Below are 121,896 nucleotides of genomic sequence, written 5' to 3' on the forward strand. Positions count from 1 at the left end.
CTCCCATTTGAAATGTTGAGCCGAGGCAGGCAATGTCCAGGATGGCCACAAGGGGGCGCGGGAGCACTGAATAATCCCTTCAGTCCAGCCTTCTCCGGAGCCCTCCTTCCCTGATTCCAAAATATGTAATAAGCACCCATTCTCTGCCAGGTGAGAGGACCCGCGCGAGGGGAGAGGGGAGATGAAAGGTGGTTAGGGCAAGGCAAGAGGCACTCACCTATGCTTCTGTGGGACTGGAGGTTCGAGGGCAAAGATTTGGCTGAAGGGCGGGGTCAGAAGTAACTGCTAGAATGTACTGAGCCCCAGCTGTGCTCCAAGCTCTAGATTTGTGCCTTAGCTTCTGTAATCCATAACAATACAAACTTGGTTTTCCCATCGTTCTACTTTCATTGTGCGTATTGTGGGTGCAATATGGCAGGCATGCTAGTCATTTCATAGAGTTGCTGTAAGGGAAACACATCCCCATTTTACAGATGGGGAAACCAAGGCACAGTTAATAAGGAATGGCCTCAGGGGTGCCTGGGTAGCTCAGTCAGTTAAGCGTGGACTCTAGATCTCACCTCAGGTCTTGATCTTAGGGTGGTGAGTTCAAGTCCCAGCATTGGACTCTATGCTGGTGTGGTTAATTCAAAACAGAACAAAACAAGCAATGGCCTCAGGGTTCAATCATGAGCAGGCTGGTTCCAGAGTGTGGGCTTACCCACTTATTAGACCCCTTGTAGTTCCAATCAGGGAGTCCTAGGGGCAGTGGGGAGCCACTAGAGAATTTTAGTAGGGAAGGAAAAAGACTTAGTTTGCTTTTTGTGCTGGCTGTGGGGAGGGGGGCAGCCTGGGGTCAGGGTGACACTGGTCAGGTGGAGGCTATCACCGCAGTCCCAGCTGCGACTAGGATGGCAGTGGAGGGGTGGAAAGAAGACAGAGAAGACAGATTTGAGAGACATTAAGGAAGCAGCCTGGAGGGTCTTAGTGACCAATTTCATGCCAGAGCTCGGGGTGGGGTGGGTAGAAAGCAGTTGGGGATGGGGAAGCAGAGTTGGAAGAGGGCAGGAGTATGTGGGGCACCTGAAGTGAGAAATCTGTAGGCCCCTGGCCTGCCCTCTGGTCTTGATCTGGGAGAGGGCTCCATGCCCTCAGACCTGAACATAAAAAAGAGCCACCCCCAGATTCCTCTGCCCCGTCTTTCCTGGAGAGCCTGGGGATGTGTGAGGCCAGGAATTCTAAACTCTGGCCCCCTCTGTTCAGGGTCTAGTGGGCTCTGGGCTCCACAGGGATGGCACTGTGCTGTTCTCTGCCATCCAACTTGGCACATTGGCCCTTGCCCACGGGGCAGGACCAGGGAGTCTCACCCACCCTCTCTGGCTGCCTGTTGGCCCGCATGGGACCAGATGCAAACATCCCCTCCTCTCCCACACACACTTTGAGGCTTCAGGCTCACAAAGCTCTGTCTTCTGCAGGATCTCATTTAATCCTCACAACAGCCTGGGAGTAGATCCTTATTACCATGGCTGTGCAGCTGCCGGAGCCACCTCGGAGGTAAGGGGCTCACCCTGGGTCACATAACTTGTGCCTGGACTAGCCCTCTGCCAGGACTTTGGTCGCAAACTGTCGTCTCCCGCCCACTGCACTCCCAGCACCACTGGCTCTTGGTGGCCATCTTGGGGACACGGAGGTCCCTACACCCCGCAGTTTAGGTTTCCATGCACAGCCCAGAATGGGGCAGAGATGGGGACATAGTTTGGAGTCCAGGAAGACCAGGGTCTGGCATCAGTCCCAGCTAGGGAAACTATGAAAGGAGGGGAACTAGGTGGGTGGGGGAGAGCTTCCCAAAGGGTGGGGGTGGAGTGGGACGTGTCTAGGCAGGCAAGTGGGGACAAAGAGGCTGCCAGGTGTGCCGCCAACCCTAGCCGCCAGCCGCCAGCCCAGATTCAAAGCGGGACTGAGGCTGTGATTGGTGGCCCGGGTCCCTCGCCCCACCCCTTCCCTCTCACCTCCCAGGCAGCTAAGAAAGAGGAATGGGGTTGAGAATGCCCTTATCCTGTATGTCCTTAAGCACACAGCGTGGCCTGGCTGGCAGTGAACTCAATTAACTACCTCTCCTACCCCCAAACCCTGCCAGGGCCCTGTCTGGCATTCTGGCGCCGCCATCAGCCCCAGTGATTGCTAGCGCTGCCAGGTTTTGAGTAGCCCGGGCCTCAGGTCATCCAACCACCCCTCTCCTGGGGCGTCCTCCAGCCCGCGCCCTCCTCCACTCCTTTTACCCCTCGCCAGTCCTCTCTGAGCAGTGTCCTGTTCTCTGACCCCTCTCCCAGTCCAGCCACGAGGCCCGGCCAGGCTCCCGCAAGAGGCGGCTTCCTGGGCCCTACCCCATTTCCACGTGGGCAACCTGGCCCTCTAGTACCCGAGAACCTTGCCCTCCGGCCTCCCCAGCGGGGCTCAGGCTAGGCCCCCCACCCTGCCGGGGCCCTCGGGAGCCCGCGCGCATCTGGGCGGGGGCGGGGCTGGGGGCAGCGAGGTGCACAGGTTGTCTGGCTCCGCCGAGTGCCAGTCGAGGGGGGCTGGGCGGGAATCCGACTCCGGCCTGCGTCCCGCCCCCTGCGCAGATGGCCGGGGCGCGGGCGGGTCCGGGGCGGCAGAACGGAGCTCCGGTTTCGGTCGCGAGGGGCGGGGCGGGAGCGAGGGACCCGCTGCGGCCGCGGCCAATCAGCGCCCGGCAGGGCCTCTCCCCCGCGCCCCCAGCCACCAATCGCGGCCCGACCTGGCCGCCCCCGCCCCGCCGTGTCCTTTGTTCCCGCTCTCCCTGGCGGTACCCCCCGGCGCGGCTCGCGGGTCTCTAGGCCTCTAACCCTGCTACTTCCGGCCCGCACGGACCGGGCCGTGTGCCGGCGCCCGTGTACTCGGTGTGTGCGCGCGCGCGTGTGCACGGCCCGCCGCCGGCGGGCACAGGCCTGCGGGTGGTCTTGAACGCTCGTGTGTCCGCAGCTGCCCCAGGGACCCCAGAGGGCCTAACCAAAGACCCAGTAAAGCTCTTTGGAGAGGCTGAACTTTGGCCGCGGTCGGAGGCTAGGAGTGAGCACGGGAATCCGGGCAGTGGTCCCGCCCGGGGCTGCACCTTTCCTTGCAGGCCCTGGTTTTCCTCACACTCTCACGATTACTTCCCTGCTTGCTGCCTCCGATACATCCACCTGATGAACTCGAAATCTTCTTTCCAGACTTACCTTGGGGGTTGCTTTCTCTTTGGCGCCCAGGGGAGTCGCAGGTGCCTCTGGTGTCTCCCACTCACCCAGCATGTGGTCCGCTCTGGTCTGGGTTTCTGGCATCCCCAGCAGTGAGGCTCAGAGGGACCCAGACTCAGTAACCCTGACGCCTGGCAGAGCGCAGTGCTCCATGCTTGTCCACTTGAGGGACAGCAGCAAGCTGTCGTCCCAAATATTTCCACAGTCACACACCACCTTCAGAACTCATCTTGGTTCCACTTGAGATTGAGGCTTGTCATTTCAGGCCTGTTACAAGGACTAAAACAGCTAAAATCTTTGAAGAACAGAGTGCCTGGTAAGGAGCCACCACACCCACTCAGGCCACCCGCAGCCCCTGCCAGACCATGGACTTGCCCTCTCAGAGCCCTTGCTACTTACAAGTTCCCAAATCAGGTGGAACTTCTCTCCACCACAGTGCCCTCCCTGGATCTCTGAGCCTTCTGTTCAGGACTCCATCCTCAATTCCCTTCTCCCCTATTCCATTTCTGTGAGCTCTTCCACCCCTGCACCTCCACCTGCCCTGGGATAGCCTCCTCGCTCCCCAGAAACCTCCACCTGGGTATCCTTCTAGCATCTCAAACCCAATTTGTCTCAAGCTCAAGGTCCCTCCTCCTGCCACACCTGCTCCTGTATCTGTATCACCATTGCCCATCCCTCTTGCCCACCATCTTACTGTGACCAAGCCTGGGCTTCCAGGTCTGGCTACATTGCTGCCCTAGGGCTTGTGCCTTGGCCCACACCCTTCTACTTTTCACCTGTTCTCCTAATCAGCCTCCTTGTTCTCTGCCTCCACAGTCTCCAGGCCTTGCTGCTTGCCAAGATACTTCTCCCGTTGTCCTTAGCTTCTAGTCCCAACTCCTAGTGATAACTGAAAGAGCCCTGCCATATGGCTCTGTCCGCCTTCCTATCTCAGTCCCAGGCACACAGAAGTACCTCAGCTGAAGCCCTTGACACAGGTTAGAAGGTTGGGAGTGGACCTGTATTCCCAGGGTGCCAGGCACTAGGATGATCAGAGAAACAGCTAAGGCTGAGAGGTGAACTGGCTCAGCAAACAGGCTCTGCAAACAGACTACAAACAGGCTCTGCAAACGGGCACACCGGGGTCTGTGTCTTGGCTCTGCACTTACCCACTGTGTGACTTTGCTCTGCTTCTTATCCTCATTGGCTCTCATGTTATGTCTCAAATGGATTTAATATTGCATCTTGGAAGGGATAGAGGAGAACTTAGGACCCAGGGCCAAGACTGGCCAGGGGCTGCCTCCTCTCTCAGGTACTCCCCAGAGCCTCAGCATCTAGATCACCTGGAAGGAAAGGCAGGGCCTGAGAAGGAAAAGCCATTGAGAGGCATTGGGGAGGAGGGAAGGGGCAGGGGGGAGGGGTGGCCGACAAAAGAGACCAGCTGCTGTTTGCACACAAACCCCAAGTTGATAATGAGTGGAGGGGAGGGGGGGCGGGGCGGGGAAATGTCTTGGCAGGAGCCTCTGCCAGCTGAAGAGTCTGCCCAGAATTGTGGTGCCCCTCCCTCCACCACCCCCCACTCTGGGCCTTCACCACTCACACCCAGCTGTACATCTGCTCCTAGGACCACAGCAGGGGAAGGCAAGAAGGACCCGGGCTTGGTGATCTGGCCCCTTCATCCCAAGTCTCAAATCCTCACCCTCAGGCCACACATATCCTGAGAGAAGCCCCAGGAAAGTCCACCGGAAGGGCCAGAGCCTAATGGAGCCCAAGGGCATCCGAGGACTTGGACCTGGCCCAGACTTCCAGTCTCTGAGTGCCCGGTCATAGGGAAGGTCCTTGGAGAAGCCCTGAGCACCTGGAACTCAGGAGAAGAGAGGAGGCTCCCAGGTGTAGTGACCAGAGGAGTCCTCTACCCTTGGGGCCTACCCCCCACGTGGAGGGGGGAGTGGAAGGGAGAGGCCTGGGGGCTCCCATCAGCCCCTCGCCCCCAGGAAAGCCAGGAAGGCCCCCTGGGTGACCCATCAGACAGGATGCCGATAAACAAGGAAGACTAGCCAGGACCCTGGGTGTCAGGAGTGGGACCCGCCACCTCCCTTTGGTCACCCATGCCTGCACGGTTGTGGAAGAGCTTCCTCTCCTGTGGCCCAGGGCCCTGTTGTAGCTATGCCCATCCCCTGCCCTGCCCCCTGGGTCAGGCTAGCCTGTTGGCATCTTCCCTGGGTAAAGAGTCGCCCATGCCCGTGGCCACTCCTGCCATGTGGGCTGTGTGGGTGCTGCGACAGGAGCCAGGAACGTGTGCTCCCGCTGCTGCTGTGTGCTAGCCTAGCAACGGCTCCCAGGGGCAGGCAGGGAGGGGATGGCAGCTCTCAAGCACTCCCTCCTCCAAGGACTGCTGCCTCCTCTTTTCCCTCGATGCTCCAGCTCCCCGCCAACACCTGCTCCCGGAGAAGGTCAACCTTCCACAACCACACGTCTCCAGCCTGGGGCTTCTGTGGGCCAGAGCCTAGGTAGCCTGGTGCTGAGGTTTTCAGGGAGCAGTGCAGAGGACACCTTCACAAGCCCTGGGCCAGAGCATGCTGGTGGCACGGAGGACTTCACTCTCTTTTCAGTAGCTCACCTCTCTCTCTCTCTCTCTCTTTCTCTCAGCCAGAAAGGGATTGTGTGCAGTGAGAAGGAAGAGACAGCAGGCCAAGGAGGCAGGAGAGCTGGGCAAAGGCTTGGAGAACAGAACGATAGGGCCACAGGAGGTTTACGATGAGGAGGAATTGTGCTGAGCAAGGAACCAGGTGGACAGGGCAGGGGAGAGCCCACAGCCACACAGCAGTGAGCGGTGGCCGGGTGTGTTTGGATGCCCGTAGCACGGATAACACCAGGGGGTTGGGGTCAGACAGGTCAGGGTTTCAGTTCCACCTGCAGTCTCTCTGGTCCTCAGCTCCCTCAGCTGTAATTTGGGGGCAACATGAGACCTCCTTGTGGGTCGGTTGGGAGGGTTGGACGATGGGATGCACACAGGAACTCTCTGGAAAGGGCACTAGAGTCACCAGTGGGAAAAAGAGTCGTTGGATTGGGGGCTCTGGTTCCACGTGGTCAGAGGAGCTCCCTGGTGCTCACTTCCCTTCCTGGGGTGTGTGGGGGGGAGCAGCAGCGTAGACAGTGAGAATGCTGGTGGGCTCCAGCGGGCCCTGCACAGCAATGGCATTGGGGCCGGAGTCCAGATGCCCTGGATGTGTCCCTGAGCCCGAGCTCAGCCTGAGCGGGCATGTGGGTTGGCAAGAACAAGAGCTGTGGAGGGCGGTGGCCTGCAGGGACCCCAGCTGGGGGGTCTTCAGGGCCCCTCTATAAGGCCTGGATACCCCGGAGGAAAAGGCAGAGTGGGGCCAAGAAGCCAGCACCCCACAAGGTTCTAGACATTGAAGGGAGGCTTGCCATTAAAAGGCCACTGGAGGGGACGCCTGGGTGGCTCAGTTGGTTGGACGACTGCCTTCGGCTCAGGTCATGATCCCGGAGTCCAGGGATCGAGTCCCGCATCAGGCTCCCAGCTCCATGGGGAGTCTGCTTCGCTCTCTGACCTTCTCCTTGCTCATGCTCTCTCTCACTGTCTCTCTCTCAAATAAATAAATAAAATCTTAAAAAAAAAAAAAAGGCCACTGGAGTTTAGAAAAAGTAAAGTGGTGCTTCCCCTGTAGGCAGCTGTGTGTGTCCATGGTGTCAAGCCCAAATGAGTGTGTCTTCAGGGAAATGTTCCCCCTGCTTGATCTCACCAGAAGCAGACCAACCTCGGCAGGGGCCTTCTGCTGCCCCAGGCCCTCAGGGTGGAGAATGCCCCCTTAAGACCCTGAGGCCAGGGCCCAGGAGGCCGGCCTGGTGCCACCCTGAGAGGGGACGGGGCTGGCTGGGGCCCAAGGCCTTACCCAGCCTACCCTCCCGGGCCCAGGCCACAGAGGAGGCATTGATGGCAAAAAGAGGCGCCCAGAGGCCACTGCAGCTGGCGTGGCGTGGGCATCACTGGGCCTTGCAGGGGGAGCAGCATGACCTCTGTGGTGCCCAGGCCTCCACAGGGCGCAGCGTCTGAGCAGCTGTGGTCCGTGTGGGTGTCCTGCACATCCTAGTCCGGAGAACTTTCTCTGTAGCCACTGCTCTGACCCAGTGCCTGCGCAACCCCCAGAAGGAAAACCGCGGGCCTTCCTTCCCAGGCGGGGGCTGGAGGCAGAGGGCTCCCCCTCCACCCTTGAGCCCCACAGTATCTCTGCCCTGGCCAGACTTCTCCAGGGACACCCTTCCCCTGACCCCTGACCCATACAGCCGGCAGAATCGGGGTACCTGGCCCTGGCCCCCTCTCTGGCCTGCCTTTTCCCCACCGGACACCCAGTGAAAGTTTTCTCTGTCTGGTGTACCCTCACTTCCCTCTCTGAATCTCTGCTCTCTGTGCCCCAAAAACCTCTGCTCTGGCTTGCCTCCTCCAGAGAGCATTCCAGGATAGCTCCAGGCTGAGTTAGACCCTCACCGGCCTAAACCTCTGCCGTGGTTATCATCTTATTTTTCAGGCTAGGTACAACTGTTCACATGCAAAGCTCCTTAGGGATGGAACTCGGCTCAAGATCGTCCTCTCTTTCTTCCCCATAGGCACAGAATAAATATCAGAGTGGCCAGTGGCCAGCTCTGCCCCTCCCCGCCTCCTACCTATGCCCACATGAGCTGTCGGCCCCAGGGACTACCTGACCGGGGTGTTTTCAGCCCAACAGACTGAAACACTGAAATGGCTGCCAGCCAAAGCCCAGCTCCATTCACACCCCACACACCCGGGGCCCAGGTGGACATATGCATTTACCCACATACGTGCACACAGATACACACACACTCGGACACACAAGTCTGATGTGCACACATACCAACAGACACTGGGATAGGCGCTCTCAAAGATGCAGATATGCACACACATGCGTCCCAGGCACCCACAGCCACACTTACAGCCACGTACAGACACTCGCACCCACAGGTGGCACACTCAGCCAGGCCCGGGGTTCAGGAGAAGGAGCTGCAAATCCCTGCTGTGGCGGCCACCTCCTTCCTCCTGGAGTCACCAGGCCAGCAGAGGGCGCTCGAGGCCCCCTTCCCTCCGGGCCCAGCCGCCTCGGGAGGGGGGAGCATGTGGTCACCACGCTCCCTCCCAGGCCAGGTCTCCTTTGTTCCCCAACCCCGGAGGAGGCCACTGTACCTGGGGAACGCTTCGCCACAGAGTCCTCGGGGCCCTGCTTGGTCTTGCTCCTCCTGGCCCTGGAGATGAGCTGGGGGGCTGTGGGGTACAGTGCGGGGATGACAGCCACCACAAGAAGGGAGAGCTAGTTTATGATCCAGGCTGGTAGGCAGGACCATGCGGCCCCTGGGGACCTCATAGGCCCGCAGCCTTTCCCCTCCCCTCACTATCTGTCCAAGAGTCTTTCTAACACATTGTCTCCTGGGAGGGGGACCCTGACCACTGAAATGGAGGCTAGGGCCCCAAAAGCAAACCCTTCAATCCTCCCCTTTCACCAGTGCTCAGCTCTTCTGACCCTGATAAGCACACTGGTGAGGACTTTGACTCTGGAAGGACAGAAGCTTTCGGTCTTACCAACCCCCAATCTGAAACCAAGAGTTCTGGAGCTGTGCAAAGTGGGGGTTATATCTGGGAGTCATTGAAGACCTCCCTCTGTTGCCCACAAGTTACAGGCCTTGGGCCTGTGATCTATGCCTCAGTTTTCACATCTGTAAAATGGGCATCCTCAACAGTCCCTGCCTTGCCCATTTTACAGATGCGGAAACTGAGGGCAGACAAGGTAGCACATGCTACATGCCCTGGTTTGAGGCTGGGCACCTGGTATGTGGAAGCTGGGTGTCACCCCTGCTGTGATTACTGTGTGCTCAGCCCTTCCTAGCAGCCCTTGAGACAGTGTTTGGACCCCAGCCGAAAGCCATGCCCTAGGTGCTCACGAAACCTGGAGGCACGAACATCATAGGGGTCAGCCAGAGAATGCCACGCCTACATCATCAGCAAACAGCCTGCGTCAGGGAGAGCCTGGCAAGATGCCAGGCCTTGTTTTCCAAGTGGTTTGTTTCTCGGGGCCTTGAATGTCTATTCCTGGTGGGGCTAAGCTTGCAACCTGGCCTTGTGCCTTGGCTGAATGAGGTTCTTCTTCCTCCTTTTCCCAGGACAGAAGGATGAGGCTGGCCCTCCCTGTCCTACCCTCCAACCTGATTCTCAGCTGTCACCATCATTAGGCTCTTTGGAGCTCAGGAGGGGGAGTCTGTGCCTTGTTCAGACCCCCAGACACAGGCTGGTCCAGGATGCGGGGCTTGCCATCGTTAGGGGCATTGCTGTCCCTCCTGAAGGCAGGTGGGGAACCCTGGCCAAGCCTGCATTAGGGGTGGGTTCTCCTGTCCCCTGAGGCCCAGCCCCTGGCTTAGTGGTCAGCCGTGCATGGGGCTCAGCAGGGCCCAGGCGGGCTGCTCTTATCCTTAGCGGCCCGGCCTCACTCCAAGTGAATTAGCTAGTCCTCCGGGAGCGAGTGCTGAGGCCTGTAGGCTCCTGGCCCTGCATGATTCATTCACCACAGCCTCACCCTCACCAGAGGCCAGCGGTGTCCCTGCCCCCAGACCACTGGCCTGGCTGGCGGCTGGGCAATGGGAGGCTGGTGCCCAGAGCATCCCTGGCCGCCCGGCCATCTGCCCCTATCATCCTATTAATCAGGCTGCTCCCTGTTCCCTCGGGTTGCGCTGGCCTCCATCCGCCCACCCCTCCCTCATGCAGGCCTGGTGGCCCTGGACCCATGCCCAGCCCTGCTTCCGCCAACCTGGCCGCTGTGCCAGGCCTGTGCCAGGCTCTGTCTCCCGTTCCCTTCATCCCTTAGGCCCCTTGAATGACCCAAGGGAGGCTCCCTCATCCTCTTTCCCTCTCGCTCTCTGCCTTTCTGCCCCCCTCAACTGAAGCCCTGGGATTCACTTAACCAGTCTTGATGAAAAACAGAGGCTCTGCCCATGTGTAAGAAGTTGCCAGCGATGGCCTGGGTCTGGGCCCTGCCAGCCTCAGGCGGGGTCTTGGCTTTAGGACTAACCTGGATGACAAAGAAGCCCTAAGAAGCCCCCACCCCTCTGATGCCTCACCACCTCTCATTCTCATTTAATCAATGGGAGACAGGTGTTCAGAAACAGGTGTGGATGAATGAATGAATGAATGAATGCCCTTCCCCGCAGCAAACAGCCACTTCTCTTCATCAGTGCTTGTGACTCACATCTTCTCAGATCTCTGGCTTGAATACTGTCCTCTTGCCCCTACAGAGTGGAAAGCACCTCCGTTTCACCACCAGAAGATCTGAATTCCAGCACAGGCCTATTGTCTCTGAGCTGTGTGATGGAATCTTTGAGCCAACAGGTCCTCATGATCACATGTGGCTGACCCTCCCTAGCCCCCAACCTCCAGGCTGGCTTTGAGCCTTAGAGGTGTTTTATCTTGTGCGAGGAAAATGGAGCATGGAGATACCACCCAAATGGCAGCCGCGAGAGGACTCTGCTCAAAGTGCTCTTCCTGGGGGGCCTCGCGGGCACATATGTGTGGCATTTGCCCTGTATTGTTCTATAATCCTTGATGGTTGCTCTGTAATTGCTCTCACGTGGTTTCTTCATAATAAATAGCATCTGCAGAGAAGTTCACAGTTTACAAACTAACTTGTTCCTCATTCCCTTACTACCTTTACAAAAAGAAACTTAGAGGCTCAGAGAAGTTCATCGATTTCTCTAAGACCACACAGGAAGGGGGAGGCAGAGCTCAGCTCTCCCAGCCTAAGGACCCTGCTGGTCCCTCGCACACTGCATCCCCAGTTCCAAGCAGCTGGGAGACCCAGGTTAAGAGCTCTACAGGAGGCAGGGAGGTTACCTGGGGTCTGATGGCTGATGGGGCAGGTGGGCCCTTCCAAGGCAGGCTGGGCGCATGGGTGTGGGCGCAGGCTTGTATGCTTGTCTGTGCATGCCACAGATCCCTGAAGGGGGCTCTTGGAGCCATCATGGCTCGCAGGATGGGATTTAGGACTAGGTTATTCCCATAATCGCTTTCTCTTTTCATTTTATTGATTGATTATTTTTATTATTTATTTATTTAAAGATTTTATTTATTTCTTTGACAGAGAGAGATCACAAGTAGGCAGAGAGGCAGGCAGAGAGAGAGAGAGAGAGGGGAAAGCAGGCTCTCCGCTCAGCGGAGAGCCCGATGCGGGACTCGATCCCAGGACTCTGGGATCATGACCTGAGCCGAAGGCAGCGGCTTAACCCACTGAGCCACCCAGGCGCCCCTATTTTTTTTTTTTTAAGATTTTATTTATTTATTTGACAGAGAGAAATCACAAGTAGATGGAGAGGCAGGCAGAGAGAGAGAAGCAGGCTTCCTGCTGAGCAGAGAGCCCGATGTGGGCCTCGATCCCAGGACCCTGAGATCATGACCTGAGACAAAGGCAGACATTTAACCGACTGAGCCACCCAGGCGTTCCTGCTCATCATCTTTGAAGCCCCAGCTCAGAGGATGCTTCCTCTGGGAAGCCCTCCGTAACTGGTCAGGCAGAGCTCATCCCCTCTCTCCTCTGGTTTCCCCTGCTCTGGCCCTGGGACCTTCCTGACTGTGCCTGCCTCCCCTACTGGGTGGTGAGCAGGGCCAGGAGCCTGGGTGTGTGTGTGTGTGCGTGTGTGTGTGTGTGTGTGTGTGTCTGTGTCTGTGTTGGGAAGGTTAGAAAGGTTAGAAAAATACAGAAAATTACAAACGAGATTGAAGCAAACACCCATGCACCTGCAGGGACTGGCTTGGTGCCCCAGCCCCTCAAGGGGAAGGAGGCTTCCATGACCGCTGCCGTGCCAGGCACACGCCCAGGTCTGCACATGCACAAACACACACGCGTGGCCCATTCTCATGAGACATGTTGCCTGACATAGATCTGGGATATGTGGTTCATACAACGCACATGCATACCCATGATCTGGAAAGGGGCTTGTCCCAGAGAAGAGCAAGGCTGGGCCAAGGCTGGGTGTGGCTGCTGCATGCCTGCCCTGTGCCGGGCGGCCGAGGGTGTCCAGGCCAGCTGCCACTCCCTCTCCATGCTCTGTCTCAATAGGCAAGGCGAGCTCCCTCATCTACCTGGAGCCCACACAGGAGCCAGCAGGGTTGGGGCTTCCTGACCCTGTTTCCGGGGTTTCAGCCTGCAACACTTGGCTCTTTCCCAGCCTTTCCTGCTGAGCCCTCTGCCAGACCGGTCCCCTGACCTCCAGCTACAAGGAGGTAGCAGGCGGTCCTGTCTCCTGGATGACTTACACACGGGTGTGGCCGCTGTGAGCAGATCGAGTTTGAGGTGCCCCCCAGGAAGGGGACCAGAGGGCAGGGATCAGTGCCTTCAGGGCAAAGCTGGGTGACCTGAAGCTGATCCCACTAACCACATTGCCACAGTTTCTCAAAAGACATCAGCCAGTGGGGTGCTTGGGTGGCTCAGTGGGTTAAAGCCTCTGCCTTCGGCTCAGGTCATGATCCCAGGGTCCTGGGATCGAGCCCCGCATCAGGCTTTCTGCTCAACAGGGAGCCTGCTTCCCCCTCTCTCCCTGCCTGCTTCTCTGCCTACTTGTGATCTGTCAAATAAATAAATAAAATCTTAAAAAAAAAAAAAAAAAAAGCTGTCAGCCAGGAGCTCTGAACACCAAGAAGGGAAATCGCCGTCAAGTAATAACAATAAAAGTTATCAATATGGTCTAAGTCACGGTTGCTCTGTCATTGAGATGGGAGCAAAAGGACTGGTGCTCGGTGTCCTGGAAAAGCTCAAATGCCCCCATATTCTGCAGAGTGGTTCAGCTCTCTCCACCTTGACCCCAGCTCAGCCCCCAGCCCATGTCAGCCCATCGGAGCTTCAGGTGCTCGGCTGGACTCAGAGACTCCAAGCCTCTGAGGGCAGCTGGGTTTGAAAAGAGGGTCCTTTCTGCATTTTACTGGGGATTTGTGAGCACCCCCCTCCGGGGTCTTGGGTTTTCCCCAGGGAGTCCATTCAGGGAGTGAGGGGGTGCTGGGCTGGGCAGTCACTCTTCCCAGCCCACCTTTGGGTTCTCTGAGGGACCAGCCCAGGCCCAACAGTGGAATGTTGATGGTCCCAGGAAATGGACAGGGAGGCTGCATTCTGAGCTCCTGTGGCTCAGTTCTGGGAGTATTTGATGCCACACCTCCTTCAGGCTGAAAAGCATAGTAGCACTTGGAGAGCCCAATCTGAATTATTTGTGTAAATGCCATGAAGAGGGTCATGGAGAGGCTGGTTTTTCAATCATTCTTCCTTTCTTTCTTTTTTTTTTTTTTAAGATTTATTTATTTGAGAGAGAGGCAGTGAGAAAGAGTATGAGAGGGGAGAGGGTCAGAGGGAGAAATAGACTCCTCTTGGAGCTAGGAGCTTGATGTGGGACTTGATTCCGGGACTCTGGGATCATGACCTGAGCCAAAAGCAGTTGCTTAACCAACTGAGCCACCCAGGTGCCCTTCACTCAACCTTAATAACATGCTGAACTTGACCATCTCTTGGAAATTCCCCCCAGAGGACAAGAGATGGTAACACGAAACGGAAGGAGGGGTGGAAGTGAAGAGTCAGGGAGGGGCAGAATCACCAAGCCATATTGGGGTAGGGATGCTGAGAAGGGCCGGGAAGGAGCCAGCACAGGGGCAAAGGGAGGCCAGTGCTGGGCAGCTGGGGCAGATCTGGACAATGTTTCTCTACCCCATCAGCACCCTCTGGGGCCTCCATTTCTTCTTCTATAAAATGGGGCACCTACCTGGATGGGGGCAAGGCCTACATAGCATAACCTGTGAGAAAGTGTTTTGGGTATAAAGGGCTCTGGCTGTTTAATTAATTATCACTTTAATTCAGGCCTCAGTTCTAAAGTTTATTGAACTACCTAAAGACCAACAGAAAAGGAATCATGGAAGAAGTTGGGCTATGGGAAAGTGAGTAGCAAAGATGAAGAAGCCAGGGATATGGTTACTTCCATCAACCTCAGGGAATGTTCTGGAACTGAGAAGTGCCGTCGAGTTGGGTGCTGACCTTTCCGCAGCCCAGACAGAGAGGGAAATGTGATTTGGTATAAGACAAGGAGGGTCTGTAACGATAGAATGAAACACACTATTCAGGAGATATTTAGGAGGTCGTTACTGATTACTGTTTTACAGGTGAGAAAACCGAGAATTGTTGACCCACACTGAGCCACAGAGGTAGGTGGGGAACCCTGATCCGATGAGCTCTTACCTCCCCAGGGGGACAGGAAGGAGGAAGGGGAGACCTGGAGTTTACACTCCTAACCGTCAGGCCACACTGTCCTGCTGTGTCCTGCTAGCGCTGAGGCCAGAGAGAAGTCTGTCCTGTGGGTCGCTATAAAAAACATTGTACACAGCGTTGTAGTTCCAGAGCCCAGTGTCAGGCCACGGTGAACAGTAGCCTAGAGAAATGTTCAAGACAGATGTTACCCGTTTTCTGCTGATGTCATGAAGAAACTCAGTGGAACAGCCTAGGAACACTTGGTTTTTAGCAGACTGATTTTCTGGTGAGCCCTTGGCAGCAAACACTTGCAACCCCACCCCCACCAGATCTCCAGGTCACCCCGGAAAAAGTCTTGCCCTACAACCAGAAATCACTGATCTGGGGAGGACTTCTCCTGCAATTCCTACAACCTGAGAGGCACCAGTTGGGAGATGAGAGCCTCAGTCAGTGAAAATAAACCCCTTACCGATCAAGAGAGGAAACCCCAAGATCCTGTCCTTGACATTTGAGGAGGAGGGCTGGGCAGAGGCTGATGGCGGGAGGGGCACTGAGGACCAGCAAGTTTTCCCTCGGAGAGCCACAGGGCTGCACGTGCCTCTAGAGCTCTGGAGCCCGGCCCGGCTCCAAATCCCAGCTCTGCCACTTCCTTTGGGCCGCCCCTGCCTGCTCCGTGCCTCAGTTTCCCCTTTCACAAAGTGGGTTAACCACAAGCCTCACAGTACTGAATAAGTTATCATGTCTAGAACTCAGAACACCGTCTGGACCAGAGTTTGTTCAGAGAAGCAAGAGTTGCCATTCTCATGGGACCTCTCTCCTCTCGCACCTCTGATGTGCTGGGGCTGTGACTATGGTCCCTTGCTGTGCCCCCGAAGGGGCAGGGCTGTGAGGCTCCAGCCGTGTAACGAAGTGGAAGGGCACACTTGGAATGCTTCTGTTCGGTGGGGGCAAGCTGGATTTCCAAAGAGCCCCCCAGCCCAGTGCCCCTCCTGCTGCACTTTCTCCTTCACGCTCTTGCCTGGCTGGATTACATGCTGGAGCTGCCAACCGTCTCACTCTTGCTCTCGGCCTCACATCTTACCCTGACTTCAGGCTCCTGCCAAGCCCCACTTGCCCCAGGATATACCCCCAAACTCTCCTGAGTTTTCAAAGCCGGTGTCAGCCGGACCCAGTCGTTCAGTGAGAGGGAGGGTGAGTGGGTGGAATGGAGCCCTGGCAGCCAGGGCCAAGGGGGCTCTGTTCCTGGCCAGGGGCCACTCTGCTGGCAAATCAGCCTCCCGTTCTGGGTCCCAGTGCCTCCATCTGTAGAATGAGGCTCTTTTCCATCCTCTCCATCTGGGCGGGGGGGTGGGGGTGGGGGTGGTGGTGCTTGCCATCACTGCTTGAAGTGTGTTCAATTTTTCTCTTCTCCTCTGGCATGGAGCAGGTGTCAGCATCCTGGGATGGGGGCTCAGTGGAACGTTGGGCCCAATTCCATTTCATTCAGAACAACTGAACGGTCATTTCTTGAGGAAGTAGAACTGGAAATACAAGGCCCAGGGCCATGCTGCGTTGGGCCCAACATGACTGCCCTGCCACCACCAGCTCACGGCACGGGACGGGAGCCGGGTGCTTAGGTGACTGGCTAGGCTCAGAGGTCCCCTCTCATTTTAGCCCAGGTCATGGGCTAGTAGTGTCAGTCAAGCCTAGGAGCCCTTTCCTGCAATCCTTGCTCTCCTAACTCCTACTGGTGGCTCCAGAGGAAGAGCCTGGGACTGCAGAAAAGCAGGCATGGAGAAGCCCCATGGCTGCTGACCACAGCCATCCATGTGGCTGAGAGCTCTGAGAAACCAGAAACCAGGGTTCTTGGTTAAGGATGTTTCTTAATGCTTGTCCCTTCCCGCTTTGAGAGCTGCTTCATTTCATGTAGTTTCACTTTTTAACATTAATTATTAATTTCTGATTTCCCTCTTATTTATTTCTGCAGGTATTCAGAACACATTTTACTTTCTATCAGGAATGTCCCTGAATCCAAATTCAACCTTTATAGTAGTAGTGACTTCTGAAGAACATTCTGGAATACGTGTTCTCATCCTGAAAATCTTGATTGAGGTAGGCCTCCAACAGATCACATATAGGCCCAAGACTGATTACCACCAAGGTGAGAAATACTTTGGGGGTCTCAAAACCACATCTTGGCCAAGGACTTTGCAATTCAGAGTGCTGTGGCCCTGTGAACAGCCCAGGAGCAGGGACAGGTGGCCATATTGTTTTCTTCCTGGGAGATGGGCCATGCTCTCTCAGTCTAGCAACCGGGAAGACTGAGACCTTGCCAGGAGCCAAGTGTACCAGTAGGTGTCTGGCTGATGCTTTTGAGGTAAACAGTCTTAAAGTGCCTCAGTGGCAAGAGATGGAAGAACCTGGGAAAAGCTGCTGCTCAGAGCCAGTGAACGGTCACAGCGCAAGCAAGGCCCAGCCCCAACACAGCAGTCGAGGATGTGCTATAGCTGGGGAAAGCGCTGAGGTGGCTCTCGGTTTGCGTGTGTGAACTCTTTCCTCTCCGACTTTCTTTTCTTCTTTCTTTCTTTGAGAGGGAGTGTGAGAGTGCAAGAGTGGGGGTGGGGCAGAGGGAGAGGGAGAGAGGGAATCTGAAGCAGGCTCCCTGCTCAGTGTGGAGCACGATGCAGGGCTGGATCTCAAGACACTGAGATTATGAACTGAGCCAAAATCAAGATCCGGTTACTTAACCATCTGAGCCACCTGGGGGCCCCTCCTCTCAGGCTTTAAATGTGTGAGGAGCTGGCAGTTGCCTGGAAAAGGGACTGCCACCATCCCTTCTCTGGGGAGGTTTGGGTTTTGGGGTAAAGCTTCATCCTGCTTTGAGATTTTCCTACAGAATTGTCTAAGGGAGATTTTTGTTTTTTCTCCCCTGTGAGACTCGCAGAAATCTTCTTGGAGGAGACAGTCCTTTTGAAAGGAGTCTAAGAAATATCCCCCTGTTTTAGAGAGCCTGGCTCCCACCTGGATCTAGAAACAGATTCCCCTGCTCACAACTGTTACTGTGTAGCAGCCCTTCCGGCACGTGGCAGCTGAGAGCCCTCCTGGGAGGGTGCGGGAGGTCCTGATCCCAGCACCACCAGCTTCCTCTGTGATCTTTGCTAAGCCCCTCAATCCTTCTGCTCTGCCATGTGCAAGCCAAATGCTCCCAGAGTTACCCTGGGTTGCCTGTGGCAAAGACAAGCAGACTCCAAGGGGGGAGGCTGTTTTTGGATCAAAGACCACAGGACCCTTCTTGGTGGTGTTTTATAGATTTCTTCAGAAATGGAATTCTTCCCAGCTTGTGAAGAAGGATTGGACCAGGGTGACCAACTTGTCCCAGGGCACCTGGGGGTTTCCTGGTTGTAGCACCGAGAGTTCTATGCCCTGCAGCAACTGGGACAACTGGTCACCCTGTCTGTACTCCCCTTTGCTGTGAGGGAGTGAGCAAATTCTGGTTGGGGGTGTGTTCTCTGTATTTTACACCTTCTCCCCCCACAATAGGACTGGAGGGGGCTTCTCTGCTGGGGTGAAGGAAAGACTGATTTGAGGTTGACAGCGAGGAGGAAAGCAGACACTTCAGGAAGTTAAAGAGTCTGCCTCTCCCCACTTCAACCTTACCTGGCCTGGGGCTCTGGCCTCCCAGGGCCACAAAGACCCTCTTCCAGGGCCCACTGGAGGTTTCCTTCTTGCTAGGTTCCTATGTGGGGCCAGGTGGCAAGAAGGGACAGGTGTGGAGCTGCCCAGTTCAGGGTCTCCTCATGGCACAGAGGTATTTAAACTTTCCTTGGATGCTCCACCCCCACAGGCCTTCATGGGCAGGGCGACCGATGTGTGCCCAGGCACGTGCTCCACCCCTTACCCCACCAGCACCTTCATCTGCCAGTGGGATGCTCGGCCCATGTGCTCACACACGGTAACCAGAGCTTAAGCAAAACACCCACGGAGCCCACGGAACTTGAGGTCTGCAGACAGGCGCACACACACGGATGGATGTGGGGAAGCGGGGCCAGGCAACGGCAGGAGGGGGGCAGAAGGTTCTAGAAACACCACAGGGGGCACATGCACAGGGGGTCCAGCACTGGCACCATGGCACGAGTGTGCTCAGGGGGCAGCGGTGGCCATGGACACAGCACACACTCCTCCCCTGGCCTCCTTATCTGGTCTCCAACCAGAGCTCCGGTTTGGCATAAGTTGGGGCCAGGCCCCAAACGTCAGGAGATGTCCCCCCACCCTTTCCCTGCCTGGCAGGAGCCTCTTGGGGCTGCCAGACCTGCGCTGGTAGCAGGGCCTTCTGGCATAGCTCCCCGGGAGAACGGGCAGGCCCAGACGTGCTGCACAAGGGAGCAGGCATGGGGGTGGGGAGGGGGCTCTTACACAATCCCATCCGGGCTCGGCAAGGCGGGAGGGTTGAAAGGCCCCTGGCAGCTCCCCAGCCCCTTATACCCAGGCAAGGAAACCACAGCCTGAAACGCCTGGGTTTCTGAAGGGCGGGAAGGCGGGATTTTTTTGAGGCCTGCTCCACTCAGGCTGCTTCCCAGACTCTGTCATTCCTCTGAGGCCACAAGGGCTGCCAAGCATGTCGGGCACCGAATCATAGGCTTCCAGAAACTCAGCAAGGCTGGTGCCCTTATTTCCCACTGAATATGGGAAGAGTTTGCTGAAGACATTGTTCCTTTGTCCAGAGACCCGCATACATTGAAACTAAGTCATGGAGGTAGAGAGCAGCTGGAAAATGGGGTCCCGAGAACACCGATGGTGTTCCTGGATGTGCCAGACACGGTTTCAAGCACTTTCTGAATATTAACTAGTTCAGTGCCCACTCTAACCCCGGAAGGTGGGCCCTGCCATTGTCGTCTCCATTCTTTAGAGGTGAGGGAGTAACTTGCCCAGGTCGACAGCTAGTGTGTGGCATGACTGGGCTATGAACCCAAGCAGCTTTACCAGCATTTATATCCTTTTTGGTCTTTTGGGCATCAAGCAGAATTGTGAGACAAGCAATTAGGGATATGTTGGAAATGGCTTAGGAGCACATGTTGCAAACTTCAGTGCCTACACGGCCTGGTAGGTGACATAAATGTGTGACTCAGGCCTGGTGGGGAGCGGCCTGTGGTTCCAGCTGGAGAATGGGTTGGCAAGCCAGAGATGTTCTCATACAAAGTCCCTAAATTGAAACTTGCCTGGAGGACATTTGCCACCACAACCCTCAACCCCACCCCTCCCTTCTTAGAGCAGCTCTAACATAAGCCTACTGCACCGCACCTCGACCTGCACCAGGAAATGTGGCCTAATGGGGGCATACCAGCTTGTCTTGGGGGGTTTGAAAGGACAGAGATGCATTGGGTGAGTGGAAGTGACAGAGGACAGGAAGAACAGCCCATTTAGAAACAGCAAAGATGATGTGAGTTACCTGTTCCTTGAGGGAGGAGACTCTTGATAGCCTGAAGAACTCTATCCTCTATGAGCCCAAAGAGATGCAAGGAGGCCCGTTCTGCTACAAGACTCATTTAACAAAACAGAGTCCTCCATTTTATGATTTTAGCCCCAGTCTGGTAACTGATTCACTTGGTTACTTCAAGTTCCCTGCAATAATCCCTTGGTCGGCTTCTCGGACTTGTTACAAGTAAAGGGTTATCATATTAGAGGTTGAACGTACTAATTTGCTGATTTTCAATTGGTTTTGACCTACAAAAACATCAGTTTCATATGATTCAACCCTATAATTGTCCTGTCTACCTTGCAAGGTGCAGGGGATAAATGAAAATGTTTGAAGCATGAGCCAAAGATTCACTGCCCTACGCACAGCAGGCATCCAGTGAACACTTGGTGAATGTAAATACTGGCTCCTGAATCAGGTGGGGATGAGCCATCCTTACCACTTCTAGCAAAGCCAATTGCCTGGGGACAGGGTCAGGCAAAGCAGTTCTTCGAGGGAAATTCACGTTCACCCAGCTCCTCCCGGCTGCTGGCTCCTGTGCAAGCCCTCTCCCCACACACCCCCACCCCCGCCTGAGCAAGAATCCGGGTCAAGTTCAGCTTTCAGCTTGGACACAGAGACGACCGCCCAAAGCCACCATCCAGGGAGGGAAGAGGCCTCAATCGCTTAGATGTGGCAAAGACCAAGCTCTCGGGAGCAGACGGGTTTTGCGGACTGAACAATCCCTTCTAGGGTAACCAGAGATTAATGGATGCATGGCAGGTAGAAGGCGCTGTCCTGCCTCATCTACCACGCCGCCCAATCCCTCCAATTCTCGGAAAATTATGGCACAAAGGAGGGAACACAGCGGCAGCGGCCAACGAGCCTTCTCCCGCTTTGGGTCGAAAGGAGGCCCCAGGTCTGCGCCGCAATGAGGGCAACTGGCCAGGGGAAGGAGGGGACCGAACAAAGAGTTGGGACGCGTGGTCCGGGGACACCACTGTGGGTGCCTAGGATTGGCGAGCGCCCACCCTGGGGAAAATCCCACTTCCAGCCATGGGGGTACCTGGGGGCACGACTGAGAACGGCGGCCGCCCCCTCCGCCACCGCCGCAGCTTAACCGGGACGGGATCGCGATCGCCAAGCAACAGGAGGTGGCGCGGCTCTCCCTCCCTGTTCCACACCTGTCCTCGTTTCTTCCGGCCACAGGACATGGAGCCTGGGCTTTTCTCCTCCCAGAGGACAAGCCGATCGGGAAAGCCCCAACGGCCAGACTGAAAGATGTGAACCAGGATGCGGGCCTGACGCTTGCGGGCCAGGGGAAAGGGGAGGGGGCCCAGACCCAGGTGGCGTCCCGGCGCTCCGCGCCTCCCCCGAGCCGGGCACTGGAGTCCGGGGCCAGAGGAGGCAGCCGGGCGAGTGCGTGGTAAGCTCAGAAAAGGGAGTCTCGCAGTGAGAACGGGGTCAGCGAGCCCGTGACCCAAGAGAACCAAGAAGGGCGCCGCAACCCCTCCTCCCGTTCCTCGCTTGAACCTCTACGGGACTTGGCATACGTCCCTCCTCCACGATTTCAGACTCCGGGTTTTCTCCACTCCCAGATCCGCGGCCCCAAGAGACAGACAGTGGAACCTGCCAATGGCAGGACGCAAAGCGTCAACTTTGTGTTCGCCCGCCACTCTCAGCCAGTGCGCGCCCGTTTCTCCGGAGTCCCGCCTTCCGTGTCGGGCGCCCCCTTCTGGCCACACAGGGATGAACGCTATCTATCGCCATGTTGAGTGCGGCACATTTATTTTCTTTCTGGAACATTTCCCCACCTATTCTAATCCTTCTTCCCACACAGCTACTTTCTAAGTTCGACAGTCAAATGCGGTGGCGATAAGGAGCCTGTAACCTGTGGTCTTCAGGTCGTTTGCGTGATCGGATCGCCACGTCACGCCACGCTTGCTGAGCCCAACGCCATCTTGAGTGTGGCGACTTGATGGTTCCCTTCTCAGGGCTCCGCGTGGTCCTCTAAATGGCGTCCCAAACTTCAAGGAGTCCCCAAGGACTAGACAAACTGGTCTAAGGGGGCGATTATTTACCCCAGTAAACTGTCAGTATGTAAGTTCATGTGCCCCTCGCAGTCCCTTCAGTGGGGTGAGAGAAATGATATACCAGATGGCCGGGCCCTGAAAGGAGCTCCCTGAAGCTGTCGCGACGGCAGTGGCCAGTCGGGGTAGGCGCCGTCCAAACCCCTGGAGTGCGGAGACTTCTGTGTGGTGCGACGCCCAGGGGGCTATCCTCTCGAAGGCAGGAGCTAACACCGGCCCACGAGTCCCTTCGAAGCATGAATCTCAGAGTGTGTGTGTGCTTGGCACGGAGCCCGGTTGTCGGCTGGCTCATGCGGCCAACGCTGGGGCTCGTGGTGGGCAACGGGGTCACCTCTTCAAAGACCCGGGGCACTTGGGGCCGGGCACAGGGTGTGGACGAAGTACAGACGGGGCGGCCCAGGAGCGCGGGTCTCGGCCTCACCGCCTCATTGCTCGTCGCAGGGCTTCGACCCACTTGCACGGGGAAAATTCTCGGTTGAAAGGTGCCCAAGGGCGGGGGGGGCGGGCACCTCCTCGGGCACCGCACAGGGCACCGCCCCGGGCAAGCGCAGCCCAGCACCCGGCCTCCCCTCCCCCTCGCTGGCAGCCGTCGTGCGAGCCCGGCCACCGCCTCCTCTTCCCTCCCCCTCCTTCCGAGCAGCAGCGGGGAGGGGAGGACTGGGGGCTGGGCGGGCGGCTTTGCCGCGCTTTGGCTTTCTGCGTCAGCAGCCCCAGCAAAACAGCGGCGGGAGCGCGCGCCTAGAGCGCGCTCGTGCACCCATCCCCCGCGGCGCCGGCGCCGCCGAGACCCGGCAAACTAGAGCCCTGAATGACAGTGCGGTCGGCGACTGCGCAGCGCGGGACGCACCAAGGCACTGCCGCTTTAAGCACGCTTGCCCATTGTTCGGAATCGAGCCAATGAGCGAGCGCCCGCTCCCTGCGCTCAGCCAATAGCACTCTGGCAGAGGAGGCTGAGCGCCGCCCACTAATCTATATTAAAGGTTCTGGCGCCGCGTGAGTTCCCCACTGGCTGCTCTGAAAAGCCATCTTTGCATTGTTCCTGTGTCCGGCTCTTCGTTCGCCGCAACCACCTCCGCCGCGCGCTTCCTCCGCCACCGCGGACTCCGGTAGCTTTCTCGCCAGAGTCCTCGAACTCTTGCTTTCTTTTTAATCCGCTGCATCGGATCACCGGCGTGCCCATCATGTCAGACGCGGCCGTGGACACCAGCTCCGAGATCACCACCAAGGTGAGGTTGGACGCCGCCCGCCCCTTCGGGGTCCGCGCGCTGCTGCCGCCGGAGCGGTGTTTGGCGCGCGCACGGCGGCTGGTGTCTCTTCTTCGGGCGGAGAGACCTCTCGCCCCCGGCCTAGGCCCCCAGGCAGCTCACTCTTTTGTGTGCGGGGGAGGGGGCGGGAAGCGCAGCGGCAGGCGTGATGCCCGTCGGGGAGTGGGCCGGGCGCCCGCGGGGCCCCCGAGGGGCGGGGGCTGAGGGGCTCGGGGGGGCGGGGTGTTTTACGGCTCCTGAAACTTGTTTGTGAGTCGTCTGAAAGGTGGCGGGAGGAGAGGGGCCGGCCGAGGGTCGTCAGCCTGCAGGGCGCACGGAAATAACTTTGAAACTCAAGCGCGTTTGGAATCGGAAGTGCTGGGGGGGGGGGCGCGTGTGCTGGCGCGGGGGCGGCTGCGGGAAGCGGCGGCCCCGCAACGAGCGCCCGCCGGCGGCGCTCCTCTTTGTTCGGAGCCGGGCCGCCTCGTTTCGCGCCTTGCAGTGGGTCCGAGGTGGTTTATCTGGACTAAGCGTTGATAAGGTGGAGTCGGGCAGCGGGTCGGCGGGCCGCGACGTCGATTGTCTCCGCGGAGGTGTGAAGGTCTTCTCTGCCCTGGGAGCCCTCAGGGAGGGCGGGGGTAGGCGTCCTCCGGGGAGAGAGCGCCGGGAGCAACCGCCTAGCTTAAGTAATTTACAGCGGTACCCGGGTTTGGCTGTGGAGGAGGCGAGCCCACGCGCCGTTGGTGAGGAAACGGAAAGTGAAGGAACGGCGCGCCGGGGCGACGATGGGCGCCCCCCGCGGCTGCCCGGGAGCTCCGTGTGCGTCGCTGCTCCGGAGGCAACGCGGACGAACAAAAGCTGTGGCCGCGGCTGGCCGGTTGTGGGGTCGAGCCGGGCGCTGGGGGGTTGTCGGGAACTGGTATTGCGGGGTCGCTGCCCTCGGTTTTGAGATCCTGCGCGTTTGGCGCAGCTCCGGTTCTGCGCGCCGGGTCGTTCTCGCGGCCGGCGCGGGGAGCGTCTTCGCTCCGCTCTCGCCCGGAGCGCGGCACTTTAAGGCAGATCGGCTCTTTCTGCGCCCCTCGTGCCTCTTCGGGGACGGACAGGAGTCACCTTGGTGTCTCCTTAACCTCTATGCCCCTGGCGTCACCTCTGGCTTTCTCCCAGGGGTGACTTCCCCCGGCGGAGTGGAGCTGGCGACTGGAATCTCCGCAAGGGCTCCAGCGGGCCCCCCCTCCGGACCAAGCCCGGGAACTAGGTTGGGTGGGGGGAGGGTCGGCCCTTCCCAGTGCGGACGTCCGCGTTCGCTTCCCTCCAAGGTGATTTCCCGCCGGCAGCAATAAATAGCCCCGTGGAGCGCGTCCCCCGACGGCCTCAGGCTGCGGGGCTGAAAAAGCCCCATGGACTTCGGGGCAGTCTCCCGCGGGACTTTGCCCGCCAAATGCCGAGAGGCAGACCCACGCATCGAGGCCTGCTGTGCAGGGTGTCAAGAAGCGCCAGGAAAGACTGCCGAGCACCTCGCGCGGCGGTGGGGCCAGCGCAGCCGGCAGGCTCCTGGTCTTAAGGGTCAGGGGGCGCACTCGGCGGCCCTGGGCCACGTGCTCTGCGCGCGCGGTGCGTGCCGAGGCCCGCGCGCAAAGCCCGCCGGGCGGGGGCTACGCGCCTGCGCGCCGCGTTCTCCCCGCCCCCACCCGCTCCCCGGGGCTTCGGCCGCCAGGGGGCGGGAGCGGGCGGCACCGGGGTTCGCGGCTTGGCTGCGGGTGGTAATGGGGCCGACAGGTGCCCCAGGCCGCTCACTGGACGGAGTCTGAGCTGTGTCTGGCTCGACGCCTGTTCGTGTTGGCGGCAGGGTCGACAGGGCCAGGCGGAAAAAGTTACGGGGCTTCGGGGCGCTCGCGGTGGCGCTGCCCTTTGGAAAGTGGACTGGGTCCGCTCCTCGAGGTGTGGTCTGACGGTCGCTGAGATGGGCCGCGCGGGGCGGCTCCCTTCCTGAAGGAGGGTCAGTCTCTTAAGCCCGGGCACGTTCCTCGGCCAAGACCTGTGACCTCCTGGGACAGCTGTCACAGCTAGGGGACTGGTGGGTTTGGGTTTTTTAAAGAGGTGGGCTGCCGTGGGCTTGATTGGTGCTTAGCTCGGCGGGGAGTACTTGAACCGACCTCCCGGGTTCTGCCAGTTCCCTCCCTTCCATTCCCTTCCCGGGCTAGCCCGCCCACGGGAGTTCTCCCGCAGTGCCCGGGTCCTCCCTCCATTACCTTATTTATTTATGGCACATACCTGCTGTCTTCCAAGAAGGATTTGTGAGAGGCGGAGCTCCCTCTGGTTGGAAACCAGTCCGTGATGGGTGTGTGAGTGAAGTGTTCTCTGGCTCGTCTGCCCGGCCAGACGGGTTTAAGGCTGTGGTGCCACATGGCTCTTGTCTTAAGAAGTAGGAGTAAGGGGCAGTGGGAACAACTGTAGGGGACTCTTGATGTGTTTTTTAAGGGTTGAGAAATTGGAGGAAACCCTGACCACAGACTTGCCGGCTGTCCTGGAGCCCTTCCTTCCCGTGTTTCCAAGTGTAACATGGGGCTGTTAGGACATCCCGATCAGCGCTGTATTCATGCCCCTGAGTTCTGGGCCTCTTTGCCAGCCCCGGGTTTCTTAAAAGACTTACTAGTTCCCTCTTACTTTTTGAAGGACTTAAAGGAGAAGAAGGAAGTTGTGGAGGAGACAGAGAATGGAAGAGACGCACCTGCTAATGGGAACGCTGTGAGTGTCTGCCTTGCCCATGATGCCTAGCCGCTCCTGGCCAGGAAGTTCTCTCACTCCAGCTTGAGCTTAGTCTGGGGTGAGCAAGAAGGCTGAGCCCTTGGCTAGTTCCTGCATCGTGGTCTCCTGGTGGAGCTTTAGGAAGAGGAGTTGAGGTCTCTTGCCTGGTCTTGGGCTGCACGTGCATTGGGTGGGCTGTGGGGGGGGAAGAGCCGGGATTGGACAGGAGTGGTGATCTGTTCTTATTAACAACTTGGTATGTTTTCTGTCGAGGAGAATGAGGAAAATGGGGAGCAGGAGGCCGACAATGAGGTAGATGAAGAAGAGGAAGAAGGTGGGGAGGAGGAGGAGGAAGAAGAGGAAGGTGATGGTGAGTAGCCTTGTTTGTCTCTCCTGTTAGGGGGTACCTTTCCCTGGCCTTGTCTAGCAAAGGGACAGGAGTTGGGTCCTGGGGTTGGGGACCAGTGGCCCACCTACAGCTGGGTTGGTACAGCGGGGCTAGGACTTCGCTGGTTTTAGGCTAGCGAAGTGAAGCTGTGTCCCCATGTATGCACGCTTCCACTGGTGCCTTCCACACACTGGTCTGTTGCTCTCTCCTTCTCTGGAGACCAGTGCCTGCATGGAGGTGGCAAGGTGCCTTTGGCTGCCTCGTTTGTCAGGCAGCAGGGATCAGGGATATTTCTGTTCCCTGGAGAATCTTTCACTGGGAAGTTCCCCTGAGGAGCTGCGGTGTTTTTTTGTCCCCACCCAAGTTCAGGTTGTCGCTGGGTGGGTAGGGTATCAGGATTCTTCCTGGTGTTTGAGGGAAGGCAATGTGGTTTACCCTGGGATTTGATTCTGCAGGTGAAGAAGAGGATGGAGATGAAGATGAGGAGGCTGAGGCAGCTACGGGCAAACGGGCAGCTGAAGATGATGAGGTGGGTTCTGGCTTTGGTGGGGAGTTGGGACCTGAGACATGATAGGCAGAGGGGCTCGTTCCTGCTGTGCAGTCCTGAAAGGCTCCCTTATCTTGAGCAGGAACAGAAAGGAAGCTAGGCCTGTCTTCTCAGAGCTCTGGAAGCCTCTGGAGCAGCCAGTGCCTGGCCCTTGCCTTTTTTCTGTAGAAGTGGGGGTGGGCCCGGTGTGTGCTTGCAGGGCCTTGACCATCTTTCTCTGTGCAGGATGATGATGTTGACACCAAGAAGCAGAAGACTGATGAGGATGACTAGACAGCAAAAAAGGAAAAGTTAAACTTAACAAAAAAAAAAAGGCCACCGTGACCTATTCACCCTCCACTTCCCGTCTCAGAATCTAAACGTGGTCACCTTCGAGTAGAGAGTCCCGCCCGCCTGCCCAGCGCAGGCAGTGCCACCCGCAGATGACACACGCTCTCCGCCACCCAACCAAAACCACAACGTGAATTTGCAACAGGGGAGGAAAAAAGAACCAAAACTTCCAAGGCCCTGCTTTTTTTCTTAAAAGTACTTTAAAAAGGAAAATTTGTTTGTATTTTTTATTTACATTTTATATTTTTGTACATATTGTTAGGGGTCAGCCATTTTTAATGATCTCGGATGACCAAATCAGCCTTTGGAGCGTTCTCTGTCCTACTTCTGACTTTACTTGTGGTGTGACCATGTTCATTATAATCTCAAAGGAGAAAAAAAACCTTGTAAAAAAAGCAAAAACAACAACAAAAAAACAATCTTATTCCGAGCATTCCAGTAACTTTTTTTGTGTATGTACTTAGCTGTACTATAAGTAGTTGGTTTGTATGAGATGGTTAAAAAGGCCAAAGATAAAAGGTTTCTTTTTTTCCTTTTTTGTCTATGAAGTTGCTGTTTATTTTTTTTGGCCTGTTTGATGTATGTGTGAAACAATGTTGTCCAACAATAAACCGGAATTTTATTTTGCTGAGTTGTTCTAACAAAGCTGTCTCAAGCCTGGTTTTTCTGCATTTCAGTTTCTCTAGGTGACCTGTGGGGGGGGCAAGGACAGGAGGAGGGGGCATTGGAAGGATCTTGAATTCAAGCCCAGCCAGATTTCCTGGGGATAGTGGGCTGAAGACCCCCCAGTTGTCAAGAATGGGTGGGAGCAGCATGGTGGGTGGCCAGAGAGATCAAGAGCTGAGCTGTGGCTGGCCACTAAGACCTTCCGGGAGGGTACTGGGAATTAAGAATTCTGAAGGGGAGGCCACTTCCGGGGAGTTGGTCTACTGATTGTACCAAGAGCCATTTCCCAGTGGTATTGGATGTCAGGTGGATCAGGGTGCTCTGGAAGATAATGTCCGCATCCCCAGGTACTACCAGGAATGGGCTACATGAGGCACTGTTGTTACACAGACCCCACCCCCCCAGGGTTGGGGTGGGTGGGTGGTGGCACAGGCCAAGTGTGAACATGGCCAAGACCGCAGATAAGCCACCTGCCCATGGGGCTACCCATAACCTAAGCCTTTCCTCCTGGGTCCTCACCCAATTAGTTGGTGACTGTGGCTCCCCCTGGTGGTGGCATGTGGCACCTTGTCCCTCTGGACTTATTTTCAGGGCCCCAACGTAGGCTTGCCCTAATTCCCCAAGCTCTTTTCAAGGAGAAAGAAGTGGACCTTGGTTAGGGAGGTTGGCCAGCCTTCCCCTTGAACACAGTTGAAGATCGTAGATGAGCGCTTAGGATTTTCAGACGGCTGGTTGTGTGCGGTGAGTCGGGAAAGCTAACGGAAGTGAAGGTGAACAGGAGTTCAAGTCCTTGGGGGCAGGAGCTACTAGAGCGCTCTAAGCCTCCTGGGGCTTGCAGGTAAGCTTCACAAGTGGAACCCTGCAACACCCCCCCCCCCCCCCCGCCCCTCACAAGCTTCCATAGCGTGCTCCTGAATCATGCCCATTCTCTAGGGGGTTAGCAAGGGTTGACACCTTAGCTGTTCGGGGTGCTGAGAATGGGACAGTCTGTTCACTAAGGATCTAAAAGCAGGGGTTCTGTTCCCACTTCTGTAACCAGCTGGGTGATCCTGGGCCTCCTTTATCCTTCCTGAATGCAGCTGTTTTTTTTTTTGTTTGTTTGTTTGTTTTTTTGGGGGGGTGTGAAGATTTATTTGGGGGAGGGAGAGAGAATCTCCAGGAGACTCTTTTTTTTTTTTAAAGATTTTATTTATTTATTTGACAGAGAGAGATCACAAGTAGATGGAGAGGCAGGCAGAGAGAGAGAGATAGAGGGAAGCAGGCTCCCTGCTAAGCAGAGAGCCTGATGCGGGACTCGATCCCAGGACCCTGAGATCATGACCTGAGCCGAAGGCAGCGGCTTAACCCACTGAGCCACCCAGGCGCCCCTCCAGGAGACTCTTAAGTGCAGACCCCAACGCGGAGCTCAAATTTATAATCCTGAGATCCTGACCTGAGCAGACACCAAGAGTCAGATGTTCAAGTGACAGGCATCCCCTGAATGCAGTCTAAAGATGCATGCACTCACAGCTGCAGGGGAAAGCGGGACAGAAGGGAGGGGGACAGAATCCTCAGGAGGGACACCTCTGTCTGGAATGCCCAAGTCTACCCTGTAGTCAGAAATGGGTGGGGACAGAAGCCAGGCACGCTCCCTACCCACTCCTGTTCCCCAACATCGTGGCCATGTGGGAGTCCTTGGATCACATTAGGGCTGACTTACACACTGCTTTATCCAAAGGAAGAAACCTGGGACCCCAGTTTCTGCTGATAACCACCCCCTATCGCTCTCCTATCTTTCCCTGACCTCCTTCCTTCTCAGGCCTCCACTTTCTTTGTTAGGGAGCCTGCAAGACACCTACCCATAGCAAGGGATGGGAGGATAGGGCTGTTAACTGAAGTATCCATCCACAACTCCTTAAGGACCATCTATGAATAATGGGACCCTGAGCACAAAGACAGGGGGACCTGACAGCAGGGAGGGCTTCCCTGGGGAGGTGGCATTGAAGCTGAGACTGGAAGGGCCAGGAGGATGAGAGAGGAGATGGGGGACAGGTTAGGGGGCAGGAGTGGTGCATGGGGAGGCCTTGTGCAGGAAAGTGCTAAGGGTGCATGGGCAAAGGGGGTGGGCGGGCTGTGGACCAGGTGCAGAGCTAGGATTTGAGGAAGCCACAGGATGGTTTGAGGTAGAAAAGCTCCTGGAAAGCACTGTTGTGACATCTGCAGAGGCAGGGGGCCCGGAGTAAGGGGGAAGGGCAAGGTGGAAGAGAAACAGGTGCATTTAAGATATCACATGGGGTAGGGGTGCCTGGTTGGCTCAGTCTGTCTCCTTTTAGCTCAGGTCATGATCTTGGACTCCCAGGATCAAGTCCTGGGATCGAGTCCTGCATGGGCTCCCTGCTCAGCCCTGCTCAGCGGGTACTTGACTTTTCCCTTTGCCCCTCACCCTGCTCATGCTCTCTCTTTCTTATTCTCTCTCTCAAATAAATAAATAAAATCCTTAAAAAAAAAATACACATGGGTTAAAGTGTCAAGATTCCGGGACAGAATGGGTGTTGGAGGCAAGGATCCTCCAGGTTCTGGCCTGAGCCCTCCAGCACAGGGAGGTGCCATTTACGATATGCCAGGGGCTGGAGATGAAGGTCTAAAGCTGCATGGAGACCTCCTGTGTTTGAGGTGAACTGTCAGAGGCTGGTGGGTACACAGGTCCGGAAGGCCGGCAAGAGGTCTGGCTTGGGCCAGAGTAATGGAGGCCGAGGTATAAACCAGACAGGCCAGGAAAAGGGCCTAGCAAGAAGACATAAGGCTTAGGTCACACGAGCGAGCACAGGGAGCTGAGTGCTGTCTGTTCCAGGAAATGAAGGCTCCAAGTCCAAGGCCCCCTCTCCCTTCATCCTCTGCCTTGCCCACCTGGCTCACCGGCTACATCAGCCTCCCTGTGTCCAAGGGAAACTTGGGCCTGGCGGAGGTCATTTGCACTGGTTATTCCTGCTCCAGGAATGTCTGATTCCCAGACTTCTCATAACTTGATCCATGTTAGGTCTCAGCACATGTTATCTCCCCAGAGAGGCCTTCCTTGTCCCTGACGTCAAGAAAGCCATCCCCAGTTCTGTCCCTCGGCCACATAGCACTTCTCACAAAGTGAGCTTGTTTATTTACTAGTTTGTGTTTTTTGACTGTGCCCTACTGAGGCCAGGGGCCATGCCTTATTCACCACGTTTCCCTGCACATAATATTCTGTTTGTTCGTTCCTTCGTTCATTCATTCATTTGCATGTGTACTGAATGTTGTCACTGTGCCTGACTCCATTCTGGGCTCCAGAGATACAGAAAAGAGCACGAGAGAGGAGGTCCCTCCTCAGGACACCACAGGACACCTCTTGGTGGTGGAACGGCGTTCTACATCCTTGTCTTCCCGACCCTCATTTGTGGTTTCTGCCAGGTGCCCCATTTTTTGGGGGTGGCGGGAGGCTTGCCCTTCACAAGGGTTGGAGCCTGTGGAGTAAGGACAGTGTGGAGTGTCCTCCCTGGGCTGCTCAAGCCCCAGGCTGCCTGTCCCTCACTAAGCTGCACTCAGACGGCTGCCAGGGTCAGATCAAGGCCTTGGTTGGAGGGAACTTGCGGCCGCAGTTGCCACCCGCTCCCCTGCTGTGCACAGGCTCTTGAGGCAAGACTGACCAGCTGCTCTCTGTTCTGCTTCCCAGCGCAGCTCAGTCCTGCAGATGTCCACAAGGCCCAGAGCCTGGGCGGGGTGTCCAGCCCAGGGGCCAAGAAGACCGCAGAGCAGGCAACACATGGAGCTGGAATCAGGCTCCCAGGCCCTCTCAGGCTCTGGCCCTGCTCAGAGGGGACTACTCCCCTCAAAACCTCCAGAAAGGAGGTGAGAGGCTGAGCCCCATCCAGACACAGACACGACAGGCACGTTAATACAGAGCAAGTAATTCAAACTTGCTGGGCCTCAGTCTCCTCCTGTGCACAATGGCAAGAAGAGTGTGAGCCAGGAGGTAGGGTCCAGGCTGCCTTTCTTAATGTCCCATGTCTGGGCCAAACTCCGTTTCTTCTGTCCCAGCGGCCTAGCCTCACCACATAGCTTCATCCCACCAAAAGTTTGGCCTGAACAGTCCTTGCTGCCTTCAGCAGAGCCTACTTTCCTCTAGTCCCAAGACTAGCACACTATTTATCACTGCCTGATGATCTGCTCTGGGAGTCCAGAGTCTCACCCATCCTCACTCCCAAAATCTTTCTAAAAGCCAAGGATCGGGCGGCCCATACAGCCCAAATTGGGAGATTTGCGAGCAACGGGCTCCCTCTGGTGGACGTAGGGGAACTGCACGGGGCTCTGCCAGGTTCTGTACCGTCCAGGAAAGAGCGGCCCCAGCCACCGCGACTCCAGCTGAAAGCCCTTCCTCCCTCTCTGTTTCTGGAACCCGGGTCAGACCTGAGAGTCAGTGGTCATTTCCCAAGCCTTCCCTCTGGTCAGCTGATCTGGTCCTTCTTTTTCTCAAAGGGAGACCCCAGGCCTCTCCAGAGCCTGAGCTGAGGCCAGGGTTGGTTCCTCCTTGGGTTCTGGTTCCCTGGGCTCCTTATTGCTTAATCCCTTTGAATGCCTGGTGCACGACACCTTCCCTGGGCAGGTGCAGCTCTCGGTCCTCTCTACTCACTACTCATAGTGACTGCTGACCTAAGTCCCAGTCCCAGGGTCCTCAGCTGCAGGGAATGGGGGCTGGAGTTTGAAGGCTCCCAGCTGCCCTCCTGGCCACTCTCTGAGCTGTCCATCAGGCTTCCCTACGGTCTGTGCCGCCTCTCCCTGGCTGCCGTTGCTGGCCCAGGGGTCCAAAGACCTAGGTCTTCAATGCCCAGCCTTCTTCTGCCATACCTACTATGTGGCCTTCTGTGTCCGGGGTAAAGGCCAACCCTGCCTGCCTCAGGACCTGGCCACTCTGTAATCCCTGCCTGCTGAAAACTGCTTCATGGGGACAGAAACCCTGCTCCCAGCTTTACATGGAGTAGTCCAATTTTGCAGTGCGGCTGTCAACCCCCAGTTCCAAGTGCTTGGAGGGAAGGGTAGGGCCAGCCAGGATGGAGGGCAGGGCTCTCCCCAGGACTTCCTCTCCAGAGAGCTCAGCCTCCACTCACAGATTTTGCTCTGAGTTCAGAGAGTTGACAAAAGCTCAAATAGGAAACACAGCTGAAACATTGGAAGGCGGCCTACAACACTGACCTTGTATACTAGGGGAATGATAGATGTATTATTATTATTATTTTTAAAGATTTTATTTATTTATTTGACAGAGAGAGATCACAAATAGGCAGAGAGGCAGGCAGAGAGAGAGGAGGAAGCAGGCTCCCCGCTGAGCAGAGAGCCCGATGCGAGACTCCATCCCAGGACACTGAGATCATGACCTGAGCCGAAGGCAGCAGCTTAACCCACTGAGCCACCCAGGCGCCCTGATAGATGTATTATTGAAGGAGAAGGCCTAGCAGCCTGTGGCTGTGAAGTCCTGAGCATAGCCAAGGGACCCAGCTTAGAGGGAGTATGTCATGAGCTCTCCGTCAAAGCTGCTGCCCATAGCAACGAGAAGTGCCAGGTGGTCACTTGAGACAACCTCATTTCACATTCAGCCAAGCCGGGGCCCAGCTGTGAGGCTCTCGGCAGGGAGCAGATCTCTCCCAGGAAGGAGCTGCTGGTGAAGATTCCGTAAGGTACCAGGGGACATATGTTGTTTTTGTCACCAACAGCCATCCCATCACCCTTCTCTTGGCAATAATCTCCTGAAATGGTGTCCAGTTTGCCTCTTGAAGAACTTCCCCTCCCCCATTCTCAACCCAATTCCACCAGCAGAATATGCCACCAGCAGAATATGGCCATGGTCTTGGCCAATCAGTGCCCAGGAACCCTTTGCTATACTGATTGGCTCAGGGGTGGCATATGACCCTAGCTGATCCAATCAGAGTGAGCACTGGGATTTTTTTTTTTTTTTTTTAAAGGTTAGCTCTAGCCCAATATGGTGCTGGAACTCTGGACTCTGAAATCAAGACTTGCGTTCTCCCCTGACTGAGACTGCCAGGTGCCCACTCCTGGGATTTTTTGATTGAGTCGCTGCAAAGGGAAGGAGCTTGGGCCTGGGCAGTGAGACTGGATCTTAAGGTGATGTGAGGGGTGGCGACTGCAGCCTACACAGAAGAGTTGAGTCAAGGGGAAGAGGGACCCCAAGTTCTATGACATTATTCGAGTCTCTGGGTTGGCCTGTATGTAATGCCGTACCAACTTTTCAGTTATGCAAGTCAGTACATTTTCTCTTAGTTCAGGCTGGTTCAGGTTGGCTTTTTTGTCATTTGTAACTGAGTCACACTAGTAGACCGAAGGATACTGGGCTCCAGGCTCTAAACTCCGAAGCCAATCAGACTTCCATGAACCAGAGACAACTTGAGGAAGGAAGAGCACAGGGGTATGGGTATTGACTTCTGGTGTGGTTTCCAGGTTGAAGGAGAACAGAGGCAGGTGAATCAGTCTCAGAAGAGGCTGTGATGGGGCGCCTGGGTGGCTCAGTGGGTTAAAGCCTCTGCCTTCGGCTCAGGTCATGATCCCAGGGTCCTGGGATCGAGCCCCACGTCGGGCTCTCTGCTCAGCAGGGAGCCTGCTTCCTCCTCTCTCTCTGCCTCTCTGCCTCCTTGTGATCTCTGTCTGTCAAATAAATAAATAAAATCTTAAAAAAAAAAAGAAAAGAAAAGAAGAGGCTGTGATGCTCATGGTTCATCTCTCAATAAGATCACAGAGTCCCTGCTGGACTCATTTCCAGCCGAGTGTGTGGGGCGGGCCATGGCCCAGTCATCTGAGCTGCCCACCTTGCATCCACTGCCTGGAGTCCCCCTTTCCCTCTCTCCAGCCTGCAGTGGTCTCTGGTCCTCTGACCTTCCAGGAACTCACAGAACTTACAAGGTTCCCACCTATGCCTCACAGCCAAACACAGTGTCATAGGACTCATGGGTGAGACCCCCATCTTCATGCAGCCTGGCATCTCCCAACTGTCTCTCTGCTCCAGGGTGTGCCTGAGAGGTTAATCCATCTTGTTTGGCAAAGTGCTGGGTAAGCAATGGGAAGGGTTTTCTTTTTGCATAACAGAAAAGAAAGAAAACAGACTACCTGGGTCTTTAACATATGAAGGAGTCTCTAAGAGGATAGTTTAAGATGCAGCTCATTCCAAATTTGACCTGAAATTTTAAAATTTAAATTTGATTAATTAACATATAGTGTATTATTCATTTCAGAGGTAGTTTAGTGATTCATCAGTTGCATATAACACCCAGAACTCATTACATCATGTGCCCTCCTTAATACCCAACACCCAGTTACTCTATCCCCCCCACCTCCTCTCCAACAACCCTATTTGTTCCCTATAGTTTAGAGTCTCTTATGATTTATCTCTTTCTCTGATTGTATCTTATTTTATTTTTCTCTCCCTTCCCCTATGACCCTGTTTTGTTTCTTAAATTCCATGAGTGAAGTCATAATTGTGTTTCTCTGACTTATTTCACTTAGCATAACACCCTCTAGTTCCATTCATGTTGTTGCAAATGGCAAGATTTCATTTTTTTAAAACGATTTTATTTATTTGACAGACAGAGATCACAAGTAGGCAAAGAAGCAGGCAGAGAGAGAGAGGGGGAAGCAGGCTCCTTGCTGAGCAGAAAGCCTGATGTAGGGCTCGATCCCAGGACCCTGAGATCGTGACCTGAGCCTAAAGCAGAGGTTTAACCTACTGAGCCACCTAGGTGCCCCTTTGATTTTTTTTTTTTCACATAAACCTGTTAACATACTGAAGGATGTTAGTGTCCAGAAAAAGTTGATCTTGTACAAGGACCCCCACCAGGGCTCAGGGATTGTTTGCTGAACTAAACAGATGATAGGAAAGGATTCCTCTGGGAACTGGTTCCATAGTTTGGCCAAAGAATCCTGCACAGACAGGCCTCATGCAGGCTCCCTCAGTGGCAGGTGGTCTGGGGTCCTGTGACCCTTGTCAACACAGCCCAGGATGTGGTTAGTGTCAGTAGGTTTGGACGTAGCTAAGGTGTGGAAATGGGTACAAATCTTTCTGGAAAGCATTTGACCCTGTATGTCAAGTTCCAAAAAAAATGTGCACATGCTCTTTTGTCTTAGAAATTCATCTCATCTCCATCTCCATTCTGTATCCCAGGAAAGCTACTACCCCTTCCCAGAGGTATTCTCTGGGTCCTTCTCACCAATCTCCCCACAATGTCCCAAGTGTGACTCCTGTGGTTTCCACTAGAGCCTGGGGGTGTGGCCTGCTTGACAGTGATGCTGGACAGACATCTACACTTTTTTTTTTTTTAAGATTTTATTTATTTATTTGACAGAGAGAGAGAGACCATAAGCCCAGACAGGGAGGCAGGCAGAGAGAGGAGGAAGCAGGCTCAGAGAGCCTGATGTGGGGCTCGATCCCAGGACCCGAGATCATGACCTGAGCCGAAGGCAGAGGCTTAACCCACTGAGCCACCCAGCCGCCCCCAGACATCTACTCTTAGAAGATACTGAGGTTGGATGGGTTCCAGCCACATGGGGTGAAGTGACAGTGGATTCTCCAATTCTGACCCCTTTGTCAACATTGTCCTTAGTCAACTTTGAGGGCCCAATGACCTCTCTACTAGTCAACCTCTCAGTAAGCACCTCTTACTAGAGATGCTCATTTCTTTCCTTGGAGACAGTGTGGTCTGAATCCATTTTAAAGACCCTGGCGTCAAATGAGTCCCATTATTAGGTAGGTGGGCTTTCTATTATTTTCCCGCTCTGCTCAGGGGTGACTTAACTTTTAAATGGTTAGTCTCTTGTTACGTGATGGCATTTCTTAGATGTGGCACTCCCAGTGACCACTTGCCTCTCCAGGGAGACCTTTGGGCAGAGGCAAGGTTTCTTTCAGCAAATGATTGCGTCAAAACACAACCAAATCCATACTGAGGTCTCAGAATTCTGTGCCCGAACGATATCATTTGAGCCTGGAAACGCTGGAGGATCGTGATGGTCATAAAACCTCTTGTATATCAAGTGTCTACTTTTAAGTAAACATGAACCCTCTAAGAAAAACCTTAGCCTAATTGTACCAAACGTATTGTAGACTGTTGCTGAATACAAGCCAATTAAAAGAGAGAAACAATTAGACATTCTTCCAGAAAAGAGGATTTGGATTCCAATCCTGACCAAGGGCTGGGCCCTGAGTAAACAGCGTGTATGGCCAATGACATACCAGGAAAGGAAAGAAAGGACCATTATCATTTCCTATAACATAAAAAAGTGAAATGAAATTTCAAGTTCTGTAAAGACGTACACCAATCATGTGTACTTAATTACACAGGGGATCCCTGTGCTCCGTATTCAAATTTTCATGTTGTATGGCTCTAATGCACATACTTTACCCCCAAACGAAAGTAACAATTATATATAAAACATCCAAGTGATAATAATCTTGCTTATCCTCTTATAATTGAGAAGAGCTATTTGGGGGATGATTTGAATAAATCAAGTCATTTAAAAAGCCACTCTAAGAAATTTGAATAAATGCCCTCTTTTCCTTTGAAAACATTTTCTTTAATAAGTACAAGAATCCAAAAGCATTCCATGGAACCAAGAGCTGTCTAGGGGTTCTTACGGGGCTGGTAAATACTTGTTGCTGTGGCTGTCAGTGATGGTAATGCACGTGCCTGGGTTTCTAACCCTCTGAAAGGCATATTTTATTTGCAGTAATCTCTACCCCCAACATGGGGCTCAAAATCATGACCCCAAGATTGAGAGTTGCATGCTCTACTGACTTAGCCGGGCAGGTGCTCCTGAAAGGCATTATTTATTTTTTAAAAAAGATTTTATTTATTTGACAGACAGAGATCACAAGTAGGCAGAGAGGCAGGCAGAGAGGGGGAAGCAGGCTCCCCGCTGAGCAGAGAGCCCGATGTGGGGCTCGATCCCAGGACCCTGAGATCATGACCTGAGCTGAAGGCAGAGGCTTAACCCACTGAGACACCCAGGCGCCCCAGACATTATTTTTAAACTGAGGGTGTAGTAGCATGTGATTCTTGATCCCAGGGTTATGAGTTTGAGCCCCTTGTTGGGGGTAGAGATTACTTAAAAAAATAAACTCTGAAAAAAAAACCCAAATGGCTTATTTAGGGGTCTCTAAACTTCCTCTGTTCACAGGACAATTAGTGTGTCAGTTATTTTTCCATAGTGTAACAAAACCAAAATGTTTTTAAAATTATTATTATGTAGTTAGGTTCAAACAACTTGTTAAGTATTTATATCCTAACCTAGTAGCTGTCATATTATTGGGGAAAAAGAAAAGGCACATAAATCGAGAGAAAAATATTTTTATTTTATTTGTAATCACAATGACTTATTGATGTGATGTGTGCACATCTTCTCAAACCTTGGAATCAGATTGGACACAACCACCCTCATTTCCTGTTCACACTTTAAAAAAAAAAATTACTCATTTATTTTAGAGAGAGCATGTGAGTGAGTGCAGCTGGGGGTGGCGGGCAGAGAGAGAGAATCCCAAGCAGACTCCACCCTCAGTGTGGAGCCCGATGTGGGGCTCGAACCCACGAACTAAGATCATGACCTGAGCTGAAACCAAAAGTTGGACGCTTAACCACTAGGCACCCCTGTTCACATGGATTTTTCAGGGGTACTTGTTTATCGCCAAAATGTGCAAAAATTCAGCTTTGTGAAGATAACTCACCAAAAAGAACGTAGTGTGGTGCAGTATAATGTTGAAACTAAACTATCTTGAGCTAATAGTGAGCACGGTACAACAGACATCCCCAATGGCTGCATTTCCTTTGAAAATTAAAATATCCTTTGGAACCCTTGTGAATTTGCTGCAGTGCCCTGGGGTGCCTTGGTGCACAGTTTGGGAACCAAATGTATCCACCAAATTTCTGCTTCTCTCTCCATTCAACTTCACCCCCCCGTCTATTCAAAACTATGGACAAAGCTGCTTAGTTTCGAACCAAATAAAAGTGCACCAAAAAACTGCTAAGCCAGGTTTGGTCTTCTTCACTTTGAGGACTATTTTAACAGTATTTTGAGAGCCGCAAAACAATTACCAGGTCACTAGCAGCAAGTTCTGAAAATAAACTGTTCAATACAGAGGGACTGGTGACCAGGTGCACATTTCGGCGCTCTTTTTGGCGGAGACCTGGAGGATAAATCAGAAGGGAAGAAGATGCCTTTGGCCCGACAGGCCCCAGGTAGTTCTAGGAACTGTGGCAGGAGGAGTCAGGGTGAAGATGTTTGTAAGGCTAGTCAACAGGCCTTGGTCTGGATTGTGGGGCAGCCCTGCTAACCTCCAGGAAGCAGTTGTCAACCCTGAAATTCTCTTTCTTCCCCTGAACCCAGTTTTTATCTGCCAGTTCCACCCCAGCCTGGGAGGGAGGGGGCGGGGAAGGAAAGCAGAGACATCTGCAGCTGACCTCTGTGGCCTTCTTCCTCATTTCTCCTCTCCATCCTATACCAGGGCGGGAAGTGGCAGGTTCACTCTTCCCACAAGGAGGAGCTCTTTGTAGTAAATGAGACAATCCTGTGTGTCCCCTCCCTTCTACCACCCAGTTCTTGCTTTGTTGATAGTTTAAGAGACTTAAAAATCTTTTTGAGTAAAGCCTGGCTTTCCATGGCTCTTGGTTTGCTGGGAACTTGTCCCTCCTGGGTTGGTAGTCAAAATCTGAACGCTGACTTCTTTCCATTGCTTCTCACATCAGACTGATGCTGGCACTGGATAGTCCTGTTAATTCGAGCATTGATTGCTACCTAAAATTATTCGCTTCCTGTCTCCTCTCATTGGAATGGGATGGTAGGGACTTCACTGGTTGAACAAGTATGTCCATCACGTAATATAGCGTCTGGTACATAAACAGTGCTCAGTAAATGTGTGGACTGAATGCATAATGCTTAAAGACGTTGCACATAGAATGTTCTCGATATACAACAACTAGGAAAAGAAAGAAAGAAAACAGAAAAAAATCCAGAAATCCACTAACAAAGATTTTAGGGACAAGGTGGTTGGAAGCAAATGAACAGCCTGCAAGGAGCAGAACTCCCAGGAAAGGGGCTCCCAGAATCCACAAGAATTTCCAGGAGGTGTTAGAAGATCCAATGCAGCAGACAAAGCAGGAACGACCAGCAGGGGGCAGTGGGTCAGTGGAGTTCACAGACATACTGGCGGAAAGGAGGCCCGGTCAGGGCCAGCCCGACAGCGACTGTTGAGGAGTAAATGAGAGGTAGGGAGGTGGAAAGAGTGAGTGGAGACAATCCCAAGAATTTTGATCTGCAGAGAAAGAGGATGGAGCAGGAGCTGTAGGCGTCGCAGGACTGAAGGAAAGCCTTATTTTTAAAAATTTTTTAAAAAGTTACTTGAGAGTGAGAGAGAGTAAGTATGAGCCAGGGGAGGGGCAGAGTGGGGAGAGAGAGGGAGAGAAGCAGATTCCCCACTGAGTGCAGAGCTCAACACCGGGCCTCCATCCTGGGACCCTGAGATCATGACCTGAGCTGAAGTCCAACGCTTAACCAGCTGGTCCACACAGGCACCCCACAAGCCTTAGTTTTTTTAAATTTATATTTTTAGGGTCACTTGAACAGGTTTCATAGGCTAAGAGTTTTAGGATTCAGAGAAGAGAGGGCTTTCCGGATTTTGCTGAAGTATGTGTAATCTCTTCTCATTTATTTCATTTTCACTTTTTAAAAAATCTCTTCTTCCTTTCATTCACCTTGCACTTCCCTTATCGCAGGAGTTACCATCACCTGTCATCTCCCTCTACTAGAGACAAATCCCTGAGAGCCAGGCCTGTGCCTCCCACGTATGCATATGGGAAGAGCGTAAGTGTGGCCTTCGGTGGACTGGACTCCCTCCAACCCCTTCCCGCCCAACTGAGGCCAGACTCGGTGCTTCACCACACCCCCATCACAGAAGTCCGCAAGCCTGCATGCGACTTTAGCTTACTTTATAGCCGCCCGTGTACATCTATCTGTTTCTGACACTTACTGCCTCTACCAGCATTTCTCAAGGTCTGGTCCACAGACCGCTTGTGTCAGAACCACCTGGGCTGCTGCAGCAGGTAGATTTCTGGGCCCTGCACCTACTGAAGCCCAATCTCTGGAGTGTGGGGCAGGTACCCGTACACGTGCTGGGCCTGGGCTGCATGCCTCTCCTTTGTTTTTTTTTTTTTTTTAATTTTATTTTTTATTATTTTTTAAAGATTTTATTTATTTATTTGAGAGAGAGAGACAGTGAGAGAGAGCATGAGCGAGGAGAAGGTCAGAGAACGAAGCAGACTCCCCATGGAGCTGGGAGCCCGATGTGGGACTCGATCCCGGGACTCCAGGATCACGCCCTGAGCCGAAGGCAGTAGTCCAACCAACTGCGCCACCCAGGCATCCCCATGCCTCTCCTTTGTAACATTCTGTGGCCTTTGATGTATCCGCAAAACCCCCAGCTCTGCAGGCACTTAGACCTGCACCTATCCTACCGGAGCTGACTCTGACCCACAAGGGCCCGAGTCTCTATAGCTCTTGTGTCCTCTCCTTTCGCTTGTGCTCACCCCGGCCCGCACCCCTTCCCTCTTCCTCCTCCCATCATAGCTGCAGCCATCCTCCTGGCCAGCCCCAGTCCCTCCTGCACAGCTCAGAACCTGTCAATCGCACTGTCCCCGGAGCACACTTTTTGGGCCTTGTTTCATGATAAAATGATCAGCGCTGCCTGAACACACACACTGTTGCCTGGAGAGATGGTGAATGTCTAAGAATGACTAGGCTATAGTTCTTTTTTTTTTCTCAGAGCAGCTGACAAAGAAGTGTGTCCCTGACAGTTCTGGCTGGGTAAGTGAGTGGAAAGGGGCAGTGAAGGATGCTCTGAGCAAGGGGGGAAGCTTCCCTGGGATGACTTCTCTCCACTGGGAGGTGTCCAGTTCCCTAAGCACCTTCCCCGCTGGAATTCTGGGGAGCAGATGTAGTTCAGGAAAGGAGATGAGCTTACTCTGAGGGAAGAGATGGCATTTCCAGAAAGCAAAAGGAAATCTGGATTCATTTTAACTTTGTTTTCTCATCCAATCTTGGTATTTAAAAATAAGCTTTTGAAGACGAGCCCTCATGTGAGGAATGGAATTATCACTGAAAGATGGTGACAGTCCACTAAAAATGTCCTTCTCCTCCCCATCCACAGAGGCAAACAGACCCTTTGGTAAGAAAAAGAGGAGGGGGCGCCTGGGTGGCTCAGTGGGTTAAATTAGCCTCTGCCTTCGGCTCGGGTCATGATCCCAGGGTCCTGGGATCGAGCCCCACATCGGGCTCTCTGCTCAGCGGGGAGCCTGCTTCCTCCTCTCTCTCTCTGCCTGCCTCTCTGCCTCCTTGTAATTTCTGTCTGTCAAATACATAAATCTTTAAAAAAAAAAAAAAAGAGGAGGAATATGTGAGCAGGGGCTATGCCAGAGGGTCCATCTCTGGCGATATTCTCCTTCCCTCTGGTCTCAGTCTTACTACTGTGCAAATTGGAAACCCATTAATTGCTGATATTGTATAAAGAACAGTGAAGGCTGCTGGTAGCTCAGAGGTAAGCTTCTAAAAAAGAACCCTTCTCTGTCACATCAGACTTGCAGGCACCCAGCTGCCATCACTCTCTCCCACGCTGGCTTCCTCTGCCTGGGTTTTAAGGCCTCCCAGCACACCACCCCATCCCAGATGTGTTCCCACCATTCTCCACATGACTTCAGGGAGATCTTTTCTCCATTCTGGAACTTCTGTCCTCTCACAGAAGAACAGAAGGGTTTCTACTCTGTCAGCTTGGACTTCTACCCTTTTCTGAAACCTCTTGAGTAAAGGTACATCATAAAGGTATGAGAAAAGTTAAAAGCAACACCAAACAAAGGGGACATCCATGTTGTGGAAAAGAACCACTGCATATCATGTCTCAAAGACAAATGTTAAGGTCATGGGTCTTGTTTGGGTACGTTGTACATTCTTGGAAAGCAGCAACTGAAGCATCGGGAATGCAAAATCTATTAGCTGATTTCTGGAGTAAAATACAGTTGTGGTCCTATGGTCTGATAAATGTCTTTCTTCACGTCATGGGGCTGGGTTCATGTTCCAGAAAAAGCAGAGATGAAAGCAGTGCCATGCTAAAGACTGTAGGAATATTTTAATTCATATGTTTTAATTCATTATGTAATAATAATATCACAGTCTATTTTACAAGTTAAATGTATGAGAATGTATGAAATAGAAATGGTAGGAAAAAAACTAAACATAGGTCAGGAATATGAATTTTTCCAAAACCAGGGGCCAAAGGAAGATGCATTGCCTGTAGGGCCCAAGGAGGAAGCAGAGGGGGTGGGAACAGCATTGGCTCTTGTGGTAAGCATCTGTCCCTGTGTCACCCTGGGAAGGAGTCAAGGCTCACCCTCTGCCCTGGTCTGGGGTTGGGAGTTGAGTCTGGTCAGTGGAAGATGGCGGCTTGGGAGGAAAGAGCCGTCTGGTTACCTACACAGAACTGGTCCCCTGGTGGCCGCAGGTGGGTTGCCGTACAGGGAATTAGGGGTGGAAATGTCAAAAATCAAATGCGTGGAGGAAAAAAGTCAACAGTTTCCTCCTTTCCCCCCCCAAAACCCAAATTTCTTGAAATGCACACACATTCTTCTCTCAAACGTAGAAAAGTCTCACTCTGGATGTGCTTACAAGAAGATCGTCGTCAAAAAACTTTGTCTCTATGATAACATTCCCACTATAAGTAAGAAGAGAGGGCAAAAGAGTGAGTGTGTTAGGCAACAGATTTCATTTCCACAAAGTGGCTTCAGTTTGGGTCTGCTGGGCCTGGGGACACGCACCTACCTAGAACTTTGGCTTGGGGACACTTAAATCTACGTCCAAATGGGGTTAGAAGTCTAATGTGACATTTAACTTTGTGATTAGATTTTTTTCTCCTCAAGTTCAGAAAACAAGAAGAAAGAGCATGTTTTAATCCTTGATATATGTAAACCCCTTAGCAGAGTGCTCTGCAAACGGGGGTGCTTATACATAAGACTTTTTTTTAAAAATATGAATGACTTTTTGATATACATGGAAACCTGCAGGTCTCTGGTAGGCAGTTATGGGTTGGTCTTTCCTGCATCTATTTCCATCACTTTGGGTAATAGCACTCTGCCCTTCTTCTGGGGGCCCACCACATCTCTAGTCCATGGGTCAGTCCAGTAGCCTCTCCTTCACCTGGCAGAGGGCTGGGCACAGGATATAATATGGGCTAATCAGACTCTTCCCCTGCTCCCCTTTGGAGCAGGATCCTTCCTATGGCTGCTCCTGAAGGAGATCATTGATGGATTCCTGCCACCTGCATCTTTGAAGCTGCCCGGGTCTCAGTGCCATCTGCCACCCCCACCCCTCTTCAGGTCTGTCCAATCAGCTGGAGTCATTTCTATGGCTTGCAGCCAAAGAACCCCAAATGACACACCTGTATTGTACAGGGGAGAATTTCATTTTTCTTGGTGGGTATCTTAGTGCTTCCAAACCAAACCACTCTCGAACCAAGTTAAGGACAATAGAGGTACTGTTTTTGGGTTCCAGAAAGTAAAATATGAGTTAAAGAACCTAAATAAGTCATCACAGACTTATTGGACCTGGCCAAGAAGGAGTCAATGAAGGTTAATAAAATACAAAAAATGCCCTTCTATATACTACCCTGTACTTTCCCAGGGTAATTAATAGCCAGCAGATACATTTTTGTTGGCAATTAATTATAAAATAGGTACATAAGAAACTCAAGATTTAATTGGCTATTAGAATATAAAAATACCTACCATTGTAATTAAAAATCTATTAAACTTCTTATAAAGCAAAATCTTATAAAGCAAACAACCTCTATTTACATTCAGTGTGGCTTTCACCAAGGATCTGTTTAAGGGGACAATCCAATATTACACAAATATCTGTGGGAATAACTCATTACTAGACACTATTATTAAGACCTCTGAAAGTCTAATACCTTTTCCGAAGAGAAAATGTCAGCTGGGCCCTTACTGACAGTGTTTTTGGATAAAGGACAAACAAATTATTCTTTGAGCAGGAAGCATAACTATGAAAATGGTAAGCTAGTCTCTGAAAAACCATAACCAAACATTATCCTCTAAAACAAACTTAGAACTTTGCCAGATTCCATTAAAGGCCATTCAAGAAAAGTACAGAGTATCAGAAGTTTGGTTGTCAGGAAAGTGAGCAAATTAGCCTAGGTTTAACATAGAGTACAGGCTAGTTTCCTCCCATATCATCTTCTTTCATCCTCACTACACCTCTGAGAGATAGAATTATTAATTCTATGTGTAGAGAGGAGAAAAATAAGGCCAGGGAGGTAAACATTGTCCAAGATTGCACGGCAAGTCAGGGTTAATCAGGAATTTAGTCTAAAGGTCTAATCTAAAGTTTTTTTATTTTTTTTCCATTTGATCACACTGTCTTTTTCCTATGACCATGTCAGTAACCTGTAAACTCAAATACCCCTGAATACTCTCTCCCTTTATTTTCACCCAGGGCTGCCCGCTGAGCAGCACCGTCAGCCCCCCTGCTTGGAACCCACTCCCCAGCGCCTGTGGTCTGCTCACTCACGTTAGCACGCTGGCGGGCATCATCTGGGATTCGGGCGCGGCCTCTATCAGGGACTGCCAGGTGTTTGTGGAGTTTGGGATCACAAAGCCAAACTCGAAGAACCATTCTAAAGGAAGAACAAAAAGCTGGTGAGTGGGCACAACAAAAAGCTGGTGAGTGGGCACCCCAGAGTGTCTCGGGGCTCTGCACCCCCCCCCCCCACTTAGAGTGAGCCTCTTCTTATCCCAAGAACCACAAATGAAGCCATCAGAAATCTCTGGGGCCAGAGGCATGTGAAAGAGGCATGACAACCCCTCAGGCTGTCCCCCGACCACACCAGAGGCTTACTCCCTCTGCTCTAGGGCCTAAAGGGTGAGGACTAGTGGGCAGATACAGTATAAGCAATGCTTTCTTAGCAATAGGCTATGTGTATATGATAAACAGAAGAACAGACTAGGCCTTTCACTTGCAATTCCAGCTGTAAGACACGGACATGCACTCTTACAGTTCATGGTAGAAACTCGGTGCAGGGTCGCCTTGGTGGCCAGATCTGTGGGAGACTGAGAGCTCTGTACCAGGCCCTTGTTGGCAGCTTCCTCGTGACCACATTATAATTCACCAGTGATAAAGCAGGCATCAACCCAGGCCCACTAGTGTCAGAAACCCTTTTGTTGGGCTCAAAGCCCCTTGTCATTGCCAGCTTTGTTTTTGCTGGGGCCCCCAGTCTCGCAAGGTGTAGAATCCCATCACAAACTGAGTTGCAAAATGAATGTTACCAAAGCAGTGTTTTAAGTTCACTGGGTCCTGCCTTTTTACTCTGTCATCCTAAGTGGGGCTTCCAGGCACTAGGCCACAGAATACCTTCTAGGCATTGCCCTTTGAAGTAAACTTTTTGTTCCAGGCGGAATTTTTCCATTTGCTCTGCTGAAGAGAAGTTCAACTCTCGAGACACTGCCTTGCACTTGAGGATTTTCTTGGGAACACGGGCTGGTAAATAAAAAGAAATATTGAAGCCATTCTCAATGAAAATCACATACTATAATTCCTTAAGTTTCTGGGAGCTTCTCAGAGCTGATTTAGAGAACACATTATCTATGTTAAATTTCAGAGAAAAGCCTTGGTAATACAATTAAAGACAGAGGTCCCCAATTGGTAAAGTGCATCTGACTGAAATACCTTTATTATTATTTTTTAAAGATTTTATTTATTTATTTGAGAGAGCGCGAAAGAGAGAGGGAGAGCACAGAGGGAGAGGGTGAAACAGATTCCCCACTGAGCAGAGAGCCTGATGCAGGGATGCAGGGCAAGATCCCACCACCCAAAGATCACGACCCAAGCGGAAGGCATTTGCTTAACCAACTGAGCCACCCAGGTATCCCCCTGAAAGATCTTTAAGAAACACCAGATATAGTGCATCTAAGGGCCTTCCCTAGCTGTTTTCATTAGGAAAAGGGCCGAATGCACACCTTCTTTACTCTGTTCTGTTGGTTTTAACTCCTTAGTTTTTCTTTTATTTCAGGGAGATAAAAATGGAAATTTTCTTTTAAAAAAAAGTTGAGGGCGCCTGGGTGGCTCAGTGGATTAAGCTGCTGCCTTCAGCTCAGGTCATGATCTCAGGGTCCTGGGATGAGTCCTGCATCGGGCTCTCTGCTCAGTGGGGAGCCTGCTTCCTCTTCTCTCTCTCTGCCTGCCTCTCTGCCTACTTGTGATCTCTCTCTGTCAAATAAATAAATAAAATCTTAAAAAAAAAAGTTAAGAGCTTAGTTTATATCTTTTGGCATGTTTTAATGTTAAAATTTCAGCACAGAATGAGTTTTGGGAAGTGAGAGGGAAAAAAGGTAGGAAAGGAACTGAGAATCTCAGTAACACATGCTGTGCCTGCAGCGGTTTACCCATCAGGATCTGCATTAATTTAGCTCCCTGATGCTTAGGCCCTGCTCCTGAAACATCAGAGCCCTGTGCAGGGCAAGGGGTTGGGGAGTACCTTCATGCTCCACTCCAGGGACTGACAGGTCTTCTGTTCCTTGCCACAGTATCTTCCCTGTCTCAGCATCCCGGAGGTTCATCCAATTTCTGATCAAATGTATTAAGGAAAACAATGCACTGAAAGCGACTCTAACTTTGCACTCAAGGTGTGTTCTAGCTCTCAGATTTGCTACCAACTCCTGTTTACTTTTTAGCAAGTCGGCCTATCTACCAAGTGCCGTGAAAGCAAATGAAGAGGTGTAGGAAGGTCCAAAGGACATCTAAAGGAAGATTGTAGCACAGACCCAACAGAGATTTTTTTTTAAAGATTTTATTTCTTTATTTGACAGAGAGAGAGCACAGCAGGGGAAGTGGCAGGCAGAGGGAGGAGAAGGGCTCCCCTGCTGGGCGGGGAGTCCAATGTGGGGCCAGATCCCAGCAGGCTGGGATCGATCAGAACGGACAGAGGGCAGATGCTTAATGACTGAGCCACCTAGGCGCCCCCCACAGTGGAGATATTTTTATGTACAACATGAGAACCAAAGACTACATATCTAGAAACTGCAAGGAGAGAGAAAATGAATAGTACAAAATTAAAAATTTTCCAACAGAATCAGACCAGCCAAGATAAAAGACTTAAAGAAACAGATAAGAGAGGTATCCCAAGAAGTGACTCATGCAGACCACCCCCACAGCCCATAAATTTTGCTCACAAGTCCATAGATCTCAAGTACCCATTTAACTGCCTGTTCTTAGATATAAAAAACTAGCCAAGGATCACCAGAAACCGAAATGAAAGACAAACCAAAACAAAGAGAAAAAAGCAACTTAAGAGGAAAAAAGAGACTACAGAGGAAGATAGAAAATTTTCTCTTAAAGATTTTGTTTATTTAGGGCGCCTGGGTGGCTCAGTGGGTTAAGCCGCTGCCTTCGGCTCAGGTCATGATCTCAGGGTCCTGGGATCGAGTCCCGCATCGGGCTCTCTGCTCAGCAGGGAGCCTGCTTCCTCCTCTCTCTCTGCCTGCCTCTCTGCCTACTTGTGATCTGTCTCTGTCAAATAAATAAATAAAATCTTAAAAAAAAAAAAAAGATTTTGTTTATTTATTTGAGAATGAGATGAGAGAGCACAAGCAGGGGGAGCAGCCTGATCCCAGGAGGCTGAGATCATGACCTAAGTGGGAGGTAGATGCTTAACCAACTGAGTCACCCAGGCATCCCAGAAGATACAAACTTTTGAAAAGAAGTATTAAGAACTAACAAAACTGGGTTACCTGGGTGGCTCAGTTGTTAAGCATCTGTCTTTGTCTTGGGCCCTGATTGCAGGGTCCTGGGATTAAGCCCCACAGGGAGCCTGCTTCTCCCTCTCCCATTCCCCTGCTGTGTTCCCTCTCTTGCTCTCTCTCTCTCTGTCAAATAAATAAACAAGTAAATAAAATATATGAACAAACAAACAAAACAAAACAGCCAGAGATAATATAACCCTTATACACTAAAAATCATATACAATTAAGTTTTGCATATTTTAGGTGATCTTCTCTGGCTCAAGTTTACAAATTTTGAGGCTAGTCAATTGATAATCTCATTTAATCATAAAATGCCTTCTAACTTAAGCAGTTATATTTTCTAGTTTCTGTATTGTTCATCATACAATAAATGAATCACTAATAGCAATGAAAAAAGGAACATTCAGAGAACAAAAAAGAATGCTAGAAAAATACACATTTTGATAGCAGAACCAAACAACTCAGTGCAAGGGTTGGAAGACAAACCTGAGGAACTCTTTCAGAAAGAAAAATAAAAAAGGACAAGGACAGAAAACAGGAGAGTAAAGATAAAAGAACTGGGTATCAATCTAAGAGATCCAAAAATCTAACAGGAGTTCAAGAAAGACAGAACCGAAAAACCATGGAGAGAAGTGATCAATGAATTAATTCGAGAAAATGTCCCAGACTGAAGATCTAGCAAGTGACCAAGTCACATCATTGTGAACTTGCAAGACGTCAAGGTTAAAGCAAAGCTTCCAGAGGAAAAACTAGTCACATAAAGGTCAGAATCAGAATGGGAAAAAAAAAATCAGAATGAATCACACTTTTCAACAGGGACTCTGGAGGGTAGAAAAAAATGAAGCAGTGCCTTTATGAATCTCAGGGAAATTCCTAAAACTAAAAAAAGATTTACTTTCTCAAGAAACTAATGATAATATGCTATTTCAAAATGACAGGGAAGACTAAGGAAAAAGACGATACTGAATCCATGAGCAAGGGACTAAAATAAGATACAGGTGAAAAAGTCCTCTTTAGAGGACTGAAGGGTGACAGGCCGAGGTCCAGACAAGAGCAGGTCAGAAGGTTTAGAAAGAGATCTTAAGAAGATGAAATTCATAGAATATCTGATGGGTTTAAATGGGAAAGATTTATACAGTTAGGGGGTATTTGGGGGTTCATTAGTAAGAAGCACAGAAAGCCTAAGTAAATGAATAAAAAACTAAGATAATAATTAACATCAGGGAAAAATCAAAGGTTGGTATTGGGAGAAAAATCAGTTACACTATACTACATGGCATCATTGCAAATAGGGCTGACATAGTCATAATAATAAAACCACAGACTATGGATCCAATACCATTATCCTGAGAGGATGGGGGAAGGAGAAGAGCATGTATGTGTGGTCAGGCAGAAAGTGCTGGGAAAGAACAAAATTCATTTTCCACAGTGAGAAGTCAATAAACAATGCCTAAAATAGAGACATTAAGGCATAGCCACAGTGTACAATTCCAAAATATGAAGATAAATAGTAAATAAATCAGCTAGAAACTGAAAATGGTTTTCTCCAGGGAGTAGAAAATAGGAATGAAAGGATATAGAACGCAGCTCATCATTCAAAACCAGGTAGAACTAGAACTCTGAACAATATACACACACAACTTTGATAAATATGAACACGAAATTTAAAAAGACCGTCCTGAGTTTTTTTAAACAATGGACAAATAATTTTAAAAACATTCGTATTTCTATACATAGAGGTTAAGTCTGAGAAAGACAGCTAATATTCACAAAGAGATGGACCTTCAGATAAACAGTTGATAAAGTTTACAGGTCTTTTTTTTTTTTTTTTTTTTTTTTTTCCGTTTTTGCTGTCTAGCAACCAACCCCTCTTTCCAATAGCACCATGTTGCCCCTGTGGGAGGCAGCGACTGCAAGGCATTACTGTAACTAGAAGATCCAAATCCTTCCCTCCAGAGCCTGGTGCAGCTGGGGGCAAGCACATGACCCAGGCTTAGAAGCCTGGGTACTAGGAGTTGAGGAAAAATCAGCAGTTCTGCAAGATGGGGGCAGGAGCTGTGCTAACCCAAACTTCCCTGCTTTGTGACCACTGAAATCCCAGGGAGCCCTCAGCCTTTCTGACTGGGTAGCTTGCAGTGTTGAACCCAGAGCAACATGGCTGATTAGCATCACTATGCATGAAATGGTACAGTTAACCCTCTGGAGACATTCTTTCTAGGTTTTGCTGTTACTGAAGTCACAAAAGATAACCAAGGGTTACCCTGGCTTCTTGTGCTCTCAACCTGCTGGTGTATTGCATCCCCACCCCACTCCCCTATGAACCTACCATTGCTTTCAAGTTGGGTTGGTTGTGCTTCTCTCTTCTCCTTGTGTATAATCCTAACAGTCTCCTCATATGCTCATTATATCCCCAGATACTACTGCTCTTATATATACCTTTGCAATTTTCTTCTTCTCTGCTTCATATTTTGAAATTCCACTTTTTTAAAAACTAAATTCAAAAGCAAGTCAGTAGTATACACACTTGCTTAGATCACCTTTTTAAAATGTGTGTGTGTATATGTGTGTGTGTGTGTGTGTGTGTTTTGTTTGTTTGTTTTAAAGTAAGCTCTATGTCCAGTGTGGGTCATGAACTCAGGAGCTCAAAATCAAGAGTTGCAAGTTCTATCAACAGAGCCAGCCATGCGCCCCCAGATCACGTATTAAAATTCCAATGACTATAAATACGCTTAGCTATTCTGGGGTCTCTGTATATGAAGACAAAGCTTCCCCAGCTGGAGAAATGAAACAGTAGCTACTTCTGCTCCAGCAAGTCCACTCAGAACTCAGATCTAACAGAATTGCCTTAGACATTTAAGCCCAAGGTTTTCAGAAGACACAGCACTCATTTAACCTGCTCCGTATATGCTTTTCATTCTTTCTCTTCGGATACTCTCTTAGGTACCAATGTAGCCACACTGGACACCAGATTTTCTTAAATAACAAAACTAAAATTACTCTTAAAATTTCAGGCTCACATACAAGTGGGGCATTCCAGCAAAACTACTGCGAGAAAAGCCTGGGAAAGGGGGCTCCCTTTGTAAAGCAACAGCTAGATCAGAACTAGCAGTTTCCAAAAAAACCATTACTGTTGCTGGCCTGGGTCAGCAAAGAAAAGTCTGGCACCAGAATTTACTCTTCAATCTATTAGAGGATAGAAAGAAAGAAGTCTTAAATGAGAGTGTGCTCTCTGATGATTAGTGGATGGTGAATTGAAGATTCCTCCATTTTACAGCAAGGGAGAGAAGGTGCTAAAAATATATGGCTTATCTTCCTAACATAAACGCCTCCTGTCTTTATAAATTATCAGTTTAAGGACTTAATTATCTCTTTAGGAAATTTATTATTGTTTTTCTTTGAAATATACTTAAAAACATATTTTGGCCAGTTCAACTATTAGGCATTTCTTGCATGTACCTTAATCCAGAAACCTATCAGTCTGTATCATGGACTTCATTGTATAATCCTACCAAAACCTGTAAGATTTCACCCTCAATAAATACTACAAAATTAGAGAAATACACACTGAGCTCCATCCAATGATGTTGGGATGGAGGCTACTGAGAGTCCCTCCAAGTTCTCTAAGGTAGGGGTGAAAAGGAACACTCTTAATTCATGGCAAAGATGCTGCCATTTGGGAACAGCTTTTTAAATCGTAAAAATACAAATCCATGACAGCTCAATAGCAAAAAGAAATAAAAATTATTGAGGTAGGTATTTTTTGGTTAAGTTTTATTTTTTACTTGATGGAGAGAGTAAGAGTGCGAGCACATGCATAAGAAGGGGGAGGAGGAGAGGGAGAAGCAGTCTTCCCCTTGAGCAGGGGGCCTGATGCGGGGCTAAACCGCAGGACCCTGGGATCATGACTGGAGCCGAAGGCAGGTGCTTAACCGACTGAGCCACTCAGGTGTCCCTGAGGTAGGTATCTTAAAATAACCACAAGAAAAGATGGTCCTCAAAAGAGGAAGTGTATTTCACTAAAAATGTTGGAAATGAGGGTGCCTGGGTGGCTTAGTTGGTTAAGCAACTGCCTTCGGCTCAGGTCCTGACCCCAGGGTCCTGGAATAGAGACCCACATCAGGCTCCTTGCTCAGCGGGGAGTCTGCTTCTCCCTCTCCCTCTCCCTGCTACTCCACCTGCTTGTGCTCTCTCTCTCTGTGTCAAGTAAATAAAACTTATTAAAAAAAAATGTTGGAAATGAAAGGCAAGCTTTAATGGCTTCTTCATCATCTGGTTAGAAACATTTTTTTTGTTTTAGCAGCTTTTTGTTAACTAGATTTTTCAGAGAGAAAGAGCCTGAGGTTTAAGACTCAAAGGTCAAGTCACTTCCAATCTTGAGAGAGGAGAGGATTAGGTAGAAGCTTTAAAGGGGTGGGGGAGGTTAGAGGACTATTTATAAATACCACCTTCTGGGTCAGCCAGGTCTTTTCTCATTTAAAAGCTCCCAGGTGATTTATACCCAGGGTGAACACAAAGGAAAACTCCTTTACTATGGGAAACCTCTGCTGGGAGAGCTGTTCCTGGTACCTTCTTATTTGGAACCAGGCAGACAAAAGCGGCACACTCTCGTATGTAAAAGTAAGAGCATGTTAAAAATAGGCTTCAGCCTGGAAACAATAAGTTCCAGGAAAAAAAAAAATCAATAGTCTGTAGAATGTCAAGCCTTAGGAAAGGTAAAAAAGGAAGTAAACTAAGATGCAGGGAAGAATGAGAGTCACTTGGCGCCACACAGAAGGTTACATAAGTCTTGTGTTTTAAATAGCTGTGACCTGGTATGATTTTGGTCCAGTGTGGGGCTGGGGACAGACCTAAGGTAGAGAAGGCCATCAGGGAGTGGTGGTGGAGTGGGAAGTAAAGGCTTGGGGAGAAAAAAAGAAAGCAGTCTGATGAATGGCATATGAGGTAAATTTCCTTAAGATGTGAATGCAGGCACTGGGATAAAAGAATTTAAAATATTTAGTGACAATCATCTAGAAGCATTTTGACACAAGTACAACTATACCTTCATTTTTATATATTAAACAGAACGGATCCACTGTACATGGCAGGAACTCACCAGCCAATTGAGAAGAGACCAGAAGGAGATTAGGGGAGAGGAAGAAACTGGAGTAGAGAGGAGGAATGGGGAAGGAAAAGAGACGGAAGAGGAAAGAAAAAAAAAAAAAAAGATACTGAGAAAGAGACAAATAAAAATGCCCACATGGGGCGCCTGGGTGGCTCAGTGGGTTAAGCCGCTGCCTTCGGCTCAGGTCATGATCTCAGGGTCCTGGGATCGAGTCCCACATTGGGCTCTCTGCTCAGCAGGGAGCCTGCTTCCTCCTCTCTCTCTGCCTGCCTCTCTGCCTACTTGTGATCTCTCTCTGTCAAATAAATGAATAAAATCTTTTTTTTTTAAATTTTTTTTAAAAGATTTTTATTTATTTGGCAGAGAGAGATCACAAGTAGACAGAGAGACAGGCAGAGAGAGAGAGAGAGAGAGAGAGAGAGGGAAGCAGGCTCCCTGCTGAGCAGAGAGCCCAATGCGGGACTTGATCCCAAGACCCTGAGATCATGACCTGAGCCGAAGGCAGCGGCTCAACCCAGTGAGCCACCCAGACGCCCCTGAACAAAATCTTAAAAAAAAAAAAAAAATGCCCACATGTAACTGAGAACCAGGCCCAAACAGAAGGGAACAAGAAGGAAGGGGCTCAGGATGTTCAGAGATGAGATTCCAGTTTTTCCTGCTTGAATCTTATATTACAGAGTTGTCATGGTTAGTGGCTTTCATAGAATGGTTTGAAATTGATGGGTAGGAAGAATATCCCCCTGAAAATGTTAATTGGCTGATTCATAGTTTCCTGTAATTTATCACCCAAACTAGTACTTTTGAGAATGAAAGAGGGTGCTAACGGGACAGCACACTTAAATGAGTTGGCTCATGTAAGGTGCTAAGAATCTTAGAAGCAGAGTGGTGTTGTTATGAATCCATTATCATCTCCTGTCTAGGCTCCTGATGGCTGTCCTTGCCAAAATCAAGAGTCAGACGCTTAACCAACTGGGCTACCTAAAGTGCCCCTCCTCGCTTCCATTCTTGCTCCCTCTTTCAATCCATTCTCTTCACAGAAGGTAATTTTATAAAAACTGTGAATTAGATGTTAACCCCCGGTTTTCCTTTGCACTTAAAAACAAAACTCAAGTCCTTTGCATAGTTTACAAGGTGCCCAGTCACCATGTTCCACCCTTAATAGCTTCCTGTCTCTCTCTTCAGCACACTAGTGTCTCTTCTGCCCGTGATGCTGCCTGAGTGTTCTTGCCCTTACTCTTCACACCCCCAAATCCTGGCTTCAGGGGTACCTCCTCAGGGAGGCTCTTGGGACCACATCTCCAAGTCCAGATCTGCCTGACTCCGAAGTTTGGGCTCCTTTTGTGTACCCATGCCAACCCTGGCTATGTCCTGACCTCTCCTAAGCAGAAAGTTTGTGCCATCTCCATCACCTCTGAGGAGAGGCTAAATACCACTTCACTTTTGCTGATACTTTCCTGGTCAAAGACCTTCAAAGGGTCCTCCCAGACTGATCCAGGTCTCTCCATATACCTGATCTCAAATTATCATTCAGTAAGTGCTTATTGACAAACTACTATGTGCCAGGTATGGACATCAAAGCAGCATGTAAAAAATCTGGGCAAAATTGTTTCATAGAAAGTAACAGACAAGTGGAAAGGGATATTTCTAAATTTTATATTATTTTATAAATTTATGGTCTTAACTATGTTGGTAAAATACACATTTGTCTATTCCGCCCATACCCCCTCTCCTTTTTTAAAAAATATTTTTATTTGACAGAGAGAGGGAGAGAGAGAGTGAGTGAATCCAGGCAGGGGGAACAGGAAGGAGAGGGAGAAACAGGATCCTGGTGAGTAGGGAGCCTAATAGAGGGCTCAATCCCTGGCATCATGACCCGAGCCGAAGGCAGACGCCCAACTGACTGAGCCACCCAGGCGCCCCACACCCAAATCCCTTTTTAAAAATATATATATTTTTCATTGGAATGTTAAGAGATTGCCTTATATTCAGGGTCAACTTATATTTGGGCATTATTCTGATGATTCTGTGGATTTCCTCTACATAAAACCAAATAACTTATTTATTCATGTCCCTCAAAACAGTTCATACTGAAGCTGGATAATTCTCAGTGATACTGAGATAATTCTCTAATGATATTAACTCAGATCCTGATTACTAATCTAGGGATGGAAGAGCTATATTATTTCAATTCCTAACAATTTACCAAGAAGGGTATTGGTTTATTAATTGTTTTTCTGTTCTAGCCCTTTCTGAAAAGTAAGCTTTTTAAAATTTACAAAAAAACTTATTATAGTGTCTATATATTCTGTAGAAAATAGATTATAGACATCTTATATTTGTCACAACAAATGAACTAATGCTAACACATTATTAGTAACTAAAGTCTACAGTTTGTTCACACTTTATTAGTTTTAATTTAATGTCCTTTTTTTGTTCCAGGATCCCACATAACATTTAGTAATCATGTCTCCTAAAGCTCCTGTGGGTTGTGAGAGTTTCTTAGATTTTCCTTTTTTTTTTTTTTTAAAGATTTTGTTTATTTATTTGTCAGAGAGAGAGAGAGAGCGAGCAAGTGCACAGGCAGACAGAGTAGCAGAGGAAGAAGCAGGCTCCCGGCTGAGCAAGGAGCCCGATGTGGGACTCGATCCGAGGACGCTGGGATCATGACCCAACCAACTGAGCCACCCAGGCATCCTGACAAGTCAAGTATTTTCTGGGTGTCTGTCAATTGGGGTTTGTCTGATGTTTTTCTCATGATTTGGCTGGGGCTGTGAGTTTTAAGGCGGAAGACCATTGAGGTAAAGTGCCATTTTCATCCCACCATGTCAAGGCTATGTACTATCGGCATGATTTATCATTACTGATGCTGATCTTGATCACCTGGCTGAGGGAATGCCTGTCAGGTTTCTCCACTGCAAATATGTTGTTTCCCCCTTCTTTCTGTATTGTATTCTTGGAAGGAAGTCACTGTATACAGCCCAAACAGGTGGGGAGTTATGCTCCATCTTCTTGAGGGAAGAATGTGAATTATTTGGAATTTTGCAGTGGAGATTTGTTTCTTCTCCCAGTGATTTTTATTCAATTATTTATATGAGGCCAGTTGGTTTTTATCATCAAATGATTTTGCTCTGATACCCAAATTTTTATCTCCAACATGAAAATATTTCAACACTAAACAATCTGCTTAAAAATATCTAGTTAAGATGTTCACCTTTAAGTTTCAGGGTGACTGAGCCAGCTAGGTGCCTTAGGAATGCTCATTTCATTTTATTTTTTTAAAGATTTTATTTATTCATTTGACAGAGATCACAAGAAGGCAGAGAAGCAGGTAGAGAAGAGAGGAGGAAGCAGGCTCCCTGATGAGCTCCTGAGAGCCAGATGTGGGGCTTGATCCCAGGACCCTGGGATCATGACCTGAGCCAAAGGCAGAGGCTTAACCCACTGAACCACCAGGTGCCCTGAGGAATGCTCATTTTATTTTATTTTTTTAAAGATTTTATTTATTTGACAGAGAGAGAGAGAGAGAGATTACAAGGCGGCAGAGAGGCAGGCAGAGAGAGAGGAGGAAGCAGGCTCCCTGCTGAGCAGAGAGCCCCATGTGGGGCTCGATGCCAGGACCCTGAGATCATGACCTGAGCCGAAGGCAGAGGCTTAACCCACTGAGCCACCCAGGCAGCCCAGAATGCTCATTTTAAAAAGCAATTCTTCAGGGCGCCTGGGTGGCTCAATGGGTTAAAGCCTTTGCCTTCGGCTCAGGTCATGATCCCAGGGTCCTGGGATGGAGCCCCACATCGGGCTCTCTGCTCAGCGGGGAGTCTGCTTCCTCCTCTCTCTCTCTGCCTGCCTCTCTGCTGACTTGTAATCTCTGTCAAATAAATAAATAAAATTCTTAAAAAAAAAAAAAGCAATTCTTCTGTGCAATAAAGTTGAGGTCCCACTCATGTAGCCTTTATAAGTTAATCCACAGTGACTTGAGCAACATTCTTAAAACACAAGCTGGGTCATATCATTACTTCCCCTTCAAAAACTTCAAAAAAAGAAAAAGATCTTTTCTTCTTTTTTAAGATTTATTTAGAGAGAAAGAGAGAAACCACACACATGAGTGGGAGGGGCAGAGGGAGAGGGTCAGAGATCTCAAGCAGACTCAGTGGTAAGCACAGAGCCCGACATGGGGCTCTATCTCACAGCCCTGAAATTCACAAGCCAAAAGCCAGAGTCGGATGCTTCACCAACTGTGCCATCCAGTTGCCCCATCAAAAGATTTTCACTGAGGAAAGTCCTAACTTCTTAGCTTAGCATTTTAAGTTCTTTACCTTGTGGCCCCAATATGTCTCTGGCCACCCCTTCTGCTATGCACTCCTCCCTACTCTCTATTCTCATCTAGACTCAGGTGAGATACTATACTCTCATACACCCCTGTGCTCTCTGCTCAGCTTGGGCATTGGACACTCATCTGAAGTCTCCCATAAAAGCATCCAGCAAAATAAAAAAAGAGCTGAATTGCTTTCTGGGGATCCAACCAAGTGTTATGATCGTCAAAGGCCACACCAGACAAACTGATAAAAGGAGGTGGGAAGAAACCTTTCTTCAGCTTAGAGGACCCTGAGGGAGGCAACCATGACAGAAGGAAATGGGAGTAACAAAGACAAAGAAATTATCACTGGCAAAAGTGGATTACAACTACCCCAGAGGTACTAACTGTATAGCAAAGCCATCCAAGCAAATTTCTCTAAAATATATCAAGTCTGACTAGTCTTCACTATTCATAATAATACCATAATTATTCAGGATTAGACAAAGCAAAAACAAAACAAAACCAAAACACCTTATAGAAGTAACTTATGAGCTACTTCACATTCTCTAATAAAAACATGTATTACCTTAAACTCTCTTATTCTTTTCAGTAAGGGAAAAGGCACCAAAAACTTAGTTGTGTTAGTTAATGTTTTGCTTTGGTTTTATTGACTCAAAATCTTTTTTTTTTTTTTTTAAGATTTTATTTATTTGAGAGAGAGTGAGAGAGAGAAGAGCCCAGAGGGAGAGTGAGAGGGAGAAGCAGGCTCCTCACGGAGAAGGGAGCCCCACGTGGGGGTTGATCCCAGGGTCCTCAGGTCATGACCTGAGCCAAAAGCAAGAGTCAGAAGCCTAACCGACTGAGCCAGCAGGCGCCCTGATTATGGGCTTCTTGAGGGCAGAGGTGTTTCCTCTCCTTGAGTTGACAGCAAAAGCAGAGTAATCTTTGGCTATGACTTCCTAGAATTTAGCCACATCAATCAGGAAACTTCTACTGTATGAAAGTACTTAAAAAAGATTTTATTTTTCTTTTGGATAATATCACTAGGAAGGACAAATGATAGGAAACTGTTTATAGATAATTAGGTTTGGGACACTCAGTATAAGGATAGTCAGTGTTGGGACGTCTGGGTGGCTGAGTCGGTTGGGTGTCTGCCTTCAGCTCAGGTTGTGATCCCAGGGTCCTGGGACAGAGCCCCAAGTCGGGGGTCCCTTCTCAGTGGGGGGTATCTGCTTCTCCCTCTGCCCCTCCCCCTGCTCATGTGCTCTCTCTCAAATAAATAAAATCTTATAAATAAATAAATAATCAGATTCTAGAAATAATCTTTCTTGACAGTTTAGGACTATAAACTTCAGAAAATTAAATCTCTTAAAGATGTTACCAAAGTCAAAACAGGGGTACATTCCTAAAGCTATGACAGAAAAACAAAGATCATTATTAGTGCTATTAGTATGAAACTTGACCAAGCATAAATAATTTTGTCTTAGTTTTTTTTAATGAATACATCTCATTTGGAATGATTTTTCCAATTAAGTGCAAAAATCACAAGTACATAATTCTTATCTTATAAAAATATTCAATTCACTTACAATTTTTTAAAATTTATTTATCTGAGAAAGAGAGAGAGAGAGAAGGGAGGAGGGACAGAGAGAGAAGCAGACTCCCTGTTGAGAAGAGAGCCCAACACAGGGTTCAATCCCAGGATGGGGAGATCATGACCTGAGCGAAGGCAGACACTTAACTGACTCAGCCACCCAGGTGGCCCTTCAATTCACTTTCAAATATTAGGCATGCCCATTTGGAAGTCCTTGAATTTTGCTGACATATATATTCTATGGGATTTTAAGCTTAAAATTTTTTTTTGTATTCTTATTTATTTAAAATTTTTTATTATTGAAGGGCACTGGGGTGGCTCAGTTTGTTGAGCATCTGATTCTAGGTTTTGGCTCTGGTTGTGATCTTAGGGTTGTGAGACTGAGCCCCATGTTGGGCTCCGTGTGGAGTCTACTTGAGATTCTCTTTCTCTCTCCCTCTGCCCCTCTGAATGCTGGTGTGTATGTACACTTTCTCTCTAAATAAATAAATAAATAAATAAATAAAGCCTTTAAAAAATTTATTACTGAAGTATAGCTGATATATGATGAAGGACTCTTTTATAAATGGGTATTATCCTAAATAGCAAAGTCTCTTTATATTTTCATACAATTTTTGGAGATTTGTTAGCTTTTCAAAATAAATGAGTATATTTGCTTGTTGGTCATGTGAGTGTACACATTTAACTAGAGAAATGTATCACATCTAAGAGTCTGTGAAATGTTGGGGCACCTGGGTGGCTCAGATGGTTAACTGTCTGCCTTTGGCTCAGGTCATGATCGCAGGGTCATGTGTCAAGCCCCACACCAGGCTTTCTGCTCACTGGGGAGTCTGCTTCTCCCTCTGCCTGTTGCCCCCCTTGCTTGTACTGTCAAATAAATAAATAAAATCTTTAAAAAAAAGTCTGTGAGATGCCTTAATACAAGAACACAAAAATAATGCTTTTTAAAAATTTTTTTAAAAAGATTTTATTTATTTATTTGACAGAGATCACAAGTAGGCAGAGAGGCAGGCAGAGTGAGAGGGAGAAGCAGGCTTCCCTGCTGAGCAGAGAGCCAGATGCAGGACTTGATCCCAGAACTCTGGGATCATGACCTGAGGCGAAGGCAGATGCTTAACCCACTGAGCCACCCAGACACCTCAAAGAATGCTTTTTTATACAGGCGAATTTTAGCAATTTAAAACAGTTGGGGAAAAGAGAAATAAAAAAGCTGGGATCAAGCCCCGCATCCAGCTCCCTGCTCAGCGGGGAGCCTGCTTCCTCCTCTCTCTCTCTGCCTGCCTCTCCGCCTACTTGTGATTTCTGTCTGTCAAATAAATGAATAAAATCTTTAAAAAAAAAAAGAAAACAGTGAAAATGATTTGACAGAGAGAGAGATCTTAAGTAGGCAGAGAGGCAGGCAGAAGAGCGGGGAAGCAGGCTCCCTGCTGAGCAGAGAGCCCAGTGTGGGGCTTGATCCCAGGACCCCAAGATCATGACCTGAGCTGAAGCTTAATCCATTGAGCCACCCAGGCGCCCTACATGACCTGAACTTAAAGCAAGAAATCAGTTCAACCCTGGGGCGCCTGGGTGGCTCAGTGGGTTAAAAGCCTCTGCCTCGGGGCGCCTGGGTGGCTCAGTGGATTAGGCCGCTGCCTTCAGCTCAGGTCATGATCTCAGTGTTCTGGGATAGAGCCCAGCATCGGGGGTCTCTGCTCAGCAGGGAGCCTGCTTCCCCCCTCTCTCTCTGACTGACTCTCTGCCTACTTGTTATCTCTCTCTCTGTCAAAAAAAAAAAAAGCCTCTGCCTCCAGCTCAGGTCATGATCCCGGGGTCCTGGGATTGAGCCCCACATCGGGCTCTCTGCTCGGTGGAGAGCCTGCTTCCTCCTCTCTCTCTCCCTGCCTCTCCGCCTACTTGTGATCTCTGTCAAATAAATAAATAAAATCTTAAAAAAAAAAAAAGAAAGAGAATCAGTTCAAGCCTGAGCCACGCAGGTACCCTGCCCCAATTTAAGACTTGTATGTAAGTGAATTTGTTTATGGTGATTTCTTAAGGCAGGGTATATCCTGAGAGAGAAGTCTTTGCTGTGATAAGGAAGAATTCCAGTCATTATGAGATGGTAACAACTTCTAAAGATTATACTCCACTTGGATGTAATCACACTTCAGATCCTGAGTCCCCTAAAAAGTCAGACCTTAGTTTGTCACACCACTGTAATACACCTTTCTCTGCCACAAACAACTGCTCAAAATAAAGAAATAGACAAAAATTTTATAAAAATCCCTTGATGTCATCAACTTATATTTGTTCCTTTTTTTTTCCTTTGCCAAAGAACCTGAAAACAGCACTGTTTTATATATCAATGACACTCTATGACAAGCATACACTTCCAATGGTGTCTCAAGCAAGCATTATGACCAAACTATGGGAAACAACTGCTAGGGCAGCAACAACTCTGTTTGACCAGAGAACTTGACATTCTGTGCTATATTAGTGCTGGCAGATGTGGCCACTGTCAATTTGTTCCTGTCACATCATTTTCCTTTGTCTCAGTCCAAAGTCACAGGGGAAGGCCACGGGGTTTGCTTTTGACTTGTAACAACAGCAGAGGCTATGGAGTCCCTCCCCTGCCTAACTTGACTCCTGGCTCCTCCCCTGGAAACGGTAAAACTGGAGACAACATACCAAACAGGAGAATAATCTGCTGTTCCATGAAACTTCTGGTTGGCTACTTGGGGAACACGGAAATGTCTATCAGAGGAGGAACAAAAGGACATTTTGCAGAACTGGCTTTGACAAGGAAGTCCACTGTCCTTTGTTTCTTTGCTCAACCTCTCATTTCTTTTAATATGTATCACTGAGCCCCCATATAAATAAGATAGCTGAAAAGCTGCTGGTTCCATGACTATTCCATGCATGGTTCCATGCATGGCCAAGTGAACTCTCAACGTAATTCTAGAATGTATGTTATCCATACAACATATTTTTATTTATTTATTTGAGAGACAAAGAATGAGAGAGAGACAGAGAAAGAGAGGGAGAGCATGAGAGGCAGGAGGGTCAGAGGGAGAAGCAGACTCCCTACGGGGGAGGGAGCCTGATGTGGGACTCCAGGATCATGACCTGTATAGAAGGCAGTCGCTGAACCAACTGAGCCACCCAGGTGCCCTGAATTTACTTTAGAGAGAAGGGGGAAAAGGGTGGTAAAGGAGGATGCTATTAGGAAGGCCTTTCAAGAACCTCAAAGATGAAAAAAAAAAGGTAATGAAGAACATGCAGGTGAAGTACACTGTATTCTAAGCTACAATTAGTTTGGTACTAGCATAAAAATAGGTAAATTGATATACCAAAAAACTTAGCTATGACCCCAGCATATACTGACTTTTATATATGCTAAATTCCAAACCAGTGAAGATAAATGGTTAACTACCTCACACTGCTTACTATAATATATAGGCTTCCCCCACTATCCAAAAGTATGGTGTTCCTAAGAAAACTTATAAGCTGAGGGATGCCTGGGGTGGCTCATTAGGCGTCTGCCTTCAGCTCAGGTCATGATCCTAGGGTCCTGGCATGGAGTCCCGCACCTGGCTCCTTGCTCAGTGGGGAGTTTTCTTCTCCCTCTGCCAGCCGCTTCGCCCTGCTTGTGTTTTCTCTCACTCTCTCTGACAAATAAATCTTTTTTTTTTTTAAAAGATTTTATTTATTTGACAGAAAGACACAGAGAGAGGGAGAATACAAGCAGGGGGAGTGGGAGAGGGAGAAGCAGGCTTCCTGTTGAGCAGGGAGCCAGATGTGGGCCTCGATCCCAGAACCCTGAGATCATGAACCTGAGCCGAAGGCAGATGCTTAACTACTGAGCCACCCAAATAAATAAAATCTTGAAAAAAAAGAAAAGAAAAAGAAAACTTGGTAAGCCCAAATGGTGCAAAGTCAAGAAGTAATTATCATTATCGGGGAAAAAGTTTTGAGTATTTCTACATGTATAAAATCATCTCTTAGGTTTTTCTGATAACTTAGCACACATCTTGCTAACAGATGCACAAAATAAATCAAGGTAAAGGACAAATGCTTTAATAATAAAAGCATTTGTATTTAATAATAAAATAATATGCTTTAATAATAAAAAATTAAAATTAACAAGTGCTTTAGTAATAAAAGCATTTGTATTGTATTGATTTTTAATAAATGAAGGTAAAGCACAAATGCTCATAGACACAACTAAAAGCTATGGTGACTTGAAGCTGAGATGCTGGGGGTAGTTTCCAGGGTGGGAGCTGGGCAGGACCATGTTCCTTGCTGGATGGGGGGGGTGCGTGCTGCCTCCTAACTCACTGCAAGACAAATGTTCAACCCTATTGTTGACTTTCCCCCTTTTCTGTAGAAGTGAAAATCCTCTTGGATTTCTTTCAGTTAGTGAGAACAAGTACTAATGTAGGTCTTTTGTAAATGTAAAGTGGCCTAACATGAACTTTCGGAAAGCAGGGGATACCTGTACCCAACTGGTCTCAGGAATTAGACAAAGAAAATACAGGTGAATATTTATATTACCTAAGGATGAGGAAGGCCTCTCTCAGCAGAAAAGCAAAAGAAGAATTATAAAAAATACAAATACAAAAAAACTAAGTATATATTATTCCACAGAAACAGTTTAGAATCTGAGTGGTTTCAGGAGGAAGGAAAGAGGATGAGGATTGGGTAGAGATAAAAATGGACTAGTTTACTCAAATTATTTTAAGTTTTTACAAGGAAAATGTACTTGTGTATTCCCAGAGTTAATTAATTCTGAAAGTGTTTCTGAAAGAAAACCAGAACACCTTCCAAACATCAAAACCATCATAAGTAAAGTCAAATGAAAAACTAGAAAAATATTTATAATATGACAAGCAAAGGGACAGGGTCTTTACATACAAGGAGCATTTTTATAAGAAAAAGATAAAATGTTTCAAAAGAATACTAGGCAAAACATGGGGGAAATGAACATTTTTGCCTGTCAAACTGGCTCACTGAGACTGGCCCTTGGAGTGGGTGGGAGAACAGCTGTCCCCCTCAGTGCTCCTAAGGAAGATGCCTCCTCCGTGGGGAAGGGTCCGGTTTCAGGAGGCGGGCAAATGGGAGGGAGGACTCCATGAAAAGCTCCAGGAGGAGGGGATTGCTTAGAAGGGAAAAGGGCTCTCTGACAGGGTGCCCGCTGGGGAGAAATGGGGAGTATAAGCAAAGGGATGAGACAACCAGAAGGGCCTAAGGCCTGGAAGAGCCTATATATTGGGGAAGTACAGGAGGTTTGCAGGAATGGGAGTCAAGGAGTCATTTAAAGCCTATTCTCAAGCTTTCCAAATTTGACAAAGCTATTTTGGTGTTATGCCTCCATCAGAAAGGATGAATACCCAACTTTTGTAGCAATATGGACGGGACTGGAAGAGATTATGCTGAGTGAAATAAGTCAAGCAGAGAGAGTCAACTATCATATGGTTTCACTTATTTGTGGAGCATAACAAATAGCATGGAGGACAAGGGGTGTTAGAGAGGAGTAGGGAATTTGGGTAAATTGGAGGGGGAGGTGAACCATGAGAGACTATGGACTCTGAAAAACAATCTGAGGGGTTTGAAGTGGCAGGGGGGTGGGAGGTTGGGGTACCAGGTGGTGGGTATTATAGAGGGCACGGCTTGCATGGAGCACTGGGTGTGGTGAAAAAATAATGAATACTGTTTTTCTGAAAATAAATAAATAAATAATAATTAAAAAAAAAAAAAGTGCCGGAGGGCTCTCTCTGGGCGTTGACCTTCATGACACTTGCCCCACCCCCAACTTTTCCTTTCCAGTCAGTCACCAAGCCCTGCTCTTTCTTCCACTGAAATGCATTTGCATGTTTTTTCAACCCAATCTACACATTACTGCCAGATTTTTGTTTCTAAAATATCAGTTGGATCCTGTCCCCTCCCTGCTCCAAAATCTTTCAGTGCTTTCTACTGTCACTGGATCAAGTGCAGACACACCCTCATCCAACACCCTTAACTCTGAGATGTCTCCAGTTCACCTAAAAAACATATGCTCCAGCCAGCTGGTTGGACTCTGAACTAGCCCTATATGGGACACCATCTTCTGAAACCTTCCATACTTTCCTAAACCTGATAATCCACCTGAAATCCCCCTCCCCTTTTCTTTCCCTTTTACTTCTCTACGACAATCCCTCTCTTCCTTTCAGTGTACATGGGATTAAAGCATGGGTGTGGAGTCTCACAGCCTGGGTCAAAACCAAGGCTCTGCCATTCTTAAGGCTTAATTAGCCTCAACTCCAAAATGTAATAAGTACTTACATGGCTTTTTGTGAAGATTCAGTGAGAATTAATATAGGACAGTGCCCGGAACAAGTAAATACTCACTAGGTTAGTATTAATATTATTGTCAAAATACAGTCTTTTCTCTGAGTGTAAAGTCTGTTTCACTAGCTCGTAATAGTTTGTGTGCACTCTTATTTTATCTCCTACGTTTAAACTTTTTCTATTTAGGTCTTGTTTCCCTATGCTTTAGAGACTTCATCTCATTAACAGTTGGTGTGCCAAGCCCTGCATTATGGGCTTTACAGATATAAAACCCTACAGCTTAGGGACGCCTGGGTGGCTCAGTCTGTTAAGGGGTTGCCTTAGGCTCAGATCATGATCCCAGGGTCATGGGATGGAGTCCTGCATCTGGTTTCCTGCTATGCGGGGAGTCTGCTTCTCCCTCTGCCTGTAGCTCCCCCTGCCTGTGCTTGTTCTCTGTTTCTCTCTCCCCTTCTCTTTGACAAATGAATAAATAAAATGTTAAAAACAAAACACAAAACCCTACAGTTTAGGTATCATTACCTTTACTACTTCACCCCCCCCCCCCGATTTTATGTATTTGACAAAGAGAGAGACAGAGAGAGAGGGAACACAAGCAGGGGAGTGGGAGGGGTGTCCTACTTCACTTTCTGGATGGGAAAATGAAATTTTGGAGATATTAAAAATCCTTACCTACTATTAAATGGCTAGCAAAAAGTGGGATAAAGATGCAAGTGATTTTTTTTGTTTGTTTGTTTTACTGACTTATTTTTTTTCAGACAAGACTTTTTATTTATTTACTTTAAATATTTTGTTTATTTATTTGACACACAGAGAGAGATCACAAGTAGGCAGAGAGGCAGGCAGAGAGAGAAGGGGAAGCAGGCTCCCTGCTGAGCAGAGAGCCCCATGTAGGGCTCGATTCCAGGACCCTGGGATCATGACCTGAGCCAAAGGCAGAGACTCAACCCACTGAGCCACCCAGGCACCCTACTGACTTATTTTTAAGATTGAAATTTGCCTAGAATTTCTACGAATGATCACTAGGCAATCCTAATGAGCCAGTTCTGTCGTTCTTTCCTAACCTAGAGATTTCCCCAGGGAGAACTGAGTGCTGTCACTAGATCTGGCTTCAACATCACTCCCCAAACAGCCGGAGCCTGTGCTTTCCTCCAGGGACTGCTGTTACCCTTTGACTTTCAGAAAGAGCACATGTACTAGAAGCTCCATGTTTTGTTATAAGAAGAGAGGAAGATCATTTCCAGAGTCAGAAATCATGCCATCTGGGATCACGAACAAGAACCAGGTTTCCATCAGTAAAAGGGATCCTTTATCATCCTTTAGTTTTCTGAGGATAAAAAAGAGAGGCTCTTAACAGAAAGAGCCAAGCCTCCTGAGTACAGAAGAGGCCAACTTTTCCCAAAGGTAACATTTAAAAGACTGTGAGCCTTAAGAATCAGAAGACAAAATCACGAAGGGCACGGGAAGGACAGACCCACTGGTATATATTCTTTACTTCTTTACTTTGATCTATTACATATGGGAACAACTACATCCAAGTAGACTTTAGCGGGGGAAGAACTGAAGGAACATAAAAATGAACCATTTAATTAACCGATATTGTAATTACATTTACAAACTGATTTCCAGTGGAATCATCACACATTATGTCTCTTTAGGAGCCTACAGTTTCCAGACTCTGAAGAAGTGTGGCCTCTAAGCTAAACCTGCAAATTTTATCTTGCTCACTCTCAAACTGTTTTGGCTGATAAAGGTTAAGAACTCCTCCAAAACATACAAGCAGAAGAAACTAACAGCCATAAAACAAAATGGCAACAACAAAAAGCAATCTTCTCATGCCCAGGGAAGTTAGAGGCCTAAAGGATACAAAAACAACAGGTTCATCTACTTAGGAAACAAACATGCCTCCCCTGCTGTCTCTGACCACCTGGGATACTTTAGAGGTCAGAAGGAACAAAATCCATGTCCCTATCAGTAGGGGACAGCCCCCCTGTCAGCCTCTGGAAACCCTGGTTGTGGATTCTTCAAGGCTCAGTGTATGTAACTCCCTGAGCTGGGACACTGGGATTGAGGTTTCCTTCCCCTCCATTGTGGGATTCTTCCCAGAGGCTTTTTACTTGTAGAGGGAACTCAAGAACTTTTGTTGCAACACTTTTTGTTATTCTTTTCTTTTTTTTTTTTTTAAAGATTTTATTTATTTATTTGACAGAGAGAAATCACAAGTAGATGGAGAGGCAGGCAGAGAGAGAGAGAGGGAAGCAGGTTCCCTGCTGAGCAGAGAGCCCGATGCGGGACTTGATTCCAGGACCCTGAGATCATGACCTGAGCCGAAGGCAGCGGCTTAACCCACTGAGCCACCCAGGCGCCCCTTGTTATTCTTTTCTATAGATCAAAATAGAATTCCATGGATGGTACAAATTAATACTGTAAGATGGCAATACTGGGGAGCCTGGGTGGCTTAGTCAGTGAAACTTCTGATTCTTGATCTCAGCTCAGGTCTTGATCTCAGGGCCATGAGTTCAAGCCCTGTTTTGGGCTCCACACTGGGCGTGGAGCCTATTAAAAAAAAAAAAAAGAAAAAAAGAAAAAAAGATGGCAATAATTCCAAATTGATCTATAGATTCAACTTAATCCTTTTTGGAATCCCAGCTGGATTTTTTTGTGTGGAAATTGACAAACTGATCTTTAAATTCATACAGAAATCAAGGGTGTCAGAGTAGCCAAACAATCCTGAGAAAGAGAACAAAGTTGGGCAAGTCATACTTCCTGGGTCACAGATCCAGACGTAAAAGCTAAAATTATGAAACCATTAGAAAAAAACACAGCAGTAACTCCTTGTGACTTGGAGTTAGGCAGAGCTTTCCTAGGTATGATAACAAAAACACAAGTGACAACAATAACAAAAAATTGGACTTACTCAAAATTAAAAATGCTTATGCTTTGAAGAATACTATCAAGAAAATAGAGGGGTGCCAAGGTGGCTCAGTTGGTTAAGCAACTGCCTTTGACTCAGGTCATGATCCCAGGGGTTTTGTGATCCAGCCCCACGTCAGGCTCCCTGCTCAGCAGGGGTCCTGCTTCTCCCTCTTCCTCTGCTGCTCCCCCTGCCTATGCTCTCCTGCTCTCTCTCTGTCAAATAAATAAATAAAACCTTAAAAAAAGGGGCACCTGGGTGGCTCAGTGGGTTAAAGCCTCTGCCTTCGGCACAGATCATGATCCCAGGGTTCTGGATTCGAGCTCAGCGGGGAGCCTGCTTCTCCGTCTCTCTTTGCCTACTTGTGATCTCTGTCAAATAAATAAATAAAATCTTAAAAAAAAAAACTTAAAAAAAGAAAATAGACAACCTACAGAATGGGAGAAAATACTTGCAAATCGTAATCTGATAAGGGAAATGTATCCAGAATGCATAAAGAACTCCTACAACTCAATCTTAAGATAAATAATCCAATTAAAACATGGCAAGGGGTGCCTGGGTGGCTTAGTGGGGTAAGTGTCTGACTCTTGGTTTCAGCCCAGGTTATGAATCTCAGGTTCATGGGATCGAGTCATCAGGCTCTATGTTCAGCACAGAGTCTGCTGGAGTTATCTCCCTCTCCCTCTGCTCCCTCCCAAATAAATAAATAAATAAAATCTTTAAAAAAAAAAAGGGCCAAGAATCTGGACATTTTTCCAAAGATGGCCAATAAGCACATAAAAAGATGCTCAACATCATTAGTTATCAGGAAAATGTAAATCAGAACCACAATGAGATAGCACTTAATGCTCTCTAGGAAGTCTTCTAAAAAAGATATAGTAACAAGTGTTTATGAGAAGGTAGTGAAATTGGAACCCTCATATGCTATTGCTGGAAATGTAAAATGGTACACCCACTTTGGAAAAGAATCTGGCAGTTCCTCAAAAATTAAACATAGAATTACCCTATGGCCCAGCTATTCCACTCCTAGGTATTTGCCCAAGGGAGGTAAAAACACATGTTCACACAAATACCTGTATGAGAATGTTCACAATAGCATTATACATAATAGCCAAAAAAGTGGAAACAACCCAAATGTTCATTAGCAATTTAATATACACAATTATTTTTTAAAGGATTATAGAGATAACAAGAAAAGACTTTGAAAATTAATAAAAGGGTCATAAAATGTTTCAAAAGCAAAAATCCAATGAAGATTCAGAGAGACATGAGGAGCCTGGGTGCCTCAGTCAGGTAGTCTGCCTTTAGCTCAGGTCATGATCCCAGAATCCTGGGATCAAGTCCCAGGTCTGGCTCCCTGCTCAGAGGGGAGCCTGCTTCTCCCTCTGCTACTACCCCCTGCTTGTGCTCTCTCTCTCTCAATAAACAAATGAAATCTTTTTTTTTTAAGATTTTATTTATTTATTCAACAGAGAGATCACAAGTAGGCAGAGCAGCAGGTAGAGAGAGAGGAGGAAGCAGGCTCCCTGCTGAGTAGAGAGCCCAATGTGAGGCTCAATCCCAGGATCCTGATACCATGACCTGAACTGAAGGCAGAGGCTTAACTCACTGAGCCATCCAGGTGGCCCTAAACAAACAAACAAACAAACAAAAAAGATTCAGAGAGACACTTGATAAGCATGTGAAAAAGGGATCTGTAGGAATGGGATGGATCTAGTACAAAGAGGAAATATATTCTTGGTCTGGATCTATTCTGAAAAAAAAAAAAAAGGCAAAAGGAAAACTGTATTCATGTCAATTATATTATGATAAAATTGGAACATATTAAAAGAAAAAGTACGGAGAGTCCAACATAGCCTGCCCCACCTTTCTTTGCAGTATTATTGCAAAAATTAAAAAAAAAAGTCTGGTCGGCACATAGACTCTGTAGATATATATAAAGCTTATTAGTAGTTATTTTTTATGCCTAAGTAAACCTTCTACCCTAATGTTTTCCAAACCATTGCTTTAATAGGCTTACTATGATTTATTATGCAATAATAAAAAGGTACAGAATTGGGCTATCAAACCAAAGGACATCAGTGAAATCCATCATTCATTTGTATAGCACCTTGAAAGTTTATAAATCACTTTTACACATATTAACTCAGCTGGCCCTCTTGAAGCAGGTATCATTCCCATTTCCCATTTTAGAGATTAAAAAATAACCTCAGAGACATTAACAGATTTAAAGCTCACAGCTAATCAGAGGTGGAAATACATTAGAACTCAGGTCTTATCTCTACTAATACCTCTACGAAAGTCACCTTCTAAGCTTATAAAGAAATTTCTCTTTTGCACAGAATATTCCTTCATTTTACCACAGTTATTTCTTGGTGAATTTTCTCTTACACTATTTAGAACTCATTTTAAATAGTAATTTGGTATATACTGAAATACAGTTTAACATACAGTGTTATACATATTCTACACTAATCTCAATCATAGATGTCATTTCTTAAAAAAAAAAACAAAACAAAAAAACGATTAGGAAGAACAAATTCCAAGGTGACTACTGCAGACACTAATGCTTACGGAGTCAAAATAATGGTTTCAGGCATAAGTTTGCTATACATCCAAAAATCAAACATATGTCTCATCCATTCAAATTACTTAATATATTAACATAAGTGACCAGGGAAATATTTTTTAAATTTGTGTTTTCATGTCTTATTTAAGAGTTAAAGCACCATGGGGCACCCGGGTGGCTCAGTCAGTTAAGTGTCCAACTCTTATTTTGGTTAAGGTCATGACCTCAGAGTTCTGAGACTGAGCCCCATGTCAGGTTCTGCACTGAGCCAGGTTCTGTGCTGAGAGTGGAGCCTGTTTGAAGTTCTCCCTCTCCTGCTGCCCCTCTTTCTCCCTTCCTCTCTTAAAAAAAAAAAAGTTAAAAGCGCCATGAGAGTACTGAAAGATATACTTGTCCTCCGTAATATGTTCATTCTGAACACATATGTGGTCTAAAATTTGAATCTTCCAATTTGTAAAAAGATTTTATTTATTTATTTATTTGAGAGAGAGACAGAGAGAGCCAGCATGAATACGGGAGAATGGCAGATGGGGAGAGGGAGGAGCAGACTCCCTGATGAGCAGGGAGTCGAATATGAGGCTTGATCACAGGACCCTGAGATCATGACCTGAGCCAAAGGTAGACATTGAACCAACTGAGCCACCCAGGTGCCCAAAGGTTTTTATTTTTAAGCAATCTCTATACCCAGTGTGGGGCTTAAACCCACAACCCGAGACAAGAATTGCATGCTCTACTAATTGAGCCAGCCAAGTGGCCCCCAAATCCCCAACATTGATAAAATTTTAGATAAAAGGGTTCATAATTATTTTCCCCCCAGAATGTCTGGAATAGTCATCTACTTTATAGTTGTTAATCATTTACTGGCAATAAGTAATGATCAAGTTATAACTGGTAAAAAAGAAAAAAAAGTTAACCCAGATTTGAATACAACCAAAGAATTTTGGATTATACCAAGGCTGAATTAGACACTTCATTTACTGAAGGTTTATGAGTATTAGGCTCCGGGCTAGGATATACTATGATTAATAAAACATAATCCCCATATATGTTCCCTGGAGCTCTCCTCCAGGTAGGGAAAACCACCAGGTAAAAGAATAATTGCAATGCAATGTGAGAAGGACTATCTCTAATGGAGACTTGTACAAAGTACCTTCTTCAGTTTACTTGTGATCAGGTCTTGTGAGATAAGATAAATATCAGTGTCTTAAAACATGCTTCCAAAGCAGAGTACCCACTCACTAACTTGTATCACCTTTCAGTACTGTGCTCTACCCAGGTGTCTTGTCTCTTCCTGATTTGCATATTCAGAGAAGATAGCCAAGGTTGATAGTGTGCCATCACCTCAGGTTAAGGGGAAAACTCACACCAAACACTAAGTACTTTAAAGAACACACATCGTGTGATGACCTTAGGCAACAATGCAGCTCCTGGTCTTTACATTGCGAAGTGCTTACAAACCTCTTCAGAAGAAATGCTAAGTTCAAAAGCTGTTAGCCAGAACTTCAATTCTGTGAATAAATTAAGCCCGTTTCTCTGAAACTAAAAACTGCACATTTCTGAACCTTTTATATACAGATTCTGGTAGAGAAGATGGCAAGAAGAGCTTCCTCCTGCAGAGCAAGCTACTGTGCATCTTTGAAAGTTTCCCTAATGCAGACTGTGTCTCCTTTCTGGCGAAGAGACCATTAGCAAGGTTATTCTCTTCTCATATAATGCAACTTGATTGGGTTAAAGACAGTTTCAGAGGCAGACTATGGTTCTGAAGTTGTAAAACTGAAAAACTGTAAAACTAAAACTTTTTATTCCCAAGGTTTGGGCAAGAGGATGTATTTGACTTTCCCTGATTATAACATAGCTTGGACAACTCCATACCACTGAGCTTTCAAGATGTTACGCTAGGAATTTTCCAGCTTTCCATATCACAGTGCATGTATTAATGAAGAGGAAACTCAAATTGTAGGAGATCTTGTCTTGAAGCACAATTCCAACTAAACTAAAAAAGATCTGAAGAGGAAGTTTAGAAATATAATCCCCACCAACAGGACAGATAAGTTACAATCCAAACATCATTAAGAATTCCCTGGCTGGGGGTGCCTGGGTGGCTCAGTTGGTTAGGTGTCCTTGATCTTGACTCAGGTCATGATCTCAGGGTCATGAGATTGAGCCTCACATCGGGCTCCATCCCAGGCATGGTGCCTGCTTAAGATTCTCTCTCTCCCTCTACTCTTCCCCATTCATGAGCTCTCTCTTTCTCTAAAAAAAAAAAAAAAAAAAAAAAAAATTCCCTAGGGTATAGCATATTCTGGCACAGTAAAGTCAGGTTCTATGTATTAGGTTTAAGAACTCAAGAAAATGCTGTACTCAACTGACAATAGTTGCAAAAGCTCCTGGGAAGGTCTGACCTGACTTAACTGCAGTTTTGACACTTCCATTTAAACACCTCTCCTGGGGTGCCTGGGTGGCTCAGCATTAGGTGTCTGCCTTCGGCTTGGGTCATGATCTCAGGGTCCTGGGATCGAGCCCCACATCTGGCTCCCTGCTCAGCAGGGAGCCTGCTTCTCCCTCTCCCATTCCCCTGCTTGTGTTCCCTCTCCTACTGTGTCTCTCTCCATCAAATAAACAAATAAAATCTTTAAACAAACAGGGGTGCCTGGGTGGCTCAGTGGGTTAAGCCTCTGTCTTTGGCTCAGGTCATGATCCGAGGGTCCGGGGATTGAGCCCCATGTCAGGCTCTCTGCTCAGGAGGGAGCCTGCTTCCTCTACCCTCTCTGTCCACTTGTGATCTCTGTCAAATAAATAAATAAAATCTTAAAAATAAACAAACACAAAGAACAAGCCTTCCCTTCTGTGGATAAGGAAAGCTTCCAAACACTGAGGGTTTTTAAGAGTTAAACAGTTAGTCTCTCAAAACAACAGTCAGTATGTAAACCTACATTTTTAAAAGATTTTATTTATGTGAGAGAGACAGAGTGAGAGAAAAGCATGAGCCAGTGGGTAGGGGGCAGAGGGAGAGGGAGAAGCAGACTCCCCACTGAGAAGGGCACCTGCTGCAGGGCTTGCCTAGGACCCTAAGATCATGACCTGAGCCAAAGGAGATGCTTAATTGACTGAGCCATCCAGGTGCCCCCATAAACATATATTTTAAGGCAAATATCCATTCACCTTGGGTCAGGATTCACTTTAAATAATATAAAAGCCTGGGGCTCCTGGGTGGCTCAGTGGGTTAAAGCCTCTGCCTTCGGTTCAGGTCATGATCTCAGGGTCCTGGGATCGAGCCCCTTGTCAGGCTCTCTGCTCAGCGGGGAGCCTGCTTCCCCCTCTCCCTCTGCCTGCCTCTCTGCCTACTTGTGATCTCTGTCTGTCAAATAAATAAATAGCCAGGGTTGAGAACTACGACATGACAGAGCTTTTCCCTCTGAACAAATCATGATTGATAGTAGTACTTTCTTAAACTTTCATGTGCATATATATTCCCTTGTTAAAATATACATTCCAGTTCAGTAGGTCTGGGGTAGGACCTGAGATTTTGCATTTCTAATCAGCTCCCCAGGTGATGCCAAGACTACTGGCCTAGGGACCAAACTTCAAGCTTTAGGGTTCAGGGAAAGAAAAGGCTTTTAAAGGATGGAAAGAACAACTTACAGCCACTGAAGTCCATACTCTATACCACAAGACAGAGAGTGGTGATCCACAGTGGATAAACAAAGAATCGACACTGGTTATTAAAAGATGTTTCTAGGAAATAAGATTTTAGAAAACTGAAAGAAAGTTAGGAATAACACATTTTTCAGAGGAAAAACGATCATCGAAGCTCATCTATTTTGTGTGCACAAAGGAGTGCAAGCAAACAGGAGGAAGAAGAGAGGTGAGCAATAAGAAAAAAGATCAAATGTCTATAAAATTCTTCTGGAAAAAATCAAACCATTGGTTGGCAGTGCTGGAAAGGGATAGAGAAACACTATAAGGAGAACTACAGAGTTTATTTCTCTGCCAAAAACATGTTTGGGAAACATTACAGCTAATAAATTGAGGTTGGTGTAGATTAATAACCATCTTCCATCAACTCCCTCCTGGGGACCTAAGAAGAGACCCCAAGAGTATTAGGTCTCCCTTGGCAGTGCTTTGGGAACCAACAACAAACAGTGGACTATGTACCCAAATGTTTCTCTTTGTCTGTAGAAAGAACATTAAGAAGCTCAAACGTGGGGTCTCTTGCAGCATCTTGGGAATACCCTTCTTTAAATCTCTAAACTTCACTAGAGCTATTGAAAAAAAAAAAAAGAAAGGAAAAGAAAGGGAAAAAATTTTTCCCCTGAGGATTTTCCCATGGAAATGGGAAATGTTTAGTATATTTTTTAGAATACAAATAATAAAATGTATATAATAATAAATATATTATAAGTTATAATTATATGAAATAAATATATATTATTATATAAATATAATAATATAATAAAATAAATAAAATAAAAAATAATATAAAAATATTCATAAGTTGCCACCATACTTATTCTTCCAAAATAATTTCTAAAAACAATGGAATATGAAAATTTTCACATAACATTATCTGGAACAATTAAATGAATCAGCTGGTATACTTTATGAGGCATTCCTTAACAAATGGGCCATTTTTTTGGTCAAAGATTGTATTTGTTTATTTAACAGAAAGAGAGCGAACAAGCAGGTGCACAAGCAGGGGGAGTGGCAGGCAGAGAGGGAGAAGCAGGCTCCCAGCTGTGTAGGGAGCCTGATGGGGGAGACTCAATCCTAGGACCCTGGGATCAGGACCTGAGCCAAAGTCAGACACTGAACTGATTGAGCCACCCAGCAGTCCCTCAAGTGGGCCATTTCTAAGTAAATTCCTTCTTCTTCTTCTTCTTTTAAGATATTATTTCTTTATTTGACAGAGGGGAACACAAGCAGGGAGAGTGGGTGAGGGAGAAGCAGGTTTCCTGCCAAGCAGGGAGCCTGATTCGGGCCTCGATCCCAGGACCCTGGGATCATGACCTGAGCCAAGCAGACACTTAACGACTGAGTCGCCCGGGCGTCCCCTCTAAGTAAATTTCTGTTTAAGTGAACAGAAGAAACTAGAGGCGAAGATTTTACCAAGAAATGGAAAGGATTCTGTTGTCAGATAATTCATGTTACACATCTCTTGAGTGTAAGGATCTTCGGCCGAAACATAGGCAATCACAACATCTTTACATTCAGCACTCACTGTATAACGAGGATGGCTAACACATACTGAATGCCAGATACTGGCCTAAGTGCTTGATCCATATCTAAATTAATTCTCACAATGCTATGAAATAGGTGCTGTTATTAGAGTTCTTTCATGAATGAGGAATCTAGTTTAGGGATGGCAAGTACCTTGCTCAAAGGTCTCGGAATCAGTAAGCAGTAAAGTTGGTTTTTGACTGCCTGATTTAATGTCCATGCTCTCAACGTTTATGTGACACAGTCAGCTATCCCGCATGCCTACTTTGTACCGGGGAGAGACTATACTCAAGACAGGGGGACAGAAGATGAAGAAGTCATGGTCCTTAAGCTCATGATACAGGACAAGCAGTCCTTCTAGGACAAGAGGCTAGAATGGCACTTCCAAACAGCAGAATAAGGTTGTCTTTAATGCCTTAGAATGCAAGCTCAAATTATGCTGTTAGCATGCTCCACAGGTCATACATAGTTCATTCACTTTTGGGATCCCTGATTCTTGATCTTTTATATATATCCTTGATGGGTAAAAGATATATTTACAAAAAGGACACATTGTATGACTAGAGACACTATTTTCTAGTTTACACAAACTCCCCAGAAATTACTGAACCACACCAAACTATATAAAATTGATGAAGCCACAATGTCCAGGTAACAGATCTAGGACCAACTGAGGGTCCATCTCTTCCACATTCCAAAGCTGAGGTGTGTGGCCAGACAATCCATTCTAGTCAAGACTGGGAAAACAGATCAGTCTAACTAAGACTGAGGTTCTAGTCTCTCTTCTGAGTTTCTGCAGTCTCCAGGGGCTAAGGGAAATCTCACTGAGTTAGTCTAACGATAGCTAAAAAGATCAATTTTTAAAAAAAGTTTTATTAATTTAAGTAATCTCTACACCCAACACAGGGCTCAAACTCACCACCGGCAGATCAAGAGTCACATGCTTTTCTGACTAAGCCTGCCAGGTGCCTCAAGGTCAATAATTCTTAATCAGTGGTTCATTACTAAAGCAGACAAAGCCCTAATCTTTTGCATTTCTCAGAATTAGCTTCCTAACAGTCTTGTTTAACTTAGTAATTGCTGATAGTGTAAGGCCAGGGAAAAGGTAAACAGCATATCCAGCCTTATCTGGCAGCTGGCAACATTCACTGCTTAAAGCTGGTCCTCAAAGAAAGAGAAGGCAGGTTAAAATAGCTGCTATTTTCAATAACCTACATTCAATATACATACCAAGTTATATACCAAATTAGAATCAGTTCATTTTAATTTTTCAATTTTATCTCCTTTAATACTGACACCCTCAGAAGTTAAATACTTTTCTCAGCAACTCAGTTAGTAAACAACATAGCTAGTGTTCAGACAGATGTCTGTCTACACTATATACTCTTAAGAGTGGCTTCAGGCAGCTGCAAGGTCTGGGGTATCCTTGTGAGTACAGGTCTCCAGAGCTAGAAAAGCTGAGGGAACGGATAAGAGGGTGAGAAAAAAGGGGTGCCAGATCCTCAAATATGCCATGAAGTGGTCTTTTTGGCCTTCTAACGATGTTCTCCTGGGGTATGGCTAGCAGGGAAAGAGGATGATCTACTGAATTATTGGTGCTATACTGATCCACAAGGAAAACAAAGTTTTATTTATGATAATAAAACTTCCCTATTATAAGTTACATACAAAAATTGAGTTTAAATATTTCAAAATAATGATATCCTTCGACTGTAGCTATGTATCTGAATATTAAAAAAAAGTGACCTGGGGCGCCTGGGTGGCTCAGCGGGTTAAGCCGCTGCCTTCAGCTCAGGTCATGATCTCGGGGTCCTGGGATCGAGTCCCGCATCGGGCTCTCTGCTCAGCGGGGAGACTGCTTCCCTCTCTCTCTGCCTGCCTCTCCATCTACTTGTGATTTCTCTCTGTCAAATAAATACATAAAATCTTAAAAAAAAATTAAAAATAAAAAAATAAAAATAAAAAGTGACCTGCCATGTTCTCAGGGTCCTGGGATGCAGCCCCGCATCTGGCTCTCTGCTCAGCGGCGAGCCTGCTTCCTCCCCTCTCTCTGCCTGCCTCTCTGCCTACTTGTGATTTCTGTCTGTCAAATAAATAAATAAAATCTTAAAAAAAAAAAAGTGACCTGCTTTTCTATCTTTTGGATGATATCATGAATCCCTCTTGAAGGGGATTCAAGACCTTACAATCTGCTTTGAAGAACTGAAAAACTGCAGTGTTGTAAGCAATCTAAAATTATGTTAATTGACACAGAAGGCTGATAGGTTTGTTAGAAAGTTTTTGATAAAAAGACTTCTTACCCTGGGGCACCTGGGTGGCTCAGTGGGTTAAGCCTCTGCCTTTAGCTCAGGTCATGATCTCAGGGTCCTGGGATGGAGACCTGCATCTGGCTTTCTGCTCACACTGCCCCCACCCCTCCCCAGCTGCTCTTCCTATTTGTGATCTCTGTCAAATAAATAAATAAAATCTTAAAAAAAAAAAAAGACTTCTTACACTATTCAGAAGAAACCAAGGGAAACAAAATCTCAGGCAGGAAAGCATTTGGCAGTATGGCCTACATTATGAAATGCTTTGATTTGAAGAGCGGGATGGTTAGGATTTGAAATTAACCCTAGGCAAATTGTACATCTGCTCATGAAAGCTAGTTTAGAGACATGAGTTGACATCTTTCTGCAGACAGAGTAAGTTTTGCATAATCAGCAAACACAAAACTGTAATTTCTCAGTAATCTACACAAATGATTTATTAAAATCTATCTGGCTCACTACAGAGCCAAATGAGTGATGTTCAGAGAGAGTGATGATGAAAAGTCTGTTTTATTGGTGGGGGGGTCATGTTATTGTAGCACTCTTTCTCCCTTTATCATTTACTTCCAAGCCTCCAAAGAGAGTTGCTACTGTTATTTTTCCCTTTCTCTGGTATAATCATGCTAACCACCTCATTCACTGAAGTTCTACTGTGTACAAGTTATACTGAGGATTCTATAACTGTGCTGCCAAAAACGTGATCCATAGACCAGTGGGGCTGGTTTGTGAATCGTCTGTTACCAGTTTGTGACAAGATAAGTGTTTAAAAACTGTAATAGCAATTAAGCAGATTTATTTGTGGATTCTAATAAAGCCTTCTGGCTTTATTTTATATGTCATTTTAAAATTAACTCATATCTATGATTTTTATGAACTCATTTTATTTTATGAAAATGTTGGTCTGTGAAGGATTAAAAATAAAAACCTGGATCATTACCAGTGACAGTTCAAGAAACACTATTCTAGATTGAAAGATAAGATCTCTGGTCTTAATATGGTCTCAGTATAATCCTATGTGAATGTCCAATAAAAAAAGTCCTTCCATTTTCAGACACACATTTCTGAGGGACATATAAAGTTCAAGCTTTGAAGCAGTTTTGGGGAATGTTGATTTTTTAAAAAGGGGGGGTTATAATAGGTTAAAAGGTTGATGATGATAGGTTAAAAGAGTTGATAATAGGTTAAAAGAAGAACAGAGATGGGTGAGATAGGAAGGTAATGTCAAGCAAGCAGAAAGGACAATTTGATAAAGAACAGCAACTCAGAAGGAAACCAGAAGGGCAGCAGGTATAATAAAGTGCTCTAAGCCTGGGGTAAGGAAGTCAAGAGGGTAAATCCAGGTTTGTTGGAGGAAGAAAGACACAGAGTCTCTGCCATCCGTTCCATTCTTCAGAATTACCTTTTACTCCAGCCCCTACATGCACCTATCCTCCAGCGAGCCTTAGAGTTCCTGCGTCTCAGTATATTCTTGTGTTTCAGTGTTTAGCATATGCGGCTCTACTATGCCTAGAACATGCATCCCACTCTAGGATGCTCCTTAAAGTCACAGTGCTGTGTCAACCTCTCTGATCCCTCCTCAGTGTACCTATAGATTTGTTTACACCAGCATGGAAGTACTCATCAGAATGTCAGTCAAGGGGCGCCTGGGTGGCTCAGTGGGTTGGGCCGCTGCCTTCGGCTCGGGTCATGATCTTGGGGTCCTGGGATCGAGTCCCGCATCGGGCTCTCTGCTCAGCAGGGAGCCTGTTTCCTCCTCTCTCTCTCTGCCTACCTCTCTGCCTACTTGTGATCTCTCTCTGTCAAATAAATAAATAAAATCTTTGAAAAAAAAAAAAAAGTTACCAGGTGGTGGGTATTATAGAGGGCAGAGCTTGCATGGAGCACTGGGTGTGGTGAAAAAATAATGAATACTGTTTTTCTGAAAATAAATAAATTGGGAAAAAAAAAAAAAAAGAATGTCAGTCAAATTTGCAAGTCAAGTTCCATGGCACAATACTATTTATCCCTTCTCAGTGCTCCGCACCTAACTGACACTCAGATGTGTGTTGAACCACAATGAGTAACAGAGAGCAAGTCAGAAGGGTTGCTAGAACTCTCCCTCTCAGGCTGAGCAACCAGAAAGCAAAGCTCACTGAAGAGTGTCCAGGAGCCAAACATGGAGAACTGCTCATTCAGGATTCAGAAGGCTGTGCCAAGGGCAACTTAAACCTGGAGCTCAGCAAAAACAAGCAGCAAAGGAAGCACCAAAAAAATCCCATTCTCCCTAAGGAGAACAGTTAGTCAGTCAGCCAAACTGCAGGTAAAAACACATTAGAATTTAAAAGCCCATCCTACATTAAGTTGAATTCACGACTTGGCAGAGTATCTGTAAATTATATATGGGCATGCGGTTCATTACCTATAGTTTGAGGAATTCCAAGGTAAGTAGAAGTTCCAGGCAAAGTGGCTGACTCAGCACATACTGATATATGCTAATGTCTACCACAGCAGCCCAGGGTAATACAAGCAAAAGCTTCAGCACCAAGGGCACAGGCATGAAGAAAAACCTCTGTCTTCTCATTCCTCTGGGCTGAAAGCAGCTGTACAGACTAGCAATAAACAAAGGGAGTCTCTATTTGGTGGTATCCTACACATTTTCATCATAGGAATGCCTTTCTTCCCCCCCCCCCTTTTTTTTCTTTTTAAAGGAATTCCTTTCTTTGCTCTGCTTCCCTAGCTTTGGGTTGTGGCCTTTTTTCTTCTTCTTGCTCTCTTTTAACACTCTGCCTTCATGATCTCTCCCCTCTCAAACTTGCTCCTCCTTGCTCACTTTCTGAACTCATTTAACTCATTTCTGTTTCTTACTCCCACCTTCATTCTTCCTTTTTATAAATTTGTATTAATTTATTTTTAAAGTAATCTCCAACCCCAACATGGGACTTGAACTTACAACTCTGAGATCCAGAGTCGTGTGCTCTACTGACTGCGCCAGCCAGGTGTCCCAAAGTTTCATTAATTCTTAAATATCACTTCTTTCAAAGCCCTCCTTCTAGGCTTTTTCTGCACTAGCACTGGTTAGACAGAGCATCCTGTATGTATCCTCACATTTGTGAGAACCAATCCTAGTTGGTGATTCTCCCCATGGTAGTTTTCCTATTTATGGGGGATGAGGTGAGAAAAATATAAATGGATCCCTGAGAAACCAGGTTTCAGTATCCTTGAAACATAATATGCAGCACTGTAATCAGTGGTGATATCCCTGTGAAATAATACTCTGCCCCTGGCAAAGGCACTGTGCTTGGAAAGCATACAATCAAAATTCAAACTGGCCTAGGAAACAGTGGAGGCAAGTAATTTAGCAATGAGAAGATCACTATTTGAAACACCACACACTCTTCTCACTAGCAAAGTCAAATGAAACTAACCTTTTTTTCCCCTCATAGGTCCATTTCTCTACTAATGTGTGCAGTTATGTGCCTGAAACTGGTCAGAAACAAGCTAGAATAGACACAGTCATGGAGATAATACAAGGCCCTTCCCCAAGGGTGTGATCCCAAAAGGTTCAGCCACTATTTCCTATATGTTATTTGAAGGCATAAGGATATTGCTTGGAATCCTATCAAAAGTCACATTCAGAGACCTGTGAACTTTACCTAGTTTTAAAAACATGCTACAGTATTGAGAGGGAAACCAACTTCTTCAAGTTAGAAGCCTCCTAAAAAAAGAAAAGGCATAGATAATTTTGCTTTTCAAGTGGGACATGTGTCATGTAGAGGGCTTCCTCTGCTATCACTTCAACAGTCACTACTTCCAGAATTGTGAAAAAAGGCTTCAGATGTCTAAGCTGGGGTAAAAAAGAATCACTAAGACTCTGGCTTTATCAATACCCTGAAACATGAAACCTACAAGAGACAGTAACCCTGAACTTTAAAACAAAGATAAATAATTGAAACCATGCTATAGTAAGCACAATGCATTTGCAGAGCTATGGTGTTTGTTGTTGATGTTTAAAGATTTTATTTATTTATTTGAGAGACAAAGAGCGAGTGAGTGAGCGCAGAAGGGGGAGGGAGAGGGAGAGGTAGAAGCAGACTCCCTGCTGAGCAGGTAAGCCAATGTGGGGCTTGATCCTAGAGCCCCGGTATCATGACCAGAGCCGAGGGCAGACGCCCAACCCAATGAGCCACCCAGGTGCCTCTGTAGAGCTATGGTTTTTAAAGAGAGTTGGCATAAAATATTTCACTCAAATTTCAGAACATCTCTGTTAAGCAGACAAAGCAAGCATTCTCCTTGTTTTACAGATGTTAAGCAACTTGCACAAAGTTAGGTAACTTAAATAAGTGATTTCCATTCTTTTTTTTAAAATTAAGTAATCTCTATACCCAACATGGGGCTCAAACTCATGATCCCAAGATTAAGCATCGCATACTCCACCGACTGAGCCAGCCAGACACCCCAGTGATTTTCATTCTTTAATAAGACCTACCTCCTCAAGCTACTTCTTTGATCTCTGCATTCCTAGGTCACCAGATTTCTAGAAAAAGTAAAGTATTCTTTAAATTCTTAAAAAGTAAAGTGATTGGGGTGCCTGGGTGGCTCAGTGGGTTAAGCCTCTGCCTTTGGCTCGGATCATGATCTCAGGGGCCTGGGATCGAGCCCCGCATCGGGCTCTCTGCTCAGTGGGGAACCAGCTTCCCCCTCTCTCTCTGCCTGCCTGTGATCTCTATCAAATAAACAAATAAAATCTTAAAAAAAAAAAAGTAAAGTGACTTAATTTCCTCATCTATTATCCATTTTCTAATCCCGGCAGATTATACTTAATTTGTTTCCTCAAGTATCGGCTACTCTCAAAAAGATCACCAATGACCTATAAGGTATCATGGGATTCTTAGTAGTCTCAAACATTCAGTGAACGAATTCAATTTCCAGCAATTCCAAGGACTTGTTTTTGACTTCCATTCCTCCTCATTCTTTTTTTTTTGTTTTGTTTTTTATTTTTATTTTTTTTCCAATTTATTTATTTTCAGAAAAACAGTATTCATTATTTTTTCACCACACCCAGTGCTCCATGCAAGCTCTTCCCTCTATAATACCCACCACCTGGTACCCCAACCTCCCACCCCCCTGCCACTTCAAACCCCTCAGATTGTTTTTCAGAGTCCATAGTCTCTCATGGTTCATCTCCCCTTCCAATTTACATTCCTCCTCATTCTTGATCCCAAATCGCCTCCAAAGCACTCTCTTCCTGCATGTTTCATGTCACCTTCCCTCCTCTGTTACTCTCCAGGATCTTGAAAATTAAGCTGCTCAACACCTACTCATCTCTCTTTTAAGATCCTATCCCAAGGACAATTCTAAAGCCTTCAACAACATCTCCAGGAGTAGTCAACCTTCCTCTGAGATACTACAGCACTTTATGCTACTTAGGCACTTATTTTGTGACGCTTGAAATATAGCCATAAAAAGAAAGGGGGTGGCCTAATTGTATGACATTTCTGTAGTCAGAACCTCCAGGTTCTGCCTTAATCTCAGGGATAATGTCATCAATCCTTAATTTCCCATTTTTTAATAAAGTGAGTAATTATATAGAGTTGTTGCAATAATGTAATAGTATATTAAAGTAGTTTGAAAAACTGAAAAAGACTATAGGAATGTCAAATATTATTAGGTCATCCCCTTTCTTCTTATGGCTATATTTAAAGTGTTATTTATATTAGAGTTATTTGTTTAGTTCTCTAGATTTTCTCTAAATTCAGAGACAGTAATTACTTTCCAGGACTCTGAATCAGTGGGTCCACAATACACTAAATAGAATACTTCATCAATACTGAGCATCTAAGAAAAGAGTTGTCTGAAAAACAAAATGGAAATGAAGTCTTGTTTTAATTATGTCAAATTACAAACAATGTTTTGCCTATTTTAGGTGTAGCTCCTATCTAAATAGAAATACCTGCTGCAAAGCATCCTCGTTAATGAAGAATGATTGTCACCAAATCAAAGAATTGTGGTGTTGGAAAATGATTTGAGTCCTTCCGGAGATCATCTCTCTAACACTTTATCTTGATGCACACAAAATTTCCCTCTGCAATCCTCCTGATGGACAGGAACATCCATTTGCTGCTTAAAATACTTTCTGGAAAACGTTCCCCACCCCCTTTCAGGTAATTGGGCTAAAAAAACTTTGTCCTCTATAACATCTACCCTTCACTGAGAGCCAAATAGAATACATTTAATTCTTTCTCTCTAGAACAGCTTTTTAAACTTTAGAACACTCACATCCCTTGCTTAATTCTTCATCTTCAGGTCAAACCTTCCCATTCTCCACATGATTCCAGTGCCTCTCCTCTGGACCAGGTGGACTTAGCCATGACCTCTCATTATAGACCAAACAAGTTCCTCACATGTGGGACTTCTTTGCCAATCACGAGATTTTTATGGATATTAGACTGTAAGAAAATATACTTGTTTTTCTTCTCAGCTTCAAAATTATCATCAGGTCAAAAGCAAAAAAAGAACCTACTCATCTTAACTTCTTGAAAATCTGAGTTTTAAGTATTCAGGCACTGGTTGGAAACTTCTTGACAATCTGAGTTTTAAGTATTCAGGCACTGGTTGGAAACTTTAGGTTACTAGTCACGATAGACTTTTTTTTTTTTTTTAAAGATTTTACTTATTTATTTGACAGAGAGAGAGATCACAGGTAGGCAGCAGCAGGCAGAGAGAGAGGGGGAAGCAGGTTCCCTGCTGAGCAGAGAACACAATGCGGGGCTCGATCCCAGGACCTTGAGATCATGACCTGAGCTAAAGGGAGAGGTTTAACCCACTGAGCCACCCAGGTGCCCCGTCACAATGGCCTTTAAACTATCTTCCTATGATGCTAAAGCTCAGGAATAGGGATTGGTCTGTACGTTCAGAAGTTAAGTTTTCCTTTACCATGCAGATTTGAGGCTGCGGACTGCTTACAAGGGAGGCCTCTGAGCCAAAAGTGAGGTCAAGCTTAATAGGAACCCAGAGCTGCCAAACCTCAGCACCACTGCTAGCCCTTTATCAAATACAGTGACAATATAGCCAGAATTTTTCATGGGAGTCTCACCATATTCTGTTGCATTTCTCCAGAAGTTACTATAATGTTTCACTATAAACCATATATAGAATCCTCAAGGAAATTTAGAAGATCTGAAGACTATCTAATTATATTTCAAAATTCCTCCCCAAAATGTGAAAGCAGGAATTCCCATTTAAAAATCCTAAATAACATGATCGATAGGGCATAACTTCACTTAATCCATTCAGGGTAATAATAACAACTTCTCATCCTGGAAAACACACTACCAATCATAATCTACATGAAGTTTATGACTGGACAATCTGTGATCAACACTGTTCATTGGCTTTATGAGTACTGTGTTTTGGTTGCTTCCCCAGAGCTTGAGTTGATAAACAAAAACTGTATTTTAGAAAATCATAAACTCAAAAATCAAACTCAATTTTAACACCTGGCCAAGGCATATATTAGGGAATATTGACTTTCTTTTTTTTTCTTTTTTTAAAGATTTTATTTATTCATTTGAGAGAGAGAGACAGTGAGAGACAGCATGAGTGAGGAGAAGGTCAGAGAGAGAAGCACACTTCCCGTGGAGCTGGGAGCCTGATGCAGGATTCAATCTCAGGACTCTGGGATCATGACCTAAGCCGAAGGCAGTGGTCCAACCAACCGAGCCACCCAGGCGTCCCAGGGAATACCGACTTTCAAGAAAAGTTCAACAGTCTACTATTTTTAATAAGGAAATCTAAATGAATAGAAGATTTAAAGCCAAATATTTTTGACTAGAAGTAAAGTCAAAGATCAAAATGCTATGAGAGGGGCGCCTGGGTGGGTGGCTCAGTGGGTTAAAGCCTCTGCCTTCGGCTCAGGTCATGGCCTCGGGGTCCTGGGATCAAGTCTGGCCTCCGGCCCTCTGCTTAGCAGGGAGCCTGGCTTCCCTTCCTCTCTCTCTGCTTGCCTCTCTGCCTACTTGTGACCTCTGTCACATAAATAAAATCTTAAAAATAAAAAAAAGATGCTATGAGAAAGAGGATGTGGGGGATCCAGGACCAAACTATGGAGAGGGAATGAAAAAAAACACGTGTAAGTTACTTTCAGAAACCTTCTGAGCCAAACTAGTTCCTTTTCTGCTAAGCTGTCATAAATTGAAATGTAACTACTTCCCAGAAAACAAGGTAAACACTAGGCATACATCAATGTTTACTAATTAAATCATTTCTTCAAACAGGCAAAACAGAAATATTCTATTTTCTTTGTAAGAGAATAACAGCATGAAGGCACTGGTTTACCTCAGGAAAAAAAAACTGGCTTTGCAGCAATATTATTACCACTGTTATTGTTATAATGTTAATAATTATTAATAAAACAAATAATAACATAGTTAACATTTATTACTTACTATGTGCCAGGCCCTATATTAATTATTTTATATGCAGTCTCATGTAATTTTAACAACATTGTGAGGAAATTATACGGATACTGAGGTTTACAGTTTGAATGCTCTATCTAGGGTAACAATGCTGAAGGCAGTAAGTCTGAACCTCGAGTCCACGCTCTTAACCACTGAACTCTTTAACTACTGTTCTGCTCTGCTGCAGTTATTCATAAACTTTCTCCATAAAAGCTACACACACACACACACACACACAGAGCAAGTGAAGTGTCCGTTTTCCCCCAAATAGTTGTCAATACTGAATATTATTGATTTTGATTTATTTATTTATAGTAGGCTCCATGGCCCTTGTGGGGCTGGAACCCAAAACCCAAAGATCAAGAATTGCATGCTCAGGCACCTGGGTAGCTCAGTCATTAAGTATCTGCCTTCAGCTCAGATCCTGATCCCAGGATCCTGGCATCAAGGTTGGTATCCAGCTACCTGTTCAGCCGGAAGTCTGCTCCTCCTTCTCCCTTTGCCCCTCCCCCAGATTGTGCACTCTCTCAAATAAATGAATAAAATCTTTAAAAAAAAAAAAAAAAAAAAGGAGGGGTGCCTGGGTGGCTCAGTGGGTTAAAGCCTCTGCCTTTGGCTCAGGTCATGGTCTCAGGGTCCGAGGATCGAGACCCGTATCAGGTTCTCTCTGCTCAGTGGGGAGCCTGCTTCCCCCATCTCTCTGTCTGTTGCTTTGTCTACTTGTGATCTCTCCCTGTCAAAAAAAAAAAATCTTTAAAAAAATAAAAATAATAAAAATAAAAGAGACGTATGCTCTACTGACTGAGCCAGCCAGGAGCCCCTATTGTCAACTTTTTAAATTTTTGTTAATTAATTGGGAAAAAAGAGACAGTCTGTTGATTTATTAAAGTTGAACATCTCTTAATATATTCATTGGCTACTTGTAGTTTTCTTCTGTGAACTCTTTGTTCATATTCTTTGTCCATTTTGAGTTAAACATTTATTTTATTTTTTAAAAAGATTTATTTGAGATAGAGAGCGAGAGAGAGCACAAACAGGGGGATGGGGCAGAGGGAGATGCAAGCTCTTCAGTGAGCAGGGAGCCAGGCGTGGGTCTCAATCACAGGACCCTGAAATCATGACCTGAGCTGAAGGCAGACGCTTAACTGACTGAGCCACCCAGCTCACCCATTTATTTTACTGATTCGTAGGCAGTTGTTTATTTTTTTAATTTTTAAAATATTTTATTTATTTGCTTATTTTTGAGAGGGGGAGAGAGAGAGAAAGGGAGAGAGAGAAAGAAGGAGAGGGAGAATCTTTTTTTTTTTTTAAGATTTTATTTATTTATTTGACAGAGATTACAAGTAGGCAGAGAGGCAGGCACAGAGAGGGGGAAGCAGGCTCCCCGCTGAGCAGAGAGCCTGATGTGGGGCTCAATCCCAGGACCTGAGATCATGACCTGAGCCAAAGGCAGAGGCCCAACCCACTGAGCCACCCAGGTGCCCTGGAGAGGGAGAATCTTAAGCAGGCTCCATGCCCAGTGCAGAGCCTGATGTGGGGCTTCATCGCATGACCCTGAGCTCAAGACCTGCGCCAAAATCAAGAGTCAGATGCTTAACTGACTGAGCCACTCAGATTATTATTAATTAAAGATTTTATTTTTAAGTGATCTCTGTGGGTCTCAAACTCACGACCTCAAGATCAAGAGCCACATGTTCCATCAACCGAACCAGTCAGGTGCCCCTGGTGGCAATCATTTATATTCTAGATATTATATTAACTTCTGGAGTACAAGTAAATGGGGCAATTAGCTAATCTTCAAAGGAAAAGTTAAATCACTACTTCATATCCTAGACCAAAGCAAATTCCAAATGGTATAAGAATAATAAAATTATATGGGCGCCTGAGCCACCCAGGTGCCTCCCCTATTTTTTTTTAAAATAGATTTTATTTATTTCTTTGACAGAGAGAGACACAGCGAGAGAGGGAACACAAGCAGGGGGAGTGGGAGAGGAAGAAGCAGGCTTCCTGAGGAGCAGGGAGCCTGATGTGGGGCCTGATGTGGGGTTCGATCCCAGGACCCTGAGATCATGACCTGAGTTGAAGGCAGATGCCTAATGACTGAGCCACCCAGGTGCCTCAAAGTAAGTGAGAGGAAAAAATGTTCTTAAGAAATCATAAGGCAGGGGCGCCTGGGTGGCTCAGTGGGTTAAGCCGCTGCCTTCGGCTCAGGTCATGATCTCAGAGTCCTGGGATCGAGCCCCGCATCGGGCTCTCTGCTCAGTGGGGAGCCTGCTTCCTCCCCTCTCTCTGCCTGCCTCTCTGCCTGCTTGTAATCTCTGTCACATAAATAAATAAAATCTTTAAAAAAAAAAAAGAAATCATAAGGCAGAGAAAACACATTTACAATACTGTATACCATAGCTATTTAAAAAATTCTTGTGTAAGTGGACCTGCACAGTTTAAATCAGTGTTGTTCAAGGGCCAACTGTATTTATGTTGAGGAAAAGCAGTTTGAAGAGGAAGAACAGTGCATTATACAGGGTACACTGGAAAACTTGTATAAAAGGACTATAACAAATTTATGTCATGGAAAGCAATTAAAGGGACGCGTGGGTGGCTCAGTCAGTTAAGCATCTGCCTTCAGCTCAGGTCATGATCTCTGGGTCCTGGAATCAAGCCCTGAATTGAGCTCCCTGCTTAGCAGGGTGCCTACTTCTCCTTCCCCCTCTCCTACTCCTCCTGGCTTATAGTCTCTCTCTCTGACAAATAAGTGAATAAAATCTTAAGGAAAAAAAAAGATGGCAATTAAAAGTAAAAATCTTTGCAAGTTATGAACATGGTAAATTAATTATTAGGAGAAAAAATAAGTTACAAAATAATGCTTATGATTCAATTCTTATAAAAGCAAATATACTACATTAGCCATATTGGAAGGTTATATTAAAATATCAATAAAGGTCATTTCTGGGGGCTGAGGTTGGTAATGGAAAAATTAAGTACCACTTTAAAACAGCACAAGAAGTTAGATTTCTCCCACATATAATTTGTGTAAAAAATTCCAGGTGGATTAAAGAGCTAAACATTAAAAAGAGATGGGAACATAGAATATTTAATCTTGAGATAAGAAAAGTTTTGTTTTGTTTCTTTAGTCATAACAATTAATTTAATCTGTATTGCAAACTTATAAAGTAGATACTATGATTTTTATCTGTTTGAATATTAAAAAAATGGATGGGAAGAGACAGTGGAGTGACTTGCCCAAGGTCAGGAAGGTCTTCTTATGACACGAAATGCAAGGGTGCCTGAGTGGCTCAGACGGTTAAGAATCGAACTCTTGATTTCAGTTCAGGTCATGATCTCAGAATGGAGAGATCAAGCCCTGAGATGGCTCCACATCAGGGGGAGTCTGCTTGAGATTCTCTCCTTCTTCCTCCCCCACTTTTCTTGATTGTGCCTGTGCGAGGGGGTGTGATGCATGGCCCACATGCGCGCGCTCTCTCTCTCTCACTCCAGTAAATAAATCTTTAAGACACAAAATGCAGGGGTGCCTGGATGGCTCAGTTAGTTAAGCGTCTGCCTTTGGCTCAGGTCCTGATCCCAGGGTCCGGGGATTGAGTCCCGCATCAGGCTCCCTACTCAGTGAGGAGCCTGCTTCTCCCTCTCCCCTCCAGCTTGGGCTCTCTGTCACTATTTCTGTCTCTCTCTCTCTCTCAAATAAATTAAAAAAAAAAAGACACAAAATGCAGATATCACATGTAAAATATTGATGAATTTAAAATGATAATTTAAAACTTGTTCAACAGGAGCACACGGGTGGCTCAGTCAGACAAGCATCTGCCGCCTTCAGGGTCCTGGGAGCAAGCCCCCAGTTGGGCTGCCTGCTCAGTGGAGAGTCCACTTCTCCTTCTCCCTCTGGCCTCCCCCCACACCATGCTCTCTCAAATAAACTCTTTGAAAATAAATAAATAAATAAATAAATAAATAAATAAAATTTGTTCAATAAAAAAGGAGATGAGCAATACATTGATGAAAAATATTTGCAACATACAGAACAGGCAAATAATATTAAAATAAAGAACACCTACAAACCAGTAATAAGAAATTCAATAATAAAATGGGCAAAACCAAAATCAATAGGCAATTCATGGAAAAGAAACTGCCAAACAGAATATTTTGCAACTTCTCTAATAATAAGAAGAACTACTATAGGAATGCCTGAGTGGACTCAGTCAGTTAAGGGTCTGTCCTTGGCTCAGGTCATGATCCCAGGGTCCTGGGATCGAGTGCCACATCTGTCACATCAGGCTCTTTGCTCAGCAGGGAGCCTGCTTCTCCCTCTGCCTGCCTCTCCCCCTGCTCAAGCACTCTCCCTCTCTCTGACAAATAAGTAAAATCTTAAAGAAAAAAAAAAAAGAGCTACTATATAATGTTTACTAGGCATCAGGTGCTTTTCTAAATGCTTCAGCTATCAACTCATTCGATCTTCGCAACAGATGAGGAAATGGAGGCATAGGTTAAAGAAGCTGCTCACAGACACACAACCAAGAGTACAAGGCTGGGATTCCAACACAGACAGTACAGCTCTACAGTCCAGAATTGCTGTATTTAACCACTATGCTCCATTACCTATTCAGGAATCTAGGTATCCAGGGAAATACAAACTAAAACAAGGTATTACTTGTCTAAATTGTCAAAAATATAAAAGACAGACATAGTCAATGTGGAAATGAGCACTGTCATTGTTGGTAGGAGAATATAATGGAGCTTTTTTTTTTTGGTAGAAAATACTTAACAGAAACAGATGCAGTGGAAGTTCAGAAAAACAATTTACCCAATAATAAAGAGGGACAATGGGTAGTTTGTTTTACGAAAACATTGTTTTTGTCCTGAAGGTAATGGGCAAATTCTAGAACTCCTTTCCCTTTCTCTCTCAATCCTCAGATGTCAATAAAGGCTACCAGAGGATGAGTATCTTCTTGCTACCATGTTAACTTTTTTATGTGGCTTCTTCTGTTAAGATTTAATCAGCTCAGGTCAAACCTTCTCTGAAAGCCTGTTTCTTAACACACTAAAGTCATCATTGAACTGGTTAATTCACCTGCCCTTTATGGGGCTGATGAAGGTTCTGCTTTCTACTCTTTTCCACATTTGTCCCTTGGCCTCTTTTTCAACAGTTTCACCAGACTGAGCCCAGACTGAGGTAAGAAGTTAAATTTTCCCCTTCTGCTTTGTCTGAAAGCCATGGATTTTTATTTTTATTGTTCTCAGCAATGTGTTTTCTCCAATCGCACAAAAATGGTGCTTCTGAAATCGCTCAATTCTCCAGTCTCCGGTTTTACTGTCTACAGCACACACGTTAAGTAACAATATAAATTACTTAAGTGAAAAATAAAATTTGTGTCATAGCTTTTCTAACACATCAGCCATCCCTATTTACTTATAGGTGCTATTATGAAGAGAAACACCAAAAGGTACATGGAGCTATAAAAGAGGCTGTTACTAAAATTCACTACGTTAAAGTACTGAAAAAGTTTATCAGGAATGGCATTAGGCCCAGGTGATAACGCCAATCAGTTTTTTTTTCCGGAAGAAGCATAGCAGGTCGGCTTCCATTTGAAACTTCTTATTTGCAAATCCAAAGCATCCTGTAACTTTTTTGCATTTTGTGTTCTAAAATTTACTACCGAATTGGTCTCTGACGGTGACAAAGCAATTAAAATTTGCAGGGTGAAATGGGCATTGTGAAAACACAGGCAGCTCAGAGAAAAGTGCCTCACTCAATCTCCTTTTAGGGGAACAGATCTAAAGTGAGGACTACAATTTCACCGAGAGAAGAATTTGAGAATGTCCCATATTGTACGCACACCATGTAAAAAGAGAAAAAGGTCAGCAGGAAAATCTGAAATTGGAATGTCCAGGATTGCATTTTTTTTTCATACGCATTCTATGGTTACAGATCGACCCTCCATTACAACACGAGGTTTCCTCATTACTTTAAGGAGCGAAGGTTGCACAAGCGGCACAACAGGCCCAAGGCAATGATTTCTCTATCCTGCTAAATCCTACGGTCTCCCCAACGTAATCAAGTAATTGCTGGACAGCTCCACCTTGTCTACGCGTTAACCACACAAACGCGAAGGAGCAGATACCTTTGCCAGGAGTCCCAGTGCAACACCACAACACTTCAAGGCACCTCACGCAAGAGTTTAGGGTCCTCACTTCGCTGGACAGAAAAGCGAAAAGCCGAGAAAGAAGCAGCCACCATCCAATGCCTCAAAAGGCCAAGACAGAGGTAAGATAAGGTCGATCCCGGGCTTCTCTTTGCCCACCTTCCTCGGCTCCAGCCCTGGAAGGAGCCACAAGTGAGGCAGAGAAGTTGTGGAAACAAGGCGGGGGTCGAGTGGGACAGGGGAACCCGGGAGAGTTTAGCGCAAGTATTTGCATTTGTCCCACACAAGGTCACTCGCTCCGAGTCACTTTTTCCTGCTCCCCCGGGGGCTTCCCGCCAAACGGGCTGCGGGGCTCCGAGTCCAGCTCACCGCGCCCCCTCAGTCCTTCCCTACGGGCCGCAGCCCCTTCCCGGCCTCTGGGTGCGGCCCGAGGCTCGGACCCTAGCCGGCCTCCCCGAATCCCGTTTCCGACGCCAGGCGCTTCTCCCAACCCAGTTGCGTCCGGGGTCCTCCGCCTCCAGTCCCCGGGGCTCCAGACAACGTCCCCTTCCTCCCTCAGGACGCCCCCTGCCTCGCCTCCAGTGCCCGGTCCCACAGGGGGCCCCGGACGCCGTTCCCTCTGTCCCTCCAGCCGCGCTCCCGTCCGGTGCCCACCTCGCGCGGCCCCCGCCCCCGGCCCGTCTCCTCAGCTAGAGGCCACCTCCCAAGTCCTCCCGGCCCCGCCCCGCTCCCGGGCGGATACAGTTTGAAGCCCCTCAGGATCTCCCTGGCCCGCTCGTCCTTGGCTGACATGTTGCGGCGGCCGCCGCCCGCGGCTCTCTCACGCTGGCCCGGCGGAGCCTCGCAGACGGTGCCCACGAACGGAGGACTGAGCCTTAGCCCGGCCTGGAGACCTCGGGCGAGCAGAGGCAGCGGCCAGACCCGGACCGGCCTCTCCCTCCCCTTAGCTCCCGCTCCTGATCCCTTCTCGTTCCCCCTAGCCTGGGAGCGCCCGCCCCAAAGCCAATGGAAAGCTCACCTCGCCGATTGGCACCCTAAGCAGCCAATAGAGACACTCAGCGGCTTCGCAGGGGGACGACGAGCGTCAGTGGGAAGGGCCCTCCCCGGGAAGTCCCGTAGGACAAATTTTTCTTTAGGTCTTGTTGCTTAGAGTTTGCCCCAGCGGAGGGTTGGCTTCAAATCTGCAGAGGCTCGAGGGGCCCGCTCCCAGCGCAGGGCACACTAAGGCTCTGAGGTGACTGCGCGTTGCACTGTGCGATGTGAGAGGGACTACGTTTCCCAGCATTCCAGGGGGAGTGCGCTGTGGTGGTGGGGGAACCACAGATCCCAGCACGCAACAAAGAGACCCAGGGACTACAAATCCCAGCATTCCCTGCACCCTGTTCCTCTGTAACTTAGACTCCAGTGTGCCGCGCAGTGTGCGCAAATTCGTAAACCCTCCCTCAGCTTCGGGGGTTTCTGAATTCGGAGACTTGAAACTGGGCGGGAAGACCCCCTTAACTCTCAGAAGAGGATGACAGCCCACAGAGAGGTAACATCTGTTTACATGGAACTCAGAAATCTCCTGCAAATCATGGTAAGGCTGCAAACAACAAACAAAAACACTGATTAAACCGTGGAAGATAATATGACAAAATGACTCCTTCAGATCGTGCTTGTTTGTTGGTCTGGGGCGCCTTCGACTTGTTTTGCAGGGATTTCTGGTGTGCTCCTGTGTTGGACTGGGAGAGAGAGCGATTGTATACTTAGAATATTCATACCGGAAGGGTTATTAAGAGAATTTGCCAATCCAACTCCTCTTGTTTTACATACGAGGAAACTGAGGCCCAGAGAGGTGAAGAGATTGTCCACCGGTTACAGCAAGTTGGGGCAGAGTTAGAATTCGGCTCTAAGTCTCCTGACCCTCAGTCTGCGCTGTTTACACCACATTACGGTGGCGATATTTTTAGCAACATGGCTATGTGATTATTCTCCTTGGTGAAGTTTCCCCATCCAGGTTGAAACACCCAGAGGTTAGGCAAGCATTCATTTGGTGGATTTCCTGCAAGGGAAGGAGTGTGATGTTTGTTTATTTTCAGTCTAGGAAGAACTTAATGGTTTGATCTGTTCTTTGTTTGTTGCTCAAGGTGACATTTAATGTGATTTTAGAACTAGGTAAAATCGTGTAGGCGAGGGTTTCCTTGTATATTTCCTATCTCTTTTACCAGGCTTTCCTTCCTCTTCCCACCCCCTTTCACCCATCTAGGCAACCACCCAATTTTTCCTTCCATTGTAATTCAACAAAGAACCTTTTCAGGTTTCCGGTAAAGGGTGAAAGGCATTGTCACTGTCATCAGGTAGATAACCATCTAGTTAGGGAAAAAAGGAAAGTCTGCTGAGATTCAACAGGAGCTGCAATAAATGTCATAAGGGAAAGGTCATCAGAATGCCACAGAGGTTCTGATGGAAAGATTAATTCCAGCTGACAAAACTGATGGAGGAGGGGGGCATCTGAATTTGAAGGATAGGTGGATTTTTTTTTTCTGTTAAAAAAATTTATCTTAAATTTTTAAGATAAAATTTTATCTTAAATTTTTTTTTGTTAATGAGGTATGACATATGCAGGAAGGGCACTGTTTTTCTATACGTATACACCTGTGTTCACCACCCCCTAAATTAAGATGTAGAACACTTCAGCACCCCTGTGCCCCTTCCCAATCTGCACTGCATCTTCTCATCTTGGTAACCACTCTTCTGACTATTACCATAAATCAGTTTTGTCGTGAATTTCATTTAAATGTAATCATACAGTAAGTATACTGGGAGTCTGGCTTTTTTTGTTCATCAGTTGTTTTTGTGAGATTCGTCCATGTTGTATGGAACAGTAACTTTTTTTTAAATTGCTCACTAGTATTATGTCATAGGTATCTAGCAATATTTGTCTAGTTTGTTGATGGGTATTTAGGTTATCAGTTATCAGTTTTGGGCTTTTGTTAACAAAGCTGCAGTGCGTATACTTACAGGTTTCTTTTTTCAGACTCTGCATTCATTTCTACGAGAGGAGTAGCTGGCTTGTACAGTTTGCATATGATCAGCAATCGTAGTAGATATTGCCAATGTTAGCCTTCACCAGCAATATAAGAAAATTCTAGATAAGTCTTAGTCTTGTCAAAACAGGGTCTTACAAGTCTTTATAACTGAGGTATTTTGGCTAAATGTGGTATTTTTTTTTAAAGATTTTATTTATTTATTTGACAGGGATAGATCACAAGTAAGCAGAACAGCAGGCAGAGAGAGGGGGAAGCAGGCACCCCGCTGAGCAGAGAGCCCTGATGTGGGGCTCAAATACCAGTACCCTTAGATCATGACCTGACCCGAAGGCAGAGACAACCCACTGAGCCACCCCGGTGCCCCTAAATGTGGTATCTTATTAATAGTTTTTTCTTACATTGTCTCTGGTGTTGAGCACCTTTCCATATGTTTTTTGACTCTTTCAGTGTCCTCTTTTGTGAAGTGCTTGTTCAAGTCTTTTGCCCACTTTTCAAGTTGGGTTTTTTGTCATCTTATTCTTACTGATTTGTAGTTCTTTATAAAGTTTGGATTTGGAATTCTTTGATACAGCCTTCACAGATATCTTTTCCAAGTCTGTGGCTTGCCTTTTTAGTCTCGCACTGATGTCTTTCAATAAACAGAAATTCTTAATTTTAATGTAGTACAATAGTTCAGTGTTTTCTTTTATGATTAGTGCTTTTTTGCATTAAATTTAAGAAATCTTTGCCTACAGGCTTGGTAGGATTTTTAACAGGAAAATAGGAGGGAAGAGCATTGCAAAAGAAAGAAGAGGGAGCAAGGTTGAACATAGGCCTCTGTGTCAGAGAGGGAAGGTGCAATTTGTGTTGGGCATGGGAAGGCCTGCAGTTCGGACTAAGAGGGTGGGGCAAGACGAAGCTGGAAAGATAGGAGGGAAGCATACTGAGAAGGGTTTTCACAGTCTGGACATTTTTCTGAAGGAAGTGGAGGCATTACCAGAATATTTATGAACTCAAACAGAACTTAGTTGTCTTCCCTCCACCAACAGATTTGCTTTTTCTCCTCTGCAGTCCCATTCACTTAACACCGGCTCCAAGACAGCTCCGGCCTACGTAGCCATAATCCTGGGTGATATCCTCTTTCCCTATTCCTGCCTTCAACTGGTCACCTAGTTGGGATAGATCTATAGTCTAAATGTCTCCAACAATGTCCCTTCTTTTTCATGTGCAACTGCCACTGCCTTGGTTCAGGATCTCACACCTCTTATCTATACTATAGCAATCACCGAGAGTTTCCCTGCCTCCTTTCAATATCCAGTCCAATAGCAGCCAGTGTGATCATTTTAAAGTGCCAATTATTTATGCTTCTCTACAGGTTGAAAGCCCCGAGTAGCTCCCCAGTGCCCTTAAGATAAAATAAAAACTCCTTTACATGCTTACACTTTTTGTGATTTGCTTGCTCATCTTCCATGCTCAACTCAAGCCTCATCTCCTCCAGAACTGTGCCTTAAATCACCTCTGCCCAGAGCACAGGCAGGGGAGCCATTATCTGTAGCACTGGGGTACTGTGCTGTCATACTGTGTATGTTGTACTGGCAACTGTCTGTCATAGCCAGACAGGTCTGTCTCTCTCAGGGGCCATGTGCTCTCCCAGGCAGAAACTTCACTGTACTCAGGTTTTTACTGGGTGTAGTGCCTTGCATGTGGTTTACAAGACCCTTGATGACCTGACTCCAGGTCTGCAGCCCTCGCTTCTCATCCCTGAACCTTGGGTTCCAGACACTCTGGGTTTCCTTTCTGCATTAGTATATGCTACATGGAGTAAGCCTCTATGCTATGGTCTGCTGTCCTTTCTTCCCCTTTTTGCCTAGAAGATGCCAGTTTTCTCTTCCCCAACATACATACTCTCTTCTGTGCTTCCAAAGTGTTTTCATATCTCCCTCATAGCACTTAACACATGAAAGCTTGTTTTTTCCCCTTTTTAAAAGTATGCTCCATACCCAATATGGGACTTGAGCTCACGACTGGAGATTGAAAGTCTTATGTTCTATCAACTGAGCCAGCCAGGCGCCCCCACACTGAAGCTTTTTGAGGGCAAGAACCTTCTCTTCTCTTTATATAATCTTCTACAACATAGAAATTAGAACAAGACAGTTTTTTAATAAACCAGTGGGTTGGTTCTAGGCTCCTTTGCATTTGTCTGATATCTGCACTCCGATTCACTAAAAGCAAATAGAACCCTTTTCCTTGTCTTTAAGACCCAAAAGTCCCTGGTGTGTACTTTAAAGGAACCAGCTTAATTGTTAAGTTGTGTAGCATTCCTTCGCCTTCTTCCAGGAGAGCCACGGATGTCATTTTGCTCACAGAACCATTGTTGGCTCAACCCATCTCTTTCTTATTTTAAGATGTTTTCTGAACAGAGGTCACGAATATGGTCTTTGGCTTCCTATAGCCCGGGGTCCAAAGCCGACCTTGCCACTTAACCAGCTTTTAGATTTTTAAGCTTAGAGTTATGGTAATTCAGCGAGACAGTGACACACCTGGCACATGGGAAAACGCTCAATAAACGGGAGTTGTTATTACACTTAATATGTCTTTGTATCCCAGGATAGCCGCAGCTGCCATAGGGAGCTCCTAAGAGGTAAAGCTCGACCAAAGCAGTGTATTTCGGGTCCAGGATGGTGAGGGTGATGGCGATGGTTTGGCGCGCGCACTGCCTAGACTCCATTCCTCTCTTCAGGCTCCTCTCCACCTGGTTCCTGGGCTACGACACACCTCGGACCGACCCACCTCGGATTGTCTCTCCCAGGCCCAGGCAGCCCTGGAGGTCTGAGGCTGCCAACGCCGCGGGGGGAACTTAGTGTGGGCGGAACTCGAGTGCAGCGGAGGGAGGCTTCCGGGGGAGCCGCAAGGCCAACGGGTCGGCGGAGGCAGAAAAGCGTCGGACGCCGGGCCGATCATGGACGCTTGACAACCTGCGGACAGGCGCCGGGAGGCCGAGCCAGCGACCGAGAGGACGGAGAGGCGACGAGGGCAGGTAGGGGTCGGCGAGAGGGCGGGGCCCGGCGCGCCAGGCTTGTCTCAGCAGTCTGGCTTAGCGCCAGTTTCCAGGAATGCCCGCGGCCACACCGAGCCGGCCCCGCCCCGGGGAGCGCGCCCCGCGGCTCCTCACTCCACACCCGCGGCCCTGCCTGGAGAATGCCGCTGGCCTTAAAGTCCACCCCAGCCTGCAACCCTCAGTTCCTCAACTGAGGTTTTTCTCGCTTTCCCACCCCCAGAGGCTGCCTCTTTGCCCCTCTGCTGTGCATCAGAATAGCGCCCCCGCAAGACGCGAATTCAGCTCCCCTGTGTCCCAAGCCGCAGCCAGTGGCCCTCTCACTTCAGAAAAAAGGGACTCTCAACGCTTCCTTACTCTTTGCCCCTACAGGCTTTGCGCCTTAGGCCGAGATTTCTTTTTTTTCCCCCTCTCTCTCTCTTTTTATTTTTTTTCCTTTAAAGGGACCAGAATTTCTGTCCATTTCTCCCTCTTCACCCCAGGTTCTTCCATTCATCTCCACAGGTGTCAGCTTGGAGGGGAGGTTTTCGTTCCATCCCCTCTCTCCTGCCTTATCCTGTCTCTCTCCTCTTACCCCTTCCTTCCTCAGCAACTTTTCTTCCCTAGCGCTTCGCTTTTTCTGTTTCGGACAAGACTTTCTTATGTAACGTATGTGAGGCGACATGCTTGTTTCGTTCATACTGTGGAAGGACTGCTGCTCTGTATGCCTGCCTCCACAGGAAAACTTGGTTTCTGTTGCACCAAACTATCGTTCGAATTATTCTCTTCTTCACTTTACTCTGCCTCCTCTTCTTTTTGTCACAGTGCCCCCAAATGTGTTGTTGGTGGAATAGTCTTTTCTTACACAAGACTCCTGCAGAGTAGGTCTGCAGTGTGTATTCCCATACACTCAGCATGTAAGTGGATTATAGAATTGAGGGACCCTCGGCCCCTCATGTCTTCAGGATGGCATTGTTTTCTCAAATCATTTTATTATTTTCTTGAGATTTTGTACAAATTCTGAAGTAGTGTTTGGTAAAATCACATAGCTATAGGAGGTCAAATAAGGGGAGTTTCCTCAAGGACTTAGACAGCATGTATTTTCTTAATTTGAATATGTTGCCTATCTTTCATTAGGATTTTCTCCCTAAGTCATTTAGGCTTAAATGACTTCTTTGATTAAACAAAACATCTTTAATGTCTTTTTGCGGTTTTCCTTATTTGTATAGGCTGTAGGTGGGATTCAAATAACATACTGTAAGTTGTAACTGATTGCAATTGCTTATATCTGCTTTCTCTGTGTATGGGCAAAATTCTCTGTTTCTTAACTACAATCTATAAGTGAGGTAAATATAGAAGAGCTACTGAGAAACTCCTATGTGTTTCTTTGGGTCTAGTGAGGTTTAAGGGCTTAAAAGGTGCTGGTATTGGAAGACTGCCACATGGGGATGAAGTGGCTTTTCTTAAGTGTTTCAACATCTGAGCAAGGACACAATTCCTTTAACTCTAGGTGGAACCCTGTCCATCTCACAAAGTGGTTATAGCATCTGGACTGTTTTTCTTTTTTGGATACTATAAAGTTAAAGTATTCTGATGTCTGATCTGGCATTAAGTAAGCATAGACTTTGCAAAGGAGAGGAAGAATGGCTGAAACACTTTTCTTTTGGACAGATCTCAAGGCCAGAGAATGGCAGGTGAACAGAAACCCTCAAGTAATCTCCTGGAACAGTTTATTTTACTAGCCAAAGGTACCAGTGGCTCAGCCCTCACTGCTCTCATAAGCCAAGTGTTGGAGGCTCCTGGAGTATATGTCTTTGGAGAACTGCTGGAGCTGGCCAATGTTCAGGAGGTAAGAGCAGTTTCCGAACAGTTTCCCTGTCTTTGTTCTAAACCTTCCTGTGATTCTCCAGGATTCCAGGGAATTTCGGTGCTGAAGCATTGTGGACCTGTGAGGGGCGCTGTTCAGGGAGGGATGGGTATTGGCCGCGAAGAGGGAAAGAGAGCAAGGATGATGTTTTGGGTTCCTGGTCAATATTTTCATTTCAACTTGTGGTAAAATTAGATTGGGTTACTAATAATTTGAAAGATAGGGGGAAAATCCCCTTGAACCTGATAAATAAGAAAAGTGGAGCATAAGCATAGCTGATACTTAACAGAGGTAGTTTCAGGCATTTGTGTAATACGTGAAAACATGAAAAGCTGGAAAGTAGTCCTTTTTGCTTTGTTTGCTTCTATTTTTGATTGTTGTTATTGAAACTGGCGGTGTCTAGTTGTGGTTGTTGTGCCTTAAAAATGAGAAGGTTGTGGCGATTCACAGACCTGTACCTCTGGGGCTAATAACACATTATATGTTTATAAAAAAATTAAAAAAATATATAAAAAAATGAGAAGGTTGGTGAAGAACGATTAGGTCGAACGAAGAGATGTAAAGCATCTTGTACTTTTCAACATCTGCTTCTCACTTTGGATGCTTTTACATTTATTGATTCATACTTCTATATTGATTGAAAAGTCTGGTGGCGTCTTTACTGCTTTGGGGATTGTGCTCCGAATTTGGAGGATGGGTCAGCTTCCGCTCTCCTGTCACAGCTTCTCTCTCGCTGCCTGGGGTGGTGCTAGCTCTGGGGGTGGCTGCTACATGCAGATGAGTGCGGTGCTCATTCTCACGGATTGTGTGCACCATGCTGCTGAGGGTGGCCTGAGCATTGGTGTCGATGGTGGCCCACATCGAGGAAGTGACTGACTTTTGCTGGCTGGTTCTTCACTTTGTGACCTTGAGGACACCTTTGCCATCATTTGTTGGCTCCATGTCCACAACCTTGTGAATCAGCACCTGGTGGCAGAGGTGTGGACCTTCGGGTTTTGGGACTCACTGCTGTACATCTTCTTCCTCTTGATTAGGAAACTAGAGCAGTTCCCCATCACCCTCCATTGCTTACCTGGAGTCATTTTGGCTTCCTGTAAAAAACAGAGACAGAAAGAGCCACTTTTATGTTCTAATTGTGATTTTTAAAAAATTTTTTAAGAGGGGGCTGTGGAGAGAGAGAATGTTAAGTGTGCTTAACTCACACTTAACTCACACCCTCAGTCTCACAACCCTGAGCTCATGGCTTGAGCCAAAGTCAAGACCTGGATGCTTAATTGACCGAGCCACCCAGATACTCCGTGAATTTTTATTTAATGTCAGCCTTGCTTATTAGACTGTAAGCTCTGTAAGGGTAAGGTCTGTTGTGCTCCCCATTGTTTTCTTAGTGCTTAATATGTAGTCTGATACATAGTAGGCTTTTAGTAAAAATTTAATTTACCAGAGATGTAAAAGAAATCCTGAGGAAATTTTTTAAAAACTAGTTTTATTATTATTATTATTATTTTTAAGATTTTTTATTTATTTGACAGAGGCAGGCAGAGAGAGAGGAAGGGAAGCAGGCTCCCTGCTGAGCAGAGAGCCCGATGCAGGCCTCGATCCCAGGACCCTGGGATGATGACCTGAGCCGAAGGCAGAGGCTTTAACCTACTGAGCCACCCAGGTGCCCTAGCTTTATTATTTTTAAACAGACTTTCTTTTTAGAGCAGTTTTATTTTTTTGTTTTTCATTTTTTAATTTCAATTTTAATTTTTATTATTATTATTTTAAAAATATTTTATTTATTTATTTGACAGACAGAGATAACAAGTAGGCAGAGAGAGAGAGGAGGAAGCAGGCTCTCCACTGAGCAGAGAGCCTGATGCGGGGCTTGATCCCAGGACCCTGGGATGATGACCTGAGCCGAAGGCAGAGGCTTTAACCCACTGAGCCATCCAGGTGCCCCTATTTTTCATTTTTTTAAAGGTTATTATTTATTTGACAGAGAGAGAGAGATCACAAGTACGCAGAGAGGCAGGTTGGGGGTGGGTGGGAAACAGGCTCCCAGCTGAGCAGAGAGCCCTATTCGGGGCTCGATCCCAAGACCCTGAGGTCATCACCAGAGCTAAAGACAGAGGCTTAACCCACTGAGCCACCCAGGTACCCCTTTAGAGCAGTTTTAGATTCACAGCAAATTGAGAGGGAAGTACAGAGATTTCCAGTATATCCCTGCCCTCATACATGGATAGCCTCCCCCATTACCCATATCCCCCCTCCAGTGTGGGACCTACACTGACACATTGTTATCACCCAAAGACCATAATTTACATTAGGGGTCACTCATGGTGTTGTACATTCTGTGGGTGTGGCTAAATGTACAATGACATGTGTCCACCATTAAAGTATCATACAGAGTAGCGTTACTGCCCTATGAATCCTTTGTGTTCCACCTATTCATCCCTCCTTCCCTGGCAACCATTGATCTACCTTCTTCCTAGTTTTGACTTTTCCAGAATGTCATATAGTTGGAATTGTACAGTATATAGCCATTTCAGATTGGCTTCTTTTACTTAGTGATATGCATTTAAATTTTCTCCATGTCTTTTTATGGCTTGATGGCTCATTATTTTTTCAACAGAAGAGATGACAAAGGGGTAATATGTTCCTTCAGATTCATAAAAAATCTGAATATGCCAAGTAGTTGTTCCGTAACTGTGAAAGATGGGCTGAGAGGAGATGGATGAAAATTAAAATAGAAAGACATTTATTTAGGCCAGTGGGAGAAGTTGTGGAGTACCTGCTGTAAAGAAAATAGTCTTTTAGGATTAGTTTTGTAATCATCTGTCTGAAAAGTAGGGGCTAGATTTGATGGTCTCTTCCTTATCTGTTTCAAGACCTCAAGAGGTTCTTATAACCTGAGAAGGTTAGTAGGAAGCCAGAGTTCTCATAGGGGTGTTGAGCAAATCACCACTCTCTTGCCATATCTGTTTTTTCCGTGTGTGAGCTGGAAACCCTAGTTGCTTTTCAGTGGTCTAAAATGATTGTAGTTCTTGGGAACTTTTTTTTTTTTTTTTTAAGATTTATTTATTTAGGGGCATCTGGGTGGCTCAGTGGTTAAGACTCTGCCTTTGGCTCAGGTCATAATCTCAGGGTTCTGGGATTGAGCCCCACTTCGGGCTTTCTGCTCAGTGGGGAGCCTGTTCCCCCCCCCCCTCTGCCTTGCCTCTCTGCCTACTTGTGATTGATCTCTCTGTCAAATAAATAAATAAAATCTTTTTAAAATTTATTTATTTATTTATTTTAGAGAGCCGGGGTGGAGTGGGGTGGAGAGAGAGGGAAAGAATCATAAGCAGGCTCTTTGCCCAGCGTGGAGCCTTATGTGGGGCTTGATCTCATGACCCAAGATCATGAACTTAGCTGAAATCAGGATTCAGATGCTTAACTGACTGAGCCACCCAGGTGCCCCTTGGAAACTTTTTTAAAAAGATGGTTTAAATTAAGTAGTAGTATTATTGGTGTCCAGAGTACTTCCTTGGTAGTACTGCTTTACGGAGTTTGATAAATTAAAAGAGCAGTGGGAACATATTTGTGAGTAAAAGAAACACCCAGTTAAGTACTGCCAACAGAGCAGAGCAGCTCCAGGCAGAAGAGTACCAGGCAGAATAAGTCTGTTTTACTTCTGCAGATGGCTCTTCGTCATTCACATTAGGGAGGAATAAGTAATTTTTTTTTTTAAGGTCTAAGTAATTTTAATGAACATTTTTATTTGGGACTGCTTGATACTGTGGTTTCCAGGCCCACATGGACTGTTCTGTCACACTTTATGCTGTGCTAATCTTTCCCAGCACTCACTACTATTCAGAATTACTATTCACATAGTTCTGAAATGATTTGGAACCTACCCTACACTTCATTCAGTGTGGACTGATAGTGGCTTGTTACTTGTACCTGTCAACCCGGTTGTGTAGACAGGGCTGCTCCAGTCTTCGTTTTTTTGTTTTGTTTTACGATTGACTTATTTATTTTAGGGGGGTTAAGGGGCAGAGGGAGAGAGAATACTCAAGCAGACCGTTCGCTAAGCGTGGAGTCCAATGTGGGGCTTGATCCCAAGACCCCGAGATCATGACCTGAGTGGAAATCAAGAGTCAGATGCTTGGGTGCCTGGGTGGCTCAGTGGGTTAAGCCTCTGCCTTCAGCTCAGGTCATGATCCCGGGGTCCTGGGATTGAGTCCCACATCGGGTTCTCTGCTAAGCAGGGAGCCTGCTTCCCCTCTCTCTTTGCCTGCCTCTCTGCCTACTTGTGATCTCTGTCTGTCAAATAAATTAAAAAAAAAAAAAAAGAGTCAGATGCTTAACTGATTGAGCTACCCAGGTGCCTCTCCAGTCTTTATCTTAATGGCATGGAAATTCTAAGAAAACCTGAACTGCTCCCAGTACTCATTGCTGTGTGTGTCTATGTGTGTGTGTCAAAAGCAGTTGCTTAGGCATGCTATGTGGAGTGTAAAATATGTGTTCCTGAGGGAGAAAAGTTAAATTTAAAATTAAATAAATCTTACTTATTTTTTCCAAAGAACAGAGTTGGACGGGACCTCAGGGACCATCTAGTAAAACAGTCAGCCGTGGCACATGACTGTCACCCTTTGCTTGAACACTGCAGTGACTGGTAGACAGCTTGGTCTATGAACTGTTGTTGGTTTTTTTCCCTCCTCAGCTTGCGGAAGGAGCTAATGCTGCATATTTGCAGTTGCTGAACCTCTTCGCCTATGGAACATACCCAGATTACATAGGTGAGTTGGTTAAGATCTTCCAAAGACTTTTCTTAATTATGTCACTCTGTTTGGACATACTGCCTCCATGAGGATCACTAGGGTCTGGGATATAAGCATGGGGTGGGAACTTTCTTACCTGGCTGTTTCCCACTTTACTCTGCATTGTAGGTAACCTTGCGTGAGGTCTTTATCTTCTCACCCTTTATTTTTCTCTGTGGGTAAAAGAGGGACTATGTTTATGCTTATGTGTAAATATAGTCCTTATTTTCCAGATGAGATTCTTAAGGACTGGTGTTTGTAGAACACTTGAAATGTTGTGAAGTGTCAGAATACCCACCTGTAAAGTACTCAAGTATTTTAAATATTATCAGAATAATGTCACTATATTGAAGAAGATTTGGAAAATAGGACACAAAGTCACTTGTAGTTGATCACCATTAAACTACTGTTAGCATTATGGTGCTGGACTTTTGCCCCTTGTGTTTTCTGTTATGTAGGTGTTATTTAGTATGTATACGATACTGTGTTTTTTTCATTTACTTCATAGGCATTTTTTCATATTTTACATTTTTTTTTTAAGATTTTATTTATTTATTTGACAGAGAGAGATGACAAGTACACAGGCAGGCAGAGAGAGAGAGAGTCTTTCTAGTCATTTTTAACATTTTATAATCTAAAACTCCGTATTTGGCCCATTCTCTTTTGTAGGTCATTTGAATCTTTTTTTCCTTTTCTTTCTCCCCTTTTTTTTTTAGTTTTTTTTTTTTTTTTTTAGAGATTTTATTTTTAAGTAATCTCCACACCCAAAATGGGGCTCAAACTTATGACCCCAAGATCAAATGTCACACTGACTGAGCCAGCCGGGACCTTGGTCGTATAAGTCATTTTGTATTAGGATCTTAAGTATCAGGAATAAGGTGAATGCACTTCTAAACAGTAACTTAACTTCCACCCAAGCCATTTTTTGTTTGGCTTCCCTAGTTTTTGTTGATATGACAAAGGCCTCTTAGTTTACTTTAATGGTATGACTCAGGGCCTTCCCTACTATATCCCAGACTTCTTTTTTTACCTTTCTTTCCTCCTGGTCACTTGTACTTACCCTGTGCTATATCATCTGGACAGTTTGCCACGTGTTAGTTTATCCTGACCTTTGCTTTGTTCCAATGAGTGTGTCTTCTCTTTCCATCCTCACTAAAGGGACAAAATTGCCCAGACTCTGGAACCAGATTGCTTGAATTATATTGTAGCTCCACTTCCTCTACTTATGGGTCCTTTGGCAAATTAAATGATCTCTACCCCAGTTTCCTTATCTGTCAGATGGGAGTAATAATAGAGGTCCACAATCATTTACCTGCGCTCCTTGGGCTAGATGCTTCAGAATTTAGACTTTTGGGGATTTTAAAGAGGTAATATGATGTATATGCTTTTATTTTTTTTTTAAGATTTTATTTCTTAAAATTCTGTTTTGTTTTGTTTTGTTTTTAAAGATTTTATTTATTTGTCAGAGAGAGAGGAGTGAGAGCGAGCACAGGCAGATGGAGTGGCAGGCAGAGGCAGAGGGAGAAGCAAGGAGCCTGATGCGGGATTCAATCCCAGGATGCCGGGATTATGACCTGAGCTGAAGGCAGCTGCTTAACCAACTGAGCCACCTAGGCATCCCTGTTTTTTTTTTTTTTTTTTTAAGATTTTATTTATTTATTTGAGAGAGCAAGAGAGAGAAAGAGCATGAAGAGGGGAGTGAGAGAGACAGGGAGTATTAGATGCCCCGCTGAGCAGGTAGCCTGATGCAGGACTCAATCCCAGGACCCTGGGATCATTCTTGAGCTGCAGGCAGACGGAGCCACCCAGGCGCCCCTGCATATGCCTTTTTATGTAACACTTCCAAGATGTGGGCAGCACCTGTATCCAGTATTTAGTTGCATTCACAGTTTGGAACTAAACAAATGAAGTTGTACAACAAGTGGGTTTAAAAACCTGCTTCACTGAGGTCAGGAATTGCCACCAGATGAATTTCAGCAGCATGCCCAAGAAAAAGACAGCTTGGATTCACCTTTTTGGAATCCAGGATTATGGATAAGGAATTGAAGGCATTTGGGATCTTTCTTGGGAGGTTGCTGTGAGGACTGACTGGGTATGTGTGTACATGTGCCCTTCAGCTGCTGCTGTTACTCTCACTATCACTACTGGTTTTTTTTTTTTTCCTTTAAATTAGATTTTATTTATTTATTTGACAGAGAGAGACAGTGAGAGAGGAAACACAAGGAGGGGGAGTGGGAGAGGGAGAAACAGGCTTCCTGCTAAGCAGGGAGCCCGATGTGGGGCTTGATCCCAGGACCCCAGGACCATGACCCAAGCCAAAGGTAGATGCTTAACGACTGAGATGTCCAGGCACCCCATCACTACTGGTATTACTACAGTTTTGCCCATTCTTTAAGGCTCATCTCAAACTCCATCTTTCTTTTTCTTTTCTGTCCTTCCCAAGATGATCCCGCTCACTTGTACTCTCCCTTTCTTTTTTTTTTTCCTTTTCTCTCCTTCTTCCCTCCCCCTCAGCCTCTTGTTCTCTCCTAGTAGTTTGTACCTTTCTTCCAGTGGTTCTGTCTTCCATCTGAAGCTGTTGAAATACCCAATTGTAAGACTGAGGGCAAGTCCAAGGCCCTTGAGTTTCACAAGTCTGGTGGTCTGACAAGGCCCATCTTACCTATCCTTAACTTCCCTGAATCACTTAAAACCCAGCATAGCATATAACAGATTGCCAGTGAAGACATGCTGATCTTGGTTGAATGTCACACAGGGCACAGATAGTATTCCATTCGGGTGCATTTGTGCATTCATGCCTGGCTCTTCAGGAGTACGTGGTCTCCTGGAGAAGACAGGAGTTGCTCGTGGAACATTTGCTTCATGAATAAGTGCAGAGTCCTAACAGTGAATCAATAGTAGATTTGGTGTGGGGAGTTGGTGAGCTTAGTCCATAAAGCAATTCTAATTTTATTTTGTGTCTTGATTTTTGTGGTGGGTGGGACTGAGCAGCCAACAAGGAGAGCCTGCCAGAACTGAGCACAGCTCAGCAGAACAAGCTGAAACACCTTACCATCGTGAGCTTGGCATCGAGAATGAAGGTACAGTGCCGAACCTCTTCCTCTCTTGCTCCTCACCCTCAGGCAGGTGTTGTACTAGCATTGACGCGTGAGCTCCCAGCTGTTGCACAGTAGTCATACCATGAATGCGTAAAATCGGCTTGGCAAAGGGTAACAGAGATAAAGATAACAATTAAAATAGTGTAGATAAGTATTCACCATTTCTTTCAGGAAAAGTATGCCCAGGAGACCTTGTGAATCAGCAGGTCTCAGTTCTGGCATGTTGTGGTGACTCACTGGGTGTGAACATTTTGCCATACCAAAGGGAGACTGCCGTTTCAAGATAGGTAATTTTCAAATGGGGGCATCTCGAGGCAAGTTAGCCCCTTCATCTGTTGCTTAGTGCACTGTGAACGTGGTGCTGGAGGAAAAACTTGCTCTGTTGGACTTCCTGAGAGCTAGATTTTTAATATGCTGCCTTCTTCTGAGGATTATCAAGCTTACTTATCTTAATTAGGACTTTTGCCTTGTATGCTATCTTAATTTTTTAAAAAAAATTTTATTTATTTATTAGAGATCACAAGCAGGCAGAGAGGCAGGCAGAGGGAGAGGGGGAAGCAGGCTCCCCGCTGAGCAGAGAGCCCAATGCGGGGCTTGATCCCAGGACCCTCGGATCACGACTTGAGCCGAAGGCAGAGGCTTAACCCACTGAGCCACCCAGGCGCCCATATGCCATTTCTAGATGCTAACCTTCTGTAAAATAACCACTCCATCGTATCTGAGTTCTCTGCCCAGCTCGATTTAGAAGAGGCCTTGCAGTCAGGTTCTCCTAGCCATTAACAAAGAAGAGCCAGATTTGGTTAATTTACAGTTGATTTTGGTTCTCTGCCCAGTCCTGGCATAACTGTCCCAAGTGTTTGAGGGTCTTCGCCACTGGAAGAAGTTTGCCCTTTGCATCCCCCTCTGTGACTGAGCTTGAGAGATGGGGATTTGTTTTTGCATTGCAGTTTCAGTTGCTGAGACCATTTCCCTGGTCTGATGCCAGATTTCTGATTCTCAGGCTGGCATTTCGGGTAGGAGGCCTGTTTTCTTAGGAAAGGAGGACCTAACCTCCTTTTTTTTGGCCTGATCATGAACTTCCCAAGTGTAGCAAAGAGTAGGAGTAACTTTTTTCCTTATTTATGCAACCTGTCATTATAAGCCCATCCACATCTCTGGGTTTCAGGCCTTTAGTCATAGAAAACCCCTCTAGATATGTTAACTGTTAATCTTTTGTTTGTATACCTCTTCCTCCTGTCTGTTTTTGAGATTTGATGGCTGTGTTAACTTCCAGACTAGAATTGATGTGTCCAGAAAACTGGATATCTAGATATACATTTCTCTTGGATAAATGCAGAATGTTTATATAGCCCAGTAAGGGACTATTGTTGGGGAATTGACACTGGTTGCAAGAGTCAGAGAAAACAGGTAAACTTTAGGATGACCCCTGAGCTGGCAGTACCCACTGGCCACCAGTAGGTGGATAGGTTAGTCTGCAAATCTGTTGCTCGTGCACTCTTGAGCAGGCAGCCGGTTCTCCTCTCCAGTGTCTGAAATTATTCAGAGTTTGATGATCTGGCATTTTATGTCATGTCTGCAAGCTTCCAGAAGGTGGCACAGTGGCACACACTGACTATTTCCTATTCTTCTCTGGGACACTTTTTTTTTTTTTTTAAAGATTTATTTATTTATTTGTCAGAGAGACACTGCACATGCAAAGCAGTGGGCGCAGCAGCAGGCAGGAGGAGAAGCAGGCTCCCCACTGAGCAAGGAGCCCAATGTGGGACTTGATGCCAGGACACTGGAATCATGACCTGAACTGAAGGCAGATGCTTAACCAACTGAGCCACCCAGGTGTCCCTCTGCAACATTTTCTAAGAGTGCTTCACAATATGAAAGTTAAAGGCTGGGTGAAGTCCAGGACTCACATTTATCTAAGTCTTGTTGCCATAGATACTAATAATTAACCACCAGGCTGCATTTCCCAAATCCCTGAGACAGGTGTACACCTGTGTTTTCCTTAGCCCTTGTCAATGGTCTTTATAAATACCGCATGGCTTTATCTGCAGTGTATCCCCTACTCTGTGCTGCTGAAGGACCTGGAGATGCGGAATCTCCGGGAACTAGAAGACCTCATCATTGAGGCTGTCTACACTGACATCATCCAGGGGAAGCTGGACCAGCGAAACCAGCTGCTGGAAGTGGATTTCTGCATTGGCCGTGACATCCAAAAGAAGGATATCAATAATATTGTCAAGACCTTGCATGAATGGTGAGGCTGAAAAAAGGAGGGGTCACCTCTCATTAGGGAAGGGGACGTATGGCATGCCTTTTGTGCCTCTGCTTCAGGAACTGTTGTCTCCCATTATCAGCTGGGGCTGCGTGGCGGCTGGAGCCTTAGGACACTAAACCAGGGAGTGGGGCTGCATTGGGGGCCAGAGCTGTGCAGCCACAGGAATTCCTGCAGGGGGCTGTTTAATAGCAGGCTTGGCAGATGGAGCCTCTGAAGCCTAGCCATCTGACACAATCCAGTGCTTTGCACACTCAGCCTCTGAGTCTGACCAAGCTCAGGAAGTTAGTGTTGCTCAGATTCCATGGATATGAGAACCCACGTTCAGTGTCAGTAACTTTGGGCTAGTATTGGTAAAACATGAGGGATAGTGAAGACAAGGAGTGGGTTATCTGAAATGGGAACACAGACGCACACACAGACTATTTGATGATAATATTCTGGTATATAAAAAGAAGTGGGACATTTGCATGTTCTCTGTTTTATTTTTTTTTGCATGTTGTCTATTTTAATGGAATTTAATGTTTGCAAGAGCTTTGGACATTCTCCAAGGATTTGTTATGGAGCTATAAAAATGATTTGGAGTTTATAAAGCCAGATGGGCCTACTTGGAGGAGAGGTTTTAGGTGAGTTTTAAAGGAGGGCAGGGTTAGGGCCTAGTTGGAGGTGAGGAGAGCATGTCCCCAGGCAGGCCCATGGTGTTGGAAATCATGAAGCAGAGCAGGCAAGTTGTATGCAGATGGTTAGGGAACTGGATACAGGTGCTGCCCACATCTTGGAAGTGTTACATAAAGAGGCATTCGCAGGGGTACCTGCGTGTCTCAGTCGTTCAGCATCTGCCTTCGGCTCAGGTCATGATCCTAGGGCCCTGGGATCGAGCCCCGCTTTGGGGCTCCCTGCTTAGTGGGAAGCCTGCTTCTCCCTCTCCCACTGCCCCTGCTTGTGTTCCCTCTCTTGCTTTCTCTCTCTGTCAAATAAATAAAAACTTAAGAAAATAAAATAGACTGAAACATTTCAGGTATGAGTGGCCCATCTTTGACTCCCTGACCCCCCTGTCCAGACCCATCCAAGTTTCCCTCACTTCAGCTGCTGTAGGACTGCAGGGCATGTGCTGTCCAACCCTTACCCCAGGTTCTGTCCCAAGTGTGGCCCCAAGCACCTTCCCTTTACAACATCTGACACAGGTAGGAACTTTCAAAAGATTATAAAAGTGTTCAGTCAGAATAAATAGAAAATAAACTTAGAAAACACCCCTCGAGGGAAGTGCCCTAGCATGCAAATCTCGGCCTCCCGTCCTACTGTGGCGGCTGCCTTACTCCATCTTTGAGATGACTGATGCTGTTTTTATGCCCATAGTTGCCTCGCTTCACTGGATTTCTACCCGAAGGTGCCATCCTAACCCCATCCCAGGATGTTTCTAGTACAGATTCTTAGAGCTTGTGTTGAGGGAGGCACTGGAGTAGATTTGAAACAAAATTGTTAGGGAGAGCAGTACTCCAAATACGGCAGAATGTTTGCAGTTAGACTTTGAGGTAGAGGGTAAATGTGTATTCATTGTACTATTCTTTAAACTCTTTTTTTAGCTTTTAACATTTTCAAAATAAAAGTGGGGAAATGAAGTATTGAGGGGAATGACAATTAGGAAGTAACAAACTTTTTTTTAACAATTTTATTTATTCATTTATTTTAGAGAGGAGCAGAGCGGGGAGCAGAGGTAGAGGGACAACAGACTCTGCATTGAGCGTGGAGCTCCATGCAGGGCTCAATCCTGTGACCTCAGAACATGACCTGAGCCTAAATCAAGAACCGGGGGGGCGCCTGGGTTGCACAGTCTGTTAGGTGTCTGCTTTCGGCTCAGGTCATGATCTCAGGGTCCTGGAATCTAGCCCTGCATTGGGCTCCCTGCTCAGCAGGGAGTCTGCTTTTTCCCCTCTCTCTGACCCTTCTCCCTGTTTGTGTGCTCTCTGTCTCAAATAAATAAAATCTTAAAAAAAAAAAATCAAGAGCCAGATGCTCAACTGATCGAGCCACCCAGGCATCCCGGAAGTAACAAACTTCTGAGAAAAGGGCCAGTATTTAAAATAGGATGCTTTTAGGGGTACCTGTGTGGCTCAGTCAGTTAAGTGTCTGCCTTTGGCTCTGGTAATGATCACCGGGGTCCTGGGATTAAGCCCCACACTTCCTGCTCAGTGGGGAGCCGCCTTCTCCCTCCTCTGTTGCTTCCCCTGCTTGTTCTCTCTCTCGTTTTCTGTCAAATAAATAAAGTTTTAAAAATGTTAAAAACAATAAAATAGGTTGCTTTTAGAATATCATTTTTTCCATTGAGAAAAGTGGTGAATCCATGCCACCTGTAAGATCTGTTTTAATTCCCTTAGTGGGGTACATTCTGTAAACCTTTCTCATGGGATACAAAAGTTGACATTCAAGCTGTGTTCTAGGAAACTGTGTGTGTCTCCAGGTGCCCTGTATCATCAGAAATACTGGTCTTGGGAAGAGTGAAGGGCAAGAGCCTTCCTTGGCAGACAGGGTGTTAAAGGAAGTCCCTATCAGGAGTTGGGGACAGAGGTTTTGGAGACTGGAGGAGAGCTCCCAGGCCTTTCTGTGGCTCACGGCTGGTTATCTCTGTTGTAGGTGCGATGGCTGCGAAGCAGTTCTGCTAGGCATCGAGCAGCAAGTTCTGCGAGCCAACCAGTACAAGGAGAACCACAGCCGAACTCAGCAGCAGGTAGAGGCAGAGGTAAGGAAGAGGACATCTCTTACCTGCTCCAGGGATCCCTGTTTGCTGATTTTGTGATTCTTAGTATAGGTGCACCAGCCACCAACAAACAAGCACTGGGCTAGTGGGGTACAGATGTGGATGACATGGTCCCTGCTTTTCGCGCTGTCTCCTTTCTGATTCCTGGTTGCATAGGGTGAATAGGCTCGGAGAGCAGAGAATGTTGTCACTCCATGGTACACATGTACTTCTCAGCTGTAGAGCAAAAGAAGCTAATTTGGGGGTGAGTCTTAAAGTTGGGTGAAAGGGTGGAGGAAGGGGTGTAGCGGGGTAAAGGCATATCGGGCTTTGAGGCCCTGGTTCCGCTCTACTTCTGAAGCTATGTGGTAGGTGCACTGTGCATTTTACTTTTGAAGCTACACATGGATATTACAACCTGTTAACATGCATGAAATTTCATGTTGAGGAAGGAAGGGAAAACATTTGGCAGATGCGATGCAAGTGAAGAAAGTGTATGATTATGGTTTTAGTGACACCTGGTTGTTCTGGACACATTTAGCATCTCAGAACACAGACTCTTGCCTTTGGGTTAATGGGAGCTCGTGTGCCTGTGGCCTTGGCACTTGTGGAGCACCCTCGGAATTTAGAGCAATAAACTAAAAATTGTGGCATTGGAAGTCCTTTTCTAGTGTGATGGAGCTTGAAATGTTCATGGTATTTAATAAGTTTCTAAGTCTTGTATCCAGGAGTATGGCAGAATGGGACCCAGAGTTACGTTCTTAAGAAACCTAAGAAAAGGGATGCCTGGGTGGCTCAGTTGGTTAAGTGCCTGCCTTCAGCTAAGGTCATGATCCCAGGACCCTGGGATCGAGTCCCATGTTGGGGGTAGGGGTGGGGGGGTGGTCCTTGCTCAGCAGGGAGTCTGCTTCTCCCTCTTCCTGCTCTGCCTGTTGCTTCCCCTGCTTGTGCTCTCTCTGTCTTACAAAATAAATAAATAAAATCTTTAATAAAAAAGAAACATAAGAAGTAGATGTGCCTTCCAAAGGGGGGTTTGTGGAATTTAAGGATTTCCCTTACCCTGTTATATGTACTCCTTGAGAATAAAACCTTACTTGTCTTTGTAAGACCAGCTCCTTGTCACAGTGGGTGCCTAACCCACAGTAGGTGCTCAAGTTGTTTGTTGTACTCTGTATTTTCTGGTACACCCTGTGTGCCTGTGGATTGCTCAACTCCACTTTTCATCAATTAGAACACATTTATTTTGGGTACACACATACCCCTACATACATATATGTACATACCAAGTCTGAATGTTCAGGGCATTGTTTAATTTTTAACCCTCCTTCTAGCCAAAGAAATCTGAACTACATTTAATTTAGCACAAGCCAATGACAAATACAATTAGTATTTGTAAGCCTGCTGCTTCTCTAATAAGCTGTGTAATCTTTGTCTTGAATATTGTGGTCTCTTCTCTGAGCTGGGATTGATGTCTGAGCAGAGTAGGAAGTGCTAACCACTCTCTCTCATCCACTGATTCTTCCCTATAAGTTAAACCGTGGAAACAAGTGAAGTTTGGGGGTGAGATGTGCCCGCGAACCTGGGGTAGCCTGTATGAAGCAAACCGTCTTAACCTGGTTGGTAGCCCGAGAGGAGCCTGATGGCCGCTGGCAGCCCCGCTGTGCCCAGACTGTTGCTAAATTGTGTGGTAGGTGGTGGGCTTGGATTGTGCTCACTAGCAAAAATGAATGCTGTTAATTTCAGAATTTTGAATTGTTCAGGTTCATTTCCATGACAAATGGCATCTGTTGAAAGAAAGCATTGCCTAGTGGTGAGGCATGACCAATACTTAGAGAACAGTGCAGGCTCTTAAGTTACAGTTATTACAAAGAAAGAGAGAGCCAGTGCACATGCGTTTGCTCTCAGAGGCCCACTGTTGCAAAACCGCAGCTATGGTTGCTCTGCCGGCAGAGCCTGATGCTGCCACCAGGTGGCGGTAATAATCTGATTAAATTTGACAGAAAGTTGAGGAAAAGACCAAGGCCACCTCCTCCACCAGTTAAAACAATCTACTGTCTTTTTTTTTTTTTTAAGAGTTTATTTATTTGACAGAAATCACAAGTAGGTGGAGAGGCAGGCAGAGAGAGAGAAGAGGCAGCAGGCTCCCCGCTGAGCAGAGAGCCCGATGTGGTACTTGATCACAGATCCTGGGATCATGACCTGAGCCAGAGGCAGAGGCTTTAATCCACTGAGCCACGCAGGCACCCCAACAATCTACTGTCTTGACAGTCTTCTAGAAAACCTGGAACAGACCAGTATGAGAAGAGAGGGAACATGGTCAAAACCCAGTGCCTTGTCCATTTTCCATTAAGTAAATGTATAATCTGGGTACTTAATGTAGGATGCTGATCATTCCCCAGCATGAGGTGCATAGAAGGCTGTTTGTAGACTTGAAAACGAATCTACCAAGAACAAAGGGACAGAGGGAGAGGGGGAAGCAGATTTCCTTGCTGAGCAGGGAGCCCAACGACTCAGTGCTTGATCCCGGGATCCTGAGATCATGAACTCAGCCGAAGGCAGACGTTCAGCCACCTGAGCCATGCAGGCGCCCCAAGATGGCGTGTCTTGGACTGGCAGGACACTGGGTGAAGCCACGCTTGACTAAGGATGCCCTCTGTATTCAGTGTCCCAGCCTGCAGTCCTCTGTTGATGCTCCTTTCAGGAAGGTTGTAGTACTGATGGAGAGGACAGAAGTTTAGGGCATGGCTGTTCCTATATCACAAAATGACAACACAAACCTAAATAACAGTTGGGCTTTAATCTAGTCAAGGCTCATTTTGCAGATTGTAGATCTCTTCCAGGAACCTGGTGTTGGCCTCAGTCACAGCACTGCTTCTTCTCTGTATTAGATCTGCCTCTCACCCAAGCTCCTGATATTCTGACTGCTGAGAACTTTTTTTTTTTTTTTAAAGATTTTATTTATTTATTTGACAGAGATCACAAGTAGGCAGAGGGGCAGGCAGAGAGAGAGGAAGGGAAGCAAGCTCCCTGCTGAGCAGAGAGCCCGATGCGGGACTCGATCCCAGGACCCTGAGATCATGACCCAAGCCAAAGGCAGCGGCTTAACACACTGAGCCACCCAGGCGCCCCTGCTAAGAACTTTTGACCCTGACGATTCCTTTTCTTTTATAGACAACTCTCTTCTTTATAGACTCCCTGCTTCACAGAGAATATGGGGGTCATCAAACTGGGGAAACACCTTTACCTCCACTTTTTCCAATGCTTTTCCTACCTCTTTTCTTCCTCTCAGCTGGCTGAGGGACAAAAGCATAAAAGATTCTTTAGAACTGGTGTTGGGGAATGTGTGTGTAAACAGGCACAAGAGGGCACAGCTGGTAGAAGTACAAGGTGAAGTGATCTCTTTTCAAAAGGCAGGAGAGCAGTAGTTGTTAAAATGTAAAACATGCCAATGCTACGATCTGGGAAGCTCACTTCTAGGAATATGTCTTCCAGAACTGTTCACAAGAGTACGAACAGGTAAACATAGAAGACTGTTCTTGGCACACTGTACGTAAATGAAAAGCAAGCTGGGAACTAATTTAAGAAAATTGTAAAACATTCGTAATAGTACACAGATGATACCAAGGATGTGTGGAATGTGGAAAATGTTCAGAAGTTGCTTCAATAATTTTGAGCCCTCCTTTGTTAAGTAAAGAAATGTGTGCCGAAGACCAGTGTAATCCTGTTTTGCCAGTCCTGGTAGTGTTTTCATCATTTATCACTTGGTTGGCTGAAGTCCATCCTCTGGTTGTTTATTCAAGAAAGCTCATGCAGCTGTATTCCCAAAGTGCCTGTGAAAATATTTTTAGTTTCATACATGAACAGTGGTTAACTGACTATAGCGTTGTTAGGACCCCCTTTCTGTTTCTAAGGCCATTTGAACTAGTGCTTTCTCTCACCTGCTGTGTGATACCTCTTTGCCCGATGGTCCACTTCCACTCGCTTAGTCCCTCTTTTCAGCCAAGGAAGTGTTAGTTCCATTTTTTGCTAAACTCATTTCCATGTGTCTTCTATGAGTAGTCCCTGTTTGCTTCTCCTCATCTGGCTTTCTAAAGATAATCACTGATTTTCTTATAGAGGATTCTGGTTTCTTCCCTGGGTGGCCCCAGTATGGTGCGAACAAGTTTCAATGAGTTTTCGGCACTTACAGGCTGAGCACACTGATTCCGTGTCTCCCTCCAGGTTACCAACATTAAGAAGACACTCAAAGCCACCGCCTCCTCCTCGGCTCAGGAGATGGAGCAACAGTTGGCTGAACGGGAGTGTCCTCCTCACGCTGAGCAGAGGCAGCCCACCAAGAAGATGTCCAAAGTGAAAGGTCTGGTCTCCAGCCGCCACTAGGGCCGGCTGGGGCAGCTGGCACTCACCAGGCCTGGGTCAGGTGGGGAGGGGACACCAAGGGCCTATTTCCTCCCCTCTCTACCTTCAGTGAGTTCCAGACCTGCCCGTCCCCTCACCAGCGCCTCCCACCCTGTTGGTACTGTTCCAGAAGAACCGTTAATCCTTTCCTCACCCACCCTCTCCTCCCCCAGTTGTTCCTTCAGACTCAGGGGCTCCACTGATGCCATCCCAACAGGGTCAGACACTGCCCAGCTTCCCTCTAGGGGGTTCTTGTCTTTGTTTAAGGGCTGTCTCCCTCCCAGTTTTTCTTTTGCTCCATGTCATTTTGTCAGGCTGGTCATAAGCCGGAGGCAGCTTCAGCCGGCCCACAGGGATGACGGTGAAGGAGGCTTCTCTCTGGGGGGGAGCGTCTGCCTTCTCCAGCCCCAAGTACCACAGGCCCACACTGGTGCAGGTGACCTCTAGCCGGCTATCAGATGCTTTCTTTTCCCTCTCCTGCCTTATCCCTTGTTGGCATCTCCAATCAGGCCACGGAGGGATGTGATGCTGGGCTATGTTTACTAAACCTGCGGGTTTTCAGCCTCTTAAGCCCAGCTCCAATCTCTCATTAGTTGGGAGCACTGGGTTGACTAACCTCTGGTATGTGAGCACCAGTGGAGGGTGCTACGGGTCTGTTGGGTGGCAGAAGTTTCTTCCGGTTTGGTGTTCTTTGCTGGCCATGCTTCCTGCTGCCGCCTGACTCCTCAGACTGGTTTTCAGTGTGAAGGTCCCAGCTGCCGCCAGGGACCGTCTGCCGACACTTGCTCTCCCGAGATTTTTTTATCCCTCCCAGTGACGTCCAAGCTGGGGATGGTAGTGCCGAGGGCCCTCTGTCTGGTGAAGGACCTGCTGCTGCTTCTGTCTCTCTTTCCACCCCTCCTTGGCTGATGACCCAGAGCCCTCTGATGATGGCATTCTCCTGGCAAGAGAAAAGGACTTGACTAGCCTTTCTGAACTTGAACAGTTTCAGGTTATATTTTAATTTTTTTTTTTTTTGTACAGGTTCTGATTCTAATACATTTCAACATGCTTTTTTCCCCCCTTGTGTCAATATTTGTTATAAACTAATCGCCGGGGATTTTTCACCTGGTTGGAGGGTGGCGTGTGTGTTTGTGTGCGTGTGTTGTTTTTTTTTAAGGGGTGGTGGAGATCCTGGACTGATATTAAAGTTCGATGACAGAAAAAGCACACTTAGAACAAAAAAATAAAAGTGTAGATTTAATGTATGTGACTGTGGAGTGCGGGGATGTGTAGCTGGTGGATCTGGAGGGTCTGGGATTAGGGTGGTTCAGGGAAAATGTGACACTCTTTCAGTTCCGTGGTTAAACAACGGATTTCCTCCTTTTCCAAACTGTCCAGCAGGTGTTGAGTGTTGACTGAATGTCAACACAGTATTGTTTCCTTTTTTACCTGGTCCGTGTGCCCATACAACCTTCCGCCCTACTGGAGAGTTTAACTCCCAAGGTAGGTTTCAAGAAACACCTTGACAGATGTTCTGTGGAAAAGGGGTTCTGTCGTTAAATAAATTTCACTCATCCTGCATCCCACGTCCTCCTGGGAAATTCATTTTAAGGACTCAGAAAAGGCCTGGGTGAGGAAGCCTATGCCCACACTGATTTCACCACCAAATTCTTCTTGGTACTACTATCTAGTGGAACACACTTTGAGGAAATTTTTGGAAACATTATCTGTTTCTCAAGAACACCTCCGAGCCTTGTAGGTTTTTACAGCTGTACTTTCTAGACCCAAACCAGGCACTCTCACTCTTGGCAAGTCGTCTTTCATCCTTATCTTTCCCACTGGGGAGCAGACTAGGAAGAGTGGCTTGACTTGTGTGAAATGTGTGACTACTTGTTTGACTGCCCAGGGCCTCAAGGAGCTCTAGGTTCACCTTTTTTATGGTTCTGCTGCTTGCTTGCTTCAAAATAGTAATGGCAGTCCTAAGAACAGGTCTATGAAGTGCTCTGTAAAGTGTTCTTTATGTAAAATAAAGCCATTGAATGCCGTCCTCTGAAATAGTCTCCCCAGGCTCTAAGGGGGAGTGTTGCTTTGGTTATCCTCACTTCACGTATGAGGAAAGGGGACTCAGGGACCCAAAGTACCCTGATGATAAGTGGAAAACAGACTCCTAGGTCTCCCGGGTCATACATCCTGCCGTATTCTCCGTGTTGGAATGTATTTTTAAGTCGGCTCCACAAGTGCCCACTTAAGCAGCACGTATACTAAAATTAGTCTGCTTCCCGGACGGATCTTTGGCATTGTTTCACTGGCTTGTTCCTCTGAGGGCTCTTCTTGCTTTTAACTGACACCCAACACACCACAGTCTCTGCTTCCCAAACCCACTTAGCTGGCTTTGTAAGGAAGTGGAGGGGATGGGGGGTGGGGCTCCAGGAACTGGGGACAGCTGGGATGTTCATGGCTCTGGTGGGTTCCCCATCTGCCATACTCTGACCGCTGGGCTGTCTGAAACATGTGTAGTTGTTTTCCTTACAGTGTTCAGAAGAGGTGTCCTCATCAGGGCAGCATCTCGGGAAGGAGATGCTGCAGCACTGAGCCTTAGCTTGGTAGCAGTGCCTCTAGCCAACTTTAAGCTGTTCGCTTCCTGGAGTCCTCTGGTCTTTACTGTGTGTCCAAATGAGAGGCATTCTGGTTCCTCCTTGGGTAACATTAGGGAGGTAGTCAAAGCCCCCAGTACAGGCTGTTCTTGTGTGTTCCAAATCTGGGATGACCACTGCTGATGGTGGGATCTCCCCACTCACCCCGTATTTTTGAGTTAGAGAAAATGGGGTGACCAGAGACTTTTGAGATGCTTGACAGCTTGTGATGTATTACATACTTGCAGTTTCCTCTGTCTGATGTGCTGGCTTGCTGGAATCCAAATCACGTTCCAGTTCTTATATTAGAGACATTATTCTAACATCCTGAGACTTCAAACACTTTTGTTGAAATGCAGCAATTAATTGGTTCTTATTGGGCCCGAAGGGCTGTCATAATAG

The 121,896-nt window shown here is 46.9% G+C and overlaps 3 protein-coding genes across 5 annotated transcripts; 2 read left to right on the top strand and 1 right to left on the bottom strand.

Annotated features, from left to right (window-relative positions):
- The first annotated feature begins 23,025 nt into the window (after positions 1-23,025).
- Positions 23,026-27,926, top strand: LOC122902415 (prothymosin alpha). Of its 2 annotated transcripts, none has more exons than XM_044241849.1 (5): positions 23,026-23,253; positions 25,945-26,016; positions 26,290-26,386; positions 26,860-26,933; positions 27,177-27,926. In XM_044241849.1, the coding sequence occupies exons 1-5, from the start codon at positions 23,209-23,211 to the stop codon at positions 27,222-27,224; spliced, it is 336 nt and encodes a 111-aa protein (XP_044097784.1). In that variant the 5' UTR covers positions 23,026-23,208; the 3' UTR covers positions 27,225-27,926. The 2 variants fall into 2 exon arrangements, with proteins under 2 accessions (XP_044097784.1, XP_044097785.1); XM_044241850.1 differs by having other exon boundaries at positions 23,027-23,253; positions 26,293-26,386.
- Positions 27,927-43,097: 15,171 nt separating this feature from the next.
- Positions 43,098-94,662, bottom strand: LOC122902418 (retinal rod rhodopsin-sensitive cGMP 3',5'-cyclic phosphodiesterase subunit delta). The gene is made up of 5 exons (XM_044241853.1): positions 94,430-94,662; positions 47,533-47,621; positions 46,410-46,535; positions 45,570-45,675; positions 43,098-43,698 (listed from the first exon to the last, which is right to left on the bottom strand). The coding sequence occupies exons 1-5, from the start codon at positions 94,477-94,479 to the stop codon at positions 43,617-43,619; spliced, it is 453 nt and encodes a 150-aa protein (XP_044097788.1). The 5' UTR covers positions 94,480-94,662; the 3' UTR covers positions 43,098-43,616.
- A 414-nt stretch (positions 94,663-95,076) lies between these two features.
- Positions 95,077-119,951, top strand: COPS7B (COP9 signalosome subunit 7B). Of its 2 annotated transcripts, none has more exons than XM_044241851.1 (8): positions 95,077-95,263; positions 99,436-99,732; positions 101,401-101,578; positions 106,284-106,359; positions 109,372-109,460; positions 111,527-111,729; positions 114,379-114,484; positions 118,703-119,951. In XM_044241851.1, exons 3-8 carry the CDS (start codon positions 101,417-101,419, stop codon positions 118,859-118,861), a joined length of 795 nt encoding a protein of 264 aa, XP_044097786.1. In that variant the 5' UTR covers positions 95,077-95,263; positions 99,436-99,732; positions 101,401-101,416; the 3' UTR covers positions 118,862-119,951. The 2 variants fall into 2 exon arrangements, with proteins under 2 accessions (XP_044097786.1, XP_044097787.1); XM_044241852.1 differs by having other exon boundaries at positions 95,077-95,218.
- The last annotated feature ends 1,945 nt before the right edge of the window (positions 119,952-121,896 follow it).

The sequence above is a fragment of the Neovison vison genome, chromosome 3 (genome assembly GCF_020171115.1).
Source record: "Neovison vison isolate M4711 chromosome 3, ASM_NN_V1, whole genome shotgun sequence".
Classification (NCBI taxonomy): Eukaryota; Metazoa; Chordata; class Mammalia; order Carnivora; family Mustelidae; genus Neogale; species Neogale vison.

What these genes read in the sequence shown, in the direction of transcription:
- LOC122902415 (XM_044241849.1), top strand. Translation starts at nt 23,209, where the DNA reads ATGTCAGACGCGGCCGTGGACACCAGCTCCGAGATCACCACCAAG. An exon ending in GCTCCGAGATCACCACCAAG is followed by an intron (nt 23,254 to 25,944) that starts GTGAGGTTGGAC and finishes TACTTTTTGAAG; the next exon opens with GACTTAAAGGAGAAGAAGGA. An exon ending in GGGCAGCTGAAGATGATGAG is followed by an intron (nt 26,934 to 27,176) that starts GTGGGTTCTGGC and finishes TTCTCTGTGCAG; the next exon opens with GATGATGATGTTGACACCAA.
- LOC122902418 (XM_044241853.1), bottom strand. Translation starts at nt 94,479, where the DNA reads ATGTCAGCCAAGGACGAGCGGGCCAGGGAGATCCTGAGGGGCTTCAAA. An exon ending in CCCTGGAGTGGAGCATGAAG is followed by an intron (nt 46,536 to 47,532) that starts GTACTCCCCAAC and finishes TTTATTTACCAG; the next exon opens with CCCGTGTTCCCAAGAAAATC. An exon ending in ATGCCCGCCAGCGTGCTAAC is followed by an intron (nt 43,699 to 45,569) that starts GTGAGTGAGCAG and finishes TCTTACTTATAG; the next exon opens with TGGGAATGTTATCATAGAGA.
- COPS7B (XM_044241851.1), top strand. Translation starts at nt 101,417, where the DNA reads ATGGCAGGTGAACAGAAACCCTCAAGTAATCTCCTGGAACAGTTTATT. An exon ending in AGCTGGCCAATGTTCAGGAG is followed by an intron (nt 101,579 to 106,283) that starts GTAAGAGCAGTT and finishes TTCCCTCCTCAG; the next exon opens with CTTGCGGAAGGAGCTAATGC. An exon ending in GTCAAGACCTTGCATGAATG is followed by an intron (nt 111,730 to 114,378) that starts GTGAGGCTGAAA and finishes TCTCTGTTGTAG; the next exon opens with GTGCGATGGCTGCGAAGCAG.